At 41.5% G+C, this 127,681-nt stretch overlaps 3 protein-coding genes and 4 long non-coding RNA genes across 13 annotated transcripts; 6 read left to right on the forward strand and 1 right to left on the reverse strand.

Moving 5' to 3' along the window:
• The first annotated feature begins 8,280 nt into the window (after positions 1-8,280).
• On the forward strand, positions 8,281-12,400 carry LOC311061875. The gene is made up of 3 exons (XR_014602424.1): positions 8,281-8,551; positions 9,269-9,421; positions 12,289-12,400. It is a non-coding gene; the product is annotated as an uncharacterized lncRNA (long non-coding RNA).
• Positions 12,401-21,837: 9,437 nt separating this feature from the next.
• Positions 21,838-32,538, forward strand: LOC311062064. Its single transcript, XR_014602454.1, has 3 exons — positions 21,838-22,131; positions 23,267-23,422; positions 31,461-32,538. It is a non-coding gene; the product is annotated as an uncharacterized lncRNA (long non-coding RNA).
• Positions 32,539-34,991: 2,453 nt separating this feature from the next.
• LOC311062063 lies at positions 34,992-47,629 on the forward strand. The gene is made up of 3 exons (XR_014602453.1): positions 34,992-35,340; positions 36,784-36,939; positions 46,410-47,629. It is a non-coding gene; the product is annotated as an uncharacterized lncRNA (long non-coding RNA).
• Positions 47,630-51,699: 4,070 nt separating this feature from the next.
• Positions 51,700-71,763, forward strand: LOC311061793 (uncharacterized protein; the record flags this gene model as incomplete). Its single annotated transcript, XM_084080490.1, has 4 exons — positions 51,700-51,979; positions 53,839-53,991; positions 69,110-70,212; positions 71,746-71,763. The coding sequence occupies exons 1-4, from the start codon at positions 51,706-51,708 to the stop codon at positions 71,761-71,763; spliced, it is 1,548 nt and encodes a 515-aa protein (XP_083936616.1). The 5' UTR covers positions 51,700-51,705.
• A 2,050-nt stretch (positions 71,764-73,813) lies between these two features.
• aste1b (asteroid homolog 1b) lies at positions 73,814-84,359 on the reverse strand. Of its 5 annotated transcripts, XR_014602495.1 has the most exons (8): positions 84,307-84,359; positions 81,044-81,294; positions 79,906-80,172; positions 78,672-79,723; positions 77,754-77,985; positions 77,086-77,278; positions 75,531-76,352; positions 73,814-75,472 (listed from the first exon to the last, which is right to left on the reverse strand). XR_014602495.1 is itself a non-coding variant. In XM_084081412.1 (7 exons), the coding sequence occupies exons 2-7, from the start codon at positions 81,279-81,281 to the stop codon at positions 75,983-75,985; spliced, it is 2,352 nt and encodes a 783-aa protein (XP_083937538.1). In that variant the 5' UTR covers positions 81,282-81,294; positions 84,307-84,359; the 3' UTR covers positions 73,814-75,982. The 5 variants fall into 5 exon arrangements, 4 of the variants coding, with proteins under 4 accessions (XP_083937538.1, XP_083937540.1, XP_083937541.1 ...); XM_084081412.1 differs by having other exon boundaries at positions 73,814-76,352; XM_084081414.1 differs by having other exon boundaries at positions 73,814-76,352; positions 81,044-81,301; positions 84,307-84,331.
• Positions 84,360-86,844: 2,485 nt separating this feature from the next.
• Positions 86,845-107,818, forward strand: smarcc1b (SWI/SNF related BAF chromatin remodeling complex subunit C1b). Of its 3 annotated transcripts, XM_084079595.1 has the most exons (29): positions 86,845-87,100; positions 89,851-89,970; positions 90,611-90,696; positions 92,306-92,387; positions 92,916-93,008; positions 93,751-93,820; positions 94,457-94,526; positions 95,097-95,172; positions 95,865-95,990; positions 97,001-97,083; positions 97,184-97,290; positions 97,440-97,499; positions 97,758-97,786; positions 98,072-98,184; positions 99,088-99,159; positions 99,300-99,413; positions 99,944-100,097; positions 101,330-101,446; positions 101,552-101,605; positions 102,087-102,345; positions 102,893-102,964; positions 103,080-103,126; positions 103,226-103,328; positions 104,156-104,328; positions 105,274-105,408; positions 105,914-106,049; positions 107,215-107,301; positions 107,548-107,615; positions 107,684-107,818. In XM_084079595.1, the coding sequence occupies exons 1-28, from the start codon at positions 86,930-86,932 to the stop codon at positions 107,613-107,615; spliced, it is 2,877 nt and encodes a 958-aa protein (XP_083935721.1). In that variant the 5' UTR covers positions 86,845-86,929; the 3' UTR covers positions 107,684-107,818. The 3 variants fall into 3 exon arrangements, with proteins under 3 accessions (XP_083935721.1, XP_083935720.1, XP_083935722.1); XM_084079594.1 differs by having other exon boundaries at positions 107,548-107,701; XM_084079596.1 differs by having other exon boundaries at positions 104,183-104,328; positions 107,548-107,701.
• Positions 107,819-108,474: 656 nt separating this feature from the next.
• LOC311061997 lies at positions 108,475-111,233 on the forward strand. Its single transcript, XR_014602445.1, has 3 exons — positions 108,475-108,630; positions 110,580-110,722; positions 110,911-111,233. It is a non-coding gene; the product is annotated as an uncharacterized lncRNA (long non-coding RNA).
• Positions 111,234-127,681: the final 16,448 nt, after the last annotated feature.

A 127,681-nucleotide genomic window follows, 5' to 3' on the forward strand; every position in this document is an offset into this window, starting at 1 on the left:
ATTTGCATACAGGGCTAAGAGAGGAGTGTCCGATGCTACCATCACCTTATTGAACTTTCTATTTACACACCTGGAAGTTAGCAAGAAACATGCTAGGCTGCTTTTTGTTGACTTCTCATCAGCCTTTAACACCATTCAGCCACACCTACTAGTTGGAAAATGAGTAAACAACTTTGGCTTAGATTCAGGTATTATTGGTTGAGCTCTTGATTTCCTCACAAACAGAACCCAGAGGGTACGGCTGAATGGGAAATTGTCTTGAGAACTAACATCATCCACCAGCTCACCCCAAGGTTGTGTACTTTCCCCACTCTTGTATATCCTGTATACTAATGATTGTAGGAGTCAACATGAGAACAGACTGATTGTCAGTCGTCTGAGTGATAGTGAGGCTAGTCATGGCCCAGTTGTAGATGACTTTGTTTCCTGGTGTGAAGAGGCATTTCTACAACTTAATGTCACAAAGACTAAAGACATGTGCATTGATTTTAGACGATCGCCACCAGCTCCTCAGAGTAGTGCCATAAATGGCCAGACAGTGAATTTAGTAACCACTTACCAAATATCTCGGCTCCATTATTGACAATCGCCTGAAATTTGATTTTAATACTGAAATGGTGTGTAAGAAAGGTCAGCAGTGCCTCTTCTGTTTAAGGAAGCTAGCCACATTTCAGGTGGATAAGTCATTGATGGTTTTGTTCTACAGAGCTTTCATAGAGTCTGTTATTTCCTTTGCTGCCATTTGTTGGTATGGAAACCTTGGTGTTAGAAAAATGCCCATAACAGGGTTGTGAGGGGGGGCTAGCAAGATTGTGGGGGTAGAATCCAGCTGCCTGAATCATATATATGACCAGCAGGTGCTTAAGAAAGATCTATGGTTTGTTGACAGTGTAGATTACTCCACCACACCTATGAAACAGAGGTACGGTAACACTTATTGAAAACATTTTAAGTTAAAATATGTCATGGTTGCTTTCATTTGATCTTTTCCCTAGACGTCCAGCACCTCCCTATGTGTAGAGAGGTTTCCCTTGAAGAGGAGACGAGCCCCAGTCTGATCCGGGAGGAACCAGAGCCTCCATACATTAAAGAAGAAACAGAGGAGCAACTTCAAAGAACAGAAGAGGTCAATAGGCCAATGCTAACATTACTAGCAGTGAAAAGTGAAAATGATGATGGCGAAAAGAGAGACACAGAGCCTCTAGCCAGCACCTCAATTGAACACATGAAAACACAAGCTGATGTAGAGAACTGTGGAGCATCACTACCAACTAGTGATGATCAGCACCTCTCTTCACACTGTTCTGAATCTGACATCACTGAAGACAGTGATGAATGGGAGACCAGTGTAGAAACTCACTCCATGCAGAGTCACACAGGGAAGAAAAGTTTTAGTTGTACAGTCTGTGACAAACTGTTTACACTAAAGGGAAATCTGATGAAGCATATGAGGACTCATACAGGGGAAAAGCCATTTACATGTAAAGTTTGTAGCAAAGGCTTTGTTCGGTCAAATAGTTTAAAGATACACATGATGAGTCATACAGCAGAAAAGCCATTTCTTTGTACAGTTTGTGGCCAAGGATTTGTTCAAAAGGGAACCCTAAAATCACACATGATGACTCATACAGGGGAAAGACCCTTTACATGTAAAGTTTGTAGCAAAGGATTTGGTCACGCAAATAATCTAAAAAGACACATGAGGACTCATACAGGGGAAAAACCCTTTACATGTAAAGTTTGTAGCAAAAGCTTTGGTCACTCAAATAGTCTAAAAACACACATGATGACTCACACAGGGGAAAAGCCATTTCTTTGTACATTTTGTGGCCAAGGATATGTTCAAAAGAGACACCTAAAATCACACATGATGACTCATACAGGGGAAAGACCCTTTAGATGTAATGTTTGTAGCAAAGGCTTTGTTCGCTCAAATAGTTTAAAGATACACCTGATGACTCATACAGGGGAAAAGACATTTCTTTGTACAGTTTGTGGCCAAGGATTTGTTCAACAGGGACACCTAAAAACACACATGAGTACTCATACAGGGGAAAGACCCTTTATATGTAAAGTTTGTAGCAAAGGATTTTTTCAGCCAAATAGTCTAAAAATACACATGAGGACTCATACAGGGGAAAAACCCTTTACATGTAAAGTTTGTAGCAAAGGATTTGTTCAGTTAAAGAGTCTAAAAAGACACATGATGACCCATACAGGGGAAAAACCCTTTACATGTAATGTTTGTAGCAAAAACTTTGTTCAGTCAAATCATCTAAAAACACACATGAGGACTCATACAGGGGAAAAACCCTTTACATGTAAAGTTTGTAGCAAAGGATTTGTTCAGTCAAAGAGTCTAAAAATACACATGAGGACTCATACAGGGTAAAAACCCTTTACATGTAATGTTTGTAGCAAAGGCTTTGTTAACTCAAATAGTCTAAAAATACACATGATGATTCATACAGGGGACAAGCCATTCGCTTGTAAAGTTTGTAGCACAAGCTTTGGTTACAGAAATAATCTAAAAAGACACATGAGGACTCATACTACAGGAGGAAAAATCTTTTAGTTGCAGTTTGTGGCAAACATTTTGGTCGACATGCACATATATTCATACACAGAGAAGCTGTTAGTTGAACGGTAACACATTTTGAAAGGAGCCATCTTAGTTGATAAATGATATCAGACATATGCAGGGATGCAGGAGGGGGGGGCTGACTCTATATTAGGAAGTTATCACATAAGGTGTAAAATAATTATATATGTTGGGATGTGATGTATTGTTAGGTTGTAGGTCTGTTCTTTTGAATTATGCATCTTCTCACAACATCATGGCACAACCTGTAGTGCACGTCAGGGCAGGTTGCATATTCTATAAATAAATAAACACACTGTATACATATATGTGTGTTTTAATCAATCATTGTTTCTGCCGTTTTACTCTCAATACTGCTGCTATGTTGCTGCTCTGACTCCATCACCTCAGACGATCAATAAAGGGTTAGGGTTCATCTGTATTACCTGAAGCTCCTTGGTGGTTGATGTCAACATTATATTATATTTCTAGGCTACAATCTGCAAAACTCATGGTGCGACAATTTTAGAGGCAAAGACTGGCCATGGTGTTTGGCGAGGAACTTCTGGGGTGTGTGAACTCCCAGATGTAGGCCTACTGTCATCTTGCTCTGTGTTTTCATAGGACATTGTGAAAATGTAGGACCAATGCTACTGTACATTGTAACAAGGCTCTGGTCGTGTTACTGAAATAAACTCTAATTTAACTTTAATTTAATTTAACAATGCATGAAACAGACCAAATGACTGGCATTTGAACCGTTTACCTTTCCACTATTACATGTGTCTCCACTTTTAATAATGTTTGATATTTTTCCCTTTACCTCTTTCTGTCTAGTGTCTACCTCTCTCTCCCTATGTTCTCCCCTCCACACACGCACGCACGCACGCACGCACGCACGCACACACACACACACACACATTTGAAATATTTATTTACGTCCACATAAACAGAAGTACAAGATGTATGAAGGACATAAACACTGCCAGTGCATTCAGATAATGGGAAAACAGCCAGTTACAAAGTGCATGTAAGGCAGAGCATTGTTACATACAAAACAAAAGATGGCATACTTGTCGAACACAGCGGACAACAATCATGGGTAAAGGAAACAACGCCTCCTCCAAATTGAGCGGCTTCCTATAATAGCTGATATTGAGCAGTACCGTGCTAATTGTTTAGCCCTCCTTTTGGAGAGGCCGGCCATTTGAAGGCCCCTCACAACCAACTTGTGCACGTGCCCTAGGCTTCCAAAGATAAAAAACAAAAGTTTACATCTGCAGCCTAGCTGAGAGATGGTCTGCTCTAGCTGATGATATTTTTGCACTTTGTTTAGGAAGGCTTCCTCGAAGCTGTAATCAAAAGTACAGCCGACCTCAAGAATAAACACCTCTCCATGGTTTTCATTAACAACAATGACATCAGGGGTGTTAGCTGAAATGTTAGAGAACACAGAATCATCGTTACACAGGCTAAACATGCTCGGCTTCACAGCAGTAGAAACTAATAATAAAAGCATCCAACTCTGTTCATGTTTTGAATATATCATAGTTTGTGCTCACCATTTTTGCAAAAGAAAGTGTGACCCCACCACCCATAATAAAGGGATATTCACCGCCCCCCCCCCCCAATCTCTCTTGTTATGCATCCCATGTCTATAATGCATTATAAACATACTTAAAAGGCATTATAATCTGCTTATAACACAGTATAATTATAGATATGAGAACTCATGAATACTAATAGTGATTAATAACAATAACACATTATAAAGCATTTTATAATGGCTTATAAGGTCACTTATTAATAATATTTCATAATTGCTGGACACTCACAGACATTTTTCTTTTCAAGGATCATGGTATTATAATTGCTATAGTATTAATACATAATGATAATGTGGTCATTAGGTGTAAAGTTTGAAGTATTTACATTTCTGAAGGTGTAGGCAGAAACGTTTTGTGTTGTTCTTGCACATGTGTAATGCTATTTATTCTACTTTACTTAAAGCATCCAATGAACACTATAATGCACTATCTTATAACAGTTGTAATGCATTGTATAATTATTACAGTGTATTACAACTATGAGAGTTATTATGAAACAAGATCCTGGCCAACAGAAAAGGTCTGTGAGTGACCTGCAATTATGAAGTAGTATGATACTTGACCTTATAAGTCATTATAAAAGGCTTTTTAAGGTGATACGATTGCATTATGAGTACTTATGAGTCCTCATAACTGTACTTATACAGTTTTATAAGCCGATTACAATGACCATATAAGTCATTATAAAATGCATTATAATGTGTTATGATTACTGTTATGAAGCATTATAGACAAGTAGTATACCATAGCAAGTGTTACCCAATAGGTTCTTCATGTATTATCATTTCATTATAATACACCAACAGGGATACAAATGGCGTCTAACTTTTCAGCTGAGCGCTGCCGCCAACAGCTCAGCCATTCACTGGTCTGGCACTATGAATATGAAGCACCAACATCTGTGCCGTAATTCACATGATTACATTAGTTTTCATAATTAAATAACATTCTCCATTCATAACAAATTCTCTAAGCACTGCTGCTACTAGAGAACTAGAGAATCTCTTCGCCACAAATAGCAGATCTACAAGCTCACAATGCATCACAAATGCGACGCAGTTATTTTAGGCTAATGTTCCCCCCAGAATAAGGATGCTGGGGTTCAAGTGGTTGAATCAGTTACTGGTTAACAGGCTGTGTGGGGTTAAAGATGCTATTTGTTGTGGCAGCTCAGGGGGAAGGCCTGACAATAAAGTACAATAAAGTGACAATTTGTTGATTGTTCTTTCTTAAATCTGCTCTTTAGGACTCACCGTCAACACATTTTCAAGTGAATCAGATCAGATTTGTGTATTCAGACATTGCCAAAAATATCTATAAGTTCACAACTTGTCGCATTGTGAACTTGTGTATCGGCTATTTCACAACAAAGTATTAATCCGACTTCAGTGTGTTCAGAGTGTCCAGACTGAGACACATCTTTAGAAATCAGATTTGAATCAAGAATCAGTTTCCATGTGGTTTTATGCTGTTCAGACTTGATCAAATAATTCTGGATAGGACAATAATCTGATTTGAGCTGCCAGTCTGGCCTTTTAGTGAGCAAAGAGACCAAGGATGGAGAAAACAGAACAGCTTCACTATGTTGAAGGAAGTGATGAGGTAGAAAGCTCATCCTCCATTCCAGATGGTTCCATATGTTTCCTTGCAATTTTACTATTTACAATTTAGGCATTTAGCAGACGCTCAGTTGCAGAGTGATTTACAGTAAGCAAGGTAAACACATACACAGTGGTGGACAGTAACGGAGTAAATGTACTTGAGTACTGTACTTAAGTACACATTCTGAGGATTTGCACCCTTTTAAGCATACGATTGTATGGTCGTCAAGGCTAGGTCAAGTGCTACGGGCTAAAGTGGAGTCTGAAGAGATGAATCTTCAGATTATGGCAGAAAATTGGGAGTGAATCTGCATTCCTAACTGCAATGGGAGTTTGTTGCACAGTTTGTTTCTACAACACATAGGTTGTTCCTTCTGAACAAAGAGAACTGCCAGTTGAAGAAAATAATATAATATAATAATTTCACTTCTACCACCCTACCTACTTCCTGTTGTTTGTCTGGATGTCCATAAGATAAATTACTTGAGATAATGTAATAATACTAGTTTAATCTTACACTGAAATAGACCTTTTCACAGCAGCCACTTTGGCCTAAATAGTTGTGTAATGTTACATCCTGTAGGCCAACAAGTTTCACCAATGATACTAATTAAGGCTGTGTTTCATTCAAGTCAAACAGAGTCAGGGTGCTGCTATTGTGCATGTTTATTTAATTAGTATCATTGGTGACACGACACCTTTACAGAATGTATACACAACTATTTATGTCAACATGGCTGCCTGGACAAAGGTCTATTCATTTGACCAGTAGTGCCAGAAAGTAGGCTACTCCGATTTTATTTTATTTGTTTACTTTAAGTAAAATGACCACAATGTACAAATACTGTCTTAAAAGTAAAAAGGCCTGAATTAACATTTGTACTTGAGTAAAAATGTTAATGCAAGTATTGGCATGAAAATATACAGTAGCTACAAAAGTAAAAGTACTAACATTTTCTTCAAAATTTGGCAAACCATTATAAAAATAGCAGATCTACACTTGTAGATTGACTATTTTTGAATAGCTGACATATAAAATAGGGCTTAACTATATGTTTGGTAATAATCCTATATTAAAATTGCATAGAGGGTGGGTCGACGGTGGACATCACAAACGTAACATGCAGACTTGCGAGGCCACGTTTGGCCCCCAGGGGCCACACCCCTGGGTGCTACAGGCACACCATTGCGGATTGGAGCCTCCAATGCACACCAAACTTGGCACAAAACTGTTCAGGGGTCTGCCATGACAATAGTCACTCTAGGGGCCACGTTAGGGACCCCGGGGCCACAGGCACACCATTGCTCCAATCCTCACCAAACTTGGCACAAATAATGTTCAGGGGTCTGCCATGACAATTGTCACACCAAAAAAACCTAAAAAACTAAATTGCTAACATATGGGGCAACAGATTGTGTTACAGAAATTTCAAACATTTCAAATAGTCTCGGTAAATAACTCGGTGACCATTGCTCTAATCAGTGCAATACAGGACTAGTAATATAAATCTGCAAAGTAACTAGCAACTAAAGCTGACAAAATATGTAAACTCGTAGATTTGATAGTTATTGTTTACAATATCATAATTTTACATTTTAATTAAAATAGTGTTTGCAAACTGTCAAACTGAACAGGTTACATCATCATCTGTGCTTATTTCTTCACATTCTGCAGTGTTGGGTCATGGAGGTTGAGTCAGACTTCAGCTTCCCTCTTGTGGCCTCAAGGTGAAACTACACGACTCTTGTTTCACTCTGGTATCCATAACAACAGTTCAATAGAAATAGATACCTCTATAAACATTCCACACAAAGTCCAACTACAGATGCACTGAAGCGTAGAAAAAATAAGACAGTTATGTAAAACAATACATTATGAAAGGTATTATCATCACTGTCGGGTGGAAATCTTTTATTTCCCAAACTTTTCAGAAAATGGAAATTTGTGTTCCAATGGTTAATACTTTATACTATCTCACAAGCTTGTAGAGTGGCAATTTTTGCTACTTTTGGGGGTGCAGGGGGCATACAAAGTTGAAAAATGGAGATGGTCCCGTAACCGTTTACATTTTTTACAAGATCAATGGTTGTTGCAATTACTGCACTGCAATACTTCACCATGTTGCGTTGCGCTATAATGAAGAAATAAACCCTCGGTGAAGGATTGGCGGATTCCCGTATGTGTGTCTCTAAAAGAAAGTGTGAGGTCAGTGACAGTCAGTCAGTCAGTCAGTCAGTCAGTCAGTCAGTCAGTCAGTCAGTCAGTCATCAGTCAGTCAGTCTGTCTGTCAGTCGAACTGTCTGTCTGTCTTTTATTCAGTTACACGCCTCCTCCACCAGGCGGCGAAAGGCAACACTGCCTTATCCTTTGCTGCCCATACTTGTAACAAGTTGACCCGGAAGTAAATGCGTGCTGTTGTTTAAGCTGTTTTTTATTTTCAACGTAATGGTGGAATTTGGATCATGATAGTCTCATAAAGGAGGTAAAATGTGTCAAATGGAGTCTGTACGGCTGTCGATAGACGAACACCTGACGTCGGTGGGAGAGGAGATATTGTGTGTTTTGGAAAAACGGCGTGGTGTTGATGTTTGTGGTGTGAAGCTTAATGTCAGAGTGTTTGTGTTGGAGTGCCTTCGTGCGGCTGCAGAGTTCACGTGCAACCTCTTCCAGAGAGAGATAGAGACACTAGAAACTCTACTGGAGAAACAAAACAAACTGCTGGATGTGATTTTACAGCCAAACATCAAACTACACAGAGCAGGTTGGTTCACGCTTCAAAAACACATGTTTACATTACGTTCAACACTGTGGTGCTGATGTAGCCATATTGGCTGTGATAGATTTCATGTATTCCATAATATATTATACACAGTCTATAGATCCCCAATTAAATGAGTTAATATAGCATCACAATCAGTTCAACCATATTAACCCTGTTTTATACTTTGGTTTTTCAGTCCCAGTCATGAGCTTTGTAGATCTGCATTTTTGAAAATGTTTGGAAAATCTTTTGGAATAATTTAGAATTTCATATTCATCTCATAGGGGTCCATCGCACATAATATTTTCAGATGGGTGCCTGCGGACCAATATAAATCAATTTGGGGGTCCTTGACATAAAAGTGTGAGAACCACTTCTCTGGTGTGTGCCCCATATACCATACACTGCATGTGCTCACTGTTGGAGATGTGGTCCGTGGGAAAGTGGAGATATTCTACTCAATACACATTTTCTACCAGAACCTTAAAATGTAAATATCTCAATTTGTAGCAATTAATTATTGGGTGAGTACAAACGGAGCTCTCCAACAAGCTCTCCTGTTAATGCCGCCGCGATGACTCAACGACACAGAAGGGAGAGATCTATGGCTGTGTATATGGAATGGAATCCATGAAATGTACTGTATGTAATATCACAGCCCCTCTAGGGCCAGTGCTGATGCTACCTCATCTGTCCTCCTTCTGTCTGTGTGTAAAGAGGTTTCCTCTGAACCACAACCTCCACAACATGAGGAGAGGAGCCCCAGTCTGGTCCAGGAGGAACCACAACCTCCACAGATTAAAGAGGAACAGGAAGAGGCTGACGCGTTGACATTACTACATAACAAGACCTGGTGCAACACTCTCTCAGGTAAAAACAAATACAAATAATAACTTTATAAGTACTTTAACAAGACTCTAACAAGACTAAAACAATCAGCCCATAGAGGCTGCTAGGTCAGATGGGTGTAGGTTCAGAAACAAAGTCAAGTTTACATTTCAAGGTGTTTATTGTATGTATACAGTATGTCTGTGCCTGTTTAAATAACTGGTACCTAAAGGAGAACTTTAGAACTTTCCCATGTTCTAAATTTGGGTGATTCTTCTGTTTTTATGAACTCTTCTGAACCGTGCACCAGGTAAAGAAGCTACTTGTTGACACTTGAGTTGTGCACACAATTTCAAGTCAATTATTACACCCTGATTGCAATTATTGTTAGATAATCACAATTCTTTTTTGAATAATCACCATAAAAAAGGCATCATCCTTTCCCTGTCGAAACATTTTAATACCTTTTCAAACATTTACAAAAATACCGGAAATAGCTGATCTACAAGCCCACAAGAGCTTGTAGATTTCCAGTATTTCTAAACATTTTTGAAAGTATAAAATGATTAAAGGTAGGCTTGATATTTTAGTAATTATATATAAAATAAGAATAAGTGTTAAATAGCTCTATATTCTGATAGCACTCATTGCTATAGCATGTTTGTTCAATAACATGGGTCTCCCTGTATCTCCAGCTCTTTAGTAAACAGAAAATGCATTTTCAAGGCAGGATACAAGTTTTATCCTGAAAATGTATTTTATTTATAAGAGCTGGAGAGACCCCTGTTACTGAAAAACCTCTATAGCAATGATTACTATCACAATATATTGGTTGAACCTTTTAACAAAACAAAAAAGTTTTCTTTTAACCCAAATCTATCAAATACCCTACCTTTAAGTGTGGCCTATTTTGTCCTCAGTAAAAAAAATATATATATATTTTGGTGCTGGTCATTGTCAGTCATCTGCCTTGTGCAATTTTTGCTTATGAAATCTTAAAATTCAAAGATTGTTTTTTTAATTTATACTGTATGTTCCAATGTTCAATGTCAAAAGCATAACTAAAGCGTTAATTGCAATTATTTGTATGACAATTAATCTTCCAACAAAAATATCATGAGTAGGTTCGCGGATCTGACCACAACTGTGTGCACCTCATCCCTGTATATCGCACAGTGCTGAAAAGGGAAAAGGTACAGACTATCCGGGTAAAGGACTGGAGGAATGACGATGCCTGTATGTCTCTACAGGGTTGTCTGGACTGCACTGATTGGGATATGTTTAAAGAGTCATGTAATGACATTGATGAACTTACTGATGTTATTTGTAGCTGGATATCCTATTGTGAGAATACGGTGATCCCTGTAAAACTGTTAAGAAGTATCCTAGCAAGCCATGGGTATCTAAGTCGCTTAAAGGGCTATTGCACAAAAAGGAAAAGGCATTTAAACAGGGGAACCTTATAGAGATGCGCAATATAGAGAAAGAGATCAAACAAGATATTAGGGCTGGAAAAATGAGGTATAAAATAGAATAAAATAGAAAATCTGCTCAGGATGAATAATGTGGGCTCTGCCTGGAGTAGTATGAAAACTATTGTAGGACTTAAAGAAGAGGGTAGGACTAACATACAGCTTAGTGGCTATAATTCAGATCTGCAGTTAGCAGAGGAATTTAATGAGTTCTATCCCAGATTTGATGTGCATGATTTCAAAGAGCAACATTCTGAGTTTAGGAAGGGGTTGGTGAAGTCCAAGGTTCATGATCTCTCCTTTGATGAACATAGTGTGATCATGCGTTTTAAAAGGTGTAAACCTAAGAAAAGTCCAGGCCCAGACAACATAGTTGACCGTCTGCTTACTCTCTGTGAAGAACAGCTAAGCCCGATTTTTGTTTTTCATTTTTTTAGCTGCAATTTGCATACAGGGCTAAGAGAGGAGTGTCCGATGCTACCATCACCTTATTGAACCTTCTATTTACAGACCTGGAAGTTAGCAAGAAACATGCTAGGCTGCTTTTTGTTGACTTCTCATCAGCCTTTAACACCATTCAGCCACACCTACTAGTTGGAAAATGAGTAAACAACTTTGGCTTAGATTCAGGTATTATTGGTTGAGCTCTTGATTTCCTCACAAACAGAACCCAGAGGGTACGGGTGAATGGGAAATTGTCTTGAGAACTAACATCATCCACCGGCTCACCCCAAAGTTGTGTACTTTCCCCACTCTTGTATATCCTGTATACTAATGATTGTAGGAGTCAACATGACAACAGACTGATTGTCAGTCGTCTGAGTGATAGTGAGGCTAGTCATGGCCCAGTTGTAGATGACTTTGTTTCCTGGTGTGAAGAGGCATTTCTACAACTTAATGTCACAAAGACTAAAGACATGTGCATTGATTTTAGACGATCGCCACCAGCTCCTCAGAGTAGTGCCATAAATGGCCAGACAGTGAATTTGGTAACCACTTACCAAATATCTCGGCTCCATTATTGACAATCGCCTGAAATTTGATTTTAATACTGAAATGGTGTGTAAGAAAGGTCAGCAGTGCCTCTTCTGTTTAAGGAAGCTAGCCACATTTCAGGTGGATAAGTCATTGATGATTTTGTTCTACAGAGCTTTCATAGAGTCTGTTATTTCCTTTGCTGCCATTTGTTGGTATGGAAACCTTGGTGTTAGAAAAATGCCCTTAACAGGGTTGTGAGGAGGGGCTAGCAAGATTGTGGGGGTAGAATCCAGCTGCCTGAATCATATATATGACCAGCAGGTGCTTAAGAAAGATCTATGGTTTGTTGACAGTGTAGATTACTCAACCACACCTATGAAACAGAGGTACGGTAACACTTAATGAAAACATTTTAAGTTAAAATATGTCATGGTTGCTTTCATTTGATCTTTTCCCTAGACGTCCAGCACCTCCCTATGTGTAGAGAGGTTTCCCTTGAAGAGGAGAGGAGCCCCAGTCTGATCCGGGAGGAACCAGAGCCTCCATACATTAAAGAAGAAACAGAGGAGCAACTTCAAAGAACAGAAGAGGTTAACATGCCAATGCTAACATTACTAGCAGTGAAAAGTGAAAATGATGATGGCGAAAAGAGAGACACAGAGCCTCTAGCCAGCACCTCAACGGAACACATGAAAACACAAGCTGATGTAGAGAACTGTGGAGCATCACTACCAACTAGTGATGATCAGCACCTCTCTTCACACTGTTCTGAATCTGACATCACTGAAGACAGTGATGAATGGGAGACCAGTGTAGATCAGTCACTATTAAATACACTGAAGTCACACAAGACACAACATGTGGAAGGACAGCGATTGTCTTTGAGAAACAAGATGTCCAAGGACCTCAAATCATCGAAAGAAACTCACTCCATGCAGAGTCACACAGGGAAGAAAAGTTTTAGTTGTACAGTCTGTGACAAACTGTTTACACTAAAGGGAAATCTGATGAAACATATGAGGACTCATACAGGGGAACAGCCATTTCTTTGTACAGTTTGTGGCCAAGGATATGTTGGAAAGGGACACCTAAAATCACACATGATGACTCATACAGGGGAAAGACCCTTTACATGTAAAGTTTGTAGCAAAGGATTTGTTCAGTCAAATGATCTAAAAAGACACACAAGGACTCATACAGGGGAAAAACCCTTTACATGTAAAGTTTGTAGCAAAGGATTTGTTCAGTCAAATGATCTAAAAAGACACATGAGGACTCATACAGGGGAAAAACCCTTTACATGTAAAGTTTGTAGCAAAGGATTTGGTCAGTCAAATAGTCTTAAAATACACATGATGACCCATACAGGGGAAAAGCCATTTGCTTGTAAAGTTTGTAGCAAATGCTTTGTTCAGTCAAATAGTCTTAAAATACACATGATGACCCATACAGGGGAAAAGCCATTTGCTTGTAAAGTTTGTAGCAAATGCTTTGTTGACAGACGTAATCTAAAAACACACATGAGGACTCATACAGGGGAAAAGCCATTTGCTTGTAATGTTTGTAGCAAATGCTTTGTTGACAGAAGTACTCTAAAAACACACATGAGGACTCATACAGGGGAAAAACCCTTTACATGTAAAGTTTGTAGCAAAGATTGTGTTAATTCAAATCATCTAAAAACACACATGAGGACTCATACAGGGGAAAAACCCTTTACATGTAAAGTTTGTAGCAAAGGATTTGGTCAGTCATATTCTCTAAAAATACACATGAGGTCTCATACAGGGGAAAAACCCTTTACATGTAATGTGTGTAGCAAAGGATTTGTTCAGTCAAATGATCTAAAAAGACACATGAGGTCTCATACAGGGGAAAAACCCTTTACATGTAATGTGTGTAGCAAAGGATTTGTTCAGTCAAATGATCTAAAAAGACACATGAGGACTCATACAGGGGAAAAACCCTTTACATGTAAAGTTTGTAGCAAAGGATTTGTTAAGTCAAAGAGTCTAAAAATACACATGACGACCCATACAGGGGAAAAGCCATTTGCTTGTAAATTTGTAGCAAATGCTTTGGTGACAGAACTAATCTAAAAACACACATGAGGACTCATTCAGGGGAAAAACCCTTTACATGTAGTGTTTGTAGCAAAGAATTTGTTCACTCAAATAGTCTAAAAATACACATGATGACTCATACTACAGGAGGAAAAAACTTTTAGTTGCAGTTTGTGGCAAACATTTTGGTCGACATGCACATATATTCATACGCAGAGAAGCTGTTAGTTGAACGGTAACACATTTTGATAAATGATATCAGACATGTACAGTATGCAGGAGGGTAGGGGCTGAATCCATATTAGGACGTTATCACATAAGGTAAAACATCATTATATATGTTGGGATGTGATGTATTGTTAGGTTTTAGATCTGTTCTTTTGAAGCATGCATCCTCTCACAACATTATGGCACAACCTGTAGTGCAGGTCAGGGCAGGTTGCATATTCGATAAATAAATAAATAAACACATTGTATACATATATGTGTGTTTCAATCAATCATTGTTTCTGCCGTTTTACTCTCACTACTCCTGCTCTGTTGCTGCTCTGACTCCTTCACCTCAGACGATCAATAAAGGGTTAGGGTTCATCTGTATTACCTGATGCTCCGTGGTGGTTGATGTCAATATTATATTATATCTGTAGGCTACAACCTGCAAAATTCATGGTGCGGCAATTTTAGAGGCAAAGACTGGCGGCCATGGTGTTTGGCAAGGAACTTCTGGGGTGTGTGAACTCCCAGATGTAGACCTACTGTCATCTCTCTCTCTCTCTCTGTGTTTTCATAGGACATTGTGAAAATGTAGGTTTTGGACCAGTGCTACAGTACATTGCAACAAGGCTCTGGTCGTGTTACTGAAATAAACTCTAATTTAACTTTCATTTAATTAAACAATGCATGAAACAGACCAGTTGTTATGACTCTGGCCTTTGAACTGTTTACTTTTCCAGTTTTACATGTGTCTCCACTTTTAATAATAAAAGCATCCAACTCTGTTCAGGTTTCATAGTTGTTAGACAGTCATTCATCCAAAACAAATATAGAATGACTGTGCTCACTGCTTGACCATTTTTGCTAAAGAATGTGTGACCCTACCCCCCATAATAAAGGGATATTCAACCCCCCCCCATCTCTTGTTATGCATCCCATGTCTTAATGCATCATAAACATACTTATAAGGCATTATAATCTGCTTATAACACAGTATAATTATAGCTATGAGAACACATGAATACTAATAGTGCTTTATAACAATAACACATAGAGCATTTTATAATGGCTTATAAGGTCACTTATTATAATATTTCATAATTGCTGGACGCTCACAGACATGTTTCTTTTCAAGGATCATGGTATTATAATTGCCATAGTATTAATACATAATGATAATGTTTAGGTGTAAAGTTTGAAGTAATTACATTTCTGAAGGTGTAGGCAGAAACCTTTTGTGTTGTTCTTGTACATATTGTGTAATGCTATTTATTCTACTTTACTTAAAGCACCCAATGACCAGTGACACTATATAATCACACTATAATGCACTATATTATAACAGTTGTAATGCATTATCACAGTGTATTGCAACTATGAGAATTATTATGAAACAAGATCCTGGCCAACAGAAAAGGTCTGTGAGTGACCTGCAATTATGAAGTATTATGATACTTGACCTATAAGTCATTATAAAAGGCTTTATAATGTGATATGATTGCATTATGAGTACTTATGAGTCCTCATGACTGTACTTATACAGTTTTATAAGCCGATTACGATGACCTTATAAGTCATTATAAAATGCATTATAAAGTGTTATGATTATTGTTATGAAGCATTATAGAAAAAGAATGCATAGCAAGTCATGTATTTGTCAGGCGCACATGGAAGGACTCAGAATGCAGACGCAGAAGGCACTGAAAACAGGCTTTATTCACAAAAAGTCAAAGGCAGGCAAGGGGCAGGCAGAGAATAAACAGTGGGAAGCGGGGGTCGATATCCAGGGGGGCAGTCAACGAGGGCGGAGGTACAGGCAGGGACTGGGCAAAAAACAAGGTCTAGGGGACAAAGCAGAGATCAGTACACGGCAAAACTTGAATCGAAACTAGGCTTCAGTACAAAGCTTGACAGCAAGACAAACAAGACAATCTGGCAATGGCCAGCAGAGAGGCTGGGCCTTAAATAGTGTGGGCCTGATTGGAGGTGAGTGAAAGCAGGTGGTCACACTGATCCAGACACACCCACTCCTAGGTCAGACTGTGACAGTACCCCTCCCTCTACGGACGCCTCCTGGCGTCCCATCCAAGGCACCGGGGTTGTCGCGGAGAAAGTCATCGATGAGGGAGCGGTCCAGGACAAACCTGGACGGAATCCAACTCCGCTCCTCAGGTCCAAAGCCCTCCCAGTCGGCAAGGTACTGGAGGCCCCTGCCCCTGCGGCGAACTTTCAATAACCTCCTGACCGTAAACACCTCTCCACCATCGATGACCCTGGGAGGCGGAGGGGGCTTGGAGGGGGGGGAGAGAGGGCTGAGCACAACAGGCTTGACTTGGGAAACATGAAAGGCAGGGTGAACGCGCTGCATGGGCCGTGGCAGCTTAAGTCTTACAGCAGAGGTATTGATGAGTTTGGTAATGGGAAAAGGCCCAACAAACCTGGGTGCTAGCTTACGAGACAGGACCCTCAGAGGTAGATTCCTGGAGGAAAGCCAGACCTTCTGTCCAACCTTGTAGCGGGGTGCTGTTGAGCGGCGTCTGTCAGCGTGCTTCTTGAAGTAGGCCACCGACTGCAACAGACGGGCTCGAGCCCGCCTCCAGGTTCGCCGACATTGCTGAACAAAAGCCTGGGCTGAGGGGACTGCCACTTCCTCCTCCTGTGCAGGAAACAGTGGAGGCTGGTAGCCTAGGCAACACTGGAAAGGGGAAAGGCCAGTAGCTGTAGTGGGGAGAGAGTTATGTGCATATTCAACCCAGGGAAGCATCTTACTCCAGGATGTGGTGTTAGAAGAGGTCATGCACCGAAGGGCCACCTCCAGGCTCTGGTTGGCTCTCTCCGTTTGGCCATTGGTCTGGGGATGATAACCAGAAGACAGGCTGGCAGAAGCACCAATGAGCTTGCAAAATGCCCTCCAGAATTGAGCAGAGAACTGGGGGCCCCTGTCGGAAACTATATCCTGGGGTAAACCATGAAGCTTAAAAACATGAGTGATTAGCAGTTCTGCCGTCTCCTTGGCTGTGGGCAACTTTGTCAAGGGAATAAAATGAACTGCTTTGGAGAACCTGTCAACTACGGTAAGTATGCATGTGTTACCTTCGGACATGGGCAGACCAGTAACAAAATCAAGGGCTATGTGGGACCAGGGTCGGCGGGGAACAGGAAGGGGTCTTAGAAGGCCAGCCGGGGGTCTGTTGCTGTGCTTGTTCTGGGCACACGTCTCACAGGCTGCCACAAACTGCTCCACATCCTCCCTCATGGATGGCCACCAGAAGCGCCGCTTAATGAAGGCCAGTGTCCGGTCCACCCCCGGGTGACACACTAGCCTGGAGCCATGTCCCCAGGTCAACACCTCTGAACGAACAGATGCGGGGACAAACAAGCAGCTAGGAGGACCATTACCTGGGCCGGGTTCCTGACTCTGGGCCCTCAGAACCTGAGACTCAACGTCAAAGAGTGCAGCTCCAATTATCAGCTCAGGAGGCAGAATAGGCTCAGGGGCCAAAGACTCCTTCTCTGGAGAATAGATCCTGGACAGGGCATCTGGCTTAGTATTTTTGGAACCTGGGCGGTATGACAGGGTGAAATTGAAACGTGAAAAAAACAGAGACCATCGAGCTTGGCGGGAATTAAGGCGTTTAGCCGACTTGATATACTCAAGGTTTTTGTGATCAGTCCAAACGAAGAAGGGCAAGGCCCCTCCCTCAAGGCAGTGTCGCCACTCTTCTAGAGCTAGCACCACTGCCAGCAGTTCACGATCTCCTATGGTGTAGTTGCGCTCAGCAGGAGACAGACGATGAGAGAAGTAGGCACAGGGGTGCAGTCTATTGTCCTTGGGGGATCTCTGGGACAGCACACCACCGACTCCGGTCTCTGAGGCGTCAACCTCCACAACAAACTGCAGAGAGGGATCAGGGACAGTTAGGACAGGTGCAGTGGTGAAACAATACTTGAGTTTAGAAAAGGCATCCTCTGCCTGAGGGTTCCAGCGGAAAGGTATCTTAGACGAGGTCAAAGCTGTGAGTGGGGCAGCAACAGTACTGTAGTTGCGTACAAACTTGCGATAGAAATTGGCGAAACCTAAAAAACCTTGGAGATCACGCCTTGTGGCTGGCCTGGGCCAATCAGTGACTGCTTTTACCTTAGAGGGATCTACGTGAAGTTGGCCGGAGCTCACAATGAACCCCAAAAATGACACTGTGCTCTGGTGGAACTCGCACTTCTCTGCCTTTACAAAGAGACGGTTCTCCAGGAGTCGTTGGAGAACCTGTCTGACATGGTGTCTGTGCTCCTTGAGAGAGGGAGAAAAAATTAATATGTCATCCAAGTAAACAAAAACAAAGCGGTTGACCATGTCTCTCAGCACGTCATTGACTAGGGCCTGAAAAACAGCAGGAGCATTAGTCAAACCAAAAGGTAAAACGAGATATTCATAATGCCCTGTAGACGTGTTAAAGGCTGTTTTCCACTCATCTCCCTCTCTTATCCTCACAAGGTGATAGGCATTGCGTAGATCAAGTTTAGTAAAGACATGTGCACCCTGTAATAGTTCAAAGGCTGTAGACATGAGTGGCAAAGGGTAACGATTCTTGACAGTGACATCATTCAAACCTCTGTAATCGATGCATGGCCTTAGGGAACCGTCCTTCTTGCCAACGAAAAAGAAGCCTGCACCAGCAGGGGAGGACGATGGGCGGATTATGCCTGCGGCGAGGGATTCCGAGATGTACTTGTTCATCGCCTCAGTCTCTGCAGGTGAGAGGGAATAAAGGCGCCCCTTAGGGGCCATGGCTCCTTCCAGGAGGTCAATCGAACAGTCATATGGCCTGTGAGGTGGCAGGGAAACAGCACGGGACTTACTAAAAACAGTCTTTAAGTCCAGGTACTCAGGAGGGATAGAGGACAAATCAGGGAACTCCTCAGTCCTGTCTTGCTCCAGAGAGAGAGAAATGGCAGCTGAGGTTAGGCAGTGAGAGTGGCAAAACTGACTCCAACTCATAATTGTGCTATCAGCCCAGTTAACATGAGGGTTGTGGACCGACAGCCAGGGAAAGCCTAGGACAATGGGGACATGAGGGTTATCCATTACGTGAAAAGATAAGCGTTCGGAATGATTACCGGAAATTCGCACCCCAACAGGCTCTGTGACATGAGTGATACGCATGAGACTCCGTCCATTAATGGCACTAGTCAATAAGGGCTGCTTCAGGGGAAGCATAGGAATTCTCAACTGACGGGCTGTGGCCGCGCAGATGAAACTTTCATCTGCTCCGGAATCTATGAGGGCTGTGAGGGGGTGAGTACCATCAGACAGTAACAGCATAATGGGTAACAAAGAACGTTTGGCAGGGTAATTACCTTGAGCAGTGCCCACCAGAAGCCCTGCTTCTAATGATGGGCGTCGCCTTTTAGTGGACACTTGAGGCTAAAATGACCCATCTGGCCACAGTAGAAACAGGCATTTTCCTGGCGGCGACGAATGCGCTCCTCGGGGGACAGCTTGGCACGGTCGACCTGCATAGGCTCTGGAGGGGGGGCTGCCTCCTGGAGAGGCGGAGAAGCAGTGGTGGGCCGTGGGCGAGGGCGGAAGAAACCCCTCTCATAGCGCCGCTCCCTGAGTCGAGCGTCGATCCTGCCGGACAGCTTCACCAACTCATGGAATTCAGTTGGCAGCTCATGTGACACCAGTTCATCCTTAACAGCATCTGACAGACCACTCAAGAAGGCATCAAACAAGGCGGTCTCTCCCCACCCACATGAGGCAGCCAGGGTACGGAAATCAATGGCATAGTCAAAAACGGACCTGCTGCCTTGCTTGAGCTGTAGCAACTGTCTGGCAGCATCCCTGCCCGAAACAGAGCGGTCAAAAACCTCCTTCATTTCACTGGTAAAGTCCCTGTAGTTACCACAAATAGGGTCATCAGAATCCCATAGGGCTGTTCCCCACTCCCGAGCCTTGCCAGTGAGTAAGGTGATTATAAAGGCCACACGTGAACGCTGCGTAGGGAAAGTTGAGGCCTGTAGCTCTAAAGTCAATGAACATTGGGACAAAAAGGAACGACAGGTTCCGGGCTCACCGTTGTAAGGTTGAGGTGGGGGCAATCTGGGTTCTCTGGCAGCAGGCTGAGGAGAAGGAGCGGGGACAGGTGCGGCAGAGGAAGCCTGCACATTCAGCTGTTGCATTTGAGTATTGAGTGCATGGAAGGAATTAGCCAAAGTGCTCAGGTTTTGGTCAATCTTCTGTATTCCCTGTTGTTGGGATCCCAGCAAGGCTCCATGTTCATTCACTGCCGCCTGCAGGGCCTTCCAGTCTGCTGAGTCCACCATGGCCAGATTGTAATGTCAGGCGCACATGGAAGGACTCAGAATGCAGACGCAGAAGGCACTGAAAACAGGCTTTATTCACAAAAAGTCAAAGGCAGGCAAGGGGCAGGCAGAGAATAAACAGTGGGAAGCGGGGGTCGATATCCAGGGGGGCAGTCAACGAGGGCGGAGGTACAGGCAGGGACTGGGCAAAAAACAAGGTCTAGGGGACAAAGCAGAGATCAGTACACGGCAAAACTTGAATCGAAACTAGGCTTCAGTACAAAGCTTGACAGCAAGACAAACAAGACAATCTGGCAATGGCCAGTAGAGAGGCTGGGCCTTAAATAGTGTGGGCCTGATTGGAGGTGAGTGAAAGCAGGTGGTCACACTGATCCAGACACACCCACTCCTAGGTCAGACTGTGACAGTATTATCATGACATTATGATACACCAACAGGGATACAAATGGCGTCTAACTTTTCAGCTGAGCGCTGCCGCCAACAGCTCAGCCATTCACTGGTCTGGCATTATGAAGCACCAACATCTGTGCCGTAATTCACATAATTACATTAGTTTTCATAATTAAATAACATTCTCCATTCATTACAAATTATCTAAGCACTGCTGCTACTAGAGAACTAGAGAATCTCTTCACCACAAATAGCAGATCTACAAGCTCACAATGCATCACAAATGCGACGCAGTTATTTTTGGCTAATGTTCCCCCCAGAATAAGGATGCTGGGGTTCAAGTGGTTGAATCAGTTACTGGTTAACAGGCGGTGTGGGGTTAAAGATGCTATTTGTCAAATGGTCATAACTCGGTGACCATTGCTCTGATCAGCGCAATAAAGGACTAGTAGTACAAATCTGCAAAGTAACTAGCAACTAAAGCTGACAACATGTGTAAACACGTACATTTGTTTGATAGTTATTGTTTTCATAATTTTACATTTTAATTAAAATATTTTTAGCAAACTGTCCACCACTGTCTACAACTGAACAGGTAACATCAACATCATCTGTGCTTATTTCTTCACATTTTGCAGTTTGGGGTCATGGAGGTTGAGTCAGACTTCAGCTTCCCTCTTGTGGCCTCAAGGTGAAACTACATGACTCCTGTTTCACTCTGGTATCCATAACAACAGTTCAATAATAGATATGTCTATAAACATTCCACACAAAGTCCAACTACAGATGCACTGAAGCTGTGACAATCTCTCAACGTGTCTGGCGCAATACCAGCCCTTCTAGTTACACACCTCCTCCACCAGGCGGCGAAAGGCAACACTGCTTGATCCTTTGTTGCTCATACTTGTAACTTGTTGACCCGGAAGTAAATGCGTGTAGTTGTGTATTTGCAACGTAATGCAAGGAAGATTTTGAAGAAGATTTTTGAAGACGAAAACCTGGTGAAAAATGTCGCATAAAGGAGGTATAATGTGTGAAATGGAGTCTGTACGGCTGTCGATAAATGATCACCTGACGTCGGTGGGAGAGGAGATATTGTGTGTTTTGGAAAAACAGCATGGTGTTGATGTTTGTAGTGTGAAGCTTAATGTCAGAGTGTTTGTGTTGGAGCGCCTCAGTGCGGCTGCAGAGTTCATGTGCAACCTCTTCCAGAGAGAGATAGAGACACTAGATTGACTAGAAACTCTACTGGAGAAACAAAACAAACTGCTGGATGTGATTTTACAGCCAAACATCAAACTACACAGAACAGGTTGGTTCACGCTTCAAAAACACATGTTTTCATTAAGTTCAACACTGTGGTGTAGCCATAGCTCCTACGGAACCTCTCCCTCTACATAGCTCCGACCTTGACATGAAAGAGTGTGAGAACCACTTCTCTGGTGTGTGCCCCATATACCATACACTGTATGTGCTCACTGTTGGAGATGTGGTCCGTGGGAAAGTGGAGATATTCTACTAAATACACATTTTATACCAGAACCTTAAAATGTATATATCTCAATTTGTAGCAATTCATTATTGGGTGAGTACAAACGAAGCTCTTCAACAAGCTCTCCTGTTAGTCAGGGGATATTAAAAAAGTCTTGGAATAAATTCCTTACCAAAACAAATCTTCACCAATGTGTTTGTAAAGGTGTCTAGTAACACATCTCACAAAGACTGAAATGCAGTAACCCTAGGAGAATTTTTGACAGCTCCTTAAAGTTGGGCTACCCACCATAATCTTGGTTAAAAAAAATCTAATTTAATTATGTTTTAAGTATCATGTGAGGGGTCAAACTAGGGTGTTTTTATGATTCTGAATCCATTGCAATCATTTGTTTTGCACCAAAACCACTCCTTGGGCTAAAAACGGCCCAATCTCAATGGGCTTTTTACACAAAAAGTATACATGGCTATGGCCGTTTTTACCCCAAGGAGTGGTTTTGGTGCAAAACAAATGATTGCAATGGATTCAGAATCATAAAAACACCCTAGTTTGACCCCTCACATGCTACTTAAAACAGAATTAAATTGGGATTCTTTTTTTGATTTTTTTTAACCAAGGTTATGGTGGGTACCCCAACTTTAAGGAGCTGTCAAAAATTCTCCTAGGGTTACTGCATTTCAGTCTTTGTGAGATGTGTTACTAGACACCTTTACAAACACATTGGTGAAGATTTTTTTTGGTAAGGAATTTATTCCAAGATTGGAAAATATTCTGCTAATATCCCCTGACTATGTTAATGCCGCCGCGATGACTCAACGACACAGAAGGGAGAGATCTATGGCTGTGTATATGGAATGGAATCCATGACATGTACTGTATGTAATATTACAGCCCCTCTAGGGCTAGTGCTGATGCTACTGTACCTCATCTGTCCTCCTTCTGTCTGTGTGTAAAGAGGTTTCCTCTGAACCACAACCTCCACAACATGAGGAGAGGAGCCCCAGTCTGGTCCAGGAGGAACCACAACCTCCACAGATTAAAGAGGAACAGGATGAGGAGGCTGACGCGTTGACATTACTACGTATTAAGACCTGGCGCAACACTCTCTCAGGTAAAAACAAATACAAATAATAACTTTATGAGTATTTGTATAAGAATAAAACAATCAGCCCGTAGAGGCTGCTAGGTCAGATGGGTGTAGGTTCAGAAACAAAGTCAAGTTTACATTTCAAGGTGTTTATTGTATGTATAAAGTATGTCCGTGCTTGTTTAAATAACTGGTACCTAAAGGAGAACTTTAGAACTTTCCCATGTTCTAAATTTGGGTGATTCTTCTGTTTATGAACTCTTCTGAACCGTGCACCAGGTAAAGAAGCTACTTGTTGACACTTGAGTTGTGCACACAATTTCAAGTCAATTATTACACCCTGATTGCAATTATTGTTAGATAATCGCAATTATTTTTGAATAAAAGCCATGATCGTTTCCGTGTCCAAAATTTTTAATACTTTTTCAAACATTTACAAAAATACCGGAAATAGCTGATCTACTAGCCCACAAGAGCTTGTAAATTTCCAGTATTTCTAAACATTTTTGAAAGTATACAATTATTAAAGGTAGGCTTGATATTTTAGTGATTGTTTTAAAAATAAGAATAAGTGTTAAATAGCTCTATATTCTGATAGAACTCATTTCTATAGCATGTTTGTTCAGTAACATGGGTCTCCCTGTATCTCCAGCTCTTTAGTAATTAGAAAATGCATTTTCAAGGCAGGATACAATTTTTGTCCTGAAAATGTATTTTATTTATTAGAGCTGGAGAGACCCCTGTTACTGAAAAACCTCTATAGCAATGATTACTATCACAATATATTGGTTGAACCTTTTAACAAAACAAAAACGTTTTCTTTTAACCCAAATCTATCAAATACCCTACCTTTAAGTATCGCCTATTTTGTTCTCAGTAAAAAATATATATATTTTGGTGCTGGTCATTGTCAGTCATTTTCTAGTTATTTGTTATATCTGCCCTGTGCAATTTTTGCTCATGAAATTGTAAAATTCGAAGATTGTTTTTTTAATTTATACTATATGTTCCAATGTTCAATGTCAAAAGCATAATTAAAGCGTTAATTGCAATTATTTGTATGACAATTAATCTTCCAACAAAAATATCATGATTGTGACAACTGTAGGCTCGCGGATCTGACCACAACTGTGTGCATCTCATACCTGTATTTCGCACAGTGCTGAAAAGGGAAAATGTACAGACTATCCGGGTAAAGGACTGGAGGAATGACGATGCCTGTCTGTCTCTACAGGGTTGTCTGGACTGCACTGATTGGGATATGTTTAAAGAGTCATGTAATGACATTGATGAACTTACTGATGTTATTTGTAGCTGGATATCCTATTGTGAGAATACGATGATCCCTGTAAAACTGTTTTTACAGGGATCACCGTAGTATCCTAACAGCAAGCCATGGGTATCCAAGTTGCTTAAAGGGCTATTGCACAAAAAGGAAAAGGCATTTAAAGAGGGGAACCTTATAGAGATGCGCAATATAGAGAAAGAGAAATTAGGGCTGGAAAAATGAGGTATAAAGACAAAATAGAAAATCTGCTCAGGATGAATAATGTGGGCTCTGCCTGGAGTAGTATGAAAACTATTGTAGAGAAGAGGGTAGGATTAACATACAACTTAGTGGCTATAATTCAGATCTGCAGTTACCAGAGGAATTTAATGAGTTCTATCCCAGATTTGATGTGCATGATTTCAAAGAGCAACATTCTGAGTTTAAGAAGGGGTTGGTGAAGTCCAAGGTTCATGATCTCTCCTTTGATGAACATAGTGTGATCACGCGTTTTAAAAGGTGTAAACCTAAGAAGAGTCCAGGCCCAGACAACATAGGTGACCGTCTGCTTACTGTCTGTGCAGAACAGCTAGGCCCTATTTTTTATTTCATTTTTTAGCTTTAATTTGCATACAGGGCAAGAGAGGAGTGTCCGATGCTACCATCACCTTATTGAACCTTCTATTTACACACCTGGAAGTTAGCTGCTTGTTAAAGGCTGATGAGAAGTCAACAAAAAGCTGCTTTTTGTTGACTTCTCATCAGCCTTTAACACCATTCAGCCACACATACTAGTTGAAAAATGAGTTAACAACTTTGGCTTAGATTCAGGTATTATTGGTTGGGTTCTTGATTTCCTCACAAACAGAACCCAGAGGGAATGGGTGAATGGGAAATTGTCTTGAGAACTAACATCATCCACCGTCTCACCCAAAGGTTGTTTATTGTATAAACTTTATTTCAGACACCATGGGTCCATATAAAAACAGAGCTGCAAAGCAGACAACAACAACACATGAATAGCCTGAGTACCAGACTATGTTCATTAATTAAAAACATATAAGCAGGGGGCACGGTGGCGCAGTCGGTAGCGCTGTCGCCTCACAGCTAGAAGGTCCTGGGTTTGATTCCCGCCAGGGACGCTGTGGGCGCTGGGGGCGTGTTCTCTCCTCCACGTCATCGGCGCCCATACCCTAGGTGGGGTTGGTGAAAGGGCCTACTCTGTGTGGAGTTTGCATGTTCTCCCCGTGTCTCCTAGGGTAGTTAATACCCTCACAAAAACATGCAGTAATCCTGGTCACTATACTGCCTCCCCCTGGTCAGCCGGGGCGCCTGATGGAGGGGAAAGGAACTGGTTGGAATAACGTGTTCCTTCCACGCGCTATGTCCAACCAGGGAAACTCCCCCCTGTCGGGTGATAAGAAGCGGCCTGCTTGCTCCTCATGCATTGAAGGAGGCATGAGCTTCAGCTTGGGCTCTCCCTAGGCTGGCAGAGGGTAGGTAGTGCCCAGGATTACATAGGCAATTGGCACTGGGTGAAAAAATGTGGGTTACAAAAATCGTGGGATAAAAATTATAAAAAAAAAAAAAAAAAAAAAAAAAAAAAAAAAAAAAACATATAAGCATTGCCTCCAGTGTTTCCATAAACATGAGGAATACCTTGTATCACTCCGTGTGATCCCTGTTAAGGCCATAATTAATATATTCTTTGACTCCAACAGTCCAATTTAAACATGAAATTCCTCAATACAGCATGAAAGGTGGGTACATTACTGGTCACAAACATTTCACTTGCACTAGTCCATCTTGGAAGTTTCAGGAATATTCTAAAAGCATCATTATATGCCATCTGAAGTTTTTTAATTTTTGCACTGCTATAATGGCACCACACTGTATATAGAGTGCAATATGTTTTAAAAAGTGATACTTGGGGTGCCACTGTGCCAGCATGTTGGCTTGCCCATATAGTTTACAACACTGGCGCTGCACACCATCGTCATCACAGAGATCATCCCTGATTATGTGACCCAGGTATTTAAACTTTTTCACAACCTCTAATACTTCACCTGCCAATGAGAAAGAGGGAAAGGTGAGCTTCTGATCGTCCTTAGTTCTAGAGATCATAACCACACTCTTTTTAGAGTTGAACTTTATATCAAACAACTTTCCGTATTCTGAGCATATACTGAGTAGCTGCTGTAGGCCAGCACTGTAAGGAGACAGTACAACTAAATCATCAGCATAAATCATATGATTGATAAGGTTATCCCTCCACAGTTTTACACCCATTTAACTGTATCGATAGAGAATTCCGCCCTGGCGTACTCCATTGGACACTAGAAAAGGTGTGGACGTACTCATTCCCCACCTAGCTTGCATGGTTTGGTGAGAGTACCAAAACTGCACTTCCTTATTAAATACAAGGGGACACCTCGCTCTTGTAACTTTAAAAACAGTTTACCATGATTGATGCGATCAAAAGCCTGAGAGGCATCAAGGAAACACAAAAATATGGTACTATTAGACCTTCTGTACTGACTGACAATTTCCTTCAGTGAATGAATACATAAATCAGTGCCATGTGTTTTCTTAAAACCAAATTGATTGTCAGTTGTTTCTATATATTCATTGAGCCTTTCCATAAGGATACATTCTAGTACCTTGGACAAGACGCTCGCCAGTGCAATAGGTCTATAATTTTCTATGCTAGTTAGCTTACCAGTTTTGTTTTTGACAACAGGCACTAACAGGACCGATAACATGGATTCCGGCAATATGCCTGCATGCATCAACAACCCTGAAATACACAGCAAGCAGCACTGAAACTCTATGGCTAGCATGCTTCAGATGTTCTGCTGTTATCTGATAATGACCACATGCTTTGTTAAAAGCAATTTCTCAATGGCATAGCTCACCTCATCAGATCTGATAATCACACCATCACTGTGGGAAACCTCACCAACATTAAAAACCTCACTCTTGACGCAGTTAAAAATGTTTTCATAGTGTCTTTTCCACAGCTCAGCAATATTTTCGGACCCAGTAATGCCATCTATACTAGAAGGCATTGGCATCTTACTGTTGTTAACCACCTTCACTTCCTTCCAGAATTCATAAACATTATTTTGTTGTAGCTTTTTGGCCATAGAGTTTGCCCTCATGGCCTGCTCATTTCTTTTAATATATCGTACAGCCTATTTAAACCTAGCATTTGCATGCTTCTTGTGGTCACACTCAGGGCCATGCCTAGGTTTTCCTGCTAAAACCCAACATTTAAAGGCTTCTTTAGCCTCTACATGTAGCTCATGAACATAGACATTCCCACAGGTCTCAGATTACGTTGTTTACTCCTTTTTCTTTTAAAAGGTTTGCTTCCATTAACTAAACATTGTACTAGCATGTCATACATTTTACACAGGTCACTATAATGTCTATCATTCTTACAGTTAATGTTTCCATATCCTCAACAGGTAAATCAATATTACTTAAGTAAACATCAGTCAGTGACTTGTAATGTTGTAAGTCATCTTCTGTGAGGATTGCCCAGTCCAATTTATCAGGTTGTTTTGGACTACCATGGCTGGCCAGCTCAGGTAGACCCTCAACATTTATAGTCAGAGAGACAGGCATGTGATCTGCTGTGGCCAGACCATACAAGATCTCAACCTTCTCTATACTATAATGAGCATCGGCTGTAGCTATACAGTGATCCAGCCAGGATGTCGTATGCCATGCTTCACTGATATATGTGTAGCTGCCTACTGGCAACAGCACCTTGCTGGACAGAATAACATTATTGTCTTTATAAACTTGTGTTAGATGTTGACCAAACATTGAGTTGCTATCTGATATGTCAGCATTCAAATCACCCAGGACATATATGCATGTGTAAACATTTTCTTTAATATAGGAACTAATAAAAGCAAGCCTATTAAGGTATTCATCCTTATTTTTATGACATTCATAAGGAGTGTAAACATTTAAAATGATACAAACGTTCTTCTCATGCACAACTTTAATGCCTATCATGCACCAGTCCACTTCCAGCCTAATCACACTGACAAGTGGGTCGAGCTTCTTATGCCATAGAATGGCCACCCCCCTGGGATCCTGCCACGCATTATTCTTGTACTTAAGTCTGTCGTTGATTCCCCTGCCCCATGGAAATCGTTATGGACAGAGTTAAGTTTATCAAGATCTTGTGTTGCTAATTCTTGTGTTGCAGCATTCTCTAGGAGCTTGTCAATAACAACGCGCTGCGCTCTCTCCGAGGCGCAGGCCACGCGAGTTATAAGACACAACTCTCATAGTTCATAAACAAGTCTATCATGTACTCGAAGCCCCAGCCTCGGGCTCACGCATCCTTATGACAGGCAGTAACTTTACACCTGCCCCAGCAGCAGCAGCCCTGGGCTTACGTGGCTCGTAGAACCGCTGTACATACGTTCCTTCTGGCCAAAGCTGAGGATCATACATCTCGCCAACCTCTTTGCACTCAGCTGTTATTTTAAATGAGCTGTACCGGGTTTGGTCAGTGTCTATCTTTAGACAGGTTACGTCTCTAGACAGTTTGTCTTTCAGATAACTAGCCAGTGTCTCTGTGTCCAAGTCGGGTGAGAATTTTGTGGCGAACACACTCACCATCTTAGTCTTTACAGCTCGTATGTTCCCCACAGCACCGGTTCCAACAATGCCATACGTCTTCTTTTTTCTGGGAAGAGTCAGACGAGGCTTGGCCTGTGCAGTAGACATTCCAGGGACATGTTTGCGGTATCCGTTCTTCACTACACGGCTCCATGCGGGTGACTTCGCCACTTCAGTGTTCCCTGCAGTGTTCGAGGCTATCTCCTCCTCAACGCCGGTATACAGGACCGAGGCTCCTCAACGCCGGTATACAGGACCGAGGCTCCAAGCGTAGGCTCTGTGGTTTCCACCCCGCGGCACAGGGCCATCTCACAGGCCTTGGCAGCGGGCGCTCTCGCCTTGTTGGCATCTGGTTGCTCAATCACACACAAGCGTTGATTTATATCCGCAGTTATCACACGGAGATCCTCACAGGTATTAGACTGCACACCCACAGCCTGCTTCATGGTGGATATATCCGCGCTTAAGCGCTCGATTTTACTGACTAGACAGGAGACATCAAGGCTGTTAAAAGTCATCGGTGTTAACTCATCTAAATGATGAGACACAAAGCGAGGAACATTTTCACCAGCCTCGTTGAGTAGTTTCAGACAACTCTTGATGTTATTTGCATCTTTTTGTGCCCCTTTATGAGCCACATTTTGCTGTGTACCTGGGCAAAGATCAAACGGAAGCCTTCAATCCACCAAAGTGATTCACAGCCATTAGAACAATGTCATCCTGATTGAGGGTCTTCATTTTAACAACGAGGAAGTTTAAGAGTTCATCTTCCACGATAGTTTTGCCATCAACCGTTGTGTATATTTCTGGTTTTATTCAAGGTTTGTTTGGAGCACCTCGAGCAGCACCAGCCACGTCCGCCATCTTGAACTTATAGAAGATGTACTTTCCCCACTCTTGTATATCCTGTATACGAATCTCTCAAGAACAGATTCAGAGCTGCGCTATTGAATCTGTCGATTCAATAGTACACGCCCGTTCAGAGCGTGTACGCATTAGCTTACAAGTGGGCGTGCCTTCAGATCAGGAAGCAGGCCGCGCTTTACCCAATCAAATGTAGTGGGCGGGATTTACTGTCTGTGCGCTCCCTTCCCAATCAATCCCACTGAATACAAGCTGAAATTCATTTAACAATAGCGTCCTTGAAGCAGACAAAACCACGGAAAGATATTCACATTTTAACTTGCTCTTTCATCATAGACACAAGTGGGCTTATAACCAAAACGATCTATGTTCTCTGGGAGAAGTGGTGTTAGTGTTCCGTGTAGAAATATTGTTAGTGGGAATGAAAACATAGTTGCACCACCCGGAAGTGGAGCGCTGAAGGCAGACCAAAACACCGGTTTCATTGCGCACTGGTGCTACGTTGAGGTTGTCCCAGAGCCAACTGAGGAGGAACAAACAGCAGAGGTCGCTGTTTTTCCTTTTCAGTTGTCTCTGGGTTCCCAGATTGCCTGTATACTAATGATTGTAGGAGTCAACATGACAACAGACACATTGTTACATTTGCAGATGATTCTGTGATTGTTAGTCTTCTGAGTGATAGTGAGGCTAGTCATGGCCCAGTTGTAGATGACTTTGTTTCCTGGTGTGAAGAGGCATTTCTACAACTTAATGTCACAAAGACTAAAGACATGTGCATTGATTTTAGACGATTGCCACCAGCTCCTCAGAGTAGTCATAAATGGCCAGACAGTGAATTTGGTAACCACTTATAAATATCTCGGCTCCATTATTGACAATCACCTGAAATTTGATTTTAATACTGAAATGGTGTGTAAGAAAGGTCAGCAGTGCCTCTTCTGTTTAAGGAAGCTAGCCAAATTTCAGGTGGATAAGTCATTGATGATTTTGTTCTACAGAGCTTTTGTAGAGTCTGTTATTTCCTTTGCTGCCATTTGTTGGTATGGAAACCATGGCGTTATAAAAATGCCCTTAACAGGGTTGTGAGGGGGGGCTAGCAAGATTGTGGGGGTAGAATTCAGCTGTCTGAATCATATATATGACCAGCAGGTGCTTAAGAAAGATCTATCATTTATTTACAGTGTAGATTACTCCACCACACCTATGAAACAGAGGTACGGTAACACTTAATGAAAACATTTTAAGTTAAAATATGTCATGGTTGCTTTCATTTGATCTTTTCCCTAGACGTCCAGCACCTCCCTATGTGTAGAGAGGTTTCCCTTGAAGAGGAGAGGAGCCCCAGTCTGATCCGGGAGGAACCAGAGCCTTCATACATTAAAGAAGAAACAGAGGAGCAACTTCAAAGACCAGAAGAGGTTAATAGGCCAATGCTGACATTACTAGCAGTGAAAAGTGAAAATGATGATGGCGAAAAGAGAGACACAGAGCCTCTAGCCAGCACCTCAACTGAACACATGAAAACACAAGCTGATTTAGAGGACTGTGGAGCATCACTACCAACTAGTGATGATCAGCACCTCTCTTCACACTGTTCTGAATCTGACATCACTGAAGACAGTGATGAATGGGAGACCAGTGTAGATCAGTCACTATTAAACAAGATGTCCAAGGACCTCAAATCATCGAAAGAAACTCACTCCATGCAGAGTCACACAGGGAAGAAAAGTTTTAGTTGTATGAAGCATATGAGGACTCATACAGGGGAAAAACCCTTTACATGTAAAGTTTGTAGCAAAGCATTTGTTAAGTCATGTAATCTAAAAACACACATGATGACTCATACAGGGGAAAGACCCTTTACATGTAAAGTTTGTAGCAAAGGATTTGTTCAGTCAAATGATCTAAAAAAACACATGAGGACTCATACAGGGGAAAAGCCATTTGCTTGTGAAGTTTGTAGCAAATGCTTTGGTGACAGAAATAATCTAAAAACACATATGAGGACTCATACAGGGGAAAAACCCTTTACATGTAATGTTTGTAGCAAAGGCTTTGTTCACTCAAATAGTCTAAAAAAACACATGAGGACTCATACAGGGGAAAAGCCATTTGCTTGTAAAGTTTGTAGCAAATGCTTTGGTGACAGAAATAATCTAAAAACACACATGAGGACTCATACAGGGGAAAAACCCTTTACATGTAATGTTTGTAGAAAAGGCTTTGTTCACTCAAATAGTCTAAAAAGACACATGATGACCCATACTACAGGAGGAAAAAACTTTTAGTTGCAGTTTGTGGCAAATATTTTGGTCGACCTGCACATATATTCATACGCAGAGAAGCTGTTAGTTGAACGGAAACACATTTTGAGAAATGATATCAGACATGTATGCAGGGATGCAGGAGGGGGGGGGGGCTGACTCCATATTTTAATAAGCTATAAATAAACACACTATATACATATATGTGTGTTTCAATCAATCATTGTTTCTGCCGTTTTACTCTCACTACTGCTACTCTGTTGCTGCTCTGACTCCTTCACCTCAGACGATCAATAAAGGGTTAGGGTTCATCTGTATTACCTGAAGCTCCTTGGTGGTTGATTAAGTCAACATTATATCTGTAGGCTACAACCTGCAAAATTCATGGTGCGGCAATTTTAGAGGCAAAAACTGGCGGCCATGATGTTTGGCGAGGAACTTCTGGGGTGTGTGAACTCTCAGATGTAGGCCTACTGTCATCTCTCTCTGTGTTTTCGTAGGACATTGTGAAAAGGTAGGCTTTGGACCAGTGCTACAGTACATTGCAACAAGGCTCTGGTTGTGTTACTGAAATAAACTCTAATTTAACTTTCATTTAATTAAACAAACAATGCATGAAACAGACCAGTTGTTATGACTCTGGCATTTGAACCGTTTACTTTTCCACTTTTACATGTGTCTCCACTTTTAATAATAAAAACATCCAACTCTGTTCAGGTTTAATAGTTGGTAGATAGTCATTCATCCAAAACAAATATAGAATGACTGTGCTCACTGCTTGACCATTTTTGCAAAAGAATGTGTGACTCCACCCCCCATAATAAAGGGATATTCACTTCCCCATCTCTTGTTATGCATCCCATGTCTTAATGCATCATAAACATACTTATAATGCATTATAATCTGCTTATAACACAGTATAATTATAGCTATGAGAACACATGAATACTAATAGTGCTTTATAACAATAACACATAAAGCATTTTATAATGGCTTATAAGGTCACTTATTATAATATTTCATAATTGCTGGACACTCACAGACATTTTTCTTTTCAAGGATCATGGTATTATAATTGCCATAGTATTAATACATAATGATAATGTTTAGGTGTAAAGTTTGAAGTAATTACATTTCTGAAGGTGTAGGCAGAAACCTTTTGTGTTGTTCTTGCACATATTATGTAATGCTATTTATTCTACTTTACTTAAAGCACTCAATGACCAGTGACACTATATAATCACACTATAATGCACTGTATTATAACAGTTGTAATGCATTGTATAATTATTACAGTGTATTACAACTATGAGAATTATTATGAAACAAGATCCTGGCCAACAGAAAAGGACTGTGAGTGACCTGCAATTATGAAGTAGTATGATACTTGACCTATAAGTCATTATAAAAGGCTTTATAATGTGATATGATTGCATTATGAGTACTTATGAGTCCTCATGACTGTACTTATACAGTTTTATAAGCCGATTACGATGACCTTATAAGTCATTATAAAATGCATCATAAAGTGTTATGATTATTGTTATGAAGCATTATAGAAAAAGAATATATAGCAAGTCATGTATTATCATGACATTATAATACACCAACAGGGATACAAATGGCGTCTAACTTTTCAGCTGAGCGCTGCTGCCAACAGCTCAGCCATTCACTGGTCTGGCATTATGAAGCACCATCATCTGTGCCGTAATTCACATAATTACATTAGTTTTCATAATTAAATAACATTCTCCATTCATAACAAATTATCTAAGCACTGCTGCTACTAGAGAACTAGAGAATCTCTTCGCCCCAAATAGCAGATCTACAAGCTCACAATGCATCACAAATGCCACGCAGTTATTTTTGGCTAATGTTCCCCCCCAGAATAAGGATGCTGGGGTTCAAGTGGTTGAATCAGTTACTGGTTAACAGGCGGTGTGGGGTTAAAGATGCTATTTGTTGTGGCACTGTGGCAGCAACATTTCAAATGGTCATAACTCGGTGACCATTGCTCTGATCAGCGCAAAAAAGGACTTGTAATATAAATCTGCAAAGTAACTAGCAACTAAAGCTGACAAAATATGTAAACACGTACATTTGTTTGTTATTGTTTTCATATTTTAATTAAAATATTTTTGGCAAACTGTCCACCACTGTCTAAAACTGAACAGGTTACATCAACATCATCTGTGCTTATTTCTTCACATTTTGCAGTTTTGGGTCATGGAGGTTGAGTCAGACTTCAGCTTCCCTCTTGTGGCCTCAAGGTGAAACTACATGCCTCCTGTTTCACTCTGGTATCCATAACAACAGTTCAATAATAGATACGTCTATAAACATTCCACACAAAGTCCAACTAGAGATGCACTGAAGCTGTGAGAATCTCTCAACGTGTCGCAATCCCACGCGCTGTGCAATACCAGCCCTTCTAGTTACACACCTCCTCCACCAGGCGGCGAAAGGGAACACTGCCTTGATGCTTTGTTGCTCATGCCTGTTTGTTGCTCATACTTGTAACAAGTTGACCCGGAAGTAAATACGTGTAGTTGTTTATTTGCAACGTAATGGTGGAAATTGGATCGTCAATGTAGGAACCTGGTGAAAAATGTCTCATGAAGGAGGTAGAATATTTCAAATGGAGTCTGTACGGCTGTCGATAAATGATCACCTGACGTCGGTGGGAGAGGAGATATTGTGTGATTTGGAAAAACAGCGTGGTGTTGATGTTTGTGGTGTGAAGCTTAATGTCAGAGTGTTTGTGTTGGAGCGTCTCAGTGCGGCTGCAGAGTTCATGTGCAACCTCTTCCAGAGAGAGATAGAGACACTAGAAACTCTGCTGGAGAAACGAAACAAACTGCTGGATGTGATTTTACAGCCAAACATCAAACTACACAGAGCAGGTTGGTTCACGCTTCAAAAACACATGTTTTCATTAAGTTCAACACTGTGGTGCTGATAGAATGGCTGTGATATTACATACATTTCATGTATTCCATAATATACACATTGATCACTCGACTGTAATAGGCCTCAGTTCTCAAACTGGGGTCCGGTGACCCCCTGGGGTCCTTGAAGAGGTTCCTGGGGGTCCCCAGTTAAATTAGTTAATATATAGCATCACAATCAGTTCAACCACATTAACAGTGTTTTATACTTTGGTTTTTCAGTCCCCGTCATGAGCTTTGTAGATCTGGATTTTTTTAAATGTTTGGAAAATCTGGCACATAATATTTTGGGGGTCCTTGACATGAAAGAGGTGTGAGAACCACTTCTCTGGTGTGTGCCCCATATACCATACACTGTATGTGCTCACTGTTGGAGATGTGGTCCTGGGAAAGTGGAGATTCTACCAAATACACATTTTATACTAGCCCCTACGGAACCTCTCCCTCCGCTATGTAGCTCCGAGATGAGGTCCCTCTTTAGTTTCTGCAGTATGCGGTAGACATTGTCGCACATTTTCCACTTTACATGTTTCTTACCCCTTTCTGCACATCGTATCCAAAAAGTAAAGCATTCCGCCACTCTCTCAGATGTTTTAAGTTTTAGCTGGCAATAAAATCTATCCAACGAGTTGAATAAAGTATTTAATTTGCCTCGGTTTTCATCCGGTTCCATAATATTTTGCATTAGAAGATGCAATTCAACATTTGACCAGTAGGGGAATCAGTAATTGATTGATTGATTGAAATTTTTATTAGGCAAAAGAATGTAAAACAACACAGTTACATTTATAATGCTTTTGTCTAAAAGGTCCGGCCAAAAAAGTCCTTGCGGGCTTGTTTCCGTTGGGGTCCTATGTTATCTCTACGGGCGCAACTCTTGCGCAATGTCTTAAAAACATGTAACCGGATGAAAACCGAGGCAAATTAAATACTTTCTTCAACTCATTGGTTAGATTTTATTGCCAGCTAAAACTTAAAACATCTGAGAGAGTGGCGGAAATGCTTTACTTTTTGGATACGATGTGCAGAAAGGGGTAAGAAACATGTAAAGTGTAAAATGTGCGACAATGTCTACCGCATACGGCAGAAACTAAAGAGGGACCTCATCTCGGAGCTACATAGCGGAGGGAGAGGTTCTGTAGGGGCTATTTTTATACCAGAACCTTAAAATGTATCTATGTCAATTTGTAGCAATTCATTATTGGGTGAGTACAAACGGAGCTCTCCAACAAGCTCTCCTGTTAATGCCGCCACGATGACTCAACGACACAGAAGGGAGAGATCTATGGCTGTGTATATGGAATGGAATCCATGAAATGTACTGTATGTAATATCACAGCCCCTCTAGGGCTAGTGCTGATGCTACCTCATCTGTCCTCCTTCTGTCTGTGTGTAAAGAGGTTTCCTCTGAACCACAACCTCCACACCATGAGGAGAGGAGCCCCAGTCTGGTCCAGGAGGAACCACAACCTCCACAGATTAAAGAGGAACAGGATGAGGAGGCTGACGCGTGGACATTACTACATAATAAGACCTGGTGCAACACTCTCTCAGGTAAAAACAAATATAAATAACAACTTTATAAGTACTTATCTAACAAGACTAAAACAATCAGCCCGCAGAGGCTGCTAGGTCAGATGGGTGTAGGTTCAGAAACAAAGTCAAGTTTACATTTCAAGGTGTTTATTGTATGTATACAGTATGTCCGTGCTTGTTTAAATAACTGGTACCTAAAGGAGAACTTTAGAACGTTCCCATGTTCTAAATTTGGGTGATTCTTCTGTTTATGAACTCTTCTGAACCGTACACCAGGTAAAGAAGCTACTTGTTGACACTTGAGTTGTGCACACAATCTCAAGTCAATTATTACACCCTGATTGCAATTATTGTTAGATAATCACAATTATTTTTTAATAAAAGCCATGATCGTTTCCGTGTCCAAAAATGTTAATACTTTTTCAAACATTTACAAAAATATCGGAAATAGCTGATCTACTAGCCCACAAGAGCTTGTAAATTTCCAGTATTTCTAAACATTTTTGAAAGTATACAATTATTAAAGGTAGGCTTGATATTTTAGTGATTTTTAAAAAATAAGAATAAGTGTTAAATAGCTCTATATTCTGATAGCACTCATTGCTATAGCATGTTTGTTCAGTAACATGGGTCCTGTATCTCCAGCTCTTTAGTAAACAGAAAATGCATTTTCAAGGCAGGATACAAATTTTATCCTGAAAATGTATTTTATTTATAAGAGCTGGAGAGACCCCTGTTACTGAAAAACCTCTATAGCAATGATTACTATTACAATTTATTGGTTTAACCTTTTAACAAAACAAAAACGTTTTCTTGTAACCCAAATCTATCAAATACCCTACCTTTAAGTATCGCCTATTTTGTCCTCAGTAAAAAATATATATATTTTGGTGCTGGTCATTGTCAGTCATTTTCTAGTTATTTGTTATATCTGCCCTGTGCAATTTCTGCTTATGAAATCGTAAAATTCGAAGATTGTTTTTTTAATTTATACTGTATGTTCCAATGTTCAAAGTCAAAAGCATAACTAAAGCGTTAATTGCAATTATTTGTATGACAATTAATCTTCCAACAAAAATATCATGATTGTGACAACTGTAGGCTCGCGGATCTGACCACAACTGTGTGCATCTCATCCCTGTATTTCGCACAGTGCTGAAAAGGGAAAATGTACAGACTATCCGGGTAAAGGACCGGAGGAATGACGATGCCTGTCTGTCTCTACAGGGTTGTCTGGACTGCACTGATTGGGATATGTTTAAAGAGTCATGTAATGACATTGATGAACTTACTGATGTTATTTGTAGCTGGATATCCTATTGTGAGAATACGATGATCCCTGTAAAACTGTTTTTACAGGGATCACCATAGTATCCTAACAGCAAGCCATGGGTATCTAAGTTGCTTAAAGGGCTATTGCACAAAAAGGAAAAGGCATTTAAAGAGGGGAACCTTATAGAGATGCGCAATATAGAGAAAGAGAAATTAGGGCTGGAAAAATGAGGTATAAAGACAAAATAGAAAATCTGCTCAGGATGAATAATGTGGGCTCTGCCTGGAGTAGTATGAAAACTATTGTAGGACTTAAAGAATAGGGTAGGACTAACATACAACTTAGTGGCTATAATTCAGATCTGCAGTTACCAGAGGAATTTAATGAGTTCTATCCCAGATTTGATGTGCATGATTTCAAAGAGCAACATTCTGAGTTTAGGAAGGGGTTGGTGAAGTCCAAGGTTCATGATCTCTCCTTTGATGAACATAGTGTGATCATGTGTTTTAAAAGGTGTAAACCTAAGAAGAGTCCAGGCCCAGACAACATAGGTGACCGTCTGCTTACTGTCTGTGCAGAACAGCTACTGTAGGCCCTATTTTTATTTCATTTTTTAGCTGCAATTTGCATACAGGGCAAGAGAGGAGTGTCCGATGCTACCATCACCTTATTGAACACCTGGAAGTTAGCTGCTTGTTAAAGGCTGATGAGAAGTCAACAAAAAGCTGCTTTTTGTTGACTTCTCATCAGCCTTTAACACCATTCAGCCACACATACTAGTTGAAAAATGAGTTAACAACTTTGGCTTAGATTCAGGTATTATTGGTTGGGTTCTTGATTTCCTCACAAACAGAACCCAGAGGGAATGGGTGAATGGGAAATTGTCTTGAGAACTAACATCATCCACCGTCTCACCCAAAGGTTGTTTATTGTATAAACTGTATTTCAGACACCATGGGTCCATATTAAAACAGTGCTACAAAGCAGACAACAACAACACATGAATAGCCTGAGTACCAGACAATGTTCATTAATTAAAAACATATAAGCATTGCCTCCAGTGTTTCCATAAACATGAGGAATACCTTGTATCACTCTGTGTGATCCCTGTTGAGGCCATAATGAATATATTCTTCGACTCCAACAGTCCAATTTAAACATGAAATTCCTCAATACAGCATGAAAGGTGGGTACATTACTGGTCACAAACATTTCACTTGCACTAGTCCATCTTGGAAGTTTCAGGAATATTCTAAAAGCATCATTATATGCCACCTGAAGTTTTTTAATTTTTGCACTGCTATAACGGCACCACAAGTGGGCTGTATATAGAGTGCAATATGTTTTAAAAAGTGATACTTGGGGTGCCAGCATGTTGGCTTGCCCATATAGTTTACAACACTGGCGCTGCACACCATCGTCATCACAGAGATCATCCCTGATTATGTGACCCAGGTATTTAAACTTTTTCACAACCTCTAATACTTCACCTGCCAATGAGAAAGAGGGAAAGGTGAGCTTCTGATCGTCCTTAGTTCTAGAGATCATAACCACACTCTTTTTAGAGTTGAACTTTATATCAAACAACTTTCTGTATTCTGAGCATATACTGAGTAGCTGCTGTAGGCCAGCACTGTAAGGAGACAGTATAACTAAATCATCAGCATAAATCATATGATTGATAAGGTTATCCCCCTACAGTTTTACACCCATTTAACTGTATCGATAAATCATTCATATATAAATTGAAGAGTACTGGCGAGAGAATTCCGCCCTGGCGTACTCCATTGGACACTAGAAAAGGTGTGGACGTACTCATTCCCCACCTAGCTTGCATGGTTTGGTGAGAGTACCAAAACTGCAAGATCTTTATTAAATACAAGGGGACACCTCGCTCTTGTAACTTTAAAAACAGTTTACCATGATTGATGCGATCAAAAGTCAGAGAGGCATCAAGGAAACACAAAAATATGGTACTATTAGACCTTCTGTACTGACTGACAATTTCCTTCAGTGAATAAATACATAAATCAGTGCCATGTGTTTTCTTAAAACCAAATTGATTGTCAGTTGTTTCTATATATTCATTGAGCCTTTCCATAAGGATACATTCTAGTACCTTGGACAAGACGCTCGCCAGTGCAATAGGTCTATAATTTTCTATGCTAGTTAGCTTACCAGTTTTGTTTTTGACAACAGGCACTAACAGGACCGATAACATGGATTCAGGCAATATGCCTGCATGCATCAACAACCCTGAAATACACAGCAAGCAGCACTGAAACTCTATGGCTAGCATGCTTCAGATGTTCCGCTGTTATCTGATCATGACCACATGCTTTGTTAAAAGCCAATTTCTCAATGGCATAGCTCACCTCATCAGATCTGATAATCACACCATCACTGTGGGAAACCTCACCAACATTAAAAACCTCACTCTTGACGCAGTTAAAAATGTTTTCATAGTGTCTTTTCCACAGCTCAGCAATATTTTCGGACCTAGTAATGCCATCTATACTAGAAGGCATTGGCATCTTACTGTTGTTAACCACCTTCACTTCCTTCCAAAATTCATAAACATTATTTTGTTGTAGCTTTTTGGCCATAGAGTTTGCCCTCATGGCCTGCTCATTTCTTTTAATATATCGTACAGCCTATTTAAACCTAGCATTTGCATGCTTCTTGTGGTCACACTCAGGGCCATGCCTAGGTTTTCCTGCTAAAACCCAACATTTAAAGGCTTCTTTAGCCTCTACATGTAGCTCATGAACATAGACATTCCATCCATGTCTCAGATTACCTTGTTTACTCCTTTTTCTTTTAAAAGGTTTGCTTCCATTAACTAAACATTGTACTATCATGTCATACATTTTACACAGGTCACTATAATGTCTATCATTCTTACAGTTAAAGGAGCTACACCATGAATTTAAAAAATATATAATAATATTTGATATCATATTGTTTATGTCCCTGAAACGTTTTTCAAAAGGTTTGAGCCTAAATCAAGCCTCAGATATACTCATTCCAACTAACTTCTCTCTGGCTTATAAAGCACTTTCACCTGCAATACCACATTGTCCTGTTTGGCACGGGGCGCTATTGAGCCAGTTTGTATGCATGTTATGTCCTGGTTCTGTGTGGAAAAAGTTAAAAAAAAAAAAAAAAAAATTTTTTTTTTTTTTGGTTAGAACTGAAAAACGGGAGGAATTGTTCCCAGACGTGACGTAGGGTGAGGGAACAAATCTGACGGACTGTTTTCAGACCAATTTACATAAAAACCACAGATAGCCTATGAAAGCCTGCATGCTCAAAGTCGGGTATTTGTTGGAACAGAAGAGAGGTGGGGGAGACCAAAAACACACAAAAATGAAGAAAAAGTTAAAATTCATGGTGTAGACCCTTTAATGTTTCCATATCCTCAACAGGTAAATCAATATTACTTAAGTAAACATCAGTCAGTGACTTGTAATGTTGTAAGTCATCTTCTGTGAGGATTGCCCAGTCCAATTTATCAGGTTGTTTTGGACTACCATGGCTGGCCAGCTCAGGTAGACCCTCAACATTTATAGTCAGAGAGACAGGCATGTGATCTGCTGTGGCCAGACCATACAATATCTCAACCTTCTCTATACTATCATGAGCATCGGCTGTAGCTATACAGTGATCCAGCCAGGATGTCGTATGCCATGCTTCAATGATATATGTGTAGCTGCCTACTGGCAACAGCACCTTGCTGGACAGAATAACCTTATTGTCTTTATAAACTTGTGTTAGATGTTGACCAAACATTGAGTTGCTTTCTGATCTGTCAGCATTCAAATCACCCAGGACATATATGCATGTGTAAAAATGTTCTTTAATATAGGAACTAATAAAAGCAAGCCTATTAAGGTATTCATCCTTATTTTTGTGACATTCATAAGGAGTGTAAACATTTAAAATGATAAAAACGTTCTTCTCATGCACAACTTTAATGCCTATGCACCAGTCCACTTCCAGCCTAATCACACTGACAAGTGGGTCGAGCTTCTTATGCCATAGAATGGCCACCCCCCCTGGGATCCTGCCACGCATTATTCTTGTACTTAAGTCTGTCGTTGATTCCCCTGCCCCATGGAAATCGTTATGGACAGAGTTAAGTTTATCAAGATCTTGTGTTGCAGCATTCTCTAGGAGCTTGTCAATAACAACGCGCTGCGCTCTCTCCGAGGCGCAGGCCACGCGAGTTATAAGACACAACTCTCATAGTTCATAAACAAGTCTATCATGTACTCGAAGCCCCAGCCTCGGGCTCACGCATCCTTATGACAGGCAGTAACTTTACACCTGCCCCAGCAGCAGCAGCCCTGGGTTTACGTGGCTCGTAGAACCGCTGTACATACGTTCCTTCTGGCCAAAGCTGAGGATCATTCATCTCGCCAACCTCTTTGCACTCAGCTGTTATTTTAAATGAGCTGTACCGGGTTTGGTCCGTGTCTATCTTTAGACAGGTTACGTTCAGATAACTAGCCAGTGTCTCTGTGTCCAAGTCGGGTGAGAATTCTGTGGCGAACACACTCACCATCTTAGTCTTTACAGCTCGTATGTTCCCCACAGCACCGGTTCCAACAATGCCATACATCTTCTTTTCTCTGGGAAGAGTCAGACGAGGCTTGGCCTGTGCAGTAGACATTCCAGGGACATGTTTGCGGTATCCGTTCTTCACTACACGGCTCCATGCGGGTGACCTAGCCACTTCAGTGTTCCCTGCAGTGTTCGAGGCTATCTCCTCCTCAACGCCGGTATACAGGACTGAGGCTCCAAGCATAGGCTCTGTGGTTTCCACCCCGCGGCACAAGGCCATCTCACAGGCTTTGGCAGGGGGCGCTCTCGCCTTGTTGGCATCTGGTTGCTCAATCACACAAAAGCGTTGATTTTATCCGCAGTTATCACACGGAGATCCTCACAGGTATTAGACTGCACACCCACAGCATGCTTCATGGTGGTTATATCCGCGCTTAAGCTCTCGATTTTACTAACTAGACAGGAGACATCAAGGCTGTTAAAAGTCATCGTTGTTAACTCATCTAAATGATGAGACACAAAGCGAGGAACATTTTCACCAGCCTCGTTGAGTAGTTTAAGACAACTCTTGATGTTATTTGCATCTTTTTGTGCCTCTTTATGAGCCACATTTCGCTGTGTACCTGGGCAAAGATCAAACAGAACTTTCTTTGAGCCTTCAATCCACTCTGACCCAAAGTGATTCACAGCCATTAGAACAATGTCATCCTGATTGACGGTCTTCATTTTAACAACGAGGAAGTTTAAGAGTTCATCTTCCACGATAGTTTTGCTATCAACCGTTGTGTATATTTCTGGTTTTATTCGAGGTTTGTTTGGAGCACCTCGAGCAGCACCAGCCACGTCCGCCATCTTGAACTTATAGAAGATGTACTTTCCCCACTCTTGTATATCCTGTATACTAATGATTGTAGGAGTCAACATGACAACAGACACATTGTTACATTTGCAGATGATTCTGTGATTGTTAGCCTTCTGAGTGATAGTGAGGCTATTCATGGCCTAGTTGTAGATGACTTTGTTTCCTAATGTGAAGAGGCATTTCTACAACTTAATGGCACAAAGACTAAAGACATGTGCATTGATTTTAGACGATCGCCACCAGCTCCTCAGAGTAGTGTCATAAATGGCCAGACAGTGGATTTGGTAACCACTTATAAATATCTCGGCTCCATTATTGTCTCCGCCAGGCCGAAGGCATGGTGGAGTGTATGTTTTCACTTTGTCCGTCCGTGTGTGTGTGTCCGTCCGTGTGTCCGTCCATGGTCTGTGAACACCTAACATTGGTCAAGCTTCACGTGACATTGTGCTCTTTGATATGTATTGTATAAATAGGTAAGAAGATAAATAAGATGATAAATAGGTTAGACAGAAAAACAGAACTTCCTAGTGTGATACTATCAACATTCTTAGCAATCCCACACTCTTTCTTCAGTGAACACCTAATCTCCGGCACCGTTGGCTTGACTATAGAGATACTGTGTACCGATTTGGAGTACGGTCAACACCTAATCTCCTGCGCTGTTGGCCTGACTATAGAGATATTTCTGTTCAGTGTCAGGCAGTACTGTGTACCGAGATACTGTGTACCGATTTGCATGACGCTTGGACAGGCGTGAAAATCTGTTATTCGCTGTGACGCCATGCTGTGGAAAACACCCATAGGCTAAGCTCTGCAGGATGTGCTGTAGGATTGGATATACGTTTTGTAAATTTGTTTACAAAACGTAAATAAATTATGCAACTAACACCCATCACGCAAACCGAAGAAGCAGAAAATCAACGTCGGAAATGTGATAAAGAAGCAAAGGCACAACATCGACAGCAGCAGTACACATTGCAAAAAGAATTTCAGTCCGCCCCAAACTCCGCCCCACACTCACACTAGCTGACTCAGAGAAACTTGTCCACGCCTTCGTCTCCTCCAGGTTGGACTACTGTAACGCACTTCTCATCGGGATCCCTAGCAAGAGCCTCCAAAGGCTCCAGTATATACAAAACAGCGCGGCTAGGATCCTGATGAGAGTGCGTAAACATGAACACATCACACCCATCCTCCGTTCACTCCACTGGCTCCCCGTCGCCTTCAGAACCCAATACAAGGTATCCCTGCTGACACATCAGTGCATCCACGGAAACGCTCCTTCCTACCTCAAGGAATTAGTCCCTCTAAAACCCTCAACCCGCAACACCTGCTCTGCAAACACATACCTCCTCCAAACCCACAAGGCAAACCTTCGCACCATGGGCGACCGGGCTTTCTGCTCGGCCGCTCCTGAACTGTGGAACGCACTCCCTGTCCACCTGAGAGCTCCACAGTCACTTGATTCCTTCAAGAGAGGACTAAAGACTTACCTTTTTAGAAAAGCTTTTCCTTAGCTGGTTTTACCTCTAGGCTTTATGCCCCATGTTTTAATAGTTTTACTCTAATCTCCTAATTGTTGTTTTCTTTTATTGGTGTGATGTCTTTGTTTTTATGCAATTGCCTTCTGTAGCACTTTGAGATTTCTTGTAAATGTAAAGTGTGTTATAAATAAAATCCATTATAAATCAAATGGAAATGAGATTTCCGGAGGGGGGGATTACTAGGCTAACTTGAATCCCCAGATGACAAAAAACTAAATGGAGCTACAAACGCTGACAACATGAGACGGCAAAGATTCATACAATCTCTGGAAGAAAAAGTACACCAGTCTGTCAAAAACACCAAAAACAAAAGAGGCTTGAGTTAAAGTTTCTATTTCTAGGGTTTTATTGTTGGTCTCATACCATGTCTTAAGGAATGATTCTTCTGGTACATCTGGGTTGACAATAATGGTTGAGCTGAATGACACGGACAGAGATCTACCTCCATAGTCAGAGACACAAGATGATTTCACAGCTATAATGGATTGAGAAGTGCCATTAAATATCTCTGCTTGCTCTCCCCAGAGTGTCACTGTTATCTGTTTACAGCTGTTGTCTAGTAGATCGATGTTTCTCTTGGAGAGTTCTTTGCCTGATTTAGTTATGATTTCTGATACTTCGTCAAGGTTCAAGCATTTATAGGATCGCTTAGTAACCCTTAAAAAAAAGAACATAAGAAAATATTTATTTACCACTGTGATGACCACACCGCTCACTTCACACTGGGTGTGAACCTCACACTGGGTGTGAACCTCTATTACAACTTCCTGACCTGGCGGAGACCTGTGCTCCGAGGAGGAGCACATTTTCTAGTTGACAATGACATTTTCTGAAATTTGATTTTAATACTGAAATGGTGTGTAAGAAAGGTCAGCAGTGCCTCTTCTGTTTAAGGAAGCTAGCCAAATTTCAGGTGGATAAGTCATTGATGATTTTGTTCTACAGAGCTTTCGTAGAGTCTGTTATTTCCTTTGCTGCCATTTGTTGGTATGGAAACTTTGGCGTTAGAAAAATGTCCTTAACAGGGTTGTGAGGGGGGGCTAGCAAGATTGTGGGGGTACAATTCAGCTGTCTGAAATGAATCATATATATGACCAGCAGGTGCTTAAGAAAGATCTATGCTTTATTTACAGTGTAGATTACTCCACCACACCTATGAAACAGAGGTAGGTACGGTAACACTTAATGAAAACATTTTAAGTTAAAATATGTCATGGTTGCTTTCATTTGATCTTTTCCCTAGACGTCCAGCACCTCCCTCTGTGTAGAGAGGTTTCCCCTAAAGAGGAGAGGAGCCCCAGTCTGATCCGGGAGGAACCAGAGCCTCCATACATTAAAGAAGAAACAGAGGAGCAACTTCAAAGACCAGAAGAGGTTAATAGGCCAATGCTGACATTACTAGTAGTGAAAAGTGAAAATGATGATGGCGAAAAGAGAGACACAGAGCCTCTAGCCAGCACCTCAACGGAACACATGAAAACACAAGCTGATGTAGAGGACTGTGGAGCATCACTACCAACTAGTGATGATCAGCACCTCTCTTCACACTGTTCTGAATCTGACATCACTGAAGACAGTGATGAATGGGAGACCAGTGTAGATCAGTCACTATTAAACACACTGAAGTCACACAAGACCCAACATGTGGAAGGACAGCGATTGTCTTTGAGAAACAAGATGTCCAAGGACCTCCTCAAATCATCGAAAGAAACTCACTCCATGCAGAGTCACACAGGGAAGAAAAGTTTTAGTTGTACAGTCTGTGACAAACTGTTTAAACTAAAGGGAAGTCTGATGACGCACATGAGGACTCATACAGGGGAAAAACCCTTTACATGTAAAGTTTGTAGCAAAGGATTTGTTCGGCCAGATAATCTAAAAACACACATGATGACTCATACAGGGGAAAAACCCTTTACATGTAAAGTTTGTAGCAAAGGCTTTGTTAACGTAAGTAATCTAAAAACACACATGAGGATTCATACAGGGGAAAAACCCTTTACATGTAAAGTTTGTAGCAAAGGATTTTTTCAGGCAAATAGTCTAAAAACACACATGATGACCCATACAGGGGAAAAGCCATTTCTTTGTACAGTTTGTGGCCAAGGATATGTTGGAAAGGGAGACCTAAAATCACACATGAGGACTCACACAGGTGAAAAACCCTTTACATGTAAAGTTTGTAGAAAAAGCTTTGGTCACAGAAATAATCTAAAAAGGCACATGATGACTCATACAGGGGAAAAGCAATTTGCTTGTGAAGTTTGTAACAAAAGCTTTGGTGACAGAAAAAATCTAAAAAGACACATGATGACTCATACAGGGGAAAAACCCTTTACATGTAAAGTTTGTAGCAACGGATTTGTTCAGTCAAATGATCTAAAAAAGCACATGATGACCCATACAGGGGAAAAACCCTTTACATGTAAAGTTTGTAGCAAAGGATTTGTTCAGTCAAATAGTCTAAAACAGCACATGATGTCTCATACAGGGGAAAAACCCTTTACATGTAAAGTTTGTAGTAAAGGATTTGTTCAGTCAAATAATCTAAAAATGCACACGATGACTCATACAGGGGAAAAACCCTTTACATGTAAAGTTTGTAGCAAAGGATTTGTTCATCCAAATAGTCTAAAAATACACATGAGGACTCATACAGGGGAAAAACCCTTTACATGTAAAGTTTGTAGCAAAGGATTTAGTCTGTCATATAGTCTAAAATCACACATGATGACCCATACAGGGGAAAAACCCTTTACATGTAAAGTTTGTAGCAAAGGATTTGTTCAGGCAAATAGTCTAAAAACACACATGAGGACTCATACAGGGGAAAACCCCATTACTATGTAAAGTCAAATAGTCTAAAAATACACATGATGACCCATACAGGGGAAAAGCCATTTCTTTGTACAGTTTGTAGCCAAGGATATGTTCAAAAGGGACACCTAAAAACACACATGAGTACTCATACAGGGGAAAGACCCTTTACATGTAATGTGTGTAGCAAAGGCTTTGTTCACTTAAATAATCAAAAAACACACATGAGGACTCATACAGGGGAAAAACCCTTTACATGTAAAGTTTGTAGCAAAGGATTTTTTCTGGCAAATAGTCTAAAAACACATGATGACCCATACAGGGGAAAAGCCATTTGCTTATAAAGTTTGTAGCACAAGCTTTGGTGACAGAAATAATCTAAGAAGACACATGAGGACTCGTACTACAGGAGGAAAAAACCTTTAGTTGCAGTTTGTGGCAAACGTTTTGGTCGACATGCACATATATTCATACGCAGAGAAGCTGTTAGTTGAACGGAAACACATTTTCAAAGCAGCCATCTTAGTTGATAAATAAACGGGGGGGAGCTGACTCCATATTAGTAAGTTATCACATAAGGTAAAAAATAATGATATATGTTGGGATGTGATGTATTGTTTTACATTATGGCACAACCTGTAGTGCAGGTCAGGGCAGGTTGCATATTCTATAAATAAATAAATAAACACACTGTATACATATATGTGTGTTTAAATCAATCATTGTTTCTGCCGTTTTACTCACTACTGCTGCTCTGTTGCTGCTCTGACTCCATCACCTCAGACGATCAATAAAGGGTTAGGGTTCATCTGTATTACCTGAAGCTCCTTGGTGGTTGATGTCAATATTATATTGTATCTGTGGCTACAACCTGCAAAATTCATGGTGTGACAATTTTAGAGGCAAAGACTGGCCATGGTGTTTGGTGAGGAACTTCTGGGGTGTGTGAACTCCCAGATGTAAGCCTACTGTCATCTTGCTCTCTGTGTTTTCATAGGACATTGTGAAAATGTAGGACCAGTGCTACTGTACATTGTAACAAGGCTCTGGTTGTGTTACTGAAATAAACTCTAGTTTAACTTTAATTTAATTTAACAATGCATGAAACAGACCAAATGACTCTGGCATTTGAACCGTTTACCTTTCCACTATTACATGTGTCTCCACTTTTAATAATGTTTGATATTTTTCCCTTTACCTCTTTCTGTGTGTGTGTCTTTCTGTCACACACACACACACACACACACACACACACACACACACTTTAAAAATAAATAAAAATATATTTATGTCCACATAAACAGAAGTACAAGATGTATGAAGGACATAAACACTGCCAGTGCAGTCAGATAATGGGAAAACACCCAGTTACAAAGTGGCAGAGCATTGTTACATACAAAACAAAAGATGGCATACTTGTCGAACACAGCGGACAACAATCACGGGTAAAGGAAACAACGCCTCCTCCAAATTGAGCGGCTTCCTATAATAGCAGATGTTGAGCAGTATCGTGCTAATTGTTTAGCCCTCCTTTTGGAGAGGCCGGCCATTTGAAGGCCCCTCACAACCAACTTGTGCACGTGCCCTAGGCTTCCAAAGATATAAAACAAAAGTTTACATCTGCAGCCTAGCTGAGAGATGGTCTGCTCTAGCTGATGATATTTTAGCACTTTGTTTAGGAAGGCTTCCTCTAAGCTGTAATCAAAAGTACAGTCGACCTCAAGAATAAACACCTCTCCATGGTTTTCATTAACAACAATGACATCAGGGGCGTTAGCTGAAATGTTAGAGAACACAGAATCATCGTTACACAGGCTAAACATGCTCGGCTTCACAGCAGTAGAAACTAATAATAAAAGCATCCAACTCTGTTCATGTTTTGAATATATCATAGTTTTTGCTCACCATTTTTGCAAAAGAAAGTGTGACCCCACCACCCATAATAAAGGGATATTCACCAACCCCCCCCCCCCCCCATCTCTCTTGTTATGCATCCCATGTCTATAATGCATTATAAACATACTTATAAGGCATTATAATCTGCTTATAACACAGTATAATTATAGCTATGAGAACACATGAATACTAATAGTGCTTTATAACAATAACACATAAAGCCTTTTATAATGGCTTATAAGGTCACTTATTATAATATTTCATAATTGCTGGACACTCACAGACATTTTTCTTTTCAAGGATCATATTATAATTGCCATAGTATTAATACATAATGATAATGTGGTCATTAGGTGTAAAGTTTGAAGTAATTACATTTCTGAAGGTGTAGGCAGAAACCTTTTGTGTTGTTCTTGCACATATTAAGTAATGCTATTTATTTATATTTACTTAAAGCACCCAATGACCAGTGTATAATCACACTATAATGCACTATATTATAACAGTTGTAATGCATTGTATAATTATCACATACAGCTATGAGAATTATTATGAAACAAGATCCTGGCCAACAGAAAAGGTCTGTGAGTGACCTGCAATTATGAAGTATTATGATACTTGACCTATAAGTCATTATAAAAGGCTTTATAATGTGATATGATTGCATTATGAGTACTTATGAGTCCTCATGACTGTACTTATAAGCCGATTACGATGACCTTATAAGTCATTATAAAATGCATTATAATGTGTTATGATTATTGTTATGAAGCATTATAGAAAAAGAATGCATAGCAAGTCATGTATTATCATGACATTATAATACACCAACAGGGATACAAATGGCGTCTAATTTTTCAGCTGAGCGCTGCCGCCAACAGCTCAGCCATTCACTGGTCTGGCATTATGAAGCACCAACATCTGTGCCTTAATTCACATAATTACATTAGTTTTCATAATTAAATAACATTCTCCATTCATTACAAATTATCTAAGCACTGCTGCTACTAGAGAACTAGAGAATCTCTTCGCCACAAATAGCAGATCTACAAGCTCACAATGCATCACAAATGCCACGCAGTTATTTTTGGCTAATGTTCCCCCCAGAATAAGGATGCTGGGGTTCAAGTGGTTGAATCAGTTACTGGTTAACAGGCGGTGTGGGGTTAAAGATGCTATTTGTCAAATGGTCATAACTCGGTGACCATTGCTCTGATCAGCGCAATAAAAGACTAGTAATATAAATCTGCAAAGTAACTAGCAACTAAAGCTCACAAAATGTGTAAACACGTACATTTGTTTGATAGTTATTGTTTTCATAATTTTACATTTTAATTAAAATATTTTTATCAAACTGTCCACCACTGTCTAAAACTGAACAGGTAACATCAACATCATCTGTGCTTATTTCTTCACATTTTGCAGTGTTGGGTCATGGAGGTTGAGTCAGACTTCAGCTTCCCTCTTGTGGCCTCAAGGTGAAACTACATGACTCCTGTTTCACTCTGGTATCCATAACAACAGTTCAATAATAGATATGTCTATAAACATTCCACAAAGTCCAACTACAGATGCACTGAAGCTGTGAGAATCTCTCAACGTGTCGCAATCCCACGCGCTGCGCAATACCAGCCCTTCTAGTAGTAGTTACACACCTCCTCCACCAGGCGGCGAAAGGCAACACTGCCTTGATCCTTTGTTGCTCATACATACTTGTAACAAGTTGACCCGGAAGTAAATGCGTGTAGTTGTGTATTTGCAACGTAATGCAAGGACGATTTTTGAAGACGAAAACCTGGTGAAAAATGTCGCATAAAGGAGGTATAATGTGTGAAATGGAGTCTGTACGGCTGTCGATAAATAATCACCTGACGTCGGTGGGAGAGGAGATATTGTGTGTTTTGGAAAAACAGCGTGGTGTTGATGTTTGTGGTGTGAAGCTTAATGTCAGAGTGTTTGTGTTGGAGCGCCTCAGTGCGGCTAAAGAGTTCATGTGCAACCTCTTCCAGAGAGAGATAGAGACACTAGAAACTCTGCTGGAGAAACAAAACAAACTGCTGGATGTGATTTTACAGCCAAACATCAAACTACACAGAACAGGTTGGTTCACGCTTCAAAAACACATGTTTTCATTAAGTACAACACTGTGGTGTAGCCATAGCCCCTACGGAACCTCTCCCTCCACTATATAGCTCCGAGATGAGGTTCCTCGTTTGTTTCTGCCGTTTGCGGTTGACATTGTCGCACATTTTCCACTTTACATGTTTCTTTACAAAGTATTTAATTTGCCTCGGTTTTCATCCGGTTACATGTTTTTAAAACATTGCGCAAGAGTTGCGCCCGTAGAGATGACATTACTGATTCCCCTACTGGTCAAATGTTGAATTGCATCTTCTAATGCAAAATATTATGGAACCGGATGAAAACCGAGGCAAATTAAATACTTTATTCAACTCGTTGGATAGCTTTTATGTTGCGCTAGAACTTAAAACATCTGAGAGAGCGGTGGAAATGCTTTACTTTTTGGATACGATGTGCAGAAAGGGGTAAGAAACATGTAAAGTGGAAAATGTGCGACAATGTCTACCGCAAACGGCAGAAACAAACGAGTCTCGGAGCTATATAGCGGAGGGAGAGGTTCCGTCGGAGCTAATGTAGCCATAGAATGGCTGTGATATTACATACATTTCATGTATTCCATAATTTACACATAGATCACTCGACTGTAATAGGCCTCAGTTCTCAAACTGGGGTCCTTGAAGAGGTTCCTGGGGGTCCCCAGTTAAATTAGTTAATATATAGCATCACAATCAGTTCAACCACATTAACCCTGTTTTATACTTTGGTTTTCAGTCCCCGTCATGAGCTTTGTAGATCTGGATTTTTTTAAATATTTGGAAAATCTGGCACATAATATTTTGGGGGTCCTTGACATGAAAGAGTGTGAGAACCACTTCTCTGGTGTGTGCCCCATATACCATACACTGTATGTGCTCACTGTTGGAGATGTGGTCCGTGGGAAAGTGGAGATATTCTATTAAATGCACATTTTATACCAGAACCTTAAAATGTATATATCTCAATTTGTAGCCATTAATTATTGGGTGAGTACAAACCGAGCTCTCCAACAAGCTCTCCTGTTAGTCAGGGGATATTAAAAAAGTCTTGGAATAAATTCCTTACCAAAAAAAATCTTCACCAATATGATTGTAAAGGTGTCTAGTAACACATCTCACAAAGACTGAAATGGAGTATCCCTAGGAGAATTTTTGACAGCTCCTTAAAGTTGGGCTACCCACCATAACCTTGGTTAAAACAAAATCAAATTTAATGATGTTTTAAGTATCATGTGAGGGGTCAAACTAGGGTGTTTTATGATTCTGAATCCATTGCAATCATTTGTTTTGCACCAAAACCACTCCTTGGGCTAAAAATCTCAATGGGCTTTTTACACAAAATGTATACATGGCTATGGCTGTTTTTAGCCCAAGGAGTGGTTTTCGTGCAAAACAAATGATTGCAATGGATTCAGAATCATAAAAACACCCTAGTTTGACCCCTCACATGCTACTTAAAACAGAATTAAATTTTGATTTTTTTTTTGGATTTTTTTTAACCAAGGTTATGGTGGGTACCCCAACTTTAAGGAGCTGTCAAAAATTCTCCTAGGGATACTGCATTTCAGTCTTTGTGAGATTTGTTACTAGACACCTTTACAAACACATTGGTGAAGATTTTTTTTGGTAAGGAATTTATTCCAAGATTGGAAAATATTCTGCTAATATCCCCTGACTATGTTAATGCCGCCGCGATGACTCAACGACACAGAAGGGAGAGATCTATGGCTGTGTATATGGAATGGAATCCATGACATGTACTGTATGTAATATTACAGCCCCTCTAGGGCTAGTGCTGATGCTACTGTACCTCATCTGTCCTCCATCTGTCTGTGTGTAAAGAGGTTTCCTCTGAACCACAACCTCCACAACATGAGGAGAGGAGCCCCAGTCTGGTCCAGGAGGAACCACAACCTCCACAGATTAAAGAGGAACAGGATGAGGAGGCTGACGCGTTGACATTACTACGTATTAGCTGGTGCAACACTCTCTCAGGTAAAAACAAATACAAATAATAACTTTATGAGTACTTATCTAACAAGACTAAAACAATCAGCCCGTAGAGGCTGCTAGGTCAGATGGGTGTAGGTTCAGAAACAAAGTCAAGTTTACATTTCAAGGTGTTTATTGTATGTATACAGTATGTCCGTGCTTGTTTAAATACTGTAACTGGTACCTAAAGGAGAACTTTAGAACTTTCCCATGTTCTAAATTTGGGTGATTCTTCTGTTTATGAACTCTTCTGAACCGTGCACCAGGTAAAGAAGCTACTTGTTAACACTTGAGTTGTGCACACAATTTCAAGTCAATTATTACACCCTGATTGCAATTATTGTTAGATAATCACAATTATTTTTTGAATAAAAGCCATGATCGTTTCCTTGTCCAAAAATGTTAATACTTTTTCAAACATTTACAAAAATACCGGAAATAGCTGATCTACTAGCCCACAAGAGCTTGTAAATTTCCAGTATTTCTAAAAAAAATTGAAAGTATACAATTATTAAAGGTAGGCTTGATATTTTAGTGATTTAAAAATAATAATAAGAATAAGTGTTAAATAGCTCTATATTCTGATAGCACTCATTGCTATAGCATGTTTGTTCAGTAACATGGGTCTCCCTGTATCTCCAGCTCTTTAGTAAACAGAAAATGCATTTTCAAGACAGGATACACATTTTGTCCTGAAAATGTATTTTATTTATAAGAGCTGGAGAGACCCCTGTTACTGAAAAACCTCTATAGCAATGATTACTATCACAATATATTGGTTGAACCTTTTAACAAAACAAAAACGTTTTCTTTTAACCCAAATCTATCAAATACCCTACCTTTAAGTATCGCCTATTTTGTCCTCAGTAAAAAATATATATATTTTGGTGCTGGTCATTGTCAGTCATTTTCTAGTTATTTGTTATATCTGCCCTGTGCAATTTTTGCTTATGAAATCGTAAAATTCGTTTTTTTAATATATACTGTATGTTCCAATGTTCAATGTCAAAAGCATAACTAAAGCGTTAATTGCAATTATTTGTATGACAATTGATCTTCCAACAAAAATATCATGATTGTGACAACTGTAGGCTCGGGGATCTGACCACATCTCATCCCTGTATTTCGCACAGTGCTGAAAAGGGAAAATGTACAGACTATCAGGGTAAAGGACTGGAGGAATGACGATGCCTGTCTGTCTCTACAGGGTTGTCTGGACTGCACTGATTGGGATATGTTTAAAGAGTCATGTAATGACATTGATGAACTTACTGATGTTATTTGTAGCTGGATATCCTATTGTGAGAATACGATGATCCCTGTAAAACTGTTTTTACAGGGATCACCGTAGTATCCTAACAGCAAGCCATGGGTATCTAAGTTGCTTAAAGGGCTATTGCACAAAAAGGAAAAGGCATTTAAAGAGGGGAACCAATATAGAGAAAGAGAAATTAGGGCTGGAAAAATGAGGTATAAAGACAAAATAGAAAATCTGCTCAGGATGATTAATGTGGGCTCTGCCTGGAGTAGTATGAAAACTATTGTAGGACTTAAAGAAGGGGGTAGGATTAACATACAACTTAGTGGCTATAATTCAGATCTGCAGTTACCAGAGGAATTTAATGAGTTCTATCCCAGATTTGATGTGCATGATTTCAAAGAGCACCATTCTGAGTTTAGGAAGGGGTTGGTGAAGTCCAAGGTTCATGATCTCTCCTTTGATGAACATAGTGTGATCACGCGTTTTAAAAAGTGTAAACCTAAGAAGAGTCCAGGCCCAGACAACATAGGTGACCGTCTGCTTACTGTCTGTGCAGAACAGCTAGGCCCTATTTTTTATTTCATTTTTTAGCTGCAATTTGCATACAGGGCAAGAGAGGAGTGTCCGATGCTACCATCACCTTATTGAACCTTCTATTTACACACCTGGAAGTTAGCTGCTTGTTAAAGGCTGATGAGAAGTCAACAAAAAGCTGCTTTTTGTTGACTTCTCATCAGCCTTTAACACCATTCAGCCACACATACTAGTTGAAAAATGAGTTAACAACTTTGGCTTAGATTCAGGTATTATTGGTTGGGTTCTTGATTTCCTCACAAACAGAACCCAGAGGGAATGGGTGAATGGGAAATTGTCTTGAGAACTAACATCATCCACCATCTCACCCAGAGGTTGTTTATTGTATAAACTTTATTTCAGACACCATGGGTCCATATAAAAACAGAGCTACAAAGCAGACAACAACAACACATGAATAGCCTGAGTACCAGACTATGTTCATTAATTAAAAACATATAAGCATTGCCTCCAGTGTTTCCATAAACATGAGGAATACCTTGTATCACTCCGTGTGATCCCTGTTAAGGCCATAATTAATATATTCTTTGACTCCAACAGTCCAATTTAAACATGACATTCCTCAATACAGCATGAAAGGTGGGTACATTACTGGTCACAAACATTTCACTTGCACTAGTCCATCTTGGAAGTTTCAGGAATATTCTAAAAGCATCATTATATGCCACCTGAAGTTTTTTAATTTTTGCACTGCTATAACGGCACCACAAGTGGGCTGTATATAGAGTGCAATATGTTTTAAAAAGTGATACTTGGGGTGCCAGCATGTTGGCTTGCCCATATAGTTTACAACACTGGCGCTGCACACCATCGTCATCACAGAGATCATCCCTGATTATGTGACCCAGGTATTTAAACTTTTTCACAACCTCTAATACTTCACCTGCCAATGAGAAAGAGGGAAAGGTGAGCTTCTGATCGTCCTTAGTTCTAGAGATCATAACCACACTCTTTTTAGAGTTGAACTTTATATCAAACAACTTTCCGTATTCTGAGCATATACTGAGTAGCTGCTGTAGGCCAGCACTGTAAGGAGACAGTACAACTAAATCATCAGCATAAATCATATGATTGATAAGGTTATCCCCCCACAGTTTTACACCCATTTAACTGTATTGATAAATCATTCATTGCGACCGTAGGTCGCATTTACTATAGAAACCTGCTCCAGGTGTCCGTCCGTCCCTCCGTCACACACGTCCCGTCACACTTTTGCCTCCGTCACACACGTCCCGTCACACTTTTGCCCTGCTCATATCTCCGCACCCGTTGCCCCGATCCATGCCAGATTTTGCACACACACTCCTTACCTGCCAAACTACACCCTCCAAGGACCCCCGGACCTCCAGGGACCCCCAGCTGCCTCGGGGACCCCCAAGTGTAAAAAATGAGCACATGTGGACAAATTACCAAATGACCACCCCAACGGGGCTGCTCACGGGGCATTCCCGGGGACCACCCACTCCTGGTGCTCCAGAACGGATGCAAAAGTGGTGGCGCCCCCAGTGGAGGACCCCCTGCCACTGCAGCTCACATAAAATGCCGTAACTCGGGCTAGGAGCGTCCGGGAGAGCCGCGGCCGGTACCTATTCGTCCGCCAAGGCAACGCGGACACCCCACCCCTAATTTCTCACATGGCCCTCTTCTAGCGCCACCTTCAGGCCGCTTTTCACAACACATTTTTGCCCACTACTCCTACAGTTTTGCCCCTAAAAACACGCAAATTGCTACACACTACACAGTATGTGTACACTCATGTCATCAACATGCCTGCCACCACATTTCTTACACCACCAAACAAAACTATACATTGCCCACACAACTAGGAACCAATCGCCGTTACAGCCCTCTTCTGTATACATGTGACCTACGGTCGCTTATCTCCCGATTAGGGAGTCTTACTGGTATATAAATTGAAGAGTACTGGCGAGAGAATTCCGCCCTGGCGTACTCCATTGGACACTAGAAAAGGTGTGGACGTACTCATTCCCCACCTAGCTTGCATGGTTTGGTGAGAGTACCAAAACTGCAAGATCCTTATTAAATACAAGGGGACACCACGCTCTTGTAACTTTAAAAACAGTTTACCATGATTGATGTGATCAAAAGCCCGAGAGGCATCAAGGAAACACAAAAATATGGTACTATTAGACCTTCTGTACTGACTGACAATTTCCTTCAGTGAATAAATACATAAAACAGTGCCATGTGTTTTCATAAAACCAAATTGATTGTCAGTTGTTTCTATATATTCATTGAGCCTTTCCATAAGGATACATTCTAGTACCTTGGACAAGACGCTCGACAGTGCAATAGGTCTATAATTTTCTATGCTAGTCAGCTTACCAGTTTTGTTTTTGGCACTAACAGGACAGTTAACATGGATTCAGGCAATATGCCTGCATGCAACAACAACCCTGAAATACACAGCAAGCAGCACTGAAACTCTATGGCTAGCATGCTTCAGATGTTCTGCTGTTATCTGATCATGACCACATGCTTTGTTAAAAGCCAATTTCTCAATGGCATAGCTCACCTCATCAGATCTGATAATCACACCATCACTGTGGGAAACCTCACCAACATTAAAAACCTCACTCTTGACGCAGTTAAAAATGTTTTCATAGTGTCTTTTCCACAGCTCAGCAATATTTTCGGACCCAGTAATGCCATCTATACTAGAAGGCATTGGCATCTTACTGTTGTTAACCACCTTCACTTCCTTCCAAAATTCATAAACATTATTTTGATTTAGCTTTTTGGCCATAGAGTTTGCCCTCATGGCCTGCTATTTTTTTTTATTATATCGTACAGCCTATTTAAACCTAGCATTTGCATGCTTCTTGTGGTCACACTCAGGGCCATGCCTAGGTTTTCCTGCTAAAACCCAACATTTAAAGGCTTCTTTAGCCTCTACATGTAGCTCATGAACATAGACATTCCATCCAGGTCTCAGATTACGTTGTTTACTCCTTTTTCTTTTAAAAGGTTTGCTTCCATTAACTAAACATTGTACTATGATGTCATACATTTTACACAGGTCACTATAATGTCTATCATTCTTACAGTTAATGTTTCCATATCCTCAACAGGTAAATCAATATTACTTAAAGGAGGAGTTCAACCAAAAAATTACTTATTTTCTATCAATTACACACCCCATGAAGCCTTGATTTCATGGATCTATCTTTGTTTTTGTGGCATTCCTAAGACAATAATTTGATGACGTGTGTATTTCCGGTAGGAGACACAAATAATCTATTTTGTGTCTCCTACCGGATACATTAGCTGGTAGGAGACGGGAATCAAATTATTAGACAAATGCGACAAAAACTAAAAAGAATCCATGGATTCAAGGCTTCATAGGGTGTGCAATTGATAGAAAATAAGTCATTTTTTGGGTGAACTCCTCCTTTAAGTAAACATCAGTCAGTGACTTGTAATGTTGTAAGTCATCTTCTGTGAGGATTGCCCAGTCCAATTTATCAGGTTGTTTTGGACTACCATGGCTGGCCAGCTCAGGTAGACCCTCAACATTTATAGTCAGAGAGACAGGCATGTGATCTGCTGTGGCCAGACCATACAATATCTCAACCTTCTCTATACTATCATGAGCATCGGCTGTAGCTATACAGTGATCCAGCCAGGATGTCGTATGCCATGCTTCAATGATATATGTGTAGCTGCCTACTGGCAACAGCACCTTGCTGGACAGAATAACCTTATTGTCTTTACAAAATTGTGTTAGACTAGCGTCTAGCCCGCGGCCACTTGGCAGCGCATATAAGTGGCGTAGCGTCATGAGGGCCAGTGGGGCCGTGGCTTGGTCAGTGAAGACCCTGTAGCACGGATGATATGTGGCATAGAGGGGCAGATTTGAAATCTCCAGAGGAAACATCCGTGGGCTACCATTGGTTCAGCGATGTGTGCGGTCGCCCTGCGGCCCCTCCTCCTCGACCAATGTCCAGTATTGAGAGCCCTGACGTCACAACATTTGGAGCGATGGGCACTGCACTCTGGTTGGTTAGGGTACACCTACTGCCCAGGTAGAACCCACTTAAAGGCTGGATGGGCAAACCCAGTTAGGACCCGCCTCGGTCCCACATAAACGTGGCTAGTAGGGGCCCAGCTAAGGGCCAGGTAGAAGCTACTTATACTCGCATGGGCATCGCAGTTAAGACCCACCTCGGCCCCACATAGAATTGCCTAGGTGGGGCCCACCTAAGGGCCAGGTAGAACACACGTATGTCCACAATGACATTGCCGACATGGGGTCCATATGGTTTAGCCCACCTTGAAACCATATGGGAACTATGCTGGCGTGCTGGCTGGAATGCAAATGCTGCATCATACCTGTAGTGTGTAGTTTGATGTTGTGTGTGTAACAGACATACCTGCAATGTGTAGATCAATGTCCATATGAAAGTCAATGCCCAGCAGTGTTGTTTTTTCTCCAGCAGAGTTTCTAGTGTCTCTATCTCTCTCTGGAAGATGTTGCACATGAGCTCTGCAGCCGCACTGAGGCGCTCCAACACAAAGACTCTGACATTAAGCTGCTTCACACAACAAACATCAGCACCACGCTGCTGTTTGTCCAAAAGACACAATATCTCCTCTCCCACCGACGTCATGTGTTCATTTATCGACAGCCGTACAGACTCCTTTTGACACATTTTACCTCGTTTATCCAGCTCTCACTGACTCTCCCCTAATACAGTGGTTCGCAACCTGTCGGTGGGGACCCCCCACAGGCCAATGTTAAAATGGTAGCACTTGTTCCTCAACATAGTGTGAATGTGCGTGCAAAGTTGACCGCAATCGGACGCTGCATTGATGATTTGTGGCATTTTGTTCTAAACGGGCCACTCCTGCAACCTTTAGATGTGAATCTTAGCCAATCGGGATGGAATATGAAAAGTTAAACAGATCCGTCTTGAGCACATGACTATAGAGATCATGTGTACCGATTTGCGTGAAATGTAGATACAATCGGAAGGAGTAATGTAAAGAAATATGTTTTACATAAGTCGGCCTCCTGGTGGCGCTATAAAAGGTAGATGTGAAAAATGCAGGGCAAAGGTTTTTCCTTGACCTGTAGAGAGTGCACATACAAAGTTTTACACAGATTGGTGCAGTTATAGGTAAAAACACATATCGGGCTGTTATAGCGCCACCATGAGGCTGATTAGAAAAATCTCAAGTGGAATTTCTATAGTGGGAATGTGGGTGCAAAGTTGCACGGAAAGTGCATGCTGTGTTCATAATTTGAGGCATTTTGGTCAAAACGGAGCAGTCCTGCAAACTTTGTAAGGCATTTTTAGCCAATCAGGATGGAATATGAAAAATCTGAAGGACCCGTTTTTTTGAATGACTATAGAGATACTGTGTACCGATTTGCGTGATGTTTGGACAAAATATGTAGGAGTACTGTGGAAAAATGTGTTTTGCAAAAAGCGGCCTCCTGGTGGCACTATAACAGGGCCACGTGAAAAAAATGGGGCAGAGGTTCTGAATTGGCATCCAGGGTGTGTGTGTGCACAGTTGCGCTGCGATCAAGCCAACGATGCGGGAGATTAGCTATCCACAGACGGACGGACGGACAGGGGGTGAAACATACTCTCGCGCCATGCCTTTCGGCCTGGCGGAGACAATAAAAAAAACGAAAGTAAAGGAAAAGACCATTACTGCAACAAAAGTAGTCAACAAACTGTACTATATAACATTGGCCAAATTGTCAAATAATATAAGAGAGGCAAAAAGGTTGAAAATAGCCGATCTACAAGCTTACAGCGCCTCTCAACGTGAGGCGTTTTGAGCTTGTAGATAAGCTATTTTCACAATATTGACGTGTGGAACGGAGTCAAACGAAATGGGGGGGGAGGGGGGGTTGGCGGTTCTGCCATTACTAGGGTTGCCACCCGTCCCTTAAAATACGGAATCGTCCCGTAATTGGAAACTAAAAGACGCGTCCCGTATTGAACTGATACGGGACGCACTTTGTCCCGTATTTTAAGGTCGGGGAATCAATTTGATTTGTATTTGAATGACAGGGCGATTTATGAGCTGTCCTGTCTCTCTGCTGTGGGTACAAACACACATGTCCGTTTGCTGGCGGAAAACGGGTCGCTACGAAACGGAAGCTCTTGTTCCGGATCCGGCCATTTCTGTCTGTTACTCAATGAAAAGCGGAACACGGATGTGCTTTTTCCGGACCGGATCGCGTCCGTTTTATCCGTTTTTTTTTAACATGGGAGTGGATGGGACTTCCGGCCGTTCGGTCGGTCGCGAACGGACAAAAACGGACATGTGTGTTTGTACCCTGTGGGTACAAACAGACATGTCCGTTCGCGACGGAACGAACGGCCGGAAGTCCCATCCACTCCCATGTTAAAAAAAAAAACGGAAAGACGGACGCGTTTCGTTTCCGTTTTTTTTTTAACATGGGAGTGGATGGGACTTCCGGCCGTTCGTTCCGTCGCGAACGGACATGTCTGTTTGTACCCTGTGTGTTACTGGGAGAGTGGGAGACTGGGAGCGCAGTTAGTCAGTGTTGCCAAGTATAGTGAGAGAAATGAGCCAGGCGACCTACAAAAACAAGGCAAAATCAAGGCAAAAACAAGGCAAAAAATTGTCCACAAGTTGCAGGAAATAAGCAGACCTGGCAACACTGGCTATAATGCCATTGTCTGGGAGTGTGCTCAGCAGCTCATTGGCTCATTACTCAAAACACGACCAATGACAATAGCGCTTTCACGTTGCGAAGATACGGAGGCACAGCGGAGCTGTGCCTTGTAGACACCGTCAGTGGAGATCTTTGGAGAAGTTTACAAAACAAACTGTAAACTTTTTAAAGTAGGCGTATGTTTTCTGTGGTCCATGGTGGACTGGTTGACATCAGACAAACAGCATGCCTCAGGAGAACAACATACCAAAAATATAAGAACCCAAAGAAGGACCCAAGCACAAGTGTCACAGACAGTTCTTCATGAATGAAACATCTCCTGAGATCGATTCGGTATGGGATATTACATACTATTTATCTGGTTGTGTTTTTTAACAAGATAGTATTTTTTTTAATCAGTATTTCTATTTACCTGCCCTGGCAGCCTACATATTGGCTGCTGATGTGGGCATAGTCTAGGCTATTTCAGTAGACTAATGTTCAATGCAAATAAAGCACTTTAAGTATGACTAAATGCTTTCTTGACTATATATATAGTAACTGTTCCAAAATGCATAGATTTCTATGTATTTTAGGGGTTTGGGGGGCTAGCTCTTTTTAATATAAACATCATAGATTGTTTTATTTAGATTTCATAGATTTCTATGTATTTCAGGAGTTTGGGGGGCTGGCTCCCCCTAAATAATTAAATAACATAACCCTAACCTATAACCCTAACCCTAAAACCGAAATAAAGTTTATAAAAAAAAGTAGTTCCAAATCCGCCCAAAATCCGCCCATTTTTGCCCAAAATCCGCCCAAAACCGCCCAAAAAAATCGCGCGCGCGCAATGGCGACGCATGCACGCGCGCTGTGCGCGCGTGCATGTGTCCCTTATTTGGTTTTCTGAAAGGTGGCAACCCTAGCCATTACGTTAGGTACTGGAGTTGCTGTGGAGCTGTTTCCTCAAGACACACAAGGCCACAACATACACCATGTACAATGGACTAACTGAGCAGCAATAATATCATTCGCCGCACGAACGTGCATTGTTGACAAAGTGATTGCACAGCCGCTGCAGGCATGACAGCGACGTTAGTGTTAGCTACATGCCAGCTATCACAACTCCCTGTCCGAGTGTCCCTCGTTGCTGCGACTGAATGTGATGGCTACAGCAAGCTCTCTGCGATGCCATTGTCTGGAAACTGCTCCTGGCATGACACAACCAATGAGAGTGAGCGCTGTCGTTGTTGCTAAGATACGGTGGCGTCTCTGCCCCATAGCTTGTAGATCTCTCACGCATGATTGGCGTAGGCTGCGTTGCCAGGTCTGAGTGTTTGTATAAGCGATTTTGGGCTTATTTGGGTGCACTTTTGGGCTCGTTTCCATAGACCACGGCAGTGCTTATTTCTTTCCCGTGACCGATGTGGCAAAAAAAGGTGCAAAACGAACCATCTGGAAGTAAATTGCGAGATGAAATATATAGCACTTTTTGATTATTAGAGAAGGAGACACATGTGAAGGTGGAAAATGAAATGTAGGAGATTATATAGTTTTTCATGAGCGATTTTTGTAGCAAGTTGTGAGAGAATAGGGCCACTCCTGTGGGCGGGGGGCTCAATAGAACCATTGGGGTTTGAAAGGAGACGCTCTCTGTTTGAGTGGTAGGATGTTGACCAAACATTGAGTTGCTTTCTGATCTGTCAGCATTCAAATCACCCAGGACATATATGCATGTGTAAACATTTTCTTTAATATAGGAACTAATAAAAGCAAGCCTATTAAGGTATTCATCCTTATTTTTGTGACATTCATAAGGAGTGTAAACATTTAAAATGATAAAAACGTTCTTCTCATGCACAACTTTAATGCCTATGCACCAGTCTACTTCCAGCCTAATCACACTGACAAGTGGGTCGAGCTTCTTATGCCATAGAATGGCCACCCCCCTGGGATCCTGCCACGCATTATTCTTGTACTTAAGTCTGTCGTTGATTCCCCTGCCCCATGGAAATCGTTATGGACAGAGTTAAGTTTATCAAGATCTTGTGTTGCTAATTCTTGTGTTGCAGCATTCTCTAGGAGCTTGTCAATAACAACGCGCTGCGCTCTCTCCCCTGCGCCCTGTCCGAGGCGCAGGCCACGCGAGTTATAAGACACAACTCTCATAGTTCATAAACAAGTCTATCATGTACTCGAAGCCCCAGCCTCGGGCTCACGCATCCTTATGACAGGCAGTAACTTTACACCTGCCCCAGCAGCAGCAGCCCTGGGTTTACGTGGCTCGTAGAACCGCTGTACATACGTCCTTCTGGCCAAAGCTGAGGATCATTCATCTCGCCAACCTCTTTGCACTCAGCTGTTATTTTAAATGAGCTGTACCGGGTTTGGTCCGTGTCTATCTTTAGACAGGTTACGTCTCTAGACAGTTTGTCTTTCAGATAACTAGCCAGTGTCTCTGTGTCCAAGTCGGGTGAGAATTTTGTGGCGAACACACTCACCATCTTAGTCTTTACAGCTCGTATGTTCCCCACAGCACCGGTTCCAACAATGCCATACGTCTTCTTTTCTCTGGGAAGAGTCAGACGAGGCTTGGCCTGTGCAGTAGACATTCCAGGGACATGTTTGCGGTATCCGTTCTTCACTACACGGCTCCATGCGGGTGACTTCGCCACTTCAGTGTTCCCTGCAGTGTTCGAGGCTATCTCCTCCTCAACGCCGGTATACAGGACCGAGGCTCCTCAACGCCGGTATACAGGACCGAGGCTCCAAGCGTAGGCTCTGTGGTTTCCATCCCGCGGCACAGGGCCATCTCGCAGGCCTTGGCAGCGGGCGCTCTCGCCTTGTTGGCATCTGGTTGCTCAATCACACACAAGCGTTGATTTATATCCGCAGTTATCACACGGAGATCCTCACAGGTATTAGACTGCACAGCCTGCTTCATGGTGGTTATATCCGCGCTTAAGCTCTCGATTTTACTGACTAGACAGGAGACATCAAGGCTGTTAAAAGTCATCGTTGTTAACTCATCTAAATGACGAGACACAAAGCGAGGAACATTTTCACCAGCCTCGTTGAGTAGTTTCAGACAACTCTTGATGTTATTTGCATCTTTTTGTGCCTCTTTATGAGCCACATTTCGCTGTGTACCTGGGCAAAGATCAAACAGAACTTTCTTTGAGCCTTCAATCCACTCTGACCCAAAGTGGCCATTAGAACAATGTCATCCTGATTGACGGTCTTCATTTTAACAACGAGGAAGTTTAAGAGTTCATCTTCCACGATAGTTTTGCTATCAACCGTTGTGTATATTTCTGGTTTTATTCGAGGTTTGTTTGGAGCACCTCGAGCAGCACCAGCCACGTCCGCCATCTTGAACTTATAGAAGATGTACTTTCCCCACTCTTGTATATCCTGTATACTAATGATTGTAGGAGTCAACATGACAACAGACACATTGTTACATTTGCAGATGATTCTGTGATTGTTAGCCTTCTGAGTGATAGTGAGGCTAGTCATGGCCTAGTTGTAGATGACTTTGTTTCCTAATGTGAAGGCATTTCTACAACTTAATGGCACAAAGACTAAAGACATGTGCATTGATTTTAGACGATCGCCACCAGCTCCTCAGAGTAGTGTCATAAATGGCCAGACAGTGGATTTGGTAACCACTTACAAATATCAGGGTCCCCACGGTCATGAAATTCCTGGAAATATTTTGAAATAAAAATAAAAAAAATCCAGTACTGGAAAAGGTTGGAAATTGATCAAACATCATCAAAGGTCCTGGAATTTATCAAGGGTCCTGGAAAAATATTTGGCTATGCATTGTTTTTGGCTATTGATTTTGTTAAAACAAAACATTTTCATAAACATGAATAATATTACACGAAATATGTAACATAAGTATTTTTTCGCCAAACGGGCTGTGTGACGGCAGCCTAATGTATGTCTCAAACTTTATTTTTGCTACACTGCCTATCTTTGGGCATTCTACATAGGAGTAAGAGACACATTATTGCGCCGAATGATTGTTATATAGGCCTGGAAATTGGGCTAAATATTCTGGAAAAGTTTTGGAAATTCATTGCTAAAAATGTGTGGGGACCCTGAAATATCTCGGCTCCATTATTGTCTCCGCCAGGCCGAAGGCGTGGTGGAGAGTATGTTTTCACTTTGTCCGTGTGTGTGTCCCTCCAGCTTTGTCCGTCCGTGTGTCCGTCCATGGTCTGTGAACACCTAACATTGGTCAAGCTTCACGTGACATTGTGCTCTTTGATATGTATTGTATAAATAGGTAAGAAGATAAATAAGAAGATAAATAGGTAAGACAGAAAAACAGAACTTCCTAGTGTGATACTATCAACATTCTTAGCAATCCCACACTCTTTCTTCAGTGAACACCTAATCTCCGGCACCGTTGGCTTGACTATAGAGATACTGTATACCGATTTGGAGTACGGTCAACACCTAATCTCCTGCGCTGTTGGCCTGACTATAGAGATATTTCTGTTCAGTGTCAGGCAGTACTGTGTACCGAGATACTGTGTACCGATTTGCATGACGCTTGGACAGGCGTGAAAATCTGTTATTCGCTGTGACGCCATGCTGTGGAAAACACCCATAGGCTAAGCTCTGCAGGATGTGCTGTAGGATTGGATATACGTTTTGTAAATTTGTTTACAAAACGTAAATAAATTATGCAACTAACTCCCATCACGCAAACCGAAGAAGCAGAAAATCAACGTCGAAAATGTGATAAAGAAGCAAAGGCACAACGTCGACAGCAGCAGTACACATTGCAAAAAGAATTACAGCGCGCAAGGGAGGCCCAAGCTAAGAAACAGAAAAGAACACTTGAATCTAGCCTGGTAAACCCTCCCTCCGGAAATCTCATTTCCATTTGATTTCTGGAGAGAGTCTGGCATGATCGCCCATTCTGCAATATTGTGGGCTGGAGTTGGGCGGGAGTAATACCGCTGACTGACAACCCCTTGAGCCAATGATCGTTATTCCCCTTCAGCCAATTGCAGTGCATTTTTACCACCTCCAGACTAATGTGAAGCAACGGGACTTTTGAGATGGCCATGCCCAAAATAGGTTGTCTTATTCGGATACATGCGTGTCACTTCCCGCCTCTCCCGGTTCTCTACATTTTTAGTCTCTATAGGCTCTGTCATGATTAATTGACCACATATATGAAGTTAAACAACTAAATTCTATCCAAACGATATCTTATAAGTAAATTCCGTGCCTCAAAAAAGAAGTTTGAAAGCGTTTTAAAACTGAAAGTAAGAATTGAAGACACTCGCACAAACAACAATGGCTGCCGTTCGTCTTTTGTCGGCTGCACTCAGGCTGCACTCGGCTTCATTCGGGCTCACTCGAACTCGCCACCTGATCGGCCAACTGTCGCTGTCAATCACAGAACTATGAGCGACGACGCTCATAGGCTCGTCCATTTGGTGAACGGGCTAGAAACGCCCAGACAAGTCTTCATGCCAGACTCTCCTGAAATCAAATGGAAATGAGATTTCCGGAGGGGGGGATTACCAGGCTAACTTGAATCCCCAGATGACAAAAAAACTAAATTGAGCTACAAACGCTGACAACATGAGACAGCAAAGATTCATACAATCTCTGGAAGAAAAAGTACACCAGTCTGTCAAAAACACCAAAAACAAAAGAGGCTTGAGTTAAAGTTTCTATTTCCAGGGTTTTATTGTTGGTCTCATACCATGTCTTAAGGAATGATTCTTCTGGTACATCTGGGTTGACAATAATGGTTGAGCTGAATGACACGGACAGAGATCTACCTCCATAGTCAGAGACACAAGATGATTTCACAGCTATAATGGATTGAGAAGTGCCATTAAATATCTCTGCTTGCTCTCCCCAGAGTGTCACTGTTATCTGTTTACAGCTGTTGTCTAATAGATCGATGTTTCTCTTGGAGAGTTCTTTGCCTGATTTAGTTATGATTTCTGATACTTCGTCAAGGTTCAAGCATTTATAGGATCGCTTAGTAACCCTTAAAAAAAAGAACATAAAAAAATATTTATTAACCACTGTGATGACCACACCGCTCACTTCACACTGGGTGTGAACCTCACACTGGGTGTGAACCTCTATTACAACTTCCTGACCTGGCGGAGACCTGTGCTCCGAGGAGCACATTTTCTAGTTGACAATGACATTTTCTGAAATTTGATTTTAATACTGAAATGGTGTGTAAGAAAGGTCAGCAGTGCCTCTTCTGTTTAAGGAAGCTAGCCAAATTTCAGGTGGTTAAGTCATTGATGATTTTGTTCTACAGAGCTTTCGTAGAGTCTGTTATTTCCTTTGCTGCCATTTGTTGGTATGGAAACCTTGGCGTTAGAAAAATGTCCTTAACAGGGTTGTGAGGGGGGGCTAGCAAGATTGTGGGGGTAGAATTCAGCTGTCTGAATCATATATATGACCAGCAGGTGCTTAAGAAAGATCTATGCTTTATTTACAGTGTAGATTACTCCACCACACCAAACAGAGGTAGGTACGGTAACACTTAATGAAAACATTTTAAGTTAAAATATGTCATGGCTGCTTTCATTTGATCTTTTCCCTAGACGTCCAGCACCTCCCTCTGTGTAGAGAGGTTTCCACTAAAGAGGAGAGGAGCCCCAGTCTGATCCGGGAGGAACCAGAGCCTCTATACATTAAAGAAGAAACAGAGGAGCAACTTCAAAGACCAGAAGAGGTTAATAGGCCAATGCTGACATTACTAGCAGTGAAAAGTGAAAATGATGACGGCGAAAAGAGAGACACAGAGCCTCTAGCCAGCACCTCAACTGAACACATGAAAACACAAGCTGATGTAGAGGACTGTGGAGCACCACTACCAACTAGTGATGATCAGCACCTCTCTTCACACTGTTCTGAATCTGACATCACTGAAGACAGTGATGAATGGGAGACCAGTGTAGATCAGTCACTATTAAACACACTGAAGTCACACAAGACACAACATGTGGAAGGACCGCGATTGTGTTTGAGAAACAAGATGTCCAAGGACCTCCTCAAATCATCGAAAGAAACTCACTCCATGCAGAGTCACACAGGGAAGAAAAGTTTTAGTTGTACAGTCTGTGACAAACGGTTTAAACTAAAGGGAAGTCTGATGACGCACATGAGGACTCATACAGGGGAAAAACCCTTTACATGTAAAGTTTGTAGCAAAGGATTTGTTCGGCCAGATAATCTAAAAACACACATGATGACTCATACAGGGGAAAAACCCTTTACATGTAATGTTTGTAGCAAAGGCTTTGTTAACGTAAGTAATCTAAAAACGCACATGTGGACTCATACAGGGGAAAAACCCTTTACATGTAATGTTTGTAGCAAAGGCTTTGTTAACGTAAGTAATCTAAAAACACACATGAGGACTCATACAGGGGAAAAGCCATTTCTTTGTACAGTTTGTGGCCAAGGATATGTTGGAAAGGGAGACCTAAAATCACACATGAGGACTCACACAGGTGAAAAACCCTTTACATGTAAAGTTTGTAGAAAAAGCTTTGGTCACAGAAATAATCTAAAAAGACACATGCTGACTCACACAGGGGAAAAGCAATTTGCTTGTGAAGTTTGTAACAAAAGCTTTGGTGGCAGAAAACATCTAAAAAGACACATGATGACTCATACAGGGGAAAAACCCTTTACATGTAAAGTTTGTAGCAACGGATTTGTTCAGTCAAGTGATCTAAAAAAGCACATGATGACCCATACAGGGGAAAAACCCAATACATGTAAAGTTTGTAGCAAAGGATTTGTTCAGTCAAATAGTCTAAAACAGCACATGATGTCTCATACAGGGGAAAAACCCTTTACATGTAAAGTTTGTAGTAAAGGATTTGTTCAGTCAAATAATCTAAAAGTGCACATGATGACTCATACAGGGGAAAAACCCTTTACATGTAAAGTTTGTAGCAAAGGATTTGGTCGCTCAAATAATCTAAAAACACACATGAGGACTCATACAGGGGAAAAACCCTTTACATGTAAAGTTTGTAGCAACGGATTTGTTCAGTCAAATGATCTAAAAAAGCACATGATGACCCATACAGGGGAAAAACCCTATACATGTAAAGTTTGTAGCAAAGGATTTGTTCAGTCAAATAGTCTAAAATCACACATGATGACCCATACAGGGGAAAAACCCTTTACATGTAAAGTTTGTAGCAAAGGATTTGTTCAGGCAAATAGTCTAAAAACACACATGAGGACTCATACAGGGGAAAACCCCATTACTATGTAAAGTCAAATCGTCTAAAAATACACATGAGGACCCATACAGGGGAAAAGCCATTTCTTTGTACAGTTTGTAGCCAAGGATATGTTCAAAAGGGACACCTAAAAACACACATGAGTACTCAAACAGGGGAAAGACCCTTTACATGTAATGTTTGTAGCAAAGGCTTTGTTCATGTAAATCATCAAAAAACACCCATGAGGACTCATACAGGGGAAAAGCCATTTGCTTATAAAGTTTGTAGCACAAGCTTTGGTGACAGAAATAAACTAAAAAGACACATGAGGACTCATACTACAGGAGGAAAAAAACTTTAGTTGCAGTTTGTGGCAAACGTTTTGGTCGACATGCACATATATTCATACGCAGAGAAGCTGTTAGTTGAACGGAAACACATTTTCAAAGGAGCCTTCTTAGTTGATAAATGATATCCGACATATATGCAGGGATGCACGGGGGGGGAGCTGACTCCATATTACTAAGTTATCACATAAGGTAAAAAATAATGATATATGTTGGGATGTGATGTATTGTTAGGTTGTAGGTCTGTTCTTTTGAAGCATGCATCCTCTCACAACATTATGGCACAACCTGTAGTGCAGGTCAGGGCAGGTTGCATATTCTATAAATAAATAAACACACTGTATACATATATGTGTGTTTAAATCCATCATTGTTTCTGCCGTTTTACTCTCACTACTGCTGCTCTTTTGCTGCTCTGACTCCATCACCTCAGACGATCAATAAAGGGTTAGGGTTCATCTGTATTACCTGAAGCTCCTTGGTGGTTGATGTCAATATTATATTATATCTGTAGGCTACAACCTGCAAAATTCATGGTGTGACAATTTTAGAGGCAAAGACTGGCCATTGTGTTTGGTGAGGAACTTCTGGGGTGTGTGAACTCCCAGATGTAAGCCTACTGTCATCTTGCTCTCTGTGTTTTCATAGGACATTGTGAAAATGTAGGACCAATGCTACTGTACATTGTAACAAGGCTCTGGTCGTGTTACTGAAATACACTCAAGTTTAACTTTAATTTAATTTAACAATGCATGAAACAGACCAAATGACTCTGGCATTTGAACCGTTTACCTTTCCACTATTACATGTGTCTCCACTTTTAATAATGTTTGATATTTTTCCCTTTACCTCTTTCTGTGTGTGTGTCTTTCTGTCACACACACACACACACACACACACACACACACACACACACACACACACACTTTAAAAATAAATAAAAATATATTTATGTCCACATAAACAGAAGTACAAGATGTATGAAGGACATAAACACTGCCAGTGCAGTCAGATAATGGGAAAACAGCCAGTTACAAAGTGGCAGAGCATTGTTACATACAAAACAAAAGATGGCATACTTGTCGAACACAGCGGACAACAATCACGGGTAAAGGAAACAACGCCTCCTCCAAATTGAGCGGCTTCCTATAATAGCAGATGTTGAGCAGTATCGTGCTAATTGTTTAGCCCTCCTTTTGGAGAGGCCGGCCATTTGAAGGCCCCTCACAACCAACTTGTGCACGTGCCCTAGGCTTCCAAAGATAAAAAAACGTTTAAAAAAGTTTACATCTGCAGCCTCGCTGAGAGATGGTCTGCTCTAGCTGATGATATTTTAGCACGTTTGGTTAGGAAGGCTTCCTCTAAGCTGTAATCAAAAGTACAACCGACCTCGAGAATAAACACCTCTCTATGGTTTTCATTAACAACAATGACATCAGGGGTGTTAGCTGAAATGTTAGAGAACACAGAATCATTGTTACACAGGCTAAACATGCTCGGCTTCACAGCAGTAGAAACTAATGATAAAAGCATCCAACTCTGTTCATGTTTTGAATATATCATAGTTTGTGCTCACTGCTTGACCATTTTTGCAAAAGAAAGTGTGACCCCACCACCCATAATAAAGGGATATTCACCCCCCCCCATCTCTCTTGTTATGCATCCCATGTCTATAATGCATTATAAACATACTTATAAGGCATTATACTCTGCTTATAACACATTATAATTATAGCTATGAGATGAATACTAATAGTGCTTAATAACAATAACACATTATAAAGCATTTTATAATGGCTTATAAGTTCACTAACTGCAATGGGGAGTTTGTTCCAGTTTGGGAGCTAGGAGGGAGAAAAGTCTAGGACGTGTGGAGCGTTGTCCCGGATGTTTTAGGGAAGGTTCTGACATCTTCCCTGTATCAATAATATTAAAGAACATGAACAATAGCCCTTTTAAAGAATAATATCAAAATGGCTATGAATACAGGTGTGCCTTGAGATTTTGACTTATCATTGGTGTAGTTTGTCTTGGGAAAAAACTATAACTTAGAAAACCACGGATATGACTTGTGAAACATACAGTACACTGTATAACGGCTGAACAGAAACAGGCAATTTTTGTACTGTGGCACACTACACCAATGTCCAATGGTAAGTCAAAATCTCAAGGCACACATGTATTCATAGCCAAAATGATGACCAATCTACAAGCCCACAGCACTTTGCATCGCAAAGTGTTTGGAGCTTGTAGATCTGCTATTTTCCATTCTGATATTGTTAGTTGTTAGTGTGTTTTTGTAATAATAATCAAAGTCTACAAAGTAACTAATAACTAAAGTTTTCATATTGTAGCGGAGTAATAAAAGTGGGCGTAGAAGTAAAAGTTTCGAAAATTGTAAACTGAAGAGAGTAAAAATAACTTAAAATTGTACTTAAATACAGTACTTGAGTAAATGTAGTTAGTTACTTTACACCACTGGCTGGGAGTGGAACCGAATATGAAAGAACATGAACATACTGTAGCTGGTATACTAGCTAAGCGGGGGGCATTTCTGTATCAGCTGTGGAGCTGTGTATCTTTTTTGTGAAACATTGAAGCGTTGATTTAACCATGTATGCAATGTGCTATAGAGTTTAAATAAAATGTACTTGACATGCAGACCAGTGAAGACGAGACAAATGCTTCCCAAGACTGAGCGTTTCAGCATTCATTTTATTTAATTGTTTAATGTAAAAAGGAAGTTTGTTTTCACTTTGTGAAAGGAAACAGCATTAGTGGTTCACATCTTAAAAGTGATTTTTATTAACTAGAGGTTCGGCCCGCTATGCAGCCCTCACATCTAGAGACGCACCGCAGATCCGACTGACATGTCTGAGTCATAGTGTCGGGGGCTTTGACAGAGTACCCGGCTGTCTTTGTCCCTTTTGTGCCCATATGCTGTATGGAGATCTCTGTATTTTATACGTACATCTTAGATGTGCGTATAAAATCGATGTAATCAATAAATGCTTTACAGCATTACATCTAAGTTAACCTGAAAACCACAGACAATTTGATCAAACATGTTTTCCCAGAACAATATGTGGTTAGTAGATAATGATAACAGATAGTATTTCTTCCAAAATGTATGAATTTGACATTTTCAACAACAAAAGAGTAGACAATTACAGAAAATGATTGAATGTACTGCACTTGTTGAAGACTGTGGTCTGAGAGACACCATTTCATAAGGTTCAACTAACAATTATCTTCTAGTTGTCGTTGACACTTTAAAATATGGCAGAGTGATTTGAGAAATAATTATCACCCATGCCAGCACCATACTTTGTACAGTGTGCCTTGTTTTGGCAAGATTTAATTCATAATGATGAAAAAAGCTATGAGCTTTGGGCTAAAATAACATAAGGCCAAAGTGTGCTTTGGTAAACGTAACTATTAAGACCATTATTATATAATATTTTGATGTGTTGAATTGGCAACAGTGAGAGTTCAGACAAAACTTCATAATTGCGCCGACATTACTCTTCGTTAAGCACGACCCGATTAACTACTTAATCCTTGCTTTGTCTTATGAATAGTCAAAATAGAAGATCTACAACCTCACATATGCTATTTCCGCTATATATATATATACATAGGCTATATATCTTTTGAAAATGTATAAAAATAATAATAGCGACACCAGATCGAAAGTGTTTAAATGCATAGTATGTAACTTTGCTGTGTTTACATAAAAAACAATACATTTTAGCCATCATTTTCCTCTATACCAGCAGTTATTATCAGCCACTGGAGTCGTGTGGTGGTGTTAACCTGCAAAAACACACTGCCCACAAACAGTGAAAACACCAAAATACAGTGATATGGCAATTTCCCTGCAGGTAAACACCACCACACTACTCCAGTGGCTGATAACTGCTGGTATAGAGGGAAGTGATTGGTAAAACATGTATTTATTGTTTTGTTTATCTAACATACAGGGAAAAGTTACATCCTATTCCTTTAAAGTTAGTGCAAATATAGAAGCAGAGCAATACAGAATAAAAACTGGTTGGTTCCTCAGTAATGGCGATCCCTGAGTAAAGTGTGTAAAAACAACTGGAATGTCCTGCCACCAGAAGAACACATGGGCCCCTATGTCAGTGGTTCCCAAACAGGGGGTCGCGGACCACCAGGGGGGTCCCCAGATGATTAGCTTAATGTGCACCATTGTTTTCTCACTCAACAGTAAGCAAACCAACATGCAGTGTAAGTGTATACATGGTCTCTGCACATTTCTAAAGTGACAATTGACTTTTAAGACCTTTTTAATACCAAATTAGCCAAATTGTCAACTATTACCTAAGAAAGAGACAGATAGACGATCTACAAGCTCCCAGCGCCTCGCACTGCGAGGCGTTGGGAGCTTGTAGATCGGCTATTTTCACAACATTTATCTGTGGAATCGAGTCAAACAAAATGTAATGCCTCAACTCCTACAATTACAAGAGCTTGTCAGGGTGGGGAGTGCCCAGTTGAATTATGATTCTTTTGGGGGGTCGCGGCCTGAAAGGTTTGGGAACCCTTGCACTAGGTCAGTGGACCCCCAAATTGATTTATATTTGACCGCGGACCCCCCCATCTGAAAATGTTTTGTGCCAGGGACCCCCAGAGGAACAGATTTGTGTTCAGCAGATGTACAAGCTCACAGCACGGCACAAAGTGACGCGCTGTGAGCTTGTACATCTGCTATTTTTCAATAGCCAACGTATAAAACATGGATAAAGTGGTTCAAATGACCGGGATGCTGTATTACCACAATTTGCTGGGGACCCCGTCTGGAACCCAGGCCCCGGACCCCACTTTGTGAACCACTTCCCTAGGTAAATGATCCCCCTCTTTCTCACTCCTCACCCTCCTCCTCGAACTCCTCCTCACTCATCAGGAGGGCAAACCTGTTGTTCAACTGCTCATTCCCTCCCCCTCCCTCCCTTGCTCCTCCTCCTCTTCCTCCTCCTCCTCCTCTTCCTCCTGCCGCCCCTCTTCCTCTCCTCCCTCTCCCTCCACCTCCCCGCCTCTTCTCTCTCCCGTACGCGGGCGGCGGCGCCGAAGCCGGATGCTGTTGGGTCCTGGTGCTGCTGCAGTTCTTCACGGCGTCCAGCAGAGAGCGGTAGAGCTGCTCAGAGAGGGATCCGCCGGGTAGGAGGGAGTTGGCGGGTCGACCCCCTTTCAGAGACCTGTGCAGGCCGTGCACCAAGGAGCCACTGAACAACCTGCAAGATGGAGAGAGGGAGAGAGAGAGACAGACAGACAGAAACAGTGATCAGATGAGTAAAATTGAAAATGCAGTACTAGCCTGGAAACTATAGACGAATCTGCCAGTGCTAATATCTCCGCAGTGATATTAGTCTGACTATGCCAGGCTAATGCAGTACAGGGGTGGGTATTCGCATGCAGGAGAAACTGTATGTTCAACTTACGTGGTTAAGAGAAAATCATGATATTAAGGGTGTTATATACACCTTTATTTTAATGTGTGTGCAGCACACGAGGAAAGTCAGAATGAATCCATAATCCAACAGGTAAATTCTACATTTCAAATAAACATCTTATGATGTTTGTACATAGGGAAACCAACAGTAGCAGATGACGGAATATTATGTAAACCACATGCGAAGCAGGAGAGACAAGCCCCAATCCCCACTTTGCCATCCAACTAAGACAAGCAACTATTGATTATTTTCTTAGTGATTATTCCAATGATTAATTAAAAATCTTTTATAATCGACTAACTCGATTAGACGGACTAACCACTTAAGCTCCATTTTCTTCTACATCACACAATGGTATCTTCTAAATTATCTTTTAAAAACAATATTTTTTAATAGATCGATTAAATCAGTTCGATTGACTGTTATACCCAAGCATCCAATAGCAGGTGAGACAGACTAGACGTGGAAAGAGAAGCAGCGTATGTGTGCATTCTACTTGTTCCATCTGAATTACCATGACAGGTGTGGTCCAGGCAGGGGCATCAGGAGGAGCTGGTTGAGACACAGTGTGCTCCAGAGGCAGGCCTGCCATTGGCTGATGCAGTGAGCCAAGCCCACGTCCAACCCTCTCCTCTGCCCTGGTCTGACACGCAGCTGGTCCAGTCCGCTCCACGGGGTCTGCTCCGGGGCACATTCTCTCTGTGGAACTGTTGGGAGTAGTACACAAAGGCAAAATACGTCATGGAATCCGGACGTTTCGAAATGCCTTTTTTACTACTCAAAGAATCCATGATAGACTGTCATGCAGGTGGATGGACTGACAGAAACACACACAAATACAGATTGTCGCTGTCGGGTGGAAACCTCGCATGTCCAAAACTGTTACTTGTCAGGAAATGGAAAATAATTACCTGTTTTGCAATGGATCCAATGTAGTAATTATTTAATTTCTTGTTAATACTTTTCATTGGTTCAATATTTATAAAGCCGAGACACACTTAACCACTTTCACTTCCACTTAAAAAAAGACAATCAAAGATTTTGCATTGCATCGCAGCGCGTTGTGAGCTTGTAGATCGGTTATTTTCCCTACTTTTGCGTGGAACTCTTCTACGACGAAGTACGGCATTAACTTATGTAAAAACATATATGGAGATACATGGTTTCAACTTTCAGACTTACCATTGAGTTGGTCGTCAGTGGCTCCAGGCTGGGTGTTGCAGGACAGATCTCCATAGACCATGCCCAGCACCAGAGCTAGGAGCTGGGGCTGTGAGGGACGTGGACTGGCCTCTCGCAGCCAGAAGCCCGTCACGGCTGCAGCCAGCTTGAGGTGGGGGGGGATGGGAGCCAAGGCGATCTCTTTCACACTGAGGATGTCCAAAAGTACGCTTAGTCGCGCCGCCAGAGGAGCCTACAGGGTGGAATTAAGAAGACGAAAGCTCAAATTCAACTGGTTCAACTCCATTTATTGTCATTTAAATCAGTGGTTCCCAAACATTTTAGCTCAAGACCCAACAGAGAAATCAGACATTTGCCCGGGACCCAAACTAGTGCAAATAGCAGATCTACAAGCTCACAACACGTCACTTCGTGCTGCGTTGCGAGCTTGTAGATCTGCTATTTGCACTACTTCTTAATTTTAATTTTTTGTTGGAATGTTTTTCATTTTATTTATGAAATACTAATATTGTTTTTAATTGATGAAAAGTTGTGATTTTTTTGTTCAAACTTTTGAAATAATATATATATTTATTTTGTATGTAGAAAACCAAAGGGGATATTTACTTAGTTGTGACCCATAAAAATTGGTCTGCGACCCAATGTTTGGGAAACAGTGATTTAAGAGAAGTCAGTTCACTCAGGTGCGATGTTAGAAATGCCCCCACGCAGTAAATTCTGACTAACAAGACAAGACTCTTGTTAGTCAGACTCTCTTCAAATGGGGAAACTTTAAGTGCTTCAAGTTTCCCTATTCTAAACTGCTAGTGCTCTGTCTCCTCTACAGAACATGTATGGTACATCACAGATATCCCCCAAATACTGAACCCACAGCTACTGTCTGCAACAGTAAAAAGCTCATTCTGCGACATGCCATACCTGGCCCAGTGTGTCCAGCTGTATGGGGGTTCTGGGTGGGCGTGCTTCCACCTGGTTCCTCTTCAGCTGGAGATCCAGACGATCATATTCCTCCACCCATGGAGCTTCTCCTGCACCGACTGCATGTCCGCTGCTGACCTGGCCTGCTATTTGGTCCTGCTGAACGGGTAAACTTTGGTCACGATAACCCCTACCTGCTCCGCCTTGAAAGCCGCCGCGGCCACCACGGCCCCTTGCCCCCCGCCCTCTCCCGCCTCTATTACCCTGGCCTATGATGTTCTCTCCCGGCCCCTCAAGCTGTTGTTCAACAACAACTCCTCCACTCGTCCCCCGCCCCTGCGCATCTGGACCCAGTCCTCCTCTGTGCAGTAATATGCCGTATATGGCCTGGCGTATGGCCCGCGCGCTGCAGTGGCTGCTAGCCAGCCGACAGTTCTCCACCTGCGGGATCAGAAGCATCCTGCGCATCACCAGGATGTCCAGCACCAGCGGGGGCAGCAGCCCCCGCGCCGCGGCCCAGGACAGGTCCTCTGGCAGCTGGCTGAGCCCGGGCAGCTGCACCGGCGGAGCCGCGCCGTCGCCGCCGGAGAACCAGCTAGCCAGGGGGCTCTGCGGTGTGACGTCGTACTCTTTCATGCCGGCCCGCAGCTGGGAGCTGAGCGTAACCGCCTCTCCTCTTTTTCCCCGTCCTCCCCTCCCCTCCGTCTCCCCCATCAGGGTGCTCACGTGCTGCAGAGCCTCCCCGGGGCCCGAAAAAGACGAGAGCCAGATGAGGACGCGCTCGATGCGGGAGTGGGCGCCGTTACCCCTCCCCCCGCCGCCGCCTCCCCCCGGCCTGCTCAGATCCAGCATGGCGAGGAGGGAGTCGGTGCCTTTGGGCATGTTGTAGTCGTTACCGGCCATGACGGCAAGCAGCGGCAGCAGCTCCCGGTTCATGCCCCCGAACAGCCGGCACAGCGAGTTGGTGTTGTAGCGCTTCACCGAGATGTAATGGTGAGGAGCTTTACCATTCAGGTTGGTCCACTGGAAGAACTGGAACGGCAGGTAACCACCTGGGGGTGAGAGAACATAGGATGAAACTGTATTCGTATAGTATAGATGACAAGGAAGCAATTTACAAGTTACAAAAAACAAACAAAAAAGTAGATCTTTGAAATAGGTATCATTCTGCTCATCTCACCAACAGTAGTCTTCTATCAACTGATTGTTTTTACTGTGTATTTACAAACCTCACCTGGCAAGTTGAAGATGTAAAAGTCGCTGTCGTTTGACAGGACCGGGCAGCCCCACTGGCGAGCCAAACAGGCGATCTCCCAGTCTGCCTCGGCCGGGCACTGGACCAATGGGACCCCGCTCTGGGTGAGGACCTGGACGAAGACGTCCCGCGTGAGGAGAGGGAGGATGGAGCCGTGGCGACCCTGACAGAGAGAATCCGCCTCCTTGATCTTGGACTGCAGGCGCTTTCGCAAGGTCGAGAACTTCTTGTCGCTGGGATCCATCCCTGGAGACAAATAGGTTTAAATGTCATTTCAGACACTTTACCGATAATCTTTAACGCAGTGTCATTTTAGATTTTAGCATTGGCTATTCAAAAATAGCAGATATACAAGCTCACAGTGCGTCACTTAGTGCCGGGCTGCAAGCTTGTACATCTGCTAATTTTGAACATTTTTGACAAATATTGAAAGGGTTTTTAAAAAAAAATGATAATGTTGAATTACGAAAAAGTTTGAGAACTGCTGATTTAGAAGACATTTGTAGAATCTGCCTCAGGTCTTAAAGGGGTTAAACAGGTTTCTTTTTTTTCATGGGTTACTATGATCGCTGGAGTGGTATGATCACGAGTGTGTTCTAAATGGGACAAATTTTGACAAGTTTAAAATAGATTTCATTGAGTAATTTGCTTGGTTTGCTTTGGTTTCATCTTGTCCAAAAACATTTAACAAAGTGATCTGTCTACAGATGGTGACACATTGGGTGTCAGTGACTCAGGACGCCTCTTGGGAATCATAAGGTCCCTGGTTTTGTTCCCCGGCTCCCCCTGGGTAAGTGTCCTTGAGCAAGACACTGAACCAGATGAGCAGGTTGGTGCCTTGGATGGTTTCTTCAGCTGTGTGTGTGTGTGTGTGTGTGTGTGTGTGTGTGTGTGTGTGTGTGTGTGTGTGTGTGTGTGTGTGTGTGTGTGTGTGTGTGTGTGTGTGTGTGTGTGTGTGTGTGTGTGTACATGTGTGTGTGAATGGGTGAATGTAATGTAACACACTGTAAAGCGCTTTGGTAAAAGGTGCTGTATAAATGCATCATTTACCATTTTACATTTAACCAAACTTTGAAAACTGGCCCATAGAGGCCGCTTCCCTCCCACCCTACAGTACCTCCATCCAACACCACATAGGGCTGGATGTTGCAGGCCGCCAAGGTGGAGAGGAATTGGGAGAGCAGGCAGGAGAAAGCGTCGTAGTCCCCTCCGTGCTGCTGGTCCAAGCCATGGTTAAAGTAGAGGCGGAAGTACAGACTGCAGCCGTCGATGACCAAGCGGCTGTCCCTGAGCTTGACATCCTGGAAGAAGTGTCTGTTCCCCTCCACATAGCTGGTCAGTCCCTGCACACCCATAGGATCACAGGGTCTCTAGTCTAGAACGACATAGCGTAGAACATTGAAACGGTTATCAACTGGTGTGTGCTGCTGGTGGATTGTTTTCCTAATTAAGGCCTGACCAATGCAACATTTTTGGGTCTGATGCCGATACCGGTTTTGGACCACTGATGTTTTCAAAAACTGCTAAATCAATTCTATCCAATTTGAAAAATCTTCTTTTTGATAACATTTGTAACATTTTTCTAAGCAAACAAATACAAAAAAAACATACTCTCGCCATGCCTTTCGGCCTGGCGGAGACAAATAGCATTTTGATAGATACAAAATAATATATATATATATATATATATATATATATACACATACATACAATCACACACGCACGCACGCACGCGCGCGCGCGCACACACACACACACACACACACACACACACACACACACACACACACACACACACACACACACACACACACACACACACACACACACACACACACACACACACACACACACACACACACACACACACACACACACACACACACAGCTCTACTCCTAATGCATTCAAAGTCACTTCTGGGTTTTTCTGGTCTATTTTCCATTTGGTCTGCTGCTGAGATGAGCTGGCCTTATAGACTAATAGAATCAATGTCACGGAAAAGATCTGTCATGACAACACACGGAAACGCTGCTAATTATAAGTTACTATGCCTGTCAAAAGTCCCTCAGTATTAGCGTATAGGCCATATAGCCCTGCTTAATAATAGTGAGTGATAATTCCTCACTATTATCTTTTCGTATGTATGTAGCACAATCTGTGGGACAACTTCCTACAACATTTCGCTGCTTGCACCGGTATAAGTCAGTGACAAATAAAACTGCTTGAAACTCGAATCAATATAAATGTGAGGAGGATTTTAGACTTACCAGTGGGTTCCGAGTGATGTGTATACAGTATAGTGGGGGGAAAAGCCGAGACACAAGACAGATTTTTTCCAAAGTATTTTCTTAAAAGTCTTCAGTGTACTACAACCACAGTCTGGTACCAGGGAATGGCTCTATTGGGAAATGCAAAGCTGCCTTGTGAAACAGAGACTTAGCACCCTACATGCTCCTCCCATGGTCTGTAACTAGATGTCTATGGGATGGAATGCATGATAGTGCATGTTAAGTGTATGCATATGTGTTTTCAGTGTGCTTGATAGCATCTCCGGCCTCAACAAGGCCAATCAAACAACTGATTGGATCTTGAACAACTGATTGGATCACTAGGTAATTGTGTACAGAAATGTACAGTTAATACAGGAACATACAGAAAATACATAGCCACAACGGAACCATCTGATTCAACATTGCCAGTGGTGGGCTACAGAGGTGACCAATCGAGTTGATCAAAAACAACCATTGTTAACAACCTTTTCTCTTCTTTTTTGTCAACTATGTGAAATATGTGTTTTTTACCTTTCCTGTTGCACGAGATCATTATGTTTGAATGTTCGTAAACAAACGGTTATTTCCAGGTAGAATATCCTTTTCACAGTATAAAATAAAGTGTCCAGAACATAAGATGTATCTAGTTTTTCAACCTGTGGATATTTAGAGCGAAATAATGTATTTCTAATAGTTTTGATCATATTACATCAACACGTTATTGCACTATCCTGTATGTCCAGTTAATACAACCAACCATACATTCAAGAACGGTTGCTATGCTCCCAAATTGCTGGATACCTCTCAGTCACCAATCTAATCACAATTATTTTTGCATAATCGTTTCCATGTTGAAAAATGTTCATACATTTTTATTTAAAAAAAAAAATCACTTTCCAAAAATAGCGGGAATAGCAGATCTAGAAGCTTACAACACATCACTTTGTGACACGTTGTAAGCTTGTAGATCTGCTATGTTTATTTTATTTTTTTTAAATATGGCAGTTATTTCTTTGTATATTTAAGCTAGTCATATCTGCCATTCTGCCCTGTGCATTTTTTGTTTGATGAAGCCTAAAAGGCAAACAGAAATTTAACTTATTTTCATATGTTCCAATGTTCAATGGCAAAAACACAATTCAATCGTTAATCTCGATTATTTGTGTGACAATTAATCATCAACTTAAATTTGTAATCGTGACAGCCCTGTCACCGTCGTCCAGAAAGAAGCAGTCTTGTGTTTGCAGAGCATTTGCGCATCGTGGCCCCTGTCTTTGGAATGCTCTCCCTTCAACTGTCAGAGAAGCTGCCCTGAAACATGACTGTCATACAAGCGTCATGTGAACCATGGCTAACCTGACCTCTAAATCTGACCTGGCTAAAATTGTAACTTTTTGTTGTTTTGCTTGGCCCGCCTTGTTTCGTTGATTTTAAAGTTTTGTCTTTTAAAGACTAGAATAGATTTCTGCCATTTCTATTTTTACGGTTGTGCATTGTGGTCTGACTGTCTGGTCAAATGTGTAGATGGATACATCTATTGCATCTTTTTTGTTTGTATTGTTTGTTATATGTACTACTAGTGTATAGCTGCATTTTTGCTATTGTATATTCAATGCTGTGAAGTGAGACCCTTTGCGGGTGATGTTGCGCTATAAAAACAAACAAAAAGAAAACCCCCAAAACTGAAAGTAAAACTAAAACTGAAAACATTTGAGAAACTAAAAGTGTATAATGTTAAATGAATCCTACCAATCCTCTTAAAATGCCATTGAAAAGAAGACCTAAAACCATACATTAAAATAAAATAAAAACAATGCCACAGAAAGTTCCTATTATGACAAAACCAATAACAGAATGCCATGGAAAAAGACAAAACCACAATCAGGAAATGTTTTGCGGATCAGTGGATGTGAACAGAAAGCGTTGTTGTTGGAGGGAACTTAATTTGTGCAGCAGAACATTTTAATTTCAATATAAAAACAGAATCAGATCACGTTGCCACAGTTTGACATATAGTACATGATGGAAACGATGCGTTTCAAAAAGGCAATGGAAGTTGGAAATAATCATATAAGGCTCTGGAAATAATCAAGTAGTACAACAACCCACCTCTTCCCACTTTATTTGGTCTTCTTATGTTTACATGTGAGATTGAAACACAGCCCACTTCCGGAACCAGTGTTGACATATTGTGTGAGAGAACTAAGCAATCAGGTCTAGGAAAACAAGCCCAAAAGAAGCAACTTAGGCCACATGAATACTAATTAAACCTATATATGCATCGGCTATTTGAAATTAGCAGATCTACAAGCGTTGTGAGCTTGTATATCTGCTATTTTCAAAAACTCTTAAATAAAATAATGGAATATTTGGAATGTTTTTGAAACATTCTTCTAACAAAACAAATGCTCCCTGGCGCAAAACATTTTCATGAAAATATTTGAGAACCACTTAAATAATAATTAAAACATTTGGAAGCAAGCCTGAATAAGCAACTACACTTTAGAAACAAGCACAAAAACCCGAAAACCACTACCAATATTTACTTATAATAAGCCGACATGGCAACACTGTCCGAGATGGGGGGCGTCGCAGTGGGTCTCGCGAGAGTGTAAGAACAAGTCCTGCCGGAAAACAGCCGATCTACAAGCTTGTGAGCTTGTAGATCGGCTGTTTTCGGTGCGGGACACAGTCGTACGACGAAACATAATGGGCAGGAGTGTTGCCATGTCCGCTTATTATAAGCGACTTGTGTATTTTTGGGGGGGCTTGTTTCTAAAGTGTACAGTTAGTTATTTGGGCTTGCTTCCTAATATGTTGTTAAACCAGTGGTTCTCAAACATTTTCATGACAAGGACCCCCAAATTAATATGTATTTGTCCGCGAACCCCCATGTGAACAGTGAAAATATAGAAGATTACAAGATTTGAATAGTTAAAATGTTTCAAAGATAACATATTCCAAATATTCTTTTTTTTTCTCCAATATTACTTTGAAAATAGTAGATATACCAGACCTTCTACATCGGCTATTTTGAAATAGCTGTGTGTGTGTGTGTGTGTGTGTGTGTGTGTGTGTGTGTGTGTGTGTGTGTGTGTGTGTGTGTGTGTGTGTGTCTGTGAGAGAGAGAGAGAGAGAGAGAGAGGTGGTGTGGGTCAAATGAATATGTGAACACCACAGCTGCTGCTAATGCTTTAGGACCAATCATATTAAGCCAGCTGTGCAGACGCCCTCTGTAGAGCAGATATAAAGAGAAGCAGCCTAACGTCTGTAAGATACAGACATCAACAGAGTCACAGGGACCCATCAAGAAGACTCCAATCCAAGCTCCACTGACAGAGAGACAACCTCAGGCTGACATGTTCCTCCTGATTCCTCATCTCCTATGCTTGCTGGGCCTGCTGGCACCAGACACCGTGCACGCTGCTGCCTCGGCTGAGGTGAAGCTACAGCGTGGATCCTGTCCAATGTCCTGGTTTAGCTTTAATGACCGCTGCTACAAGTATGTCGGTACACGTATGGCCTGGGGACAAGCAGAGCTGAACTGCGTTTCTCAAGATGCCAACCTGGTGTCCATCCACAGCGTTGAGGAGCACAACTTTGTCCGAACCCTGATCCATGACTTTGACCCATCAGGTGGACGGACCTGGATTGGACTGAGTGACGCTCAGTGGGAGGGTGGATGGATGTGGTCTGATGGCTCCAAAGTGAGCCACACCGTGTGGCATGAAGTACAGCCAGACAATTTGAATAGAGCCGAACACTGTGTGGAGACAAACTATGGAACCAAATGGAATGACCAGTCATGTTCTGATACTCGGCCTTCTGTTTGTGCATATCGTACCGTGTGTCCCTAATGACTGAATTGTCTGATTCAACCTGTGTGTGTGTGTGTGTGTGTGTGTGTGTGTGTGTGTGTGTGTGTGTGTGTGTGTGTGTGTGTGTGTGTGTGTGTGTGTGTGTGTGTGTGTGTGTGTGTGTGTGTGTGTGTCAATTCAAAGGAGCTTTATTGGCATGAGAAAACATACGTTTACATTGCCAAAGTGTCAAAATGTGATAAAAACAATTTAAGAAAATGGGTAAAGTATACAGTTGGAGAGGATACAGCATTGTGTTAAACAGTCTAGAGATGTCACATTGTGTTGTTATATACATGTTATATAATATTATATACATTGTTGTATGCATGTTATACTAATAGCAGCATTTTTCTCAAAACTACTTCAATAGTATAAAGAAAAAGCCTCAGATTTAAAATGTGATCATCTGGCATAGTTCATGGAATGAGCTTCAAACCGTGATTGCAGCTGTTTTAATCAAGTTAGTTTGTTGTAGTTGACTTGTTTTATGTACTGTTTAAGGTCTTTATTTTGTAACTGTACTCTGACATTCCTTGTCAATCTATCTATAATTAATTTGTTTGGATTGTGTGTATTCTTTATTTGTTTGTTGTTTATCAAGTAAAAAAAGGGGAACAAATCAACTGTACTCCCAAGTCTAAATAAAGGTGATAATGCTGATGATGATGATAGTTGCATTTTCTTTTTTTAAACTTGTGTTTCCTGGACCTGGTTGCTTGTTTCTCTCACAGAATCTGGCAACACCGCAGGGGCCAGGCGTAGCTACCGATCGAGCGGGCTAGCTAGGCAGTTTGGTGCTGCTGCTGTGTGAGTGTCGTCCGTAACCTCAGTCTGTCTCTGGCTCTCTGCTGCTCATTGTGGCTACAAAACAAATGTCTGCCGGAGGAGCCAGCAGCGTCGGTTCGGCTGGCGGCGGCGGCGGTGGAATGACGCCCGTGCGCCGGAAGAAAGACACCACGCCGTCGTCGTGGTTCTGGGAGAGCCCGGACACTCTGGCCCAGCTGGAGGCGGTGCGAATGTGGGTCGGAAAACACTACAAAAAGGTACAGAGAGAGAGAGACCGAGACGTGACTGCTACTGCACTGGCGAGACATGGCCTTCCCGGCTATGGGAGCGATGGTAGTGTTGCCAAGTCTGTTGTATAAGCCAGTGGTTCTCAAACTTTTTCATGGCGAGGACCCCCAAAATGATATGTCTTTGGCCGCGCACCCCCATCTCTAAATAGTTTGTTCCAGGGACCCCCAGAAGCCAAGATTTGTGTTAAAAATGTTCGCTTTACAAATATATATATTTGCACTCATTTTCATGTTTTTTCAAAAATAGCAGAGCTTGTAGATCTGCTATTTTTTTAATAATCAAAGTATTAAAGGTTGAAGTGGTTAAAATGATTGTGATGCTATATTAACACATTTTGCTGGGGACCCCCTGGAACCCCTCCAAGGACCCCTGCTGGGGCTTTTTTTTTGGATTGATTTAATACTTATAAACAGTTTGCCAAAACAAAACCCACAGAAAGTACAGTTCTATAAGGTCTGCTGAAAGTATTAAAACCCATTGGGGTTCTCTGTTTATTCAATTCATCGAAACATAATGACAGACAGATATACAATACTATGCAAAAAGTTCTACTCATAAACGAGTAGAAGGCAAAAAGTAAAATATGGACAGTAAACAGATCGTGTCTAAAGTCTTACTTTTTCTAAAAGTGTAAAGTTTATTATTTGGCCTTCCTTCCTAAATGTTGTTTAAACCAGTGGTTCTCAAACATCTTCATGTCGAGGACTCCCAAATAAATATGTATTTGTCAGGGACCCCACCCCCGAACTGTTTACTGTACATACTTTTCTTTTTGATTACTACTCGTTTATATGTTGTTTTTGCATAGTATTGTATATTTGTCTGTCAGAGTGAGTGTCACTAAGTGTTTCAATGAATTGAATACACAGGAGGACCCCAATGGAAACAAGCCATAGTGTTTTCTTTCTTGGGTTGATTGATTGATGTACTTTATTTAGTAAGACATGAGAACAACAGTACATGGAAGTACAAATTCACAATACAAGGTCTACTAAACTGGAAGACTCATAAAAGCACAGAGCTTGTTTCAAATGAGTTCCCCTAATTCAATTCTTTTAGCATTGTATTTGTATTAAACTCTTTTTTCCCCCTTTAAAATAGCCGTAGTCGCTTCTTTTGGGCTTGTTTTCATAGACCTGGTTGCTTGTTTCTCTTGCAAAATTTGGCAACACTGAGCGATTGTTGCTTGCATTGTGAGTGGCTCATTTGCGTTGTCAGGCCAACCGTACGGTTAACGGGTTATGCGTTCTTTCAGGGACCTTGTTCAAGATCAACGATGTAAACAAAGTTGAACGTAGTATCATTACACTGTTATTATTGTGTTTATTCATGTGTAAAAAGACAGCCCTGGCCAATCATAGCGCGCCCGTTCTTCCTGGTAATGGGATCTCATCTCAGGGAGGCAGCTACTGCTAGCTAAGAAGTAACAATACGGCCAAGAAAAACCAGGGGTCTTCACCAGGGGGTCCGTGCCTCTAGGGGGTCCTCAGTGTTAGCCTACTACAGGGGGGGGGGCAACAAATATTTGTGTGATAGGATTTTCTTTTTACATGAACCACTTGAACCTTAGCAATCAGCATCCCTATTCTGGGGAGATCATTAGCCAAAAATAGCAGATCTACAAGCTCACTGTGAGCTTGTAGATCTGCTATTTTTGTCAAAGAGGTTTGGTGTAGATGGAAAAAAGAGCACATCAAGTACAGGGTGAAAAAAATCTTTTCCACTGCAGCTTAAGCAGGGTGTTTTGAGGGTTTAAGTGGTTAAATGTCTGAAAATACACATGAATCCAACACACTACTGATGACTGTGCTGTCAAACAAGTCTATGAAACCTTTGAAAAAGTTTAATCTGCAACACAATCATATACAATATGTAGGGGGGGGTCCCTGCTTCATCTCTCTCTCTCAGATACGGGGTCCTTGTTCTGAAAAACGTTGAGGACCCCTGCTGTAAACAAATGAGAATGTTGGACATTGTGTTGAATTGTGGATAGCGTTTGTTTTCATGTTGGTGGCTTGCTGCTGCTGGCTGCCTGGACTTGATTTTTATTTAATGTACTTTGGTGACTCATGATATGCATGTCAGACACATAACGGGGTAACATCTGACGTCACCAAAGGCAATAGAATAATATAGTAACCAGTGTTTGGGGGAGACATTAAATCAGTGACCGTAATACTTTAATGCAGGGGTCTTAAACGCTTTTCAGGCCAAGGACCCCTTAACTGAGAGAGCGGGATGAAGCAGGGACCCCCCGCCCACTACATATTGTATACAATTGTATTGCAAATTTATACTTTTTCATAGATTTAATAGATAGCTTCATGGATGTGTTTGACAGCACTGTCATTGTGTATAGTGTAGTGATGTGTTGTATTCAAGCTAATGTGTATTCAGGCAGCTAACCACTTAAACCCTCAATCATTTGAAAACTTGTACTTGGTCTGCTTTTCTCCCCCTACACAAACTCTTTTTGGCGTAGAGCTTGTAGATCTGCTATTTTTTGGGGGGGGCTAACCCCCTCAGAGTAGGGATGCTAGGGTTCAAGTGGTTAATGTAAAAAAAGGTTCCTATCACACCAAGATTTGGCGGCCCACCCTGTAGTAACTCTGAGGACCCCCTAGTGGTCCTGACCTGGACCCCCTGTTGAAGACTCCTGCTTTACTGTTTGAGGTGACATTGTTTTCTCTCTCCACCCTCTGTCCTCTGCTCTTAGTATGTGGTGGTGGACGCCCCATCCTGCCAGGTTCTGGCCGCCGTCACCCTGCAGCTCCTCCAGTTCCAGGAGGATACCTTCGGCAGGCAGGCAACCAACCCTGCTCTCACCAAGCTGCCTGTGAGTCACTCTGTCTTTCTGTCTGTCTGTCTGTCTGTCTGTCTGCTTCTGACCTGTACTACAAGGGTCCCCACACTCTTCAGGCCGTGACCCCCCAAAATAATCATATTTGAACTGGGGGCGTACCCACTGTAGAGGCAGGACAACTAAGATCCAACTAAGATCTCGCCTCCCCATAGAAAACCCAAATAACCAGATTGGACCTTCCGTTCCAGAGATAATGGCCAAAACATCTTGAAAACGGCCATTTTCACCGGTCTTCGATCGCCGATTTGGGGGGAGGAGGGGGCAAAAAAAAATCTCGCCTGCCCTAAATGTAATTCCTGGGGACGCTACTGCTTGGAATTGTAGGCATTACATTCAGTTTGACTTGGTTCCACAGATAAATATTTTGAAAAAAAGCGAGAGCTTGTAGACTGGCTACTTTCCCAATGTTTGCCTCTTTCTCAGGTAATATTTGGCCAATTTGGTATTAAAAAGGATCCCTTACTAATGAGCCTTATTGGGGACCCCCTAAAATAATGTGGGGGTCCCGACCCCCAGTTTGGGAACCACTGCTGTACAAGATATAGCAGTCCTTTAAATATTAGTCGGAACCAGCATTGATTTTTTTTAAGTATTGTAATTACTGTCTCTGCAGACACAGTGTTTCTTGGACGTCCGGCCAGGAGGGGGACTCTGCCACATTCTGGGCTCTGCATACAAATTCAAGGTGGAGCAGGGCTGGTGAGTAACAGGTCACCTGTCGCCTCCGTCCGTCCCACACCAGAAAACACATCCACTTAAGGCCCAATGCATGCTTCTTTATGACGTTGGGAAACCTTCCGTTTCTGACAGACTTTTCGAACTCTAGTTCGGAGAGTCTGGACGTCTGAAGGTTCACGAGTTCTGAAAAAAAAGTTCTGAGACCGACAGACCGTCCATCAGAAGTTCGGAATGACGTCAATTTGTCCTTATATCACCTCCCTTTCTGAAGAAAAGTTTGGGCGTTGGAAAGGAGCATGTCCTGGGTCTTTTTTTCTTGGACAAGGTCATTTAGCAGTTTTCTGATGCAGTCCAGAGAGAATTGGTGGTATCATCATTATCATGTCAATATAATGTCAGTATCATTGTCAGTGTCATGTCAGAAGGAGCTCCATTGATCTCACTGAACCCAGTTTCGGCACAAAAATGGGTTCAAATTCGTTCTACTGCTATCCGTCCTATTTTTCATATTCCATCCTGATTGGCGAATTCCGAACATTGCGGGCCCACAATAACCTACCTGAACTGGCGGAGACCTGTGCTTCAAGGAGCACTTTTTCTATTTTCAGGAATGTGGCACAAAGGGCCTGGCCGTAGCAGTTTGTACTTCATAAGGTCACAGAACAGGACGGGGAACAGTGCTATGCAGTACAGCCAGTTTGTACTCCATAAATTAAAGGTTACAGAACAGGATGGGGAACAGGACTGTGCAGTACAGTCAGTTTGTACTCCATAAATTAAAGGTTACAGAACAGGATGGGGAGCAGGACTGTGCATTACAGTCGGTTTGTACTTCATAAATTAAAGGTTACAGAACAGGATGGGGAACAGGACTGTGCAGTACAGTCGGTTTGTACTTCATAAATTAAAGGTTACAGAACAGGACGGGGAACAGGACTGTGCAGAACAGTCAGTGGCGTTTGTCCAAAGCACCCAGTGTGCTTTTCACTTCAATTAAACGATGAGGACCAGAGCAGATGCTGCTGTTTTGAACAAAATGCCTCAAATCATGAACACAGCGTGCAATTGCGGTGAAACTTCCCACTAGGCCGAGGAAGAAATGCCACTTGAAATCTTTCAAATCAGCCTCATGGTGGCGCTGTAACAGGCCGATTTGTGTTTTTACCTATAACTGCACCGATCTGTGTAAAACTTTGTATGCGCACTCCCTAGAGGCCAAGGAAAAACCCTTGCCCTGCATTTTCACATTTGCCTTTTATATCGCCACCAGGAGGCCGACTTATGTAAAACTCGTATAGGCCTGGTAGGCCAACCGGACACACATATTAAATTGTTACTATTTATTCTTTTATCTTCCTCCACTAGAAAGTACACTGTGGAGTGTCCCAATGACAGAAAAAAAAGACTTTTTCAGTTCAGCACACATACAGTATGGCAAATTAAAGCCATGATCTTGAAAACGTGAGATTCCTCGAAGTCTGTATGTCTCTGGCGACGTTCCATTAAGCTGTCAGGGTTCTCTGCAGAGCTTGACATGGGATTGAGTTAAGGGTGAATTTACACTTAGTTGCGTGCCGTGTCGCGTGCCGAAAATCATCTCTTGTCCTTTCCCTTCCCGTGTTCCTCATAGGCGCAGGTTTGACTTGCAGAACCCGTCAAGGACCGAACGCAACGTTGAGATGTTCAGCACTATGGAGAGGGCCTTGATCCAGGTGAACATACCACAAAGACACAGACAAACACACACACACAAACACACACACACCACCAGCTAGACTGTATTGATTACATTGATTCAAGCTCTCAGTCGCCACGACTGATTTCAGTCATTTGGATTCCATAGAAGCCAGCATCGTCTTCTATGGAAGCATGTCGCACACCGAAAATAGCATATCTACAAGCTCACAACAGCTTGTAGATCGGCTGTTTTCGGTTATTAGTTATGTTAAGATAAAAGCGTATTTGACGTGGTCAAACTAGCAATAGAATACATGTTCTGAACATAAACACGAATGGTTTCAGGTATTTCTAAACATACGGTTTAGAATTATAAATACCTGAACATCATCATTTTTGACTGTGTTACTTGATTCAGGAAAACGGCTCCTTTTGTGCTGTTTCACAAATCACATGTTGGGTCTTGGTATGACAAAATGGTTCAGTGATGACATTTTATATTGCTTTATTCCATGTGGTAAATTTGCGTGTGTGTGTGTGTGTGTGTGTGCGCGCGCGCGCAGAACAACTGTCTGACGCGACCCAAGGTGTACGTGGATCCTGTGCTGGAGCAGGAGCTAGCCAGCAGGCTGACTAGCATCATCACCAAGCACCAGGTAAACCAACGCAGAGAGTGAGGCAAAGTGTCGAAGTACTTTAAGCCATTAAGACCTGAGGCTGATAAGAAAAAATGTATGAAAAACGTATGTTGCAATCAGTGGTTCTAAAACGTTTTCATGCCAAGGACCCCCAAAATGATATGTATTTGGCCCCCGATCTCAAAATAATTTTGTGTCAGGGACCCTCAGAAGCAAAGATTTGAGTTAAAGATATTCGCTTAAAAATATATATATTCAAAGATTTGCACACATTTTCACGATTTAAAAAAAACCCTTGTATATCTGTTATTTTTGAATAGCCAAGTGGAAAATTTGATTATATTAAGTAATTTAGCTGGGGACGCCCTGGTAGTCTCCCAAGCCCCCCTGGGGGTCCCCAGACCCCACTTTGAGAACCAATGTGCTATATATATATATATATAGCTCAATCTAAAATGACACCGATGCTTTCCCGGTTTTAATGGGTTAAACCTAAATAAAATAACAGATCTACAAGCTTACAATGTGTCGCACTGCGTCGCGCCGTGGGCTTGTAGATTGGCTATTTTTTGCTATTCGTCGTACAATGAAGTTAAGTATATAGGCCATAAGTGGTTAATCGGTTCGCTTCTTAGAATGACCAACTAAGATTAGACCCAGGGAGATTGAGTCAGTGAAATTGACCCTGCATGTAGTTCTGAAACATGTACTTGTGTGTCTCAATGCCTCTGGGTAATGTAGTTGCAATGTCTGTCCACAGGGCTCTGTGACTGAGGACAGAATGCTGGCCACTCACCATATCTACCCCCTACAGCCTTCGACAGACGAAGGTCAGTTGATGTGTTTGTGTGTGTGTGCGCGCTCTAGTGTTGATTTTGACAGAACATTTTTATTTAGTTTTAGTCATAGTCCTTTGAATAAAATTCTGTTTAGTTTTAGTCATATTTTAGTCACCTGAAATGTTTTACTTTTAGTCTAGTTTTAGTTGACTAAATATAAGATTTTAGTCGACGAAATCTACAGTGGATTTAGTCAACTAAAATGTATTTTTGGCGGGCCGTGATGCCATCGAAATGGCAGATTTTCACCTAGCTGCATGCCGAACATAGCTGATCTACAAACTCACAGCGTGTGACACAGCGCGACGTGTTGTGAGCTTGTAGATCAGCTATTTTCATTCTGTGACACCCACTCGCACCCATGATAACTCTTCTCCACTAGTCCCTCCCTAACATTTTTGTCTAGTTTTTATTTGTTGATGAACTTGTCAATTTATTTATTCATAGTTTTAGTCATCATAGCGTAGTTTTTATTTTGTTTTTGTCAGTGAAAAAGGGTAGTCGACAAACATTTTCTGTCAAAGTTTTAGTCGACGAAATCAACACTGGTGCGCTCGTGCGTTAACACTGTACACGTTTGTGATTTTTTAACTGATGCATTTCTAATTTTCCCATATTTGCTTCCAGACGAATGGATTCGTCCCATCATGCGTAAAGACAAACATGTCCTGGTTCACTGGGGAATGAATCCTGACAGGTATGCTTGGGAAACACACACACACACACACACACACACACACACACACACACACACACACACACACACACACACACACACACACACACACACACACATCTTAGCTGTCCATTGTGTACGATGATGACACTTGCTCCAGGGTGGGGATGAGGGAGGGGGGGGGGGGGTTCAGCGATGTTGTGATGCGCGAGCCGCACATCCGTCTGCAGGTAGGGCAGGGGAGCCCGGACCTCTGGTGTCCACCAGCTTTGCATCATTTAGTTGGCTGTAGAGGACTTGGTGGGACAGGCGGTGGTCAGGCATACGGATGGTGTGTCCTATGTCCACCGTAGGTCTCTTTTGGCCATGGCTGCTTCCATACAGATGGATTTGGTGCTCTTCAGGGTTTCAGTGGAGGGGACCCTGTCCCACTGGGACCCCACACACACACACACACACACACACACACACACACAGACACAGACACAGACACAGACACAGACACACACACACACACACACACCCCTACCTCTATCTCTCTCTATAAGAACTAGCTTATAATGCTATAATTCCCTCATCTGTGTCCAATAGTTATGACACCTGGCTGTCCTCGGGTGAGGTGGATGGTGAGGTTGAAGAGCAGCCACATCCAGAGAGGCCCTGGAAGGTGAGCACACACACACACACACACACACACAGCCAATCTGTTACGGAAAAACCAGGTAACCACTTTAACCAAGGCATCCCTGATTTGGGCATGTCCTTATTGGCGAAACATTTTCGAAGACTGCTGTTCTAGAAGCTCATAACGCATTGACGTGTTGTGAGCTCGTAGATCGTCTGTTTTGTGAAAAACATCAAATTGGCCTTAACCCATTGAGACCTGAAGCCGATTCTACATGTCTCCTAAATCTCAACAGTATTCTGAAAAACATATGTTTCTATATCAGTGGTGCTCAATCTTTTTCATGTCAAGGACCCCCAGAAGTATATGTATTTGTTCGCGGACCCCCATCAAAATATTTTGTTCCAGGGACCCCCCAGAAGCAAAGATTTGAGTTAAAAATGTTCGATTTAAAAATATATATATTCAAAGATTTGCACACATTTTCACGATTTTTCAAAAATAGCAGATCTACAAGCTCGTATCATATCATATCATATCGTATCATAGCGCGGCACCAAGTGCCGCGCTATGATCTTGTATATCTGCTATTTTTGAATAGCCCAAAGTGTAAAATAATGCTTTTTAGCTCAAATCTAAAAATGCCACAGTTCCAGGTCTTAATGGGTTAAGTGCAACTGGAGAAATGATTACACATTTTCACACTCAAGTGTATGTATGTATATGTGTTCCAGGTCCATGCAGGCTGGGTGCTGGACACAGATGTTTTCAACGAATGGATGAATGAGGAAGACTACCAGGTCGACGACAGACACATACCCATCATCCTCCGTCGGCGCATCTACCTCCGTGATGACCAGGTGTGTGTGTGTGTGTGTGTGTGTGGGCCATTCATCATATTGATGATATCAACGTTGCCCAAATATGGATTATTTGGGGATTCACTTCCTTGGCGTACAGACAGTGATCATGAGAAGCGTGTAAGCCAGAGCCACAGCGCTCCTCAGAGCGGACACAGGCGGCTTTGAAGTGCTGGGAACAGGCTCTGCCTGCTCTGTTGGTGTAATTAACTCTTTAACTGCCAGAGTAATAGTGTAATAGTGTGCCACTGCTGCTAGTGAAAAAGAGTGATTTTACTGTACCTTTGAAAAATCATGGCATATTCTCTGTGACATCCGTCCTCACGGACAATTATCAGCACAGGGTATTCCATTGCACAGCTGCGGCCGCTTGAATGCAGCTTGTTTTTGCCCTAAAGCAAGAGCAGCTTGTTTTTGCCCTAAAGCAAGAGGAACGGAGATATAGTGTTTTCCCACAGGAAATAACAGGAAGTAAATGAGCTTTTTTTTTTTTTAACAACGTCAATTCCGGGTCTGTCGTCATCAGGCAGTGAAAGCATCATTCATACGGTTGATAACACCGACAGCTGGTGGAAAACCACTAAAAACACAAAATCTCGTCTTTCTCGTCGACGGCAGGCTGAGCCTTAGCAGAATCCGAAGCAGGCGTTAAGAGAGTTAAGAGATTCAATAGGGGATATATGTTTCATATACACAGATTTACAAATAAAAGGGCATCGGAAAGGGTTCATGCATTAAATTACAACCCGGTATCCCAGTGACACATATGACGTATGTCATTTGTTCTTGTTCTTTCCTGAAAACTACAAATGATGGAGCTTGCACAAAAATGAATTTCACCCAGTTCTTTACACCTGTAAACCTGTGATGTGACAATACAATCGATTCTGATTAAACCCTATTAGGTTTAGTTGACCGGAGTTGCCCAGGGGTTTATGCTAGACTCCGTCCCTTTTTCCCCCTCTACACTAAATCTGATCGCTGATAATTGATGAAATAATTATTTCTAGGACCAGAAGGCTACCCCGGTGAAGAAGAGGAGACGCTCCCCATCTCCACCCTCCTCTGAGGGCAGGAAGAAGGGAAAGAAGGGGTGAGAATAGATGATACTTTAATGAATTGCAAATACATCCAAGGGTTCCCCCATAGTTTTGAATGGGCTCCTAAGTTAGTATGTGTGTATGTGTAAACAGGAGGAGGCGCGGCCCACAGGAGGAGGAGCCAGAAGAAGACCTAACTAAAGACATGGAGGACCCCACGCCAGTCCCTAACATGGAGGAAATCTTCCTGCCAAAGAATCGTAAACACAGACACACACACACACACACACACACACACACACACACACACACACACACACACACACACACACACACACACACACACACACAAAATATATGCATTCATACATTCCTTTTATCTTCATTCTATTTTCTCCTTCTCGTCCAGTCAACCCGAAGAAAGACAGTGAGAACACTCCTGTCAAAGGAGGGACCATGGCTGACCTTGGTGCGTTTCAGCTCAGTGCTCAAGTTGTCAGATTGTCGTGTGTGTGTGTGTGTGTGTGTGTGTGTGTGTTTCCAAAATCCTATCTGTTTTAGGTGTTGTGTGCGTTCGTCGTTAAGTGATCTTGTGTGTTTTCATGTGATTCATACATTCGCACTTAAGTCATTTTGATTAAAAATTAATTGTTCTTTGTCTTTAACGCTTTACTTGTATTTCTTTGAGTCTAATTCCTTCTTTTGTGATTGTTTTTGTCTATCTTAGATGACCAGGAGGATGACTTCCCAGCAAGGGTGAGTGTGAATATATTTCACTCCTGTCCACATGTTGTAATAACTAGAGATAAGTAGCCATACATGTGCCATAGCTTATGTTTGAACCACCAGCGCAAAACAATGCGTCCCAAAAACACTGATGTAAGCAACATAGATCTAATTTGCATTGACATTTGGCTGGTCCTACATTTTCAAAGGGCCTAATTAAGGTTTAAGGATTGGAATTAGATTAAAGTCTAATTGTCATAATGCAAAGTGTAAAGGATGCTGTAACGTTGCATTATCAAACCTGTGTGTGTTCAGGAGGATGAGGACGGCAGAGCGGACTCCCGTCTGTCAGAGGTAGAGGACAACATCACCGAGCAGACGCACCACATTATCATACCCAGCTACACTTCCTGGTTCAACTACAACAGGTAAACTAAGCTTCACACAGTGACCACGTCTCTCCATAACCACTTAAACCACTGCTTTATACTTGGCCGTATTAACGGTGTCACGTGGTGAAGAAGATAGCCGATCTACAAGCTTTACAACGCATCACATCACACCGCGTTGAGAGCTTGTGAATCTCGATGTCAGCTTAATTCAAGAAAAGGTTCCACGCAATAATTATTGTATTTAATGTAAGTTATGCAATGGTTAAATTGTTTCTGAGTTGGCAACCTGCTGCCAGTGCTTTGAGATCACTGCCAGTTATTTCAAGGTAAAAATCCCAACAAGAATGTAAACTACAAACAGTAAAGATTTAAAAGAAAAAATGATCTGTTATGTCTGGAGTTTTTATATGGGCAAGCACCCTGCTCTGTACCATGACCTCTCTGTGTCTCTTCCTTTCTAATTAGAACAGCTTAAGATGGTTGTGTCACAAAAATGTTCATCAATCCTAAAGGTCATTACACACCGGCGATTATGCGAATATACGCAAAATTCGGACTCGTTCCGAATAATTAAAATACGCTTTTTCGCTTCACTTTTTCACTTTTTCGCTCCATGGAAGCTTGCATTGACTTTATAAGGTTTTTCAAAAAACGTATTATTCGCATGAGAAAATCGCCCCCGGTGTGTAAGGAGCTTAACCCTAACCCTATGAATTTAAATAAAATAGTTTTGATTGTTGAACTGTACTGTATATGCCAGATATGTACAGCCTGTCAGGAATGAACAGATTACGGTGTAACACTCAAATGTCTAACATTCTAACAACACATTCCTCGCTTTATTTCTATTTCTGGACATTTGTTGAGGGAGCCAGACTTCTGTGTGGGGGCATGTCTTTTCATGCTTTTAACTGCAAACCTGTATGCTGTGTGTTCCAGTGTTCACCAGATCGAGAAACGGGCGCTACCCGAATTCTTCAACGGCAAGAACAAGTCCAAGTCGCCAGAGATGTGAGTGCCTCTGACATCCATAAGTACCAAACCTCTACAGTGTCAATGACAGTGTCAATGACAGTAGTGTGTGTGTGTGCATGTGTGTGTGTGTGTGTGTGTGTGTGTGTGTGTGTGTGTGTGTGCGTGTCATACTGTAGCTACCTGGCGTACAGGAACTTCATCATCGACACGTACCGTCTGAACCCCCAAGAGTACCTCAGCTCAACGTCCTGCAGACGCAACCTCACCGGAGACGTCTGTGCTGTCATGAGGTACTGTAGGATGCTGTGTGACTGTGTATGTGTGTGTGTGTGCATATGCATATGCATGTGCCCAAGGCAGATGTACTTGCTTTTGTAGGACTGTAGAGTGCTTCTACTGTACTTGGTTTTCTGCCGTAACTTTGATCATGGTATGTGATTTGTGGCAAAACCAAGCTGCTGCCCGGACCAGGGCTCCCCCGTCAAATAGATATTGTATCTCAGTGGTATTTCACCTGTAATAAATAAAGGTCAAACAAATATATATGGATTTGGCCGCAGACCCCCCACCAGGGACCCCCAGGAGAGAAGATTTATGTTAAAAAAACTCAAAATGTGCACTTTGAAGATTTCTTTTTAAATGATCCAAAATAACAGATGTTCGTGTCGTGATGCGAGCTTGTAGATCTGCTATTTTTGAATAGCCAACGCTAAAATGACACAGATGCTTTCCTGGTTTTAATGGGTTAATTGTATTTTGGCATGAGGACATGTTTGTTTTCATGAACTGTGTGTGTGTGTGTGTGTGTGTGTGTGCACAGGTGCCATGCTCTGCTGGAGCAGTGGGGTCTGGTTAACTACCAGGTGGATGCAGAGAGCAGGCCCCTCCCCATGGGACCCCCGCCCACGCCGCACTTCAACGTCCTGGCCGACACGCCCTCTGGACTGGCCCCCCTGCAGCACAAACCCCTGCAGGTAACACACACACACGAATACATGAACTCTCGCCCCAAAAGACGCTCGCCCGGGGCAAATCCGGCGACCTCGGAACGCTCGCCACCAGGTATTCCTAAACGTAACCTCAGTAAAACTATGCCTAAACCTAACCTTATTCCTAAACTTAACCTCAGTAAAACTATGTCTAAACCTAACCTTATTCCTAAACTTAACCTCAGTAAAACTATGCCTAAACCTATCCTTATTCCTAAACTTAACCTCAGTAAAACTATGTCTAAACCTATCCTTATTCCTAAACTTAACCTCAGTAAAACTATGCCTAAACCTATCCTTATTCCTAAACTTAACCTCAGTAAAACTATGCCTAAACCTAACCTTATTCCTAAACGTAACCTCAGTAAAACTATGCCTAAACCTAACCTTATTCCTAAACTTAACCTCAGTAAAACTGTCTAAACCTAACCTTATTCCTAAACTTAACCTCAGTAAAACTATGTCTAAACCTATCCTTATTCCTAAACTTAACCTCAGTAAAACTATGCCTAAACCTATCCTTATTCCTAAACGTAACCTCTGTAAAACTATGCCTAAACCTAACCTTATTCCTAAATGTAACCACAGTCAAACTATGCCTAAACCTATCCTTATTCCTAAACGTAACCTCTGTAAAACTATGCCTAAACCTAACCTTATTCCTAAACGTAACCACAGTCAAACTATGCCTAAACCTAACCTTATTCCTAAACTCAACCTCAGTACAACTATGGCTAGCCCTAAACCGCTGGGGGCAAGCGGTCCGTGAGAAAAATGGGGGCGAGTGTGTTTTGGGGCGAGCATTTCGGTTACCACACACACACACACAGGCCATGACCACAGATCTGCAGTCGTATTTGAAACAGTGTTGATTTTGACAGCAAATTTTTATGTGGTTAGTCACTGGGTCTCTTCTCCACGAGTCCCTCCCTAACATTTTAGTCTAGTTTTTATTTGTTGATGGAATTGTCAACATATTTAGTCATAGTTTTAGTCATCATAGCTTAGTTTTTATTTATTTTTAGTTTTGTTAAAAAAACATAGAAAGGGCGAAGAAACATTTTCGTCATAGTTTTAGTCGCCGAAATTAACACTGATTTGAAATTGACGCTCATCCTGTTTCTGTCCGTCTCTAACTGTCCATCCTCCTGTCCAACTTCCCTTCCTATTTTTCTGTCTGTCTGTCTATCTGTCTATCTGTCTCCCTCCACTATCAGGTGTCCGCCTCACAGCACATGCTGTATTTCCCGGAGAAGAGTAGTCGAGAGAAGCCGTCTGCCGACTATCATAACTTCGGCCTGCGCACCGACATCTACGCCAGGAAACACCCCAAGGTACCATGACATGACATCATCATCATCATAACACAACACTCTGCTTTAACTGAACATACGAGCATTAATAATAACCAGGGTTTTTCCTTTTCTTTTGGTTCTCAGAGCAAAGTTGCAGGGAGGGAGTGGACGGAGCAGGAGACACTGCTGTTATTAGAGGTAAGGGGATTGGATGTTGGTGTTGTCAGAGGTGTTAGAGGTAAGGATGGTGTTGTGATTGGAGGTAAGTGATGTGTCGCATCATGAAGCCTTGTGATCTTGTCAATATGCGACAGGGAGTGACAAAGGTTTTGAAAATGCATTGGTAAAAATGTGTGGGAATCCTGTATAGGGCTTAAGGGTGCAGTCACACCAAACTTTAATTGCGGGCAGATCCTGCCAATGCTTTTCAATGGGAACGGAGCGGTTTGTTGCCATTCGAGGATTTCCACAAATAAAACACTCCGTTCCTAAGCATTGGTAGAATCCGCCCACATAGGCAGAATAAAAGTTTGGTCTGACCACACCAAAAGTGGTTAAAAGGAACAAAAGTGTAGGTGAAAAATTACTTTTCGCAACTTTCTCTTGGCTCCCTCACTCTTCCTTCCCTGTCTTCTTGTCTTTTTCCGTGTCTCTTTTTCCTCTCTTTTCTCTGCGTCAGGCGCTGGAGGTGTACCGGGACGACTGGAACAAAGTGTCGGAGCACGTGGGCTCCCGGACGCAGGACGAGTGCATCCTGAACTTCCTGCGGCTGCCCATCGAGGACCCGTACCTGGAGGACACGTCTACCTCGCTGGGCCCGCTGGCCTTCCAGCCCGTGCCCTTCAGCCAGTCGGAGAACCCCGTCATGAGCACCGTGGCCTTCCTGGCCTCCGTGGTGGACCCCCGCGTGGCCTCGGCTGCCGCCAGAGCAGCACTGGGTGAGTGTGTGTGTGTGTGTGTGTGTGTGTGTGTGTGTGTGTGTGTGTGTGTTTCAGAGATCGACCGATTCATCGTTTCATCTGATCAAAAAAGATACAAAAAAGTGTATATCTATTAAGGCTGTATGCAACATAACAGAAGCCAGAAACACATTTAACTGTGAGGGTAGCTAGATGGCGAAAAACCACACAATAAATTAAAAATCCCACATTGTTGAAATGTTCTGGCTCTACTTTGTATGTGGGTTAGGGTAACGTGTGTGTGTGCACACACACACACACACACACACACACACACACACACACACACACACACACACACACACACACACACACACACACACACACACACACACACACAGCACAAGCACCTGCAATCTTGCATGCATAAATGAGCAAGCAACGGGCTAAGCCTATGTGTGTATATATACTGTGTATCTGTCTGTCCAATCTATGTATGTACTGTGTATCTCTGTCTGTGTGTCTGTCTAATCTATCTAATTATTTGTGTGTCTCTGTCTATGTATGTATGTATGTATGTATATAGAGGAGTTCTCTCAGGTGCAGGAGGTCTCTATGGAGAAACTGTGCATGGCCTCCAGTCAGCCTGAGAATGCGGGTGAGGCTGTAATACCCCCCCCCCCCCCCCCCACACACACACACACGTCAACACACACACATACTGAGTATTTTCCCTCCATCTATCTAACCTCTATACTGAATGTCTCTCTCAGAGTCTATGGATGCAGACAAAATGGAGACGGAATCCATCACACAACAGGTGATACGATTATGACAGTCTGTACAGGTTCTGGATCTACTGATATTTTATTGTTTCTTACCTCAAGTGTGTTTGTGTGTCTGTCTCTGTCTGTCCCAGGCCCCTTCAACCACCATCAAGAGGGAACCCAGCGGAGTGGCAGGGGACGACCAGCTAGTGAAAACGGAGAACGTTGAAAGCACACACACAGACGACGGAGATGGTGTGTGCGTGTGCGTGCGCTGTGTGTGTGTGTTAGGGCTGGGGAGTTAACCAACAATATATCGAAGCCGATATTTAGATCCAATAACCGACTTAAACTTGCTCATGTAGGTTAATCGAAAAATCGAGAAGCAATTTAAGAAAAAAAAAATATATATATATATATATATATAAAAGATAAAGATAAACATAAAGAAAACTTTATTGTCCATTAAATTGACATGAAATGGAAATTTGTCTTTGGCACACCAGCAGTCAGTTACAACAATAAAACATTACAAAAATACACAGGTGCATTAAAATACTATATAAAAATGCACTCACATTAACACAACAACAGTGGTCATGACCAGTGGCGATTAGACTATCTAAACATTTTCTTATTTAAAATGTCCACAGCAGTTGGCACAAACAACGTTTTGTAACCCTTCTTTCTTGCTAGTTTTAAGCCTTCTAAGCCTCCTGCCCGAAGGCAACAAGTCGAATTTGTTACAGAGTAAAGAGGATGGGTAGAATCATTGTAAATCTCTATATATATATATAATAATATATAATATATATTGTATCAACGAATCAACATGAAAAAAATCGAATCTTTTTTTTATAATTGACTTAATGGATTAATGTGATTAACCACCAGGGCAAAGGTTTGAAATAATTCATAATTCAAGTCATATCGCCCGATCCTAGTGTGTGTGTGCATGCCTTCGATTTCGTGGATCTGCTATTTTGATGCTTTTGTGTGACACTGTAGTATGATCAAGTAGGGGCGTTATTTGATATCTCCCTCTCTCTCTGTCTCTCTCTGTCTGTCTCTCTCTGTCTCAGTCTCTCTCTCTCTCTCTCTACTCCCAGGTGGAGGAGAAGAGGGGGAGGAGGCCGCGGAGCTGCGGGAGGGAGAGGTGGATGAGGGGAGGAGAGGGATGGAGCTGGAGCTGGTGGAGAGCAGCGTTGCCACGGCAGCGGCGGCCGCTCTGGCCTCAGCCGCCACCAAGGCCAAGGTGAGAGACACACACACACACACACACACACACACACAGACACACACACAGACACACACACTCTCTCTTTCCCTACTTGTCATCCTCTATCTCCTTTTCATGGATTAAAGTTCTCAGTCGCCACAACTGATGTCAGTCATTTGGATTCCATTGAAGCCAGCAGCATGTCTTCTATGGAAGCATGTTGCAGCAACATATATAGTTTAGAATGATAATAATATACCTCATCATCATCATTCGAGTGCCCTCGAGATCTGCGACACAAGCTGCTTCCACTGGTCTCTGTTGCTCATTGCCACCCCAAGCTCATTCACAGTCAGTCCTGTATCCCTACTCAGAACATCTGGAAATGTGAGTGGTCTGGTTCCTCTTGATGGGCAGGGTAGTCTCCACAGAAGAATATCTGAGATGACCTGGTCTTTTGCTCTGTGACAATGTCCAGCAAAGCGGAATCTTCTTTGTGCCACAGCAACTGAGATGGAAGGGATGCCACCATAAATCTGAGCTTTAGTGGGATGGTTCCTCCATGAAAGGTTCTGGACACGCATGAGGAGTCTTGTGTATGTTCCGTCCAGACGATCTCGTAGCTCCTTATTCATTGTCCATGTTTCGGCACCATACAAAAGGATACTTTCCACACAGGCTTTGAAAAGGTTGATCTTGGTAGCTCTTGAGATGTCTGACTGCCATATTTGATGTAGCTTATTGCAAGCACTCCAGGCCTGACTTTTCCTTGTCAGGAAGTCCTTTCTGCTACTGACTACATACCGTCCATTAATATACCTAAACAGCATCATTTTTACTGTGTTTGTGTGTTAATTGTTTAGGAATCGGGTTCCTTCACAAATCACCGATTGGGACTTGGCCTAACAAAAATGGTTCGGTCATGAGATTGTATTTTTGCCTTATTCGATGCATTACTCTTTTCTGTGTGTGTGTGAGCAGCACCTGGCGGCGGTGGAGGAGAGGAAGATCAAGTCCCTGGTGGCTCTGCTGGTGGAGACCCAGATGAAGAAGCTTGAGATCAAGCTGAGACACTTTGAGGAGCTGGAGACCATCATGGACCGGGAGAAAGAGGCTGTGAGTCTCAGCCCTGTTTTTACTGTGTCATTGTAGGATGAACCTTTTTGAGGATGCCCGCAGTTGACGGCTTGTACACGTCACTGTCAACGGTGGTTCTCTAGGGCAGTGGTTCCCAAACGATTTTGGGGGGTTCCCCAGATGTGCAACGTTGTTTTCTCACTCAACAGTAAACAAACCAACATACAGTATACTGTAAGTGTATATGGGTATCTGCACGTTTCTAAAGTGACAATTTGAGGACTTTATTTGTGTGTATCTGTGGAACAGAGTCAAATTAAATGTAATGCCTCAACTCCTACAATTCCAAATGCTTGTCAGGGTGGGGTTCAAATATGATTTTATTTTGTGCCCCACAAAAAGAAAATTTGGTCTCCCTGGGACCCAAATAGTGAACATAGCCAATTTAATAACCTGTGGCCTGCTCAGAATACGGAAGCTAGCGTTCATGTGGTTAAAAAACTTTCCTCATTTTCCATTTTCGTTTTGTTCCGTTTGGTTACAGCTGGAACAACAGAGGCAGCAGCTGCTGACCGAGAGGCAGACGTTCCATGCAGAGCAGCTGAAACATGCAGAGATGAAGGTTCGCCAGCAGAGGGAGCAGCAGGGCCAGGCTGGATACACCATGCAGCAGCACGCAGGTCTGGACACAAACAACAGCTACGTACTGTAGCAACGGACTAACAACGTGCAGAAAATATTTTAACAAAGCAATTTTTTTATTTGGAAATATGCATGCAAAGCCAAAGTAAGCAGAGGTGCTGTGCAGATGCAACTTCAGTTCATCTTTGTTAAAGCTGCAATCCAGAACATATTTGAATGAATAAAACGTTATTTTCACCAGTCTATTATAGAGTACAGTATGTAATACAATAGAACCACTGGTTCCCAAACCTTTTAGCTCGAGACCCAAAAAAGAAATTTTATCTCTCCCCGGGACCCAAATTATAGTGAAAATAGCCAATCTACAAGCCCACATTGCGACACTTTTTTTAACTTCATTTGATTTTCTTTTTTAATTTATGAAATTCTGTTTATGAAAATGTTTTGAAATATATATATATTTTTTATGTAGTAAACGGAAAAAACCCCTGAATATTTACTTGTGATACATAAAAATGCTAACCTGACTCCGCCAGATGGGGCGGTATTGAGTTCACAGGTTCACAATACAGCCTCCATCTGGCATCACTCAGAGATTGGAGCTACACCGAAACGCGGCGGGTCGAACCAATCGGCGGCTGCTAGGGGCGGAATCTTGGCGAGACCGGATGTGATGCCATCGAGAAGCACTTATTGTGTTGTAGTTCCTTCACGATTCATCATGGTTGAATAGTATACAAAAGAACTACTGGTGGCGCAGCTACTTATACACCATGTAGACACCGTCAATATGATTGGTTGGAGTTAGCACGCCCAGACGGTGATAGACAGACGGTCCCACCCAATCACCTGCCAAGTAGCTTGAAAAAACAGACCGCCGTCTTGAAGCGGTTTGGCTACGGAGGTCCCAGATGGAAGTAGGCTGTGAAACAAGTGTGTGAAGCAAGCTTCTTCCATTTGGCGGAGTCAGGTTATAAAAATGATCCGCGACCCAAACATGGGTCCCGACACACTGTTTGGGAAACAGTGATCTAGTACATCTGCAGTGGTTGGAGGTGCTCTCCCTACTCTTCCATTGAGGAATTTAGACCCCGGAGTCATGTAGAACTCAAGTAGTACTGCCCGAAGCTCATATTTCCCCAGACCTAGTGGGGGATAAACCTTTGATTATGCCATTTGATTTAGCATTGATCTGTTCTGCAGGCCAGGCCATGCCCGGCAGGATGATGCCGGCTGGAGGAAACGCCCAGACCATGGCCCCTCGCCACCCCGGAGCCCCTAACGGCATGTGTGAGTGCATTCTTTCATGGATTCAAGTTTTCAATCGCCACGACTGATTTCAGTCATGCATTCCATAGAAGCCAGCATGTATTCTATGTTGCGCAGCGATAATAGCCGATGTACAAGCTGCGATATTGGAGCATTTGAAGTGGTCAAACTAGCAATATGTTCAGAAGCATCTTCCGTAAAACTGCAATTTGAAAATTGCAGATATACAAGCCTTTTTTCTTTCTTTCTTTCTGTCTTTTGTCACAGATCCATCCTCCCAGCCTGATGGGGTGGCTGCCGCCCAGCCAGGACCTCCAGCCTCTAGCCATAGCTAAACGCACACACACACACACACACACACACACACACACACACACACACACACACACACACACACACACACACACACACACACACACCCTTATACATGTACATAAAAGGCTGTCTTAAGTACCCGTCTCTCTCAGTTCAGTAACATACGGTCAAGTATTCATGTCCTTTTGAAACAATTGTGCCACACAAACATGCTCTGTATGTGATGGTTTACGGCTCAAACTCCATATATCTGTGAAATATTGGTGTCGTGACTCCAGAGTCAAGGAAAACGAGGCAGACTGAACTCGGCTCATTAAAGTTGTTTTGTATGAAAGTGTAACGTGTGTTTATATCACTGTTCTGTGTCTCTTCATGCATGTGCATGAATTAAAGTTCTCAGTCGCCACGACTGATTTCAGCCATTTGGATTCCATTAGAAGTGAGCATGTCTTCTATGGAAGCATGCTGCGCAGCGAAAAAAGCCGATCTACAAGCTCTCAATGCGTTGCTTGTATGTAGGCTATTTTCGATCATCATTTTAAGATTAGAGCATTTAAAGTGGTCAAACTAGCAATATGTTCTGAAGTATCTTCCGTAAAATCTTAATAAGTCTCGGATATTTCATATAAAAGCAAAGGCTAAAGCCTCAATCTGTGATTTCTTCACCTGGTTGGCAGTATGTAGAACAGCAGGAACGATATTACTAAAACATCGTCATTTTACATATTGTGTTAATTGTTTAGGAATCAGCGCTAGTGTGGGTTGGGGCTTTTTTCACACTGTTACACAAAATGCACATTAGGACTTGGTCATACAAACATTTTGAGTTTAATCATACATTATTTTGTTTTAATCCATCTGACTAGTAGTACTGTTTGAAGCTCATAAGCGCAATATTTCCCTTGGCTCACTCCCACAAATGAAGTGGGAGTGTGCATAAACCACATGACACCAAAGTGAAACCTAGTCGACCATTGTAAGGATAAGACACAATCAGCAGGGTGGGAAGATATTAGAGAAGATGCCTCTCACTTTGTAAGTGTTCAACATTTTTTTAAACATATTTTCTCCGTCTAGTGGTACCCATAGAAATCATTTAATTTCGGTTCTGCATATCGGTTCCTAGACGTGCTAAAAGTCAACCAAGATCTCGCCTCTCCTAGAAAAATAATGTAAAAGACTGACCGAAAAATTCTGCTCCCGACAGCAATAGATACATTACTGCGGTAACGTGAGCTGCCGGGCGTGGCCGGTGGCTCACGTTACTGCAGTGATACATTGGCTGCCCCATTCGCACCTTTTTCAAAGCTAAAAGCTCCTGCATATCAATGGTCCAAGTGTGACCTCTTATTAAGTACCGTTATCTGTAGGAGGCATAGGCTACTGTCAGATTAGCGGAGTCCAAAGGTCAGGAGTCCAATAGAGAATGGATAATGGTCCTGGGTTTCATGAATTGAATTACTGAGGTGAGTGACTAAGTACATGTACTCATGTACTGTACGTAAGTATTATTTCCAATACTTTTACTTCTACTCCACTACATCTCAGAGGCAGAAATTGTACTTTTACTCCACTACAATTATTTGAAAACTTTAGTTACTAGTTACTTTGTAGATTTTGATTATTACAAAACATACAGTAACCACTTCAGCCCTATTTCGGCCATTTGAAAATAGCCGATCTACAAGCTCACAATGCGTCACGGATGACGATTTGACACATTGTGAGCTTGTAGATCTGCTATTTTCAAAAGATTTGTATACATTTGAAAACTTGAAATGGGACATTTTGTATAATGAGTACTTTTACCGCTGGTACTTTCAAGGTTCAAGGTTCAAGTTTATTAGTGTCCCCGAGGGGCAATTTGGTTTGCAGCATATAGCATCAGTACAGTAAAACAACATTAAAACAGACAATAAAAAACAGTACAAAACAGAACAGTAAAACGTCCATAGCCGATACATAGAGTTCACATTAGGTCATAAAGAGCAAAGTGTAAGGTGCTATTCAGTGCAGTGTACATGGCCATTGAAAAAGAATACATACATGAGAAACATGTACATTCATGTACATTCTGATGCAAACACTTTATTTTGAATTCCGGACTTTTAATTGTAACAGTATTTCTACATTGCAGTATTGATACTTTTACTTAAGTAAAATATTTTCGTACTTTTTCCATCACTGAAGGATGGTAGAGTGTGTTGTTAATGTTGTTTTGTGGTCGTTTAATTAATTAATGCACGCGCATGTGGCGACACATCTCGCCTACCCTAAATGTAAGTTCTGGATACGCCACTGGTGTGTGTGTGTGTGTGTGTATTTCTGAAATGAAACTGAAAGTGACTTCTCCAAAAGGAATGGCAGGCCTACTATTATTAATGGCTATGAGCAATAATGCACATAGCCAAATTTGTTACGCTATTCAATATTTGTTTTAATTTCTTGAATTCATATTAATTTAATTTGCAAGAATTCAACTGTATGGCATGCTAATGTTTTGACTTTTGAGACATATTGTACTTTATTACTACATAATAGTAAATAGATAATTCTACACAATAAATAAATATATGTTTTAAATAATTGATCTCAATATGGACCCATTATAGTGATACGTTTTGCCGTAATCATGTAACTCTACAACAGAGGCATAGCCATGACAGCAATGGTACAAAAAATGTTTTTAAAAATGTATATATATTTAAAACAATTGATCATTTTAAGTATTTCCTATATTCAGTATTCTGTTCCTATTAAATAAACATTAGACCTCTTATTTCTTTTACCATTTTGGAACCGAAATATGGAACTGTTTGGAACCGGAACCGGACTCATAGAAATCCTAACGATACCCATCCCTCGTGGGTGCTCAGCTGATAGGTTAACTCAATAATCCACCGAGGTGGAAGGAAGCGGCACTCCAAAATAAGGGTTTGCAAGACACTGTCAATCCGTTAACATTTTCTTAATATTTCATACAGAAATGCATTCCAAGTCCAGTGGTGGGGTGTGGGATTTAGTGCCATGTCCTGTGCAGTATCTACTCCTGCCTTGGCAGCAGTGGCTGTGATTGCTGTGGCGGGTGTTGTGGCGGGTGCAATATATGTGACCAACAAAAAACATGGTAAGTGATTCAATTTAAACCATTCTAAAAAGCTTCAATTGTTGTAGTGCTTTGTGGTTTCATATTTGCCATGGCTACAATAACAAATGAATACACAAAAGCACAATAGCTTATCTTATAGCGTATTTAGTGACAACTTTTCCTTATTTTCATTTTCATTTTTTTCTTATTTGCTGGTTATATTTCAGCCATGAAGTAATCACTGTGGAATGGACTGACAAGGAAGACAGCCTGAAACTGCTAATTCTTGCAATCATTGAAGTACACAAATGTAAAATGACAAATGCTGATTGACTCATAATGTTTCCGTCTATCAGCATTCACATGCACACAAGTGCACATGTAAAATAATTCCATAATGGGAGACAAAATGTGACAAGACCACAAATAAAACGATGAATTAATGTACCTGCTCTTTGAATGTCTGACTAATGCTGCAAATATGCTGTGGCCTAAGAATGTGTTTTAGCCTAATAGGCTACACTGACTGTACAATAACATAAACTGGTCTACCTGAAGTCTTGAGGCCAACATGCACCATGGATGTCAAAATAGTTTCAAATTGCACATGGTGGATTCAGGCTATTTATGTCCGTTAACGTAGGAATGAGCATAAACTGAATATCGTCCCTGTCAGGCAGAAACCTTGTATTTACAGAATTATGTTTTTTTGTAAATTAATGCCTTGCTAATTCCAATGAAAACAAGAGTTAATGTTAACAAGAGCTTGTGCTATATTAACTACTAACATGCTCTGCAAGTGTCAGAGTATGAGTCGAAGTCAGAGTTAATATTGTACAAATCAAATCAAACCGACAGGTCCATTTGGTTATATTTTGCAATGACAATATATTGCATTCGAACTTCAAATGCTTATTTGGGGCATGTTATTACAGGTGAACATTAACAAAGTTTTCACTTTTTTTGCCATCCTTGCTCCTTGCTGACAGGAGCAGAGATGTTATTGTTCAACAAATATTGGGTGTCTGAGGCAGTGGTTAACAGTGTGCAGAGGCACACTGCTGTGCCGCGAGTCCAGGAGTGCCATGGGATTTTGTGACAACCACAAATTATTATTGCAATATATACAACTGTACAAAAAGGTATGAATTACGTACATTTTAATACCTACCCGTCCCTTTTTTGAGCATTATTGGTGAAATTGTTCAACAAATTCACATAAATCTTCAAATATTTCAACATTCAAAAATAGATCAACAATCTTGGGCTTGTGTGCTATTCACTTTTCATCGCTTCTTTTGGTGTCCCTAAAGAGGTGATTTTCATTACTTAACATTGAATACTAAATCATTCGTAATAATTATATGCAATTTTAAGAAAAGTATGTGTTTTGAATTTTGGAGACCTGATAACTAAGTCATACTTCAGTTAGATGCAATCAGGTTTTGACCCATGAGTGCAAACAGAATATTTATCTTGAAGAGTTACTACAATTACTCAATGACATGTGACAGTCTTATGGAGCTGGTTTGGAGCCCCTTGCAGCTCAGAGGGTGAATGAACAAAGAGCTCAACTCAAATTCAACTCAACTTCGTTGTTACAACATCACAGATTTACAGGGAGTAGGGTGTCAATGTACAACATTACTTAACAAGTGACTGGCATCTGTGATAGATGTTGAGGTGATGGAACACGTTGAACAGAGACTAGTCAACCTGTAGGGATACTAGAGCTGTTAGAACAAGATATCCCTTGTCCCCAAGCTGGTGTGTGACACAGGAGCCTGTGCTGGTTCTGAGGGCTTCTCACAACTAACACACTTCATAATTGAAAAGCTGGTTGAAGCTGAGGGAGATATAGTGGTCACAGAATGAGCATTAGGGTTTTGAATCATGCTGCCTGAGAGGCAGATTGAAGTGCATGTAATGTTCCTCTGCTGAAGTCGGATGCACTGGAGGTGTACCGGGACGACTGGAACAAAGTGTCGGAGCACGTGGGCTCCCGGACGCAGGACGAGTGCATCCTGAACTTCCTGCGGCTGCCCATCGAGGACCCGTACCTGGAGGACACGTCTGCCTCTCTGGGCCCGCTGGCCTTCCAGCCCGTGCCCTTCAGCCAGTCGGAGAACCCCGTCATGAGCACCGTGGCCTCCGTGTGGACCCCCGCGTGGCCTCGGCTGCCACCAGAGCAGCACTGGGTGAGTGTGTGAATGTGTGTGTGTGTTTGTGTGTGTCAGAGATCGACCGATTCATCGTTCATCTGATCTACGAAAAGATAAAAAAATACAAAAAAGTGTATATTTATTAAGGCTGTATGCAACATAACAGAAGCCAGGAACACATTTAACTGTGAGGGTAGCTAGATGCCGAAAAACCACACACAATAAATAACAAATCCCACATTGTTGAAATGTTCAGGCTCTACTTTGTATGGGGGTTAGGGTAACGTGGGTGTGCACAGTCTGCACACACATACGCACTGCACAAGCACCTGCAATCTTGCATGCATAAATGAGCAAGCATCGAGCCAAGCCTATGTGTGTATATATACTGTGTATCTGTCTGTCTGTGTGTCTGTCCAATCTATGTGTATGTACTGTGTATCTCTGTCTGTGTGTCTGTCTAATCTATCTAATCGTGTGTGTGTGTGTGTGTGTGTGTGTGTGTGTGTGTGTGTGTGTGTGTGTGTGTGTGTGTGTGTGTGTGTGTGTGTGTGTGTGTGTGTGTGTAGAGGAGTTCTCTCAGGTGCAGGAGGTCTCTATGGAGAAACTGTGCATGGCCTCCAGTCAGCCTGAGAATGCGGCTGAGGCTGTAATACCCCCCCCCCACACACACACGTCAACACGCACACACACATACTGAGTATTTTCCCTCCATCTATCTAACCTCTATAATGCATCTCTCTCTCTCAGCGTCTATGGATGCAGACAAAATGGAGACGGAATCCATCACACAACAGGTGATACGATTATGACAGTCTGTACAGGTTCTGGATCTACTGATATTTTATTGTTTCTTACCTCAAGTGTGTTTGTGTGTGTGTGTGTCTCTGTCTGTCCCAGGCCCCTTCAACCACCATCAAGAGGGAACCCAGCGGAGTGGCAGGGGACGACCAGCTAGTGAAGACGGAGAACGTTGAAAGCACACACACAGACGACGGAGATGGTGTGTGTGTGTGCGTGCGTGCTCGTTAGGGCTGGGGTGTTAACCAACAATATATCGAAGCCGATATTTAGATTCAATAACCGACTTAAACTTGCTCATGTATGTTAATAGAAAAATCGAGAAGCAGCTTTTTTATATATATATATATATATATATATATATATATTGGCCCTCATTTATCAACGTTGTGCAGCCCGAATAATGAGCGTACGGCGTGATCACCGCACCTTTCGGCATTTATCAATATATCCTGACGCTTCACTTTACGCTGAGATCTCACGTCTGGTCGAGACCAGTTGTTGACGTTGGCTGCGCCCGTTTATTCCATTCTAGACCTGCTGAGCAGCATTGTCTGACGGTCTGACAGGCATCTGGACACATATATCCACTCCAAAATGTATATCTACACTAATAAATAATCCCTGTGAAAATATAACATTATAAATTAATTTAAGCAAACTGCTTTAACAGTCATTCAGATAAGATTGTAGATCTGGCTGCATTGAAAATAGCAAATCTACAAGCTCACAAGCCAGCGTCGCATCGCGACGCGTTGTGAGCTTGTAGATCTGCTATTTTCAAAATAACGAGCACTTTTGCGTCGGGAGTCGCGCGGTCGGGACAGTGAGTGCCCGTTCCCCCCATTTCCGGGGGGAACGGGCACTGGCCAATCACAGTGCGTATGGCGGCCACCATACGAAACAGGTCGCTCCAATGAACTGCAGAGGCCAATGAGGTATCTAGGTTTCTATATCTATGCCGATCACAACAACTGAGCGAATGGTGTTTCCGGATTCGTTCTACCCCGGGCATGCGCAGATTGCGCACTCTGCTCTGTGATGACGTTGCGCGGAAACCTATGTATATGCAGCCTGCCTGTCCGTTTAGTCAATAGTTTTCCATCATTTAGTGTCTGGGCGCATTCATGTAGTCTGTTGTTCAGGTTCATTGTCATTACCTGTCTTAGGTCAGATTCAGGGGATATTTTATCACAAAATATGCAAGCCAGACTATCATGACTGGTTCTACGGCGGTTTGTGTGGCCTTCATCTATTTCACTACTTTGAGCATCTGACTGTCGCTTCCTCGCACAATCTAATTTGGTGTTGTTGAACATTAGTCGACAACTTGTGTGATACTTGGCCTGGTTTCTTCTCAAAGTAGCTTCTATGCCACCACCTTCATCCAGTCTTGCTGGGTTCAGGATTATTGGCATTTGATTGATCTCACAAAAGAGTGGAACATTGGTGGCAAGCATGGTGTAGTCATCAGCTTCAGCTTGAGACTTTTCAACAGATACACTTATGTATTCATCCATATTCATTGTTGATTAGTCTCGCGTTACCAGACTGTTGCCTCCCACAATTTTCAAATGTTTCCGGCATACAGTCAGGGACTTGGAAGCTCTGATCATGATTAGAATATAAACCGGATGTGGAGCCTCCTCTCCATTTCCGTTTCGTCTTTACAGTCGCGCAAATGTATCCTAATATAAATACAAATCATCTAAGTATACATAGCTTGCTGCTTAGCAGAAATGGAAATTAAAAAGTAAAATGTAAAGATATTTTTAAAAGATATTTTCGTGAACGGAAGTGCCAGTTTCCTCTCTCGGATTTTGGGAGTTCCAGACTCTATATAGCATTCAGAGATTGTGGAATAGTTGTATGGCTACGCGAGACTATTGTTGATAGACCGTTCATTTATCCATCCATACAATCATTGATGATAGACTGTACATTAATTAATATTTTATATTGCCGATAAATGCACAGTATATTCTTATTTAATTACATTTTGGAAAAATTATATCTGGTGCTCTTGGAACGACGGAAATGAAGAATATCCAAACCACAAATATATTTTCTTGTTAACTTTTTGAGTTCTACTTTGGAAAAACAGGTTAAAACACACAGACTACACACTAAGTGACTTTAGATTGACAGAATGTCTATATTGAATGACATCAATTCCCATGATGATCACTTTGTTTTCTATCTTTTAAAAGACAGTAATCTAAATATTAACAGGACAATCTGGTAAAATAGTTGAATTGTAAATCAACATGTTACAGCCCTCATCTTCTTTAATTGTATATTATGGGCATTTTCATTACATTCTGTTGACCTGACTTCTCAGGTAAATGTTGTAATTTGGTTCAATGCCTGTGAGTGACCCTTAAGGAAAAGTGATTCACACAATGAGATTAATACAACTACAAGATTGATCGCTGTGAAAGAGCATGGAACTAAAAGTGAAACGAAACATTTGTGAAATTGTATACTTTTATGATAGGCAGATAAGAAAAGAGAACAACCATCTGTAGTTATATAATCTAGTGATTGCATTAAACTACAATACAATGTACAAAGTATATTACTGTAGTCATAAACTCTCCCAGCAACTTGAGCAAGAGGCCAAGAAGTCATTCACATTCCAAATGTTTAACGCCAAACAACACAAAAAAATACGCGTCACACCAAGCTTGTAGATTTTTGCAACTTTTGTGTGGCACCCATAGCCTACTGTAGTGTAAGGACGCTAATTTATGGAAAAAGATAAAAAGTTGGAATATGGAAATATGAGGTTTCTGCCCGACAGCAGCGATATACAGTCAGTAATCAGGCATTTCCCTTTCTGGGAAATGAGTTATCAGGTACTGTGGACTTTATGTTCAGCCCTTTATACATATGTCCTTTTCGTGTGTTGTAAAATTTCTTATGTATATATACATACTAGAGGTCCGGGCGCCCTATGGGCTCATAAGCGTCATATCTCCCCTGGCTCACTCCCACAAAAGAAGTGGGAGTGTGCATAAACCATGTTACATTTAAAGTACAAAGTAACTCCAAAGTGAAACCTAGTCGCCATTGTAAGGATAAGACATTGTAAGGATAAGTTATCGACGCATTCAGCGGAGTGGGAAGAATTGAAAAGAGAAGATGCCTGAGCCTGTCAGTGCCACAGGCTCTTTGTAAGTGTTCAACATTTTTTTAAATATATTTTTCTCCATTTAGTGCTATTATCAAATTAAGCTACATAATAATTAAAATTGACTAGCATATCATTTATGAGGTGGGACATTTAGGTTTAGCCTACTCATGTACTGCAGGCACTTTTTTCCATACAGATTTAGAGGAATATCTCATTTTAAATCAATATTAGAATGATACTTGACACAAACACAAACTGAATAATATTCAAGTTAATAACATCTGAAACTGGGGCTAGGTGCGCATCCTCTGCTTGCCTTTGGGTTGGGTGCTCAGCTGATAAGGTTAACTCAATAAATAATAACTCCACCCAATTAAATCCACAGAGGTGGAAGGAAGCGGCATAAGGGTTTGCAAGACACTGTGAATCAGTTACCATTTTCTTTATATTATTTCATACAGGGCTGTCGGGCTTCAGCAAGTCGCTTGCTCGTGTGCAGTAACTGGACCTGGTTTGGCTGTATTTGGTGTGATTGCGGTGGGTGGAGCTGTTGTGGTGGGTACAGTTGCGTTGGTTGGGGCCATAAAAGGTAAGTGATTCAATTGAAACCATTCTAAAAAGCTTCAATAGTTGTAGTGCTTTGTGGTTTCATATTGGCCATGGCTATAATTAAAAATGAATACACAAAAGCACAATAGCTTATCTTTTAGCATATTTAGTGACACCTTTCCCTTATTTTCTTTAAAAAAAAAATGTTTATATTTCAGACAAAAACAAATAACTGTGGAATGGACTGACAAGGAAGACAGCCTGCAACTGACAGATATCAAATGATATAGGAGTTTCACTGCCTTGGTTCTTAAGTTTGGGTTTTATTCTTGCAATCATTGAAGTACAAATGTAAAATGACAAATGCTAATTGACTCATAATGTTTCCATCTATCAGCATTCACATGCACACACAAGTGCACATGTAAAATCAATGGGAGACAAAATGTGACAAGACGACAAATAAAAAGATGAATTAATGTACCTGCTTCTTTGAATGTCTGATTAATGCTGCAAATATGTCGTGGCCTAAGAATGTGTTTTAGCCTAATAGGCTACACTGACTGTACAATAACATAAACTGGTCTACATGAAGTCTTGAGGCTAACATGCACCACAGATGTCAAATTGGTGGATTCAGGCTATTCATGTCCGTTAACATAGGAATGAGCATAAACTGAATATTGTCCCTGTCGGGCAGGAACCTTGTAAATTCCAGAAATGTTATGTTTTTTTCGTAAATTAATGCCTCACTAATTCCAATGAAAAGTATTTATGACGAGTTTATGACTAAATATTAACTACACTGGATCCATTGGAACATCCTACTATAATTCTAGTAACCTCTGTAGTGGTGGTGAGTACGTGAGTGAAGACACCCGGTTCTCCTCACTGGCTGGACCAATTGCTCTGATTTTGCACACAGCCATTGACCATTACCATCTGAACGCAACTGTGAAGCCCGTTTTTCAATTTCATCAAATCTCAGCTTCTTATTAGCGTTTTTCTGTCAAACACTGTCGCCATGGTTACGGGCCTGCCCAGCTATGGGACGAACTGCCTCCCGGGTTGCCAGATCATGTGCGCATATCCCCCCACGGATGCGCTGCGCCGACGGGTATGGTATCTAGTAGGTTATAATTTATTTATTTACATTTCCTGAAAAGTAACGGTAAAAGGTTTCTAAATTCCAGCCTGACGATATGCAGCAATAAATATAGTTACATGATTGACTGCTGTGGAAGAACATGAAACAAAAAAGTGAAAGGAACTTTTGTCAAATTGTGTACTTTTGCGATGTGAAATGAGAACAACCCATCTGCAGTATGTGTCATGTATACTGTACATTTAGATTTGTTTTGGGTAAATCATTTCTGGAAGTTTGGGACCTCCAGAAATGATGTCAGGAAGAAATGGCTTGGTCCCCCAAATGACCAGTCATGACATGCCAGGTCGTAGAGCCTTTGCAACCAGGAATCCAATGGGGCCCTCAGAAAACGTGAAAGAGGTGTCACAAAGTGACAAAAGGCACGTACATCCTGTCCTGCTGGGCTGGGTGCTGCCTCAAACATTCTAAATGAAATAACAACAAAATTTGCATACCAGAATGCTGCTCCCATTGTGTTTTTTTTTCTTTATTGGTGGTAACGTTTCAAGCCGGGAGGCTCTTCCTCAGACCTTTTGAAAATATACCATGTACCATAAAATCAAGTCTCTTAATTATTTACAAAGGGCTTTGGATAAAAGGTGCTATATAAATGCACCTTTTAACAAAATAAAAATGTAATAATATATTGTAGAGGGAATAAAAAATAAAATGTGTTAAACCTAAGTTTATACCTTTTAGAAGGTATAAAAAGAGTGGGTGAAATGCTGTTGTTCTGTGTCTTGTAAATCAATATATAACAGACCTTGTATTCTTTAATTATATTGGATTGACCTTGCTTCCCTGAAAGCTAAATGTTGTAATTGTTGTTCTTTCTTTTGTTCTTTATTGACCCAGGGTAGTAGCTGAGCACAAGTGTGTCTCATTTTCAGCAACGCCCTGCACACACATGCGCGCGCGCGCACACACACACACACACACACACACACACACACACACACACACACACACACACACACACACACACACACACACACACACACACACACACAAAATAAAACAAAGTTCCTTTCACAAGGAACTGTGTTTTGAAATTGTATGCTTTTCCGATTTTCCACCACTACTGGGCGGCCCACCGGGCATATACCCGATGTGCCAAACGGCCAGTCCGCCACTGGTAGAATATATCGTCCATTAAACTCAGTTAAAACAGATCACAGATTATACACTCAGTGACGTCACGTAGATGGACAGAATATCTTCATTGAATGTCATCAATTCCCATGGTGATCACTTCGGTGGTATGAATAAAGGTTTGGGGTATCATTTCTGTTACCACTCTTAAACCCTATATTCTTTGTTGACCAGGGAGATAGTAGTTTTTTCCTACTACACCTAATGTCTTCGCAGAACATAGCAAATCTACAAGCTTGTGGAGCTGCTATTTTCGCCAAATGTTCAACTATTATGACATGCCCAGAATAGGGAGGCTAGGGTTCAGGTGGTTAAAGAATCCAATTGTTAGAATAATTAGCTAGTTCAGTGCTTCTCAACCTTTTCTGGACCAGGGCCCACTTCAAAACGTAAAACTGTAAAGTTTGAACCTTGGACGTAAGTTCAAAGGGGCCAGGCTATCGGAGACGGGAGTGTGTTGATAAAGAAACAGAGCTGTTGTTGCCATTTGAAGGACAAGACACATTCATTCAGCAAAACTACACAGCAAGATATAAAATAATAAAAATGTAAGTGTAATTTTATTTGGTATTTAGAGAAAGACATTAATTAAGCTAGTCAAGCAAGTGGGTAAATACAGACAGCAGGGGTGTCAATTGGGTATGGCAAGGTATGGCAGGTTCCATAATGCAGGTGTAAGACCATTGTGTTTGTATTGTGTTATAGATATAATGCATAGTTTTCTATGCATTTTGGGGGGTTTGACCCCCAACATTTCTGACCCCCAACATCCTGGGCGCGCGGCTTTGCGCCCAAGATATATGTCCCTTATTTTAATCTCTGGGAGTTAGCTTTTGCTGAAGTGACGCCACTGACAGACAGACAGACATAATAAATAAAATAGACTAGACGACCTGCCTGCCATGACATTGGCCTAGACTAGAAGTCTGATTTAAACATTTGCACTTGAACTGACTGGGTGAGCGTAATGTAGTCCTATTCTATTAATAAATATAAATATAAGTATAATGAACCTACAATATCACCAGTATACATCTTTTGTCCATGAATGGTATAAGGACATATAGTGCTGCTGTTTTTCCTGTTTGTCCTTTGTACATATAGTGTTTTATATTTGTAGATGACATGTATTGTGTTAATTTTTTATGCTATGTTGATGAATTTAATACATAGGAGTAGAACCGCAATGGAAACAAGTCCCCAGGACTTTTTTGTGTTATCCTTTTAGCCTTAATGTCTGACTGTACCACGTGCTGTTCAAATGTCTGACTAATAAAGTATTCAATCAATCAATACTGTATGTACAGAAGAGCGACAGTGAGGTGCATATATACAGTGTCATCTAGCTAGCCTACACAGTGGGTATAAGGATGCTATACAGTACTCTGTATCAATCAACATAAGCAGGCAACTGTCATGGTACTTAATTGTACATAATAAGTTCATGTGCAAATGTGCCAGAGTAAAGTAAGTAAATGTAGTACATCATTTAGATGCAATGGGGAAATTATGTTTGTGTACAGCAGATCTACAACCTCACATGTTTTAGATATTAGTTTTGTGGTTAAGTGGTTCTGTGGTTAAAGGGCAAGACCACTTTCGTAGAGGTTTGGGTTGTGTAGTTACCTTGCCATGATGTAACTCCAAAGGTGGGCAAGAAATCAAAAATGATTTCTCCATTAACAATTTTTTCAAATTGATCATTCAAAATATGCTGCTCATTGACTTACATTGTATGGCAAGACCACTCTGTGGGCTCTTTTTCAGCCTATAAACAAACACAAACAAAGATGATTCTGACAATATAGAACATCACCAAACCCAGTCCATTAGTTTGTGTGTGCGTGCGTGCATGTGTGTAGGCTATATACAGTATATATACACACATACTTCATATAATATTGATGAATGAAAATGTCCAGAAAATGTCCAAGCTACAGTAGCATTCTGATGACCCATTATCATAATTCATGAAAGTCCTAGTTAACTTCTCTCCCCATTTTACAGGGAGTTTCTGCAAGTAAACGCTACCATTGCTGGCTACAATATAATGGCACTCACCTTTTGGGGGTCTAAGGAGGGTTTGTTTTTAATAACAGTGGCAGTGGTTGTAATTGTTATTGGATTATGTTTCACAGGTAAGTAGGCTATTTCAATTGAGACCTTTTTAAAATAGGCTTAATTCGTTTTGAGTGCTTTTGTGGTTTTATCAATTTATTGTCTTTGTTTATTTCAGCATGCAGACAAAGAGAACTGGCCATCGAAGAAAGAAAAATTGCATTTCTTGAAGCTAACGCTCGAAAACAACAAGCTCAAATCACATCAGTTCGAACCCCTTTCCTAACACGCTGGTCACGCATCACATCTAAGACATAGATTTCATGTTCAAGACTCAATCTTCAAGGATCATACTGACAACAATGGACCCATGAAGTTCCCTTCAAGATCAATGACAAATTCCGCTGCCCAGCCAAAATGGGACTGGCTGTGGGCTTCTGCTATACCAGACTGTGACTCTGTGCTTGCTGTTTTCTTGAAAAAATAAATTTGTTCAAAATGTATATTGTGTGTTAGATGTATTTGTATTTTGTATTCAGTAGTTCACTTTGAATGATATTAGCTAGGGTTGCCATTTTTACATTAGAAAATATTTTATCTGGTATGGGAATGCTGTTATTGACAGAGTAGTTGAGGCTTCATCTACTTTGTCATTGTTATACCCCCCCAATATAAGAATATTGTTCTTCTGCACTAACAGGGTGTGTAGCCAGTCCAGATCATGTGTTTCTACAGAGCCCTTTCCACTTGTTTTATTTGCTACCACGTCACCTGAATCATCTTTTACCTTTTGACTCTGATCACTGTACAAGTATGAATGTTGACATTTTGTTATGTTTACCTTTTTGCACACCTTTTATTTTATTGTGTAATAAGAAAATGAATAATTTCAATCCAGGGAATCAGGGAATTTTACATGTGTTGAGGGCCCCCTGACTGTCATTGTGTCAGGGGTCCCTCTGACTGTTGTGTCACTGAGCTTGGACTCAACTAATCTCTCAAGAACAGATTCAGAGCTGCGCTGTTTTTCCTTTTTTTTGATGCTGGGTTCCCAGATTGCTTAATAGGCTACTAAGTCATTCGTAATAATTAAGAAAGGTATGTGTTTTTTTTTCTTTTAAACAGCTGTATTTTGAATTACAGCTTTTGGAGACCTTATAAGTTGTACTTCAGTTAGATGCAATCAGGGTTTGACCCATGAGTGCAAAGAGAATATTTATCTTGCACTAATTAACAAGTGAGTGTACCAGAAAACTCACAAGAGTTACTTAAAGATCAGTGACTCATGTCTTATGGAGCTGTTTGGAGCTCCTTGCTGCTCAGAGGGTGAATGAAAGAGCTCAACTCAAATTCAGCTCAACTTCATTGTTACAACATCACAGATTTACAGGGAGCAGGGTGTCAATGTACAACATGACTTAGTGAAGTGGTAGAATATTTGAGCTTCTCAATTTTTATACTCTGACCCAGCATCGATGTGAAGGAGAAAAATACCATTATTTATAATATGGTAGGTACTCTTACCAGGTGATCCATCTCGCCCCAGATAATTATTATAAACTTTTGGCTCAATAAGGTCAAAGGTTAAGCCAAGGTCACTAGCTAGGTCAAGGTGTAGTCTCGCGTAGCCAGACCCCACAGAAAATGAAAAACAGCGACCTCTGCTAATCTGTTCTTGAGAGATTAGTCAAGGTGTGACTTGTTCGCAAAATAATTTGAGAAAGAATAGGCGTATTTTCCTGCCACATAAAGGGAATGACCTGTAACGTTTGGGTTGAAAAGGTCAGAGCTCAAGGGCATAATGAAGGTCATGGTCAAAATTGAGCCATCGGTGGGTTTTCAGGGAACTTTAATTTAATGAAAGCTTTGATTAGATTGTCAGAAGAACATCACACCGATTGTGATGTTCTGACAATTTAAAGCCACTGGGAAAGGGTCATCTATAATCTGAGTTCAATGGATTTACATACTATTACTTTTAATAATAATAATAATAATAATGAATTGCATTTTTATGGCGCTTTTCTAAGTACTCAAACTTACTCAAAGCGCTTTACAATGGTTCATTCATTCATACAGGGAGGGGACATTGGGAGGTGGAGCGGCGAACAGTCGACGCCAGCGTCCCCACTTTTCCCACATTCACACACCAATGGTGGCAAGCTAGCGCCGACCGAATCATTGGAGGCAGTGTAGCGTTCAGTGTCTTGCCCAAGGACACTTCGACATGTGGACAGGAGGAGGAGCCGGGATTCGAACCGCCGACCCACGGATCATTGGACGACCTGCTCTACCTCCTGAGCCACAGCCACAGCCACTTTTAGTTCAGCATGAGTTGTTAAATCGAGAGATTGTTTCAAATGCCTTCCCCTTCTGTCAATAATGTCATTTGTGTGTGTGTGTGTGTGTGTGTGTGTGTGTGTGTGTGTGTGTGTGTGTGTGTGTGTGTGTGTGTGTGTGTGTGTGTGTGTGTGTGTGTGTGTGTGTGTGTGTGTGTGTGTGTGTGTGTGTGTGTGTGTGTGTGTGTGTGTGTGCTTGTCAGGAGCAGTTAAGGGTTTCCGATCAAATATATATACAGTTTGCTAAGAAACCATTCAGGATAACCTCCTCATATTTTCATTGAAAGTTATCACATGGCTGAATCCTGTGTGTTGGATATGAATCCTGTGTGTTGGACAGTAAAGCATATTAAAGGATTATGTGTTTCTGTGCTTCTGTTTTAGATGTGCAGAAAACCAGCCTAGATCTCTACTAGAAAATGAAGGCTCTGTTCTGATCCTGGGTGATCGTCTTTGGGTGGACAGTGACCTCTACTGTACTTAAAGTGCAATGAAACGGTAAGGAATGAACGGGCTGTGTGTGTCAGGGGACACACAATAATGACCACAACATGGAAAGAGCTGTTTTAACCACTTAAACCCCATGTAGTTGAGCGGAGTCCCTCAGGGCTCTATACTAGTGTGTTTTCAGTTTACTGTTAATGTGGGGAAAGCTGCGAGGTGTTGTAAGCTTGTATCTCTGCTATTTTCAGCGAAAGCTTTCTCCCTATACAAAAAGTTATGAATTACGTATATTTTAATATAACTTCCAACCTGCCGTCCCTCTTTTGATCATTATTGGTGACATTTTCCAACAAATTCATATAAATATTTCAACATTTTCAAAAATAGATCAACAATCTTGGGCTTGTGTGCTATTCACTTTTCATTGTATGAGTATATATGGCTTAAAGCGGCACAATGTAACTTTCTTTAATTATACTTTTGTCCAACGTTAGTACCATATATAACTTATTGGGGTGGCTGCGTAATGACTACTTTTACTTTGGTACTTTAAGTACATTTTGATGCCAATACTTTAGTACTTTTACTCATGTCCATTTTGAATGAGTATTTCTACATTGTGGTATTGATACTTTTACTAAAGTAAAAAATGTGAGTAGTTCTTCCACCACTGTTTATTTGTCATATACTCATACGAGAAACGAAATGTTGGTGGGACATAACACAACAATACAATACACAACACAACAATACAATATATAAGATGACACAAAAAAGTCATAATACTGGATGCAATAATACTGTACCTGTGCAATGTAAGCAATTAAGGTAAATGTTGTAATTATGTTCATGTGAGTGACCCTTAGGGAAAAGTGATTTACACCATGAGATTAATACAGATCATACCTGACAAAGACCCACACAGGTCGAAACGTTGTTCTACTGGGAGCTACAGACCAGTGTGCGGACTTCCCTTCTTCTACAGATTAATACAGGAACTTTTGTGAAATTGTATACTTTTGAAATTGTGTACTTTCAAACTCTGGAGAGACCTGAGCTATTGAACTCATCTGGTGTAGTCTAAGTATAGGATTTTCTTATCTAACAGGCTACTATTAGTTGTACTTTGAGTGCTTAAGTATATTACTGCTTTAAGCAGTAGGCTGTTGTTAGTTTGTATTAGTCGTATTTGTATTTGTATTAGTGTTTGAAGCGGTAGGCTTAAAGCAGTTGAGCAGTTAAGCAGGCTAGCCCAATCAAGTGCCTTAGAAGGCCCATCACATCTCAAGGACTATAAAGGCAGCCCTGGCAGACAGTGTTTTCTCCAGAGTGCTTTCAAACTCTGGAGACACCTGAGCTACTGAACTCATCTGGTGTAGTCTAAGTATAGGATTTTCTTATCTAACAGGTTGCTATTAGTTGTACTTTGAGTGCTTAAGTATATTAGTGCTTTAAGCAGTAGGCTGTTAGTTTGTATTAGTTGTATTTGTATTAGTATTTGTGTTTGAAGCAGCTGTAGGCTTAAAGCAGTTGAGCAGTTAAGCAGGCTAGCCCAATCAAGTGCCTTGCTAAGTATCTGGGAGAAGGCCCATCACATCTCAAGGACAACAACTCCCCTTCTTTGTTCTCTACACTGGCTCCCCGTAGTGGCTCGCATCCAGTTTAAAACCCTGGTGCTAGCCTATAGACTTTCAAGTTGGGGTACTGTATGTGAAAAGTAATTTAGAATTCAAAATGACACATTTAGATTTTAAAAAGACTTCATTTCATACTGCACAGAAGTGACATTTGTAGGCCCCAAGGCAGAAATGATGTCGGAAAGACTTGGTCCTTGGTCCCCCAAATTGGTCCCCCAAATGACCAGTCATGGCATGCCCTTGCAACCAGGAAGCCAATGGGGTCCTCAGCAAATATACTATGTACCATGGGGGCTTGGTGTCCTTCCTTGGCATGCAGGCTTTCACTTTAAGGGCCCTTTTCATTCAGGGACACCAAGCCTGGCCCTGGCAGAGCACAGTTCATTGGGCCTGCCATCATTTTTAGGGGCTTTTGAGGGCCCCATGACTGTTATGTCATTGAGCTTGGACTCAACAGGCCTGTTAATTACTCCACCCGTGTTTGTTCATTAAGTAAAGAAGTAGTGGCCACTCACAAGAACCTGCTCTTGCTTTGAAACTATGAAATACTGGCAACACGGTAAGCTAGTATTCAAAGTGTAGTTTATTGTGGGTTTATTGAAGTACAGCATAAGACAAGGTTATATTTGTCTGTCATAAAATGTTTCGATGAATTGAGTACAAAGGACCCCAATGGAAACAAGCCATGGTGCTTTCTTGGGTTTAAAATCCGCCTAACAGACCTTGTATTGAACTGTACTTCCCTGTGCTTGTCTTTGCAAACTGTTAATAAAGTATTCAATCAATCAATCAAACCACGATGGAAACAAGCCCTTAGGGCTTTTTGTGTTATGCTTTTAGCATCATTGTATAATCGTAACTGTTAATAAAGTATTCAATCAATCCAACTCTACATTGGTTGAAAGATTGAAACTACTGTGGTGACTGTGTGACTTTCGTATTCGTTTCTACACTGCCCCCTTGTGGTAAATAATTGTACTCTAGAGAAGGCTGTAATAAAAAGGGTTTTGACATTGAATCAACTTGCAATAGTTTTTCATTTCCTCTGCATTTTGAGGTGCTGTGCATTCAGCAACATAATTCTGTCTGAAACATCAGCTTATTTTGGTGTCCCTAAAGAGGTGTTTTTCATTACTTAATACTAAATCATATGCAATAATTATTATGCAATTTTAAGAAAAGTATGTGTTTAAAAAAAAGAAATCTGTATTTTGAATTACAGCTTTTGGAGACCTGATAGTTTGTACTTCAGTTAGATGCAATCAGGTTTTGACCCATGAGTGCAAACAGAATATTTATTATTATCTCACTAATTAACAAGTGAGTGTACCAGAAACCTCCCAAGAGTTACTACAAGATCAATGACACATGTCTTATGGAGCTGTTTGGAGCTCCTTGCTGCTCAGAGGGTGAATGAACAAAAAGCTCAACTCAAATTCAACTTCATTGTTTCAACATCACAGGTTTACAGGGAGCAGGGTGTCAATGTGCAACATGACTTAGTGATCAAATGGTAGAATAGTTTTAAATGTGCATCACATCTACGACCCAGCGTCGATGTGAAGGAGAAAAA

The sequence above is a fragment of the Gymnoscopelus microlampas genome, assembly GCF_963454915.1.
Source record: "Gymnoscopelus microlampas genome assembly, chromosome: 15".
NCBI classification, from domain to species: domain Eukaryota; kingdom Metazoa; phylum Chordata; class Actinopteri; order Myctophiformes; family Myctophidae; genus Gymnoscopelus; species Gymnoscopelus microlampas.

Bases quoted from the DNA above. Each gene is read 5' to 3' on its own strand.
- smarcc1b (XM_084079595.1), top strand. From the start codon at position 86,930: ATGTCTGCCGGAGGAGCCAGCAGCGTCGGTTCGGCTGGCGGCGGCGGC. The intron at 97,084-97,183 runs GTGAGAATAGAT...ATGTGTAAACAG, and splicing joins AGGAAGAAGGGAAAGAAGGG to GAGGAGGCGCGGCCCACAGG. The intron at 103,127-103,225 runs GTGATACGATTA...TGTCTGTCCCAG, and splicing joins CGGAATCCATCACACAACAG to GCCCCTTCAACCACCATCAA.
- aste1b (XM_084081412.1), bottom strand. From the start codon at position 81,281: ATGGGTGTGCAGGGACTGACCAGCTATGTGGAGGGGAACAGACACTTC. The intron at 79,724-79,905 runs GTGAGGTTTGTA...TCTCACCCCCAG, and splicing joins TTACATCTTCAACTTGCCAG to GTGGTTACCTGCCGTTCCAG. The intron at 77,986-78,671 runs GTATGGCATGTC...TCCACCCTGTAG, and splicing joins AGCTGGACACACTGGGCCAG to GCTCCTCTGGCGGCGCGACT.